General features: G+C 37.9%; 1 protein-coding gene, 1 long non-coding RNA gene and 2 pseudogenes across 2 annotated transcripts; 2 read left to right on the top strand and 2 right to left on the bottom strand.

The window, feature by feature from the left end:
- LOC107787374 (uncharacterized) overlaps window positions 1-7,733 on the bottom strand; it is an 8,691-nt pseudogene extending 958 nt beyond the window's left edge.
- Window positions 7,734-28,701: 20,968 nt separating this feature from the next.
- Window positions 28,702-126,148, top strand: LOC142168268 (uncharacterized; annotated as a pseudogene).
- Window positions 48,413-50,377, bottom strand: LOC107814589 (uncharacterized). Its single transcript, XR_001654591.2, has 2 exons — window positions 49,775-50,377; window positions 48,413-48,719 (listed from the first exon to the last, which is right to left on the bottom strand). It is a non-coding gene; the product is annotated as an uncharacterized LOC107814589 (long non-coding RNA).
- A 1,193-nt stretch (window positions 126,149-127,341) lies between the features above and the next one.
- On the top strand, window positions 127,342-134,903 carry LOC107795783 (uncharacterized). Its single transcript, XM_075228927.1, has 16 exons — window positions 127,342-127,439; window positions 127,969-128,044; window positions 128,310-128,428; window positions 128,513-128,548; window positions 128,622-128,738; window positions 128,836-128,955; window positions 131,277-131,412; window positions 131,567-131,737; window positions 131,852-132,007; window positions 132,133-132,239; window positions 132,377-132,467; window positions 132,584-132,725; window positions 133,387-133,546; window positions 133,664-133,780; window positions 133,875-134,001; window positions 134,651-134,903. Exons 1-16 carry the CDS (start codon window positions 127,342-127,344, stop codon window positions 134,885-134,887), a joined length of 2,010 nt encoding a protein of 669 aa, XP_075085028.1. The 3' UTR covers window positions 134,888-134,903.
- Window positions 134,904-144,179: the final 9,276 nt, after the last annotated feature.

Here is a 144,179-nt window from a genome sequence, read left to right as displayed (position 1 = left end):
GAAATAAAGGACAATATCTCTGAAATCAAAATTAGTTAAAGTATCTCCTTACCCATCCAAATGCCATCGCTGATCCAAGTAATGTGCCAAGATTACCAGGGTCCTGCATCAATCAGTATGGAAATTAAGAAAGCCTTGAACAAAGAAATATTAGTGTCACTAAATGGATTGTAAATCAGATGATTTAGCACTACTTGTCGATTTTTAATTTTTCATATACTCTTGAATTTGCACTAGGTGAAGACAAGGACACTTTTTATTTTCACATCACTAACAGAAGAAAAATATAAAAAAGATTTAACTAGCATTCGTTCTTGAATTAGCAGTTCTAGTCACTGCTGATTCTTCTGAGTAGAAGAAGCAACGGATTCTAAAGGTAACCAAGATTAGAATCTAAATAACCTGGATTCCATCAAGAACTAGAATACGATGAGCATTCTGGAACCATCTAGTGCAGTCTTCTTCTAGAAACTCATCATCAACACTGTGGAATGTTGAGGGAATTTTCATTAACGCAATCATTTCAATAGAATAAATGGACTGTAAACCAGAGAGTTTCTTCATCACCGTTGAGCTGATGCGGACAAGGCGAACTGATTGAAGATTTAGGTCTTCGAGTAAGCATTCTAATGTAATAGGTCTCTCTTGTACTCTTTCTTGAAAATTATATATTTCCCTGAGAAAGGTCAGATGAGTTTAATCAGCACCAAGACAACATTGTCTAAATCCGAACTAATTCAAGAGATTTTCCTTCTACTTAGTCAAACTTTTACAGGAAGATGTACCTCTTCAAAGATCAAACTTTGAAATGACAAACCAAAAAGTATCTCCACGCTCTAGGGCCACGTCGCTCAAAATTTCAAATAAGCGGATTGAAGAATGCAAATAAAATAAAACAAAAATAAAATGAAAAGAATGAGTAAAAAATATGAACAAGCGCAAAAGATAACAAACCAACAGTTCAACAGGGAGAACGTAATAAAGGACATAGGTCAGAGGAAAATACTCAGAAGAAACTTACCGATCTATACATCATATCTATAACAGATGAAAATGAGCTTAAACTAAAAGAACAGAGGTTAGGCAGTTCTAAAAGTACACATATGAAGCTGTCCCTTCAAGATTCAATGATGTACACATATAAGCACAGCCAATTATAAGAACGAACGATAGTCCATTATAAGCATTCAATTGGAAACATGAAAAGCACAAGGCAGCTCAATATTGTTCCTATGAGGTAAGTATTTTGAGATCAATGCTCCGTCATCTCTTACTACATCATCACACATTTCAATCATCTCTGCTATTAGTCTCTCAAGTATTTCGAGATTCTACAATATATCAAAAGAAAGCGAGCCCCTATGGAACTAATAGCCTATTTGGCAAAGCTTCTGGGACGCCAAAAGTGCAGTGTTTGGCCAAACTATTAGGAAAAAGATAAGTACTTTTGGGTAGTATAAGAAGCTGTTTTTCAAAATTACTAACCAAAGACAAAATGCTACTCTCCAAAAGTACTTTTTGAAAGCATTATAACAAAATTACTTGTCAAAATAAAAGATATTGGAAGCTTGGTCAAACAGGCTATAAATAATCATCTAAGTTCTAAATCAGCATTAAGGCAAATGGCTTCACCATCCAACTACTATAACAGCTTGGCATTAAAATTTGAGTCTCAAGCTAAAGGATTTAGAATTATAGCGAACGACAATCAACAAGGACTAAGACATCAAGTTAAGGACATGAAATGGCTAAACTCAGTATAGAACTTAGGTAAAAAAGAAAACAAAAAAATTACAACAATTAAAAAAACCATACATATGGGCAAAAGAAAAGGAGAATCGTCTAACTACTAATACTCAAGCTAAAAGTATCTCATTCTTTAAATAAACCAGTACTAGATAATTATTTTAAAATTAACAAATTTCACTATCTTCAATCATGGCTATTAGTAATAAAACTGAGTAACGTAAAATTTACCAATTAAATCAGATGAAATTGCTGGGAAAATTAACACCCACAGAAATAATATTTACGGTATACGACTATAATAAATGCGGATTACTAAAATACTGTAACCAACGGTAATAATAAGAGAAACAAGGACACCGAGATTTTTACGTGGAAAACCCTTCTGAATAAGGGAAAAATCACGGCCCGAGAGGAGCAACTGATTTCACTATATCAAGGATTTTATAATTTGTGGTACCGAGTAAAATACTCCAAGACTACTAAACACTCAAAAGAAATAACCCTCTTTTGATTTTTCCACCTCACTACAATACCGCTCAAACTCTCTATATTTTTTCTCACAAAGTATTTTGCTTCTTACTCTGTAAATCACTATCTTTCTCTTTGTTTTGGTATGTTTACAAATGAAGGTAGAGGCACTTATTTATAGTTGAAGAATGCACATATTGACTTATGCAATGACATCAATATTCACTTCAAAAGCTAGTTGCCCAAATTGAACTTCTAAATTGGTTGGCTTGACAAAACCAAAAAAGAAACTTCATCTTCTTTCACATGGGCCATGGGATGGACCCAATAAATCTCCCCCTCCAGTCTCATGCACCTGAAGGAGGTAACTCCAGTTTTTCATATAGAGTTCATGCCGACAAGTTCTTTGCATAGCTCAAACTTGTCTCTTGGTACCACCTTGGTAAGCATATCCGAAGGATTCTCACTTGTATGGATCTTCTTAACTGCATAGATCCATCCTCTATCATTTCTGGAATCCAGTGATATCTCACGTCGATATGCTTCGTCCTTGCATGATACATGGTATTTTTGCTCAGGTCTATTGCACTTTGACTGTCACAATAGACGACATACTCCTTTTGATGTAATCCAAGCTCTCGAAGGAACCTTTTCAACCAAACCATCTCCTTGCCAGCTTCAATAGCGGCAATATACTCTGCTTCAGTTGTAGAGAGTGCAAGCACTCACACTTCTGCAACTTCGACTGCCATGATATAGCTCCCCCTGAAAAAGTGAACATGTATCATGTAGTAGATTTACGATTATCAAGATCACCTGTCATATCAGCATTTGTGTAGCCCTTCAAGACTGGATCTGATCTCCCAAAACACAAGTATTTATCTAAGGTTGCTTTTAGATACCTAAGTATCCACTTCACAGCTTCCTAATGTTCTTTTCCAGGATTATCAAGAAACCTGCTAACAATACCGACAACATGCGCAATATCAAGTCTGGTACATACCATTGCATACATCAGGCTCCCGACGGCAGATGAATATGGAACTTTAGCCATACTTTCTTTATCTTCCTTTGTTGTAGGACACATTGTCTTGCTCAACTTCATATGACCAGCAAGAGGCGTGCTAACTGGTTTAGCACTCATCATGTTGAAGCGTTTAAGTATACGTTCAATATACTTATGTTGTAACAGCAACAACTTACTATTTGCCCTATCTCAGACAATCTCCATTCCTAGAATTTGTCGTGATGAACCCAAGTCTTTCATGTCAAATGACTTGGACAAATATTCCTTCAACTTGGCAACCAACTTCTTGTCTTGTCCTACAATCAGCATGTCATCCACATATAACAAGATGATAAAGTTATTGTTAGAGAATTTCTTATAATATACACATGGATCTGAAAAAGTCTTTGTGTACGTTTGACTTCTCATGAATGAGTCAAACTTCTTGCACCACTGCCTAGGTGCTTGTTTCTGCCCATAAAGATTCTTTTTCAACTTGCACACCATGTGTTTCTTCGTCTTTACTTCAAAACCTTCCGGCTGCTCCATATAGATCTCTTCTTCCAAATCTCCATGCAGAAACACAATTTTCACGTTCAACTGCTCCACTTCAAGATCTAGGCTAGCTGCCAAGCTCAAGATTGTTCGAATAGAAGTCATTTTGACAACAGGTGAGAAAATTTCATCAAAATCAATACCTTTCTTCTGTTCGAAACCTTTTACCACCAATCGAGCTTTGAGTCTGACCAGCTTGCCGTTTCCATCTTTCTTGAGCTTAAAGACCCACTTGCACGTGAACGGTCTTTTGCCTTTTGGAAGTTCAACCAGTTCGTACGTATCATTCTTCTATAAAGAATTCATCTCTTCTTGCATGGCTTCCATCCACTGGATTTGTTCCGGATGAGATAGCACCTCCTTGAAATTCTCTGGCTCCCCCTCATCAGTGACGAGGATATACTCCGAAGAAGGATACCTTGTGGACTCTACCTTCTCTCTTTCAGATCTTCTCAAAGGTTGTTGTCTTTCTTCTTGTTGTTGTTGCTCTCCTTCTTCCTCTTGGGGACTAGGGTTCTCCCCCTGCTCAGCAACCTCTTCATCTACGCCTTCCGTGTGCCATTTTTCACCTGTGGAAGGATTGCGTACATGTACAGTAGGAGTAGTAACAAAGTTAGTAATTGTACCATTATCATTTTTGATATTTGTTTATTGATCACTATCAATTCCGACCACATCTTCTCTGAAGATCACATCTCTGCTTCTGATGATCTTTTTCTTTTCTGGGTCTCACAATCTGTAGCCGAACTCTTCATCTCTATAACCGATGAAGATGCACGAAATAGCTTTGTCATCCAACTTCATTCTCTGCTCCTTCGGCACATGTGCAAAAGTTTTACATCGAAACATTTTCGGATGGGAGTAGGACACCTCTTTGTTGGTCCAGACTTTCTCTGGAATATCAAACTCCAATGGAACTGATGGACTTCTGTTAATCAAGTAACAGGTTGTGCGAGCTGCTTCACCCTAAAATGACTTAGGTAGTTTTTCCATTTTGAGCATATTTCTCACTTTTTCGACAATGGTGTGATTCATCATTTCAACTACACCATTGTGTTGTGGGGTTCCAGGAACTGTCTTCTCATGTCTGATTCCATGGCTTGAGCAGTAGTCTTCAAACTCATTTGAAGTATACTCTACTCCATTGTTTGTCCTGAGACGCTTTAAGTTTTGACTTGTCTCCCTTTCCACCAGAACATGGAATTTTTGAAATACTTGAAATACCTGGTCTTTGGTTCTCAAGAAACAAACCCACAATTTTCGTGAAGCATCATCAATAAATATGAGAAAATATTTGTTACCTCCATTGATTCTACATCCATTGGAGCACAAACATCAGAATATACTAAATCAAGTATATTCGATTTTCTCCCATGAGTTGCTTGAAACGATACCCTGTGTTGTTTTCCAAATAAACAATAATCACAAGAATTCACAGTTGTACCTTTTGCAAATGAGATGAGTGACTTTTTGGATAGGATCTGCAGTCCCTTCTCACTCATATGGCCCAATATCCGGTACCATAAATCTGCAGACGTATCATCTACAGTCGCATGTAATCCATCTTCACATATCTCAACGGTTGTCTTGTACAATGTGTAGAGAGCAACTCCTTTAGAAATCACCAATGATCCCTTGGTGAGTCTCCACTTCCTATTGGCGAAGTGATTCTCGTACTCGTCTCGATCTAGAGCGATCCCTGAAATCAAATTCATTCGCAGATCTGGTACGTGTTGCACGCCTTTTAAAACTAATGTGCATCCGACATTTGTCTTGATACAAATGTCGCCAATCCACACAATCTTTGAGTGACTGGTATTTCCCATCTTGACCATTCCAAAGTCTCCTGCTTTGTACCTACAGGAGAATTGTCTTACCGGTGTGGCATGGTAGGATGCTGCTTATCAACCATCCATTCTGACTCTTGGCTTGCTAAGTGCATGCATTCCTCCTCCCCGTGAACGAAGAGAACCACCAAATCATCGTTGTGCACTGCAGCGGTTGTGTTGTCATCATTTTTCTGTCCACTGCTCTCGCCTCGACCTTTCTTTGGGCAATCTCTTTTGAAGTGACCGGGTTGACCGCAACTGTAGCAATTTCTACCCTTTGGCCGGTTCCTAGACTTTCCACGAGCTTTGGATTTATCACGGCTACTCGATGCTCTATAAAAACTTCTTCCTCTGTTTTCCATGATAAGAGCTTGCCCCTGATTTTCGAGCTTCTTCCTCATCTTATCATTGAGTAGGATGGCTGATGTGACCTCCTTTAAATCGATGGTATCTCTACCATGCAGGATGGTTGTTGCCAAATTATCATAGGAAGATGGCAACGAGTTTAGAAGCATGATAGCCTTATCTACTTCAGTGATTGTTTCTCCAAGGTTTGCCGGTTGCGTGATTAATCCATTGAACATATTTAAATGGGACAAGAAATTTGTACCTTCACTCATATGGATGGCATAAAGTTGCTTTCTCAAAAACAACTTGTTTGTTAAGGATTTGGACACGTATTGACTTTCTAGTCTTTTTCAAATACCACATGCACTATTTTTATCCCCGACATTATTGAGTACTTCATCGGACAAGTGCAGTCTGATTGCACTAGCCGCCTTCTTATCCATGTCTGCCAATTTCTCGGCTTTCATGGTTTCCGGCTTTGCCTCTTTTCCATCTAGTGCAATGTCTAACCCTTGTTTGATGAGCATGTCCTTCATCCTTGTTTGCAATATGAAAAAACCGTCATTACCGTTGAATCTTGTTATTTCATACTTTACTCCTGACATTTTTTTTGTCACAGAGTAAAATTGACTGTAAATAATATTTCCGTGAATGAGCAGAACATGTGCTCTGATACCAGTTGTTGGGAAAATTAACCCCCACAGAAATATATTCACGGTATACGACTATAATAAATGTGGATTACTAAAATACTGTAACCAACGGTAATAATAAGAGAAACAAGGACACCGGGATTTTTACGTGAAAAATCCTTCTGAATAAGGGAAAAACCACGGCCCGAGAGGAGCAACTGATTTCACTATAGCAAGGATTTTACAATTTGTGGTACCGAGTAAAATACTCCAAGACCACTAAACACTCAAAAGAAATAACCCTCTTTTGATTTTTCCATCTCACTACAATACCGCTCAAACTCTATATATTTTTTCTCACAGAGTATTTTTCTTCTTACTCTGTAAATCACTTTCTTTGTCTTTGTTTTGGTGTGTTTACAAATGAAGTTAGAGGCACCTATTTATAGTTGAAGAATGCACATATTGATGTACGCAATGACATCAATATTCACTCCAAAAGCTAGTTGCCCAAATTGACCTTCTAAATTGGTTGGCTTGACAAAACCAAAAAAAGAAGCTTCAACTTCTCACATGAGCCATGGGATGGAGATGGACCCAATATATATGGGCAAAAGAAAAGGAGAATTGTCTAAATAATAATACTCATGCTAAAAGTATCTCATTCTTTAAATAAACCAGTACTAGATAATTATTTTAAAATTAACAAATTTCACTATCTTCAATCATAGCTATTAGTAATAAAACTGAGAACGTAAAATTTACTGATTAAATCAGATGAAATAATCCAAACAAAGAATTCAAATAAAGAAAAAGAATTTACCTAATAGGGTAGAGCCAACAAGAAGAACAGAACCATGAGAATGGCGATAAGAGGAGCTCTGGCGAAGCTTAAGGCAGTGTTTAACAAAAGGGTTTGAAGTACTTGTGATTGACTTCAGATGAAACGGTAAAGATTCAACCTTTTCAGATATATTCTCAGTTTTAATAATATCAGTTGCAGAATTTGGCTTTGAGCTACTAGGTTGAATTTTGGTTCTGAGTTCTAAAGTTGAAGACTTCAAATCCAAATGAAGCACTAATTTGAGGGAAATGAGCAGGAGAATTCCAACAAGTGTTTATGGATTGCATTGTTGAGTCGCTTTGTTTTTCATTTGTCTACTGAAGAAGTGTATAAATGGGCACTCCGGCTGTATCTTTTTAGAGGACATTTTTTTGTAAATTACAATAAAGCCTATGTACATGGATTAATTGCAAATAGGTCTTTTTGTTTTGCAAATCGTCCATTTGGTCCCAATTTACTATTTGTTGTTTGATTCGGTGACAAAGTTATGCCGAAATTATAATACTAACACTACCAATACCGGAGAATTAAGTGCATATACTTTTTGACGAATGTCTATAATGTGTATAATGGAAACTATATTTTGTTTTAAGTTAGATAAAGTTTTGTTTATAATATTACCCTTATTCTTAAAGAAAAGAAAAGAGGTAATCAATGATACTCTTGGTGACAGTGTATACGGTCGAAATCGGGCATACCCGATTTCGTTGGCAGGGGAATTGCCTCGAGGGTAACCTCATAATAGATCGGGCTCGAGCTCGAAGATAAAACATCACACCTGGAGATCGAAGTGTTCATTGAGATCGAGGCCAGTAATAATCGAGATCGAGCATGATTGACTTCGAGTAAGGCGTAATAACGGAATGGCGAGATATCAGTAACCGGTCGAAAGCCAGGGCGAAAATCCCGGAACAGATCAAATCAAAGCGGATATTAGCGCCAATCATGGGATCTACTTCCGTTATTAGAGTTGTACCTTATTTAGGATTCTTCTATTATATAAAGAAGGATCCAATTCACTTGTAGAATGATCATTATTCACTGATAGGAATATACATATACGTTGTTTTCTTTGTTCATCACTGTTCATTGATGTTTGTTCTATCCTGTATTGTTCTTATTAACGAACCTCGAGACTATTTCAAATCGAGGTCGAGGCATCGTTTGCTGACCGGTTTGATTTATTTTATTGTCCAATTTATCTATTTAATTCGTTATTTGTCAATTGGTGCTGGTTTAAATCACATATCCTTAAAACCACAATATAAGTTTAATTGTTACTTAATTTTTAGGGTAAACAGTTTGGCGCTCACCGTGGGGCTAAGGATAATAGTGATTGTTCAGCACTGATTCTAGTAAAACACATTATTTTACGCTTGTTCTTGTCAAGTATCTTTGCTTTCAGGTTAAAACATGTCAAACTCACAAAACACATCCACATACGGTGACAATGGCCTCAGATTCCACGGTGAAAACGAAAATGTGATTGCTCTAGGAGTCGAGGTGCCACAAGCTAATCCCGGGGAAGCACCGGTTGCCAATCCAGTTGATGTAAGTTCGCACGTTGCTCTAAATGCGGACCTAGGCACAGATCTCGATGGGAGCGTACGCAGAGAAGGCCGATCTAGTGACCAAGGAACACAGGGCAGAGGAGACGAAAGAGTCAGTCTCCAAGTGATATTCGAGATGCTTCAGGCTCAGCAAGCCGTTATTGCTCAGTTACAAAATCAACATAGAGCTCTGAATAGGGTCGAGCCGGAAATTACTCGCTGTACCGAGCCAGTACCAGAAAAGGTCGAATGGTAACGAATCGGGAACTGATCCTGCGGTAATGAAAATGATCGAGGAGCTCACAAAAAGAATTGAATCAGGGGAGAAGAGAATTGAAGCCAACGATAAAAAAGTGGAGACATACAACTCTCGAGTTGACTAGATATCGGGGGCACCGCCAATCTTGAAAGGGATGGATTCGAAGAAGTTTGTACAAAAGTCGTTTCCTCCAAGTTCGGCTCTGAAGACTATTCCAAAGAATTTTTGTATGCCACACATACCATAATATAATGGGACCACCGATCCCAACAAGCATGTTACTTCATCTACATGCGCCATCAAGGGTAACGATTTAGAAGATGATGAAATCGAATCTGTGTTGTTGAAAAAAATCGGAGAGACCCTTTCGGAGGGAGCAATGATTTGGTATCACAACGTGCCACCAAATTTCATTGACTCGTTTGCCATGTTAGCGGATTCTTTCATAAAGGCACACGTCGGGGCTATAAAGGTCGCAACGAGGAAATCAGACCTTTTCAAGGTAAGACAAAGGGATAATGAAATGTCGAGGGAGTTCGTGTCCTGATTTCAAATGGAATTGCCACCGGCCATAGATGATTGGGCCGTTCAAGCTTTCACCCAAGGGTTGAACGAGCGGAGTTCGATAGCATCACATCAGTTGAAACAAAATTTGATCGAGTATCCAGCTGTAACTTGGGCAGATGTGCACAATCAATATCAATCGAAGATCAGGGTCGAGGATGACCAATTAGGAGCCCCTTCCGATTCAGTACATCCAAACAAGTCGGAAGTTAAAAACCAAAGGGACATTGACAGGGAGCCAAGATCGAACAGAGACCGATATCAACCATATACCATAGATTGAAGGAACAACGGTTCAGGACGCAATTCTGCCCGGAACAATCGAAGAAGTGATCGAGGACAGAATTCTCAGGGACTTATGAGCAAAAGTGGTTTTGACAAGTATGCCGATCCCATAGAGGCACCTCGGTTATCAGAATATAACTTTAGCATTGATGCATCGGGCATTGTATCGGCAATCGGAAGGATCAAAGATACTAGGTGGCCCAGACCTATACAAACTGATCCTTCCCAAAGAAACCCAAATTTGATGTGCAAGTATCATGGCACGCATGGTCACAAGATCGAGGATTGCAGGCAATTAAAGGAGGAGGTATCCCGTCTATTCAATGAGGGCCAACTTTGAGAGTTCCTCAGCGATCGAGCCAAGAATCATTTCAGAGAAAGGGACACCAATAGGAAAAATAAATAGGAGGAACCCCAACATGTCATTCATATGATCGTCAGTGGCGTCGACATCCCACATGGACCCATATTCAAACGCACTAAGGTATCAATCACTAGGGAAAAACGAACCCGAGATTATGTGCCCGAAGGCACTTTATCATTCAACGACGAAGAAGCAGAAGGCATTTCTCATCCCCGTAACGATGCTCTGGTAATTTCTATATTATTAAATATAGTTCAAGTTAAGCGTGTTTTAGTGGATCCAGGTAGCTCGGTGAATATCATCCGATTGAGGGTCGTGGAGCAGTTCGGTCTACAAAATCAAATTGTGCCTGCAGCTCGGGTCTTAAACAGCTTCAATATGGCCAGTGAAACAACTAAAGGGGAGATTATTCTACCGGTGAACGTGGCTGGAACCATTCAAGATACCAAGTTCCACGTAATCGAGGGCGACATGAGGTACAATGCCCCATTCGGAAGACCTTGGATCCACAATATAAGGGCATTCCCTTTGACTCTCCACAAATTATGGAATTCCCGACGTCGGCCGATGTAAAAATAGTATACGGGGAGCAGCATGCTGCAAATAAAATATTCACGGTCGATGAGGTAATGCCGATATCGGCACTATCAACCTTGGAAAGGTCGAGCATAAAAGGTAAACAGGAAGTCATATAGCAATCACAGCCACCAGCCTTGACCGAATCATGGAAGCAGGAGATAGAAGAAGAAGAGGAGGATTTTCTGACCCCTCAAACTTTTATTGTTCCCGAAGATTCTGACGCCACCAAATCAACGGTCGAAGAGCTGGAACAGGTTATATTGATCGAGTACCTGCCCGAGCGAAAGGTATACCTGGGAAAGGAGTTAACCCCCGAAGTCAGGAAAAAGCTTGTTCAATTTCTTATTGATAACATAGATTGTTTTGCTTAGTCCCATTTAGACATGACAGGGATCCCACCGGAGATAACGACGCATCGGCTAAGCCTAGACCCTAGGTTCAAACTGGTGAAGCAAAAGAGAAGACCTCAGTCCGAGGTAAATCACGCATTTATAAAGGACGAGGTAACTAAACTTCTTAAAATAGGGTCCATTCGGGAAGTGAAATATCTCGAATGGTTAGCCAATGTATTTGTAGTCCCTAAAAAAAGGAACAAACTTAAAATGTGTGTAGATTATAAGGATTTAAACAAGGCGTGCCCCAAAGATTCTTTTCCACTGCCTAACATCGATCGCATGATCGATGCCATGGCCGGCCATGAGATCCTTACTTTTCTCGATGCTTATTCTGGGTACAATCAAATCCGAATGAACCCAAAGGACCGAGAAAAGACTTCATTTATCACCAAGTATGGAACATATTGGTATAATGTAATGCCCTTCGGGCTAAACAATGCAGGAGCTACTTACCAACGCCTAGTAAATAAAATGTTCGAAGAACAAATAGGTAAATCAATGGAAGTTTATATTTATGATATGCTAGTTAAGTCCCTGCGCGCAGAGGACCATTTGTATCATTTGTAGGAAACGTTTGAGATTTTAAGGAAATACAACATGAAGCTCAACCCCGAGAAATGTGCTTTCGGGGCCGGTTCGGGCAAGTTCCTTGGCTTCATAGTATCGAATCGGGGGATCGAGATCAACCCCGATAAAATCAAGGCCATCGAAGACATCACCGTCGTGGACAGTGTAAAAGTCGTGCAGAGGCTAACTGGAAGGATAGCTGCCTTAGGCAGATTCATTTCGAGGTCGTCGGATCAAAGCCACAGATTTTTCTCTCTGCTAAAAGAGAAGAATGATTTCGCCTGGACCCCGGAATGCCAACATGCATTAGAGGAATTGAAGCGATACCTATCAAGCCCACCACTGCTTCACACTCTAAAGGCAGATGAGAAACTTTACTTGTACTTGGCAATATCGGAAATCGCAGTAAGTGTTGTCCTAGTTCTAGAAGAGCAAGGTACGTAATTTCCCATTTATTATGTAAGTCGAACCTTAGGAGAAGCAGAAACTAGATATCCACATTTGGAGAAATTGGCACTTGCACTGATAAGCGCCTCTAGAAAGTTAAGACCATACTTTCAATGTCACCCCATATGCATATTAACCACTTACCCACTTCATAATATTTTGCACAAGCCCAAACTATCGGGCCGATTGGCCAAATGGGCCGTCAAACTCAGTGGGTACGATATCGAATATCAACCCCGGACGGCCATCAAGTCTCAAATTTTAGCGGACTTCGTGGCCGACTTCACGCCAACCCTCGTACCCAAAGTCAAAAATGAACTCTTGTTAAAATCGGGTACATCATCGGGGGTATGGACCTTTTTCACACACGGTGCTTCGAATGTGAAGGGGTCCGGGCTAGGCATCGTTTTGAAGCCGCCCATGGGTAGCACTATTAGGCAATCTATCAAAACTTCTAGGTTGACTAACAATGAGGCCGAGTACGAGGCCATGATTGCAGGTCTCGAGCTAGCTAAAAGCTTGGGAGCAGAAGTCATTGAAGCCAAGTGTGACTCTTTACTGGTAGTGAACCAAGTAAACAAAACCTTCGAAGTTCGAGAGGATAGAATGCAAAGGTATTTGGACAAGTTGCATGTAACCTTGCACCGTTTCAAGGAATGGACTTTACAACATGTACCTCAAGAACAAAACAGTGAGGCCGATGCATTTGTAAGTTTAGGGTCATCAGTCGAGGAAGATGAGACAAGCTCGAGCACTGTCGTTCAACTCTCGAGATTCGTGATCGAGGAAGGTCATGCCGAGATAAACTCTACAAGCGTAACCTGGGATTGGAGGAATAAATATATTGAATACTTGAAGAACGAAAAGCTCTCATCGGACCCTAAAGAGTCGAGTGCCCTACGAACCAAAGTTGCTCGATTCATATTGGCTGAAGATGGAAAATTATACAGAAGGACATTCGAGGGACCATTGGCAGTATGCTTAGGGCCAGGAGACACCGATTATATTCTACGAGAAGTCCATGAAGGCACTTGTGGGAACCACTCCGGCGCTAAATCGCTGATTCACAAAATCATTAGAGCAAGATATTACTTGGATAGCATGGAAAAAGACACTAAGGAGTTTGTTTGAAAATGTGATAAATGTAAAGGTTTGCACCGATGATCCATCAGCCCGGAGAACAACTTCATTCAGTCTTATCCCCATGGTCGTTCATGAAATGGGGAATGGATATTGTCGGCCCTCTGCCATCAGCCCCAGGTAAAGCTAAGTTCATTTTATTTATGACTGACTATTTCTCTAAATGGGTTGAAGCACAGGTGTTCGAGAAAGTGAGAGAGAAAGAGGTTATAGACTTCATCTGGGATCATATCATATGTCGATTTGGGATACCCGCCGAAATAGTGTGTGACAATGGAAAACAATTTATCGGTAGCAAAGTGACGAAATTCCTCGAAGACCATAACATAAAAAGGATGTTATCAACACCATATCACCCTAGTAGGAACGGACAGGTCGAATCGACAAACAAGACTATCATTCAAAACATAAAGAAAATATTGAACGATGCTAAGGGGAAATGGAGAGAAATTCTACCCGAAGTTTTTTGGGCATATCGAACAACATCAAAGTCCAGTACGGGGGCGACCCCGTTCTCCTTAGTATATGGCTCTGAAGCCTTGATTCCAATCGAAGTTGGGGAACCCAGTGCAAGGTTTCGACATACAATAGAAGAGTTAAATCACGAGGCTATGAATACTAGCCTCGAGTTATTGGATGAAAAATGAGAAGCCGCACTCGTGCGAATGGCTGCACAAAAGCAACGAATCGAAAGATACTACAATAGGAGAACCAACATTTGCCACTTCAGAGTCGGGGACTTAGTCCTAAGGAAAGTCACCATCAACACTTGAGATCCTAATGAAGGGAAGCTCGGCCCAAATTGGGAGGGACCCTACCAAGTCCTCGACATCGTCGGAAAGGGATCTTATAAGCTCGGCACGATGGACAACGAACAACTACCAAATAACTGGAACATATCGTTTCTCAAACGGTATTATTGCTAAAGGTATGACTTTATCCCCTTTTTCATTTATATATTCGACACTAACTCACTGCAGGTGTTCGATCGAAGACATCGAGAACTCAGGTTTTAAAGCACGCATTGCACTCTTTTTTCGTTAGATCGTTTTTTGTCCCAAGTGGGTTTTCCCGGCGAGGTTTTTAATGAGGCAACAATTATGTGCTACCTGAGGACAATTCAACAGTATCCAAAGCTTCTTTACAATCAACCTCGAATACTGGGGGCATCACCCTCAGATGTTACACTGTCGAGGAAATTACTTCGTGTCAAAGGGTCTCGATAGAGAAACTATGTAATGGGCCTGAACCGTGTCCTTATAGATTAGTCGAGCCCCGATGGAAAAACATGTACGCATGTATAAATTATACAAAGAAGCATTCTTTCTATATCAAACATCTTGTGTCTCAAAGAAAATTTTCTACTATACAAGCTCCATACTTATGATTTTGTGAGAAATGGCTCAAGGGCCAAGTGCAAATATACCTCGTACACTTGGGGACTGCCATCGATGATCGACATATTCGAGTAATCTAAACTAGAGCTCAAAGAGGCACCCTTCGATCTATAGGCCGAGGACATCACTATCGGGGACTAACACATCGAACAAGTTCGAAGTGTTATTGGGAAATAAGCCCTAGAGTTGTTCGATGTGTTATTGGGAAATAAGCCCTAGAGGCATACTCAAAGGCTACGGACAAATTAAGGCGGCTCGGAGACGTCTGAATCCCGCAATAAAAATAAGCCTTCAAATTCTTTGAAAAACCGGTCAAAAAAGGCTACCCTCGGCAAAAGGGCTTCGATGAAATTAGCCCTCGAAAAACCTTAAGAGGTATCAAATTATCTTAACACAAACGTGCTAAAGCACAAAAAGCAAAGGGTTTCAATTGACATTGAACCCTTAAAAAATCGAATGGGTAAAGAATACGTGTTAAGGCATAAAAAATTTTTTACTAAATCTTCTAAGCCGAAAAAGGGAAAAAGTAGCCATCTTTTAGAGGCCATATCGGCCCAATCTAAAGAGCCTAAGGGCCAATACACTTAGAGTTTGAGATTTTGTTCTCACTCAATTCAGACCTAAGGGTTCCACTATTCCGAGCTCAAATAAAATTTACTTGAATATATTTTGAAGATGCATCATTATTTGATATAAAATCTTAAAGGGTCTGTTACTGTGAGTTCGAAACTAAATCGAACTCGGCTACAAAAACAATACAATTATGGCTTCAATCAAGTCATCCGAAATCAAAATCCCAAATATATTGTTGAGCTCGGGGACTCGCCTTCGCTTAACTAAAAAACCTAAGGGTTTGTTCTACTCTGAGTTCGAGTTGTTGCTCACTCGATTATAAAGGCTACAACAACCCGATTGCAACAAAGTTTTCACAAGACAAAGGCAAAACAGAATTTACCATAAATCAGAAATCGGAGACGAAACGGAAAGAAAAGAAATTTTTCATTTATGCAAAGTATTTACAAAGACCACACAGGGTCTTACACAAAAAACCAAAGAAGAAAAAATCCTAAGTGCCTAATCCGCCTCGGGAACTGTATCTTCGGGAGCTTCATCTTCATCTCCTCTGCTCTCGGATCCACTCACAGAGTCTTCATTATTAGAAAGCAAAGCTCCGGCCTCGTCCTCCAAAACGTTCGCACTCTCGATATCAGCCGTGAGGTAGAAGCCACAACTCCTCAAGAGTCTCTCTTTGAGCCTGGCGCCTAGCATGCTCGGCAATACGGGACAATCTAACCTCAGCAGCATCAGAAATTTCCTTTGCCCAACTGTTAACGGCTTCAACGTTGGCTCGGTAGGAGGACACGAGTGCCTCCGCCTCAGATGTGGCCCTTGCAAGCTCAGCATCCAACCGAGTCTCGAGATCTTCAACCTTCAGGGCTCGGGCCAAGTTCTCCACCTTCACACTTTGGAATTGACACTCAACCAAAGACAGTTGGGCCCGAACCACATCTTTCTTCGTGGCGAGACGGTCCATGCTCTGCTTCCACCCCAAAGTCTCTACCTCTTTCATCTTGGCCTCCTCACGAAGTTGCTCAACCAATTCGGCCTTTTGCTGACCTTGCAGGATCAAAGTGTTAGTTTTCAATATCAAGTTAATTCATAACAAGCTCCCAAAAATTTACATTACCCGTTCAATGAGCTCGGTCTGATCTCGATGAGTTCTTGTCAGCTCGGCTCGAATGCTCATGATCTCCTCTTTGAAGGGCCTCAGAACTAGACCCTTCGGGTAAACCCGCTGGTTGCTCATCGCGGCAGGAGGCATCATCAACACCCGATGATTCAGGGACTCTACTCAGACCTTCCCCCGAGATCACCTCGGTTTGCGGCTGAACCCCCTCGACCATCACCAACTCATCAGCTTTCGAAGCTTCGATAATTTCCCTCTTCTGAGACACCAGTAGGCAGTCGATATCTTCTCCATCCTCGTCTTCATCTCGTAGCGTTTGGACTACATAGGCAACAGAACGGCGAGATCAATCTTCAACTTTCGAGCCCTGATTTTCTTGGGCCTTGGGGTATCTGGTGGTGAGGCCTTTCTCCTTTTCTTATCTTTGGTCGGCTTCGGGACTTCCTCTTCCCCGAATGGAGGCGTCCTCATAACGACATTATCTCCAAGACCTGTATGAGAAGAAATCAAGTTAAAAGGAAGTATTTCACAGGAAAGCATCAAACACGGACATGGGAACTTACTATGATTTTTGGCCTCCCATCAACCCTTGGCCAAAATCATGCCACGAGCACTCAGCATACGAAGAGGTTGAAACCAGTTGCCGAACCCAACCTGCAAGATCCGGGACTGCAACAGGAAACCAGGGGGAAGCTGTACCATAAGGAAGAATATAGATGAGAAGAGGTAAAGGAAACATAACAAGTAATCAAACGTTATTGGTGAAGTTCTACTTACGCTTCATGTTCCATTCATCGGGGAATGGCATCTTCTCGGCAGGGATTAAATCGGAGGTCCTGACTCGGACAAACTTACACATCCATCCTCGGTCCTTGTTCTCGCCTATGCTCGAGAATAGCACCTTCATGGCCCGGCACTGAAGCCTTATCAGTCTGCCCCGATAAAGACGGGGGATGTATAGCCTAATGAGATGATCGAGGGTGAAAGACACCCCCTCGATCTTGCTCGAGAAGAATCTGAGCAAAATGACAATGCGCCAAAAAGAGAGGTAGATCTGGCCTAGGGTTACCCGGTATTAGCGGCAGAAGTCGATTATGACGGGATCGACGGAACCCAATGTGAAAGGGTAAGTATACACACTTAAGAACCCTTTCACATGAGTGGTGATGTCCCAGTGGCAGGAATCACCACCTCTTTATTCTCCCAGTGGCAGTCCTTTTTCACCTGCTCGAGATCGCCTTCGGATATCGAACAGGTGTATCTAGACATGGGCTCGCATCGGCCAGGAACTGAAGAGGGTTTTTCGACTTTAAAGTCGGAAGTAAGTTCACATGGCCCGAGGATGCACTCTTCGATACGTGGCTCCACCGGTGTTTTGTCACCGTCCAACCGCGATGAGGAGGCCTTTTCTTCTTGAGGAACGGTATTTGATGTTTTTTCCATTGCTATATGAGGTTTAAGGAAGGAAAAGGCGGAATTTGTGTTTTAATAAGAGATTGGCAAATGGAAACCGACAAAGTTGATGGACTTAAAGAGAATAGAAGAGCTTTTGAAGATTAGAAGAAGTTTGAAAGTAAAGTTTGAAAAGATAATGAAGGTGGTCTATTTATAATAGCCACTTTGACTGTTTGAAAGCACTGGTGGTCGACCATCAACTGGCGTTAATTAATGACCTTGGGAACTACGCAGACGCGACGCTTCAATCGCTTATGTCGCTTACGTCATGATGTTGACGTCATAATTGATCGAGGTATTAAATCGAATTCTCAAATTCATTTCTTCTCGTTACACTCCAAAAAACGAGAAGACTATCTGTATACGGTCGAAATCGGGCATACCCGATTTCGTTGGCAGGGGAATTGCCTCGAGGGTAACCTCATAATAGATCGGGCTCGAGCTCGAAGATAAAACATCACACCTGGAGATCGAAGTGTTCATTGAGATCGAGGCCAGTAATAATCGAGATCGAGCATGATTGACTTCGAGTAAGGCGTAATAACGGAATGGCGAGATATCAGTAACCGGTCGAAAGCCAGGGCGAAAATCCCGGAACAGATCAAATCAAAGCGGATATTAGCGCCAATCATGGGATCTACTTCCGTTATTAGAGTTGTACCTTATTTAGGATTCTTCTATTATATAAAGAAGGATCCAATTCACTTGTAGAATGATCATTATTCACTGATAGGAATATACATATACGTTGTTTTCTTTGTTCATCACTGTTCATTGATGTTTGTTCTATCCTGTATTGTTCTTATTAACGAACCTCGAGACTATTTCAAATCGAGGTCGAGGCATCGTTTGCTGACCGGTTTGATTTATTTTATTGTCCAATTTATCTATTTAATTCGTTATTTGTCAATTGGTGCTGGTTTAAATCACATATCCTTAAAACCACAATATAAGTTTAATTGTTACTCAATTTTTAGGGTAAACAGACAATTTTATCCAAGGATGGCTAATTTCGATATTAGAATCTCATGTTAAATATGATATTTGAATTATGGTATAAGATAATTTCAGCATTGCTTATATTGAAAATAAGAATTCAATCAAATACAGGATAAAATAATTCCAAATTTTATACGTAGATCATGCTTCTTTACTTCATGATTTCTTACATTTATTATTTTTATTGTTTTTCTTCCTAAATTTCTCCCGAAGGATCTCCAAATTCGTCATCATAAATCATGAGATAAAATCGAAAGGCTCATACAAATAAAAGCTTGATCAAATAATTATTTTATTTAAAAGCAAAAAAAATGAGTTTTTTAAATAAATTCATAACTATGTTTATTCTTGCAACTTGAAAGGCGATTCCCGTTACTATCTACACCTCCAGATGCGACAAGAGTACTTGTGTCCCAAAAATAGCTTGAGTCCCTACTCTTCCTGAATAGGGATGGCAAATGGGGCGGGCGGGTGCAGGGCGGGGCGGGGCGGGGCGGGTTTAAGGCTATGCGGGACGGTGCAGGTTTAAAGCTATGCGGTTGCAGGGAGGTTTCTGCGGAACCGGTTGAGATTATTTTTTAAAAGACTGATGTGGTGCGGGGGGAATTGCGGGTGTATGCGAGTTTGCATAAGTTTTCTAGATTTGGCCTATTGTACAAGTTATCCAGTGAGGCAAACATTAAAGAACAGTCTGTTAAATATTTTTATAATTAAATTATTAATGTTTGTCACTCAAAAATCATCTTATGAAGGTTCGTTACACAAAAATCACTATTTTACTTTTTGCCACTTAAAGTATCATACAACTAAATCCTGAATTTATATTATATTAAACTAAACTTCATTTTTGTTTCGAAACTAAAAGCATACAACATACTGGCAGCCAATCAGAATTGTAGAAGTTTGAAGCCTATTCCCACATTTGTTTTTAAATTCCAATACCATCGGCAAAGTGGGTGAAAAAAGCACGAGCTAGCCAGTTTTCGGACTGTTAATTGAAAAATAGCTAGCGTTTATAAAGTCATTGAAAAATAGCCATTATTTTGCTACAACACTGAAAGTTTTACCATAATATACTGGAGAATGGTGCACCTGTATATGAACTTCCAGCATATTATGCTGGAACTCCAACACACAGAAAACTGTTAGAGTTCTCAAATCATGTCAAATAGCGTCGAAATTATAATTCATACCTTAATTCAGACTTATGAGTTTTAAACTTTTTCACATTACAAAACCCGTGCCGAAACATATTAAATGAATCCGGAATAATTTCAAATTTGGTGCACAAGTGGCAAGAACTGATCCCAAGAACCTCCAAAGTCTATAACACAAGCGCGAAGCATATCTTCCAATATTTGAATAGTGCACTCTGACTGTCCGTTTGTCTGTGGATAAAATGATGTACTCAACTCAACCTACGTGCCTAGCGCACGTTGTGCAACCCTCAAGAAGTTTGAGGTAAACTGCATACCTCGATCTGAAATAATAGACACGGGCACACCGTGAAGGCGGACAATCTCACGAATGTAAATTTCAGCTAACCGCTCTGAGGAATAGGTAACATGCCAATGGAATGAAATGTGCTGACTTGGTCAACCTGTCCACAATAACCCAAACTGCATCGAATTTCCTTTGAGTCCACGGGAGCCCAACAACAAAATCCATAGTGATATACTCCCACTTCCACTCAAGAATTTATAACTTCTGAAGCAAACCACCAGGTCTCTGATGCTCGTACTTGACTTGTTGACAATTTAGACACCGAGCTACATAGCCACTATATCCTTTTTCATTCTCCTCCACCAAATAATGTTTCCGCAAATCTTGATACATTTTGGCGGCATCTGGATCACCGGGAACTGTGTTCCTCTTCAAGAATTAATTCACGAAGCCCATCCACATTAGGCACACAAATACGACCATGCATTCGCAGAACTCCATCTTCCCCCACATTAACCTGTTTGGCATCACCGTGCCGCACCGTGTCCTTAAGAACAAGTAAATGAGGATCATCATATTTTCGCTCTCTGAACACTCATATAAATAAGACTGAGCGACTGTGCAAACTAGAACCCGACTAAGTTCTGAAACATCTAACCTCACGAACTTATTAGCCAAAGTCTGAATATCTGTAGCTAACGGTTCATCAAATCCATAAATGATGCTGGAGCATTTGTCAGCCAAAATGACATCACTAGGAATTTGTAATGCCCATACCCAGTCCGAAAAGCTATCTTAGGGACATCGAATGCCCTAGTCTTCAACTGATGGTAACTAGGCCTCAAATCGATCTACGAAAATACCTTAGCACCCTGAATATGATCGAATAAGTCATCAATTCTTAGCAATGGATACTTGTTCTTGATATTAACCTTGTTTAACTGCCGATAATCTCTACATATTCTCATCGACCCATTTTTCTTCTTCACAAACAACACGGGCGCACCCTGGATGAGACACTAGGTCAAATGAAGCCCTTATCAAGCAATTCTTGTAATTGTTCTTTTAAGTCCTTCAACTCTAGTGAGGCCATACTGTATGGTGGAATAGAAATGGGCTGGGTGCCCGGAGCCAAATCAATACGGAAGTCAATATCTCTGTCGGGTGGCATCGCCGACAGATCTGCAGAAAATACATTTGGAAATTCATGGACAAGCTAGACACTCCTTCTCGACCATACGCCGAGATTTCACATAACAGATAACCTTGCTGATAGAATGGCCAGGAGTCCCTTTCCACTCTAGTTGAGGTAACCTCGACATGGATAAGGTCATCATTTTAGCGTGACAATCCAATATAGCATGATAAGGTGACAGCCAATCCATACCCAAGATGACATCAAAATCTACCATATCAAGAAGTAGAAGATCCACGCTAGTCTCAAGACTCCCAATAGTAACCACACACGAACGATAGACATGATCTACCATAACAGAATCTCCCACCGGTGTGGACACACACAGAAGCACTTAGAGAATCACGAGGCACAACAAGATATGAAGCAAAATAGGAGGACTCATAGGAAGATCCTGGATCAATTAGAACTGAAGCATCTCTATGGAAAACTGGAACAATACATGTGATCACTGCATCGGATGACTCGGCCTCAGGCCTAGCTGGAAAAGCATAAAATCGGGGTTGGGCCCCACCACTCTGAACCGCGTACCTAGGACAACCTTTAACTGGATGGCCTCCACATCTAACGACCTGACCTCCACCTCTAGCTGTCTGACCCATGCCCCTAGCTAACTGGGCGGGTGGTGGAACAACTGGTGCTGGAATCATAGCACGGGAACCCTACTACTGTGAACTGCCCGATGCCCGAGGGCAAAATCTAGTAATGTGTCTTGGATTACCACAAGTATAACAGGTCTTCAGCTGTTGTGACTGCTGATCCTGGAACTGGCCATGTCGACCTGGATAACCACTATGGTGACTCCGGATCAGAGGTGCATTAATAGGAACTGGTGGTGCACTGTAAGCTAGCTGGTTGGAATGAGACACAAAAGGGTCGTGACCACCTGAAGCATTGTGGAATGCATGAATCGTTGAATGAAACAACATGGGAGGATGACCTCTACCAAAATTACCCCTGCATCCAGACGAGGCACCACTGAACCTATCGAACTGACGAGGCCTCTTATTAGACCCCTGTCATCTCTTCTGTGTAAAAACCATCTCGATCCTCCTCGCAACATTAGCAGTCACCTGAAAGGAAATCTCACTTTCGGTCTCTATGGTCATCTGTAGCTTGATAGGATGAGTGAGTCTCTCAATAAACCTCCTCACTCTTTCTTCTTCAATAGGTAGTAAAAGGAGAGCATGACGGGATAAATACATAAAACGGGTCTCGTACTGAGTAACAATCATACTGTCCTGTTGTAGATGCTCAAATTGCCTGCTGTAATCCTCTATCAATGTGATAGGGAGGAAGTTCTCTAGCAATAGCCGTAAAAACTGATCCCAGGTTAATGTAGGCGATCCAACTTTTTTGGTCAACGTATAATCTCTCCACCACCTCTTGGCGGAACCCGTCATCTGAAATACAGCAAAATCGACCCTATTGGTCTCAACTATATCCATGTTTCGCAATACCTCATGGCAGCAGTCAAGATAATCCTGTGGGTCCTCAGAAGGTGTATCACTGAAGTGAACTGGAAAGAGCTTAATAAAATTATCTTGTCTCAATAAGGCCTCAGAAGACATGGCGGGCCTATCACTGGCTTGTGCCGCAACAACTGGCTAAACTACCCCAACTGACGGGGCTACTGGAGCCTGATACTGGGGAGTCATCTGCTCCAGAGCGAGAGTACTGGGAGTTTGTGCTCCTCTCCAGCCTGTGAGATGACTGGTGCCACTGAAAATGTACCATTCTGGGCCACGCCCTCCATAAGACTCACCAAACAGACCAGAGCATCCTGAAATACTGGAGTAGCTATGAATCCTTCCGGGACCTCAACTAGTCCAATTGGTATAATATGAATTGGAACCTCCTCTTGAAGATCTTCCCAAGGTTCTACAACAGGTGATGCTGCTTGAGCTCTAGACAGAGCTCTACCTCTGCCTCGGCCTCGGCCTCTAGCGCGACCTGGGCCTCGACCTCGACCTCTACCCCTGGTCATAGTTGCCACCCGGGGCTCTGGTCCCTGTCCATTGGTAGATGTATTACGTGTTCTCACCATATATGAGAGAATAAGAATAGAATGATTCAATCATCGATGATAGAATAAGATTGCACAACAGAATAAGAAAGAATTGATATTATTCCTAAACTTCATAGCCTATGAAAGATAAGTACAGACGTCTCTGTACCAATCCTTCAGAATCTACTAAGCTTGCTCGTGACTCGTGAGACCTAAGTAACCTAGTGCTCTGATACCAAGTGTCACGACCCGAAATTCCCACTTCAGGATCGTGATGTCGCCTAACGTTTCACTTGCTAGGCAAGAAACTAAGTAACCTAGTGCTCTGATACCAAGTGTCACGACCCGAAATTCCCACTTCAGGATCGTGATGTCGCTTAACGTTTCACTTGCTAGGCAAGAAAATGTTAAAATAATCTTAATCTAGCAATAGCCATAAAAACTGATCCCAGGTTAATGTAGGCGATCCAACTTTTTTGGTCAACATATAATCTCTCCACCACCTCTTGGCGGAATCCGTCATCTGAAATACAGCAAAATCGACCCCATTGGTCTCAACTATACCCATGTTTCGCAATACCTCATGGCAGCGGTCAAGATAATCCTGTGGGTCCTCAGAAGGTGTATCACTGAAGTGAACTGGAAAGAGCTTAATAAAATTATCTTGTCTCAATAAGGCCTCAGAAGACATGGCGGGCCTATCACTGGCTTGTGCCGCAACAACTGGCTAAACTACCCCAACTGACGGGGCTACTGGAGCCTGATATTGGGGAGTCATCTGCTCCGGAGCGAGAGTACTGGGAGTTTGTGCTCCTCCCCCAGCCTGTGAGATGACTGGTGCCACTGAAAATGTACCATTCTGGGCCACGCCCTCCATAAGACTCACCAAATAGACTAGAGCATCCTGAAGCACTGGAGTAGCTATGAATCCTTCCGGGACCTCAACTAGTCCAATTGGTATAATATGAATTGGAACCTCCTCTTGAAGATCTTCCCAAGGTTCTACAACAGGTGATGCTGCTTGAGCTCTAGACAGAGCTCTACCTCTACCTCGGCCTCGGCCTGTAGCGCGACCTCGGCCTCGACCTCGACCTCTACCCCTGGTCATAGTTGCCACCCGGGGCTCTGGTCCCTGTCCATTGGTAGATGTATTACGTGTTCTCACCATATATGAGAGAATAAGAATAGAATGATTCAATCATCGATGATAGAATAAGATTGCACAACAGAATAAGAAAGAATTGATATTATTCCTAAACTTCATAGCCTATGAAAGATAAGTACAGGCGTCTCTGTACCAATCCTTCAGAATCTACTAAGCTTGCTCGTGACTCGTGAGACCTAAGTAACCTAGTGCTCTGATCCCAAGTGTCACGACCCGAAATTCCCACTTCAGGATCGTGATGTCGCCTAGCGTTTCACTTGCTAGGCAAGAAACTAAGTAACCTAGTGCTCTGATACCAAGTGTCACGACCCGAAATTCCCACTTCAGGATCGTGATGTCGCCTAACGTTTCACTTGCTAGGCAAGAAAATGTTAAAATAATCTTAACCATTTTTTAAGAAAATTACATTAAACAGAAGTCAATTACAAAAATAAAGTATGGAAGACCATAACTACCGAATCATAATAATACATCCCCGAATCTGGTGTCACAAGTGCACGAGCTACTAGAATAATACAAATAAAGGTCTGGATAAAATTCAAGTTGTTTGAAAGATAATACACATCTAAGATAAGATAGAAGGGGACTTTAGAACTGCGAACGCTGTGCAGTTATACCTTAAGTCTCCTCTGCGTAGCTGAACCCGAGCAAGTTTATGGTACGCCGCTGGTACCAACTCCAAAATCTGCACAATAAGTGCAGAGTGTAGTATGAGTACAACTTACCCCATGCACTCTGTATGTGTCGAGCCTAACCTCGACGAAGTAGTGACGAGGCTATGATAGGACACGTACGTAAACAACTTGTACAAGTATATACAAATACGAAGCAACAACAATAAAACAATAACACTTTATAAATTTGGGAGGGAACATGCGAATGGGAATGATATAATAATTTCAGCATGAGAAGTATCACTTAGCAGCTAATTAATTCATCAACAATAAAATGAGCAACTGAAAATGGCACGGCACCACCCTTCGTGTTTTTACTCTCATCCCTCCCATAAACTGATAACTAAATAATAATAATAATTGGCACGATATGATCCTTCGTGCTTTTACTCTCTTTTGGCACAGCATCACCCTTCATGCTTTTACACTCTTTGAAAATGGCACGACATCACCCTTCTTACTTTTACACTCAAAAATGGCACGGCAACACCCTTTGTGATTTTACACTCTTTCTTACCATGTCAATGATAGTATAAATAATAAAAATGGCACGGCATCACCCTTCGTGCTTTTACGCTCTTTCTCAGCATATTCAACAATAATTAAATCAATAAAAATTTCATGAGAAATGATCAAATAATAAATAATTAACTTAAACAAGAATATCTTAATTAAATAAGCAATTATTTAAAATGAATAAAATCCTCCAGCATGCTTTGACTCAACCACAACCTATAAGTACTCGTCACCTCATATAAACATTGTACCCACACATTAAATTACATAGCAAATAGACAATTAAATCCTACTCCCTCAAGTCAAGGTTAACCATGACACTAACCTCGCTTTGCAATCAAATTTAAGATTTCAATAAACTTTTGCCTCACGAATTCGTGTCCAAAATTCTCAAATCTAGTAATAAACAATTTAATATACTCAATACAAACCGTAGGAATTAATTCCATATGAATTTACTAATTTTTCGGATTAAAATCCGAAATGCATCTCAAAAATCAACAGTGGGGCCCATATCTCGAATTTCAGAAAAAATTATGAAATTTGAACACGCGTTTTGAGACGAGTCCAACCATATAAAAATTATCAAATTCCGATATCAAATGGACCTTCAAATCTTAAATTTTCATTTTTGGAAAGTTTTACAAAAATTCCAATTTCTTCCCTCTAAATCCGAAATAAATGATGAATATAAACATGGATTTATGAAATATAATCACTATATGATAAAGAACACTTATCCAATTCGAAATCGTGAAAAACTCCTTTGAAATCGCCCTTAAACCGAGTTCTAATTGTGGGTTTGTGAAAAATGGAAAAAATCCCGTTTGGGTATGTTTAATCAATGGGCGTCAGGCCTTCTTCGCGTTCGCGATATGCAGCAGTCCAATTGGCCTTCGTGTTTGCGAGATACCCTTCGCATTCGTGAAGGCTTACATCCACCAGCCTACGCGTTCACGAGCCTTTCTCCGCGTTCACGAAGAGTATTACTCAATTCCCCTCCCCCAGGTTCCATAAGCTACACGTTCGCGAAGGGCAACCCCCCTCTACTTCGCGTTCGCGTAGGGTAAAATCCCACCCAGCCCGTTCACTCTTCGCATTCGCGAATGCGAAGAAGGAAACCAGACGACAGCTTTAGCTAAGTAAAAACCAGATTTTCTAAGTTCCAAACCACGTGTAGCCTATCCGAAATTCATCCAAGCCCTCGGGGCTCCAAATCAAACATGCAGACAAGTCCAAAAATATCATACAAACTTGCTCGCGTGATCAAAACACTAAAATAATGCCCAGAACTACAAATCATACTCCAAATCAAATGATATTTTCAATAAAATTTTCGAATTTCTATTTTAACAATCGGGCATTTGAATCACGTCAAACCAACTCTATTTCTCCCCAAATTTGACAGACAAGTCATAAATATAGTAACAAACCTATATCGGATTCCAGAACCAAAATATGGACCCGACATTAACAAAGTCAAACATTGGTCAATTCTTTAAAGTCATTAAGCCTTTAAAGTTCAAAATTTCGAAAACATGGGGTAACTCGAGCTAGGTACCTCCGAATTAGATTTCGGGCATACGCCCAAGTCTCAAATTGCGATACGGACCTATCAGAACTGTCAAAATACTGATCGGGGTCTGTTTGCTCAAAATATTGACCAAAGTCAATCCAATTAAGTTTTAAAGCTCTATTTCATATTTTAATCAATTCTTTACATAAAAATTTTTCGAAAAAATTTACAGGTTGTGCACGCAAGTCGAGGAAAGTTGAATGGTACTATTTAAGGTATCAGAATATAGAAATAATTATTAAATTTAAAGATGACCTTTTGGGTCATCACACTCGACCCCGACGAACTCTGCGAACTTCGAAATCATGCGGATGAGCTTGTAAATATATGGGGAAAGTTGAATTGGGCACACCCGATAGTAATGGTAAAACTCTTCAGCCAGGGGTAGAATATGAAAAGAATAACCTATAAAGAAGGGGTAGGACTAGAAGGTGCAGTACCTAGGGTGATGTATTTGTACCACGCCCCGCCCCGCTGGGATGATGTGTATGTGGGCGGGAATTTAAAATTTAGCCATAAACTTGGCGATGGCCGCCTATGTCATCAGCGACGCCAAAATTTCGGGGTCATCTTCTGGCATCTTTGAGAAATCTGACATATCTTTCTCCTTACGAGGAATTATTTCCTCCACCGTAGGAAAGCTGTCATCTTCAGCAACCATGGCCACTTCATCATCGTGGGGGGGGGGGATGCGAACCGCCAAGGGAACAGGATCAGGCACTCTCCCTGAATCATTTTTGCTCATTTTTATGTCGAGAAAACGCAAAGCGCAGAAGAGATATAAAGATATTTGAACTAGTGAAAATAGGAATGTAAGGCTGAAGGTAACAAAAGCAACAACAATGAAAGAAGGAAAGAAGAGATGAGTATTAAATGTTCGAAAAACAGTAAAAAAAAAACAGGCAAAAGGTCTTATGTCCCTATTTATAGGAACCTGGGCACCACGATCGAGAATATAAACCGTCAATGCCACGCACGGATATCGAAATGACATAGGGACTAAAAATGACCCAATACATCGAGAAAAGGCGTAATAATGACTCGTGGCATCGTGATGTCAATCTGAATCAGCGTAACGATAAGTTATGGTTCACGAAGCACCACTTTATCACCTCGCCAAGAATGTTACTACTCGACCTGCTCGCTTAAAAACTCTCAAAAGACAACTAGCGAAGTCTGCTCACCGAGGTCGTCTGAGAGACGACCCCGGTAATCGGAGGGACTAACTGTATGGATCAAAATCTGCCTAAGGGCATTCAACACAAAGTGATATTGCCATAGGTAATTTGGCCGAGGTCGACTAGTAACTAATGGGATTCATTGCCGAGCAACCAATTATGGCCGAGGTCGAGTATCAGAGGGAGCAGTAACGGCAAGTTTAGTAATAGAACCTTTAAGAGAATATTCTGTTAGATATTCTTTATACTTGTACGTTTAGGTTTAGTTGAGGGCCTGCCCCTATAAAGAGAAAGAGATAGATCAGATGAGGGGATCGACTGATAAGAACTTCCTAGACAAAAACAGACTCTCTACATTTTTTACAGCAGATCCAAGAAAGGCTCCAAAATTCTTGTATCTATTTGTCATCCGTCATAGTTAGAAGAGGAACCATTTTATCCCATTCGATATTAGTTGAATCATTCTCCCTATTTAATTCAGTGCCATTCGATCTAATTAAATGCTAGATACTCCTCTTCCATTATTGATATTGGTATATTAAATTCACATCTTAAGTTATTATTATCAGCTAGGCTTAACCCCTCATTAAATAATTCAATTAGTTTAGCCAAAAATAATTATGTTTTGGTCAAACAATTATTATGCCAATTAAGTCAAAACTATTCCAAGAAGGAAAATTGTCATTAATTACTCATTTAAAGACGAAAAGGGAGCAATTTAGTCAAACATCCATTATAAAATTAATGCTATTAACTATTTGTTGTGATTGTCATTAAGTGATTCTTTTGTGATTTGTTGTGTTGTAATTACGAAATATAATATTTGTTTTATTATCAAACTTAATATTTTCTTTTCTCTAAACTCGTAGGCTTATAATACTAAGAGGAAGTTCTGGATTTTACTCTTATGGTATTTTGGAACGTTTGGAATGATGGCCAAATATTGATGTCTACCAAGGAAGAATTCTCTTCAAGCTCATAGAAGAATTGTATGTAAATACACATACTATATATGCCTTTATTATTTATTCTTTTTTTTCTTGTCCTGAAATTTTAAGCTAAAAATATTAATTTCAGGACAATTCAAGACATTTTTATCCTGAAAAATTTAAATTCAAAACGCACTGACTAGTTCTTAAATAGTAGCCCTTTAGAGTGGATATATGGTGTCATTTCTACTCAAGGGGGTGGGGTATGGTCTATAATCGTTTTCGAAATAATTAAATTTAATAGTTTTAAAATTGTTTGGGCAGATTCCAATATATGGCAATTTCAGATAAACGGCAAAGGATTATGCCTACGGCCCAAGATCGTGAAATGGGCCAGAAACTTGATTATCAGAAGCTGTTCTTCTTACAAACCCAACTAATTCTTTCATTAAAGGAGAGGTAAATTTTAAATTTTACAGTATTGTTTTAATTTTTTACCTTTTAACTTTATTTACTTACTCAAAATATTGTATTTAGGTTGATGACAAATATCAATATTCTTGTGAGAACAAGGATAATCGGGTCCATGGGTGGATAAGCCCAAATCCACGAACCGGATTTTGGATGATCACACCGAAGGCTATGTGCACAGATAGCCAGTAATAACACATGTATTTACTTTTAAGGCACTGTTTTAAATTTATTTAGTCTTTAGCCACTGCTTTAATAAATTTTTACCTGCCCGGACGAAAATACCCTTCTGCTATATAGGATTTCGCTGATACATACGCTCCTTATTCACGATCAGCAGCAGCTCAAACTTACGTGCAAACTTACGTGCAGAGAATTGTTGTGATCGTCCAAAATTGCAGAAGCTTCTCTTCCGATTTCAAATTTTTGTCTAAGTTCAGAATTCAACTTTCTCGTCCAAAATTCACCATAAAATTACAGTAAGTTCTAAAGTTTCAGATATCTCTATATGCTTTTGTGTGTTTGTGTGAATTTTTATTTCGTTACTGAAGAATAATATGCTAGGAATTTATTTTTTTTTCTTTTCTGTATTGATAATGTTAAGGACATTGCGTCCTTAACTCTGTGATTGTTCTGTCAATATTGAGGACATAATGTTAAGGATTTGGTATCCTTAATATGATTGTTGGTCTAAAAAATATTAAGGACAAAGTGTCATGTATTTTGCAACTTGTATTAATAAAGTTAAGGACACGATGTCCTTAACTTCATGACTGTTGTTCTAAATATTAAGGACATAGTATCCTGTATTTGCAAATTGTATTAATAAAGTTAAGGACACAATGTCCTTAACTTCATGACTGTTGTTCTAAATATTAAGGACACCATGTCCTTAACAATTTTACTGCACACATCAAAGTGAAGGACACCATGTACTTAACATTTTCACTGCACACATCAAAGTTAAGGATAGCTTGTCCTTAACATTTACACTGCAGATATCAAAGTTAATGACAACTTGTCCTTAAAATTTTTACTGCACACATCAAAGTTAAGGACAACTTGTCCTTAACTTTTACAATGCACACATCAAAGTTAAGGATACCATATCCTTAACTTTTACACTGCACACATCCAAGTTAAGAATACCATGTCCTTAACATTTTGACTGCACACATTAAAGTTAAGGACATAGTGTCCTGTTTTTGCAACTTGTACTAATAAAGTTTAGGACATGATGTCCTTAACTTCATGACTACTGTGTAAAAATTAAGGACATAGTGTTCTATTTTTGCAACTTGTACTAATAAAGTTTAGGAGATGATGTCCTTAACTTCATGACTACTGTGTAAATATTAAGGATATAATGTCCTGTATTTGCAACTTGTATTGCTAAAGTTTAGGACATCATGTCCTTAACTTCATGATTGTTGTATAAATATATCCTGAATTTCCCATTTTCTTGACTTGCAGGATGGTTATAGTTGCTTTTAATGGTAGATGGACTGCAGACTATAAGTATCTTGATCATCAAACAAAGCTTGTTCTAGTACCTGAGGCAATTCGATTTGAAGATTTCATTAACCAGGTCTTTGAAGTTATTGAATTGGATAGAGACAAGTTTGAAGCAATGATATGGTTTGATATCAATATGGGAACAAGCAAGGGAATCCTTGTATCCAAAGATTTAGATCTTCACACATGTATAGAGTTACTAAAAAGACATTCACTCTTCAAGGGCTGTCGTTTCATTGTTGATATTTCGGAAAGAGTTTTTGATTCTACAAGCACATTTGAACATGTCAATACAGAAACTCAACAAGACAATCAAGACAAATGCCAACAGATAATGGAAATAGATGTGGTTGAAGCTCAACCAATAACTGAAGAGGTGTTCAAACATTTGATTCTATTCAAGTAGAGGGATAAAGCATTATAGAGATTGACAACGAACAAGCTTTGGGTATTCAAGTCTTAGAGAGTGCACCGGTAATAGAAAAAGTTACTGAAAAAACCTTTACTCAACTAACTAGACGAAGCTCAAATTCGAAACAAAAAGAATCCCCAACTACGATATTAAGAGAAAATGCTTCGTTGGATGAAATAAAAGTGGGATCAATATTTGATAAAAGAAAGAGTATAATTAACTATTTTTTCAATATAGCAATTAAAGGATATTTTGAATTCAAGGTTGTTAGATCAAGCTCAACAAGAAATTCATTGAAATGCAATGATGATAGGTGTGGGTGGTGTGTGCGTGCTTTCAGAATTAAAGATTCAACACTATTCAAGATAGTAAGGAATGAGAAAAATCATGACTGTTCAGTTAACACTATGAAAGCTGATCAAAGGCATGCAACTTCAAAGTTGATTAGTGGTTACATTATCGACAATCTTCGAGACCCAAGTTTTGAAGTTACACCAGCCTTTGTCATGGCATAAATGCAAAAATTGCATGGACTAGATATTGGTTATCCCAAGGCGTGGCGTGCTATTCAACATGCTTCAGCTTTAATAAGAGGAACTCCTGAAGAGAATTATGAATTATTGTCTTCATACTTGTATATGATGAAAAGTAAAAATCCGGGAACATACACTAACATAAAGATAGACGGCAATAACAGATAAACAATCAAAAAGAGTTTATTAGTCTGTTTTATAAACTTTAGGACATGGTGTCCTTAACTTGGATGTGTGTAATGAAAATGTTAAGGATATGGTGTCCTTAACTTTGATGTGTGCGGTGAAAAAGCTAAGGACATGGTGTCCTTAACTTGGATGTGTGCAATGAAAAAGTTAAGGACAAGGTATCCTTAACTTTGATGTGTGCAGTGAAAAAGATAAGGACATGGTGTCCTTAACTTTGATGTGTGCAGTGAAAATGTTAAGGACATGGTGTCCTTAACTTTGATGTGTGCAGTGAAAATGTTAAGGACATGGTGTCCTTAACTTGGATGTGTGTAGTGAAAAAGTTAAGGACATGGTGTCCTTAACTTTGATGTGTGCGTTATAAAAGTTAAGTACATGGTGTCCTTAACTTTGATGTGTGCAATGTAAAAGTTAAGGACATGGTGTCATTAACTTTGATGTGTGCAGTGAAAAAGTTAAGGACATGGTGTCCTTAACTTTGATGTGCATTGTAAAAGTTAAGGACAAGCTGTCCTTAACTTGGATGTGTGCATTGTAAAAGTTAAGGACATGGTGTCCTTAACTTTAATGTGTGCATTGTAAAGGTTAAGGACAAGTTGTCCTTAACTTTAATGTGTGCAGTGAAAATGTTAAGGACATGGTATCCTTAACTTGGATGTATGTAGTGAAAAACTTAAGGACATGGTGTCCTTAACTTTGATGTGTGCATTGTAAAAGTTAAGGACATGGTGTCCTTAACTTTGGTGTGTGCAGTGAAAAAGTTAAGGACATTGTGTTCTTAACTTTGATATGTGCAGTGAAAATATTAAGGACATGGTATCCTTAACTTTGATATGTGCAGTGAAAAAGTTAAGGACATGGTGTCCTTAACTTTGATGTGTGCAGTGAAAATGTTAAGGACATGGTGTCCTTAACTTTGATGTGTGCAGTAAAAATGTTAAGGACATGGTGTCCTTAACTTTGATGTGTGCAGTGAAAATATTAAGGACATGGTGTCCTTAACTTTGATGTGTGCATTCTAAAAGTTAAGGACAAGTTGTCCTTAACTTTGATATGTGCACTGAAAATGTTAAGGATATTTTGTCCTTAATTTTGATATGTGCAGTGAAAATATTAAGGACATGGTGTTCTTAACTTTGATGTGTGCATTGTAAAAGTTAAGGACAAGTTGTCCTTAACTTTGATGTGTGCAGTGAAAATATTAAAGGACAAGATGTCTTTAACTTTGATGTGTGCAGTGTAAATGTTAAGGATTTGGTGTCCTGTATTTTTAACCTTCTGTTAAACTGTATTTTCAGGTTTCTTTATATGTTTTATGCATATGGATCATCAATAGCTGGTTGGAATCATTGTAGACCAGTGATTGCTGTTGATGCAACTTTTTGAAGTTAAAATATCGTGGTGTTTTAATGATTTCAGTTTCAAAGGATGCAAATAACCAAATATTCCCACTAGCCTTTGGAATTGCAGAATCTAAAAATAACAATTCCTATGAGTGGTACTTTAGTGAGCTTCGTAATGCAATTGGGAGCCGTGACAATTTAATTTTTTTAACGGACTGGTATCAATCTATTGCACATGGCATTACAAAGGTATATCCTGAAAGCCACCATGAGATTTGTATCTATCATGTGGAGCAGAACCTAAAGCAAAGGAAAATAAAAAGTGAGGTCATAAAACTTTTCCAAAGTGCTGCAAGAGTATACAGGCGCAAAGAATTTGATCTATACATGTCAGATATAGCAAAAGTTGATAAGAAGACTTTTGACTACTTGATGGAAGAACCATCGAAAAGGTGGGCACGTTCTTGTAGTCCACGACGAAGATATGACATGCTCACAACAAACATAGTTGAGTTAATGAATTATGTGCTATTAGAAGCAAGGGAGTTGCCTATATTAAGAATGATGGATTTCATCCAAGTGAAGTTACAACATTGGTTTTATGAAAGAAGAAATGAAGCAGAATGAACTTTTTATGACGTTTCTTGTTGGGTAGAAGAGTAATTGAAGAAAAAGATAGATTTAGCTTTTACTTTAAATGTTGTATAATGTTCTTACTTTAGCTTATTATTTTAATGATAATTTAACATAATGTACTAACTTATAGTTTTTCAACTTTGAAGATCTTCCCTGTTGATTCATGGAGTTCTAGAGTTGAGGAAGAAGGAATTACTTTCTTGGTGGACTTAAACAAAAGAACATGTGATTGTTTTCAGTTTCAATTTGATGAATTATCATGTATACATGCAATTGCAGCTATCGAGAAGAGAAACATCAAGAAGTCCAATTTCTGCTCGGACTGGTACTTAAAGGAATCTTGGCTGAAAATATATGAAAGACAAATACATCCTGTAGGACATACGGATTCTTGGATTGTACCAGAGAGTGTTAAGTCACAAATTATTAAACCTCCAAATTTTAAAGTCCCGCTAGGTAGAAGGCAGAAGAAAAGGCATATTCCAGCTACCGAATCATCAAAAATAACATTCAAATGTGGTCGATGCAGAAGAATTGATCATAATAGAACATCTTGTATATATTCTCCGGCAGTCCATCCATTTTCAAGGAAGCATAGAGAATAATAGATATATCCACTTATGTTTATCTACTCTTTTAAGTTTTTGCTATAAATTGGATTCATTTAGATTGTTTTTATTTGAGCAAGTAAACATTAGCAGATGGTTATATAAAAGATGTCCTGAATTTTCTAAGTTTCTTTGCGCTTACGTGCTCTTTGTTTCTTTTTCTTTTTCTGAGAGTTCAATTTACCTTTGTCGGATCAATTATTATTTATGGAATTTTATTCTTGCCGTAAGTTAACAAGAAAGTCCTTTTCTTTATATAATTTGATGCCTGCAGTTTGCTACATCTTTATTTTTAAAATGAGATTGGTACAAGTAAAACTTAAGGACATAATCTTTTACAAGTCCTGGAAATTTTAAGTATGAATCTAATATTAAGGACATAAATTTCTAAAATGTCCTTAACTTATGGAAATCTCAGATTATTATCTAGATTTCCAGAAGTTCAGGACATTTAAGAAAAATATGTCCTGAATATTATTTTCATCCTTCAACAAATCAGGACGTTTATGAACATAATGTCCTGAAATTCTCCAACAATCAATGTATCTTTTGCTATATCTCTGCATATTTAATAAAAAACTGGCAATTTAAAATGGACAAATCAGTAGTTATAAAACTTGACATATGCAGCTTGCTAAACACAGCTTGCTACATCTTATTTTTAAAATGAGATTGGTACAAGTAGACTTTAGGACATAATTTTTTAAAACGTCCTGAATATTTGAAGTATGAATCTAATATATAGGATATAAATTTCTAAAATGTCCTTAACTTCTGAAAATCTCAGTTTATTGTCTATATTCCAGAAGTTTAGCACATTTAAAAAAATATGTCTTGAATATTATTTTCATCCTTCAACAAATAAGGATGTAGTTAACAGATTCAAAAGTTCTACAATAATCAATGTGTGTTGCTTTGAATTTCTAAAAACTTCAAGACAATTTAATCAAAGATTGGCCCTTTAAAACTGTGAAAAAATGGACAAATCAATAGCTAACAGAAAGAAAGAAATTAATAACACGATGCCTTCATATTACTACTGAAACTGTAATTTAGCATAGCTGTGACCAAATAATTATGCTATGCAAATAAAATAAAGTGCCTTGTGATAATTTACAGGATATTTCAGAATTCATATGGATTCTTTATAATAATTTTATACCAATTTCACTACAGCTGACTTTTTTTACAACTACACTACAGCTCCTTTGGGCAGGAAGTTTCATTTTCACTATCATAGTCGTCGCCGACATTTTTTGGTGGTGTATCATAATCAAAATTTCTTTTCCACTCTCCATGTTTTCAAAGATTTACTGCAAGTTCTTTTCTGAAGTTTGATATGTCCTCAGGTTGGAATTTCTCCACATCCTTTCCCATCATCAACAACTCCACATACTTGATTAGGAATGCACCACAATCATTCCTAAGAAAAATATGGAGTCAATTAAATAATATCTTTAATAAAATAAATCGAAAGTACATATAAATTATATAGCAAATGACAACACATACGATCCAATTTGGTGTGGTGATCTTTGCCACCGAATATCAAATTTGTTGAATGCATTTCCAAAAGACTTGTGATTTTTCTCAAACTGTGAGAACTTTAGCAAGTGGGGGATCATGCGTGCATACATTTCAATGTGTTTCATTCCTTGCTCATATGGCTCACTATATATGGAATCATACACATCAATCTTTCTCTCATTCAAGTCCAATACTCCCAAAAGAAAATGTGTCGCAACATCATTATCTTCTGAAGGAAGCCGACATGGAAAAATGATATTGTCAACCTCTGTCCAAGCAATTCCATATCTACGATTGTCACCCCACACATATGGTGTGAGAACCAACTGATTATCATCACACCAAAATAAATCTGAAGCATCTTCATTGAAATCCTTATACACAATTAGCATATAGTTATCAAAAAGTATATCTGTAGTTGTGCAACGAAAAGGATGGGCGCAAGGGTGGTAGCATTCCTTCTTTCTCAAATAATACAGGGCAATGTCAATATGCTTCATAAAAAGGCAAAAAAAGAAAAAAAATCCATCAGTCATAAATAATTAAAAAATAATAAATTAAGAAGAAAGAAAACAAATGCCTTGTAAATTATCAAACCTTATCATCAAGTACAAAGCTACTATCTGCAAGCTCAAGGAAGAATATTTTGCTACTGATTTTTTGATGGTACAATTTATATGGATTCTTTCTCACACCATTATCCTCGGCATATATATCAGTTTGTCCCCTGAAAATTTTGAAAATATCAAAGTTAGAAAGTTTATAAGTTAGTCCTCAATTCCTAATTAAGGACACTAAGTTCTGAACTTACAGTAACAAGGTCATAAGTTTAGGACACTTGGTCCTGAAGTTAGAGTTGCAAATTCAAAATTTAAGGACAGGTAGTCCTTAACTTACAGTTACAAGTTCAAAAGTTAAGGACACTTGGTCCTGAACTTAGATTCACAAGCTCATAAATTAAATTCCTAAACTTAGAGTAACAAGCTCATAAGTTAAGGACAATTGATCCTGAACTTAGAATGAAAGTGCAAAAATTAAGGACACTTGGTCCTGAAGTTAGAGTTGCAAATTCAAAAATTAAGGACAGGATGTCCTTAACTTACAGTTACAAGTTCAAAAGTTAAGGACACTTGGTCCTGAACTTAGACTTACTAGCTCATAAATTAAAGGACAATTAGTCATGAACTTAGAGTAACAAGCTCATAAGTTAAGGACAATTGGTCCTGAACTTAGAGTGGAAGTTCAAAAATTAAGGACACCTGGTCCTGAAGTTAGAGTTGCAAATTCAAAAATTAAGGACAGGTAGTCCTTAACTTACAGTTACAAGTTCAAAAGTTAAGGACACTTGGTCCTGAACTTAGACTTACAAGCTCATAAATTAAAGTCTTGAACTTAGAGTAACAAGCTCATAAGTTAAGGACAATTGGTCCTGAACTTAGAGTGGAAGTTCAAAAATTAAGGACACTTGGTCCTGAAGTTTGAGTTGCAAATTCAAAAATTAAGGACATGTAGTCCTTAACTTACAGTTACAAGTTAAAAAGTTAAGGACACTTAGTCCTGAACTTAGACTTACAATCTCAAAAGTTAAGGACACTTAATCATTAACTTAAAGTTACAAGCTCAAAAATTTAGGACATTTAGTTATGAAGTTAGAGTTGGAAGCTCAATACACTTAGTCCTGAATTTAAAATTACAAGTTCAAGACACAAATGTAAACAATTAAGAAATAATGAATACATTTAGGGACTTACACTTTTTTGCGACCTTTCCTTTTCTCCTTGCCCAACCACATGTACCTTCTTCAATAAGTTTTCATCATCTTTGGCATAATGAAAAATACATGTACGAGTATATTTTGATTTTATCCAGCCTATATACTTGGGAGTATTTTCATTGGGCGCCATCGATGTTCCTCTTTTTCTTTTCTGTTCAAAAGGAGATTTCAATTGCACCCTAAGCTTCTTATTCCTTTTCCCTCGACCAAGTTCTTCTTCAACATTTTCTTCAACCTCCATAGACAAACCCTCATCAATGCTCATTTGTGTAGTCGTAGGAGTAGAAGTAAGAATAGCAAATGATGGACCATCAAAACCAATACTATCTCTCTTCCTTTTCCTAGTATATTGGTTAACAACTTCATTTTTATTTTGCTGTGCAAGCAACACTACATATACATTAGTTTGCTGCAAGTCGTCAATTCTATGACAAATTGTCAAATGAAGAGATAAAAACTAAGGACATAATTTTTGAAATGTCCTGACAATTTGAATTATGAATACAATATTAAGGACACAATCAATACCTGTGTTGGCCACGTTGCCTTCTTATATTTCTTTAATAGACAATGGAGCTGACATATTGCTTGCATTTTCTTTATCTTGCAATTGTTCTCCATGTTCTTCGATTGCAAGTTCACAAGATTCTGCAAAATATTTACATGAGGTAACATAATTAGTACTTGTTACTAATCTTTGATTAAAACAAACATGTATAAGATGAAAAAAAACTCCATCTAACCTTTTGCAACTGTCAAGATCATGCCAGTTAAATCATTATCTTGACTGGCATTTTTTTGGCTTCCAATATTATCTGTAAGAGAGAGAGGTGTAGAGATATCATATGTTCCTTCTATACATTTATAAACAATCTCACTTATTCTTGTTCCTTGGGTATTTTCTATGTCTTGAGATTGTCCTCCACTTCTCTCTTTTGAAATTTCATCATCTTGATAGTCTACTCCATCTTGTGTAGTCGGAGGAGTAGGAGTAAGAATAACAAATGATGGACCATCAAAACCAATACTATCTCTCTTCCTTTTCCTAGTATATTGGTTAACAACTTCATTTTTATTTTGCTGTGCAAGCAACACTACATATACATTAGTTTGCTGCAAGTCGTCAATTCTATGACAAATTGTCAAATGAAGAGATAAAAACTAAGGACATAATTTTTGAAATGTCCTGACAATTTGAATTATGAATACAATATTAAGGACACAATCAATACCTGTGTTGGCCACATTGCCTTCTTGTATTTCTTTAACAGACAATGGAGCTAACATATTGATTGCATTTTCTTTATCTTGCAACTGTTCTCCATGTTCTTCGATTGCAAGTTCACAAGATTCTGCAAAATATTTACAAGAGCTAACATAATTAGTACTTGTTACTAATCTTTGATTAAAACAAACATGTATAAGATGAAAAAAACTCCGTCTAACCTTTTGCAACTATCAAGATCATGCTAGTTAAATCATTATCTTGACTAGCATTTGTTTGGCTTCCAATATTGTCTGTAAGAGAGAAAGGTGTAGAGATATCATATGTTCCTTCTATACATTTGCAAACAATCTCACTTATGCTTGTTCCTTGGGTATTTTCTATGTCTTGAGATTGTCCTCCACTTCTCTGTTTTGAAATTTTATCATCTTGATAGTCCACTCCATCTTCTTTCCTTGCAGCTTCAAAAGATTCTGTAACATTTACAATTAATACTTGTTACTAATAGTTTACTAAAACTAACATTCAACATGTCATGAAAATTCCATCTAACCTTGATTGGCATCATTTTGATTTCCAAATTTCTCTTTAAGTGAGAGAGGTGTAGATAGATCATATATTTCTTCAACACATTTGCATACAATCTCACTTATACTTGTTTCCAATGAATTTTCTAAATCCTGAGATTGTACTCCAGATTTACAAATTATGTCTGTTATACTTGTCTCTTTTGGATTTTCCTAGTCTTGACATTCCATTCCATCTTGAACTTGCACTCCATCAAAATATTCTACACACATTTGTAATCACAAAAAAGTTTATATGTATTATGCTACTGAATATAAATTTCAATGATAACAAATACAAAAACTGTATCTAACCTTTCCCAATTTCGATGCCAATATCGATTTCATCTTCTAGATGCGCATCTCTATAATCGCTTTCATAATGATCTTCTACATGCACATCTATATTATCACATTGATCATCAACTGCATCTTTGCTAATTGGAATACTAGGTTCTCTCTCTATGGTCCTTTCATGAGGTTTGTCAAGAAGCTTCAATAAAGTATCAATCTTTGATCCTAGGTTTTTCTTTAAAGCCTCTGAGATAGTATTTAAAATAAGAATTAGAATGTTAGCTGCTTATAAGTTACGGACATTGGTCCTTAACATAGAGGTACAAGCTCACAAATTAAGGACAAGTGTTCCTTAACTTAGAGTTACAAGAACAGAAATTAAGGACATGTAGTCCTAAACTTAGAGTTACAAGTTAAAAAGTTAAGGATAGGTAGTCCTAAACTTAGAGTTACAAGCTCACAAATTAAGGACACTTGATTTTTAATATAGAGTTACAAGCACAGAAATTAAGGACGGTTAGTCCTGAACTTAGAGCTCCAAGTTCAAAAAATAAGGACATGTAGTCCTGAACTTAGAGTTATAAGTTAAAAAGTTAAGGACATGTAGTCCAGAACTTAGAGTTACAAGTTAAAAAGTTAAGGACAAATAGTCCTAAACTTCAAGTTACAAGCACAGAAATTAAGGACAGGTAGTCCTGAACTTAGAGTTCCAAGTTAAAAAAATAAGGATATGTAGTCCTGAACTTAGAGTTACAAGTTATAAAGTTAAGGACATGTAGTCCTGAACTTAGAATTACAAGTTAAAAAGTTAAAAACAGGTAGTCCTGAACTTAGAGTTACAAGTTAAAAAGTTAAGGACATGTAGTCCTGAACTTAGAGCTACAAATTAAAAAGTTAAGGACAGGTAGTCCTAGACTTAGAGTTGCAAGTTAAAAAGTTAAGGACAAGTAGTCCTAAACTTCAAGTTACAAGCTCACAAATTAAGGACACTTGGTCCTTAACTTAGAGTTACAAGCACAAAAATTAAGGACATGTAGTCCTGAACTTAGAGTTACAAGTTAAAAAATTAAGGACAAATAGTCCTAAACTTCAAGTTACAGAAATTAAGGACAGGTAGTCCTGAACTTAGAATTCCAAGTTAAAAAAATAAGGATATGTAGTCCTGAACTTAGAGTTACAAGTTATAAAATTAAGGACATGTAGTCCTGAACTTTGAGTTACAAGTTAAAAAGTTAAGGGCAGGTAGTCCTAAACTTAGAGCTACAAGTTAAAAAGTTAAGGACATGTAGTCCTGAACTTAGAGCTACAAGTTAAAAAGTTAAAGACATGTAGTCCTGAACTTAAAGTTACAAGTTAAAAAGTTAAGGACAGGTAGTCCTAAACTTCAAGTTACAAGCTCACAAATTAAGGACACTTAGTCCTTAACTTAGAGTTACAAGCATAGAAATTAAGGACATGTAGTCCTGAACTTAGAGTTACAAGTTAAAAAGTTAAGGACATGTAGTCCTGAACTTAAAGTTACAAGTTAAAAAGTTAAGGACATGTAATCCTAAACTTCAAGTTACAAGCTCACAAATTAAGGACACTTGGTCTTTAACTTAGAGTTACAAGCACATAAATTAAGGACAGGTAGTCCTGAACTTAGAGTTCCAAGTTCAAAAAATAAGGACATGTAGTCCTGAACTTAGAGTTACAAGTTAAAAAGTTAAGGACATGTAGTGCTGAACTTAGAGTTACAAGTTAAAAAGTTAAGGACAGGTAGTCCTAAACTTCAAGTTACAAGCTCACAAATTAAGGACACTTGGTCCTTAACTTAGAGTTACAAGCATAGAAATTAAGGACATATAGTCCTTAACTTAGAGTTCCAAGTTCAAAAAATAAGGACATGTAGTCCTGAACTTAGAGTTACAAGTTAAAAAGTTAAGGACATGTAGTCCTGAACTTAGAGTTACAAGTTCAAAAGTTAAGAATAGGAAGTCCTAAACTGAGAGTTACAAGCTCAAAAATTAAGGACATGGTGTCCTTAACATAGAGTTACAAGCACATAAATTAAGGATATTACCTTGATGTCATTTTGAATCCTTTTTTCTGATAAAGCTATTTTTTGATGTATTCTAGTACATTCTACCTCCATATCCTTTTTGAACTTCTCCGATAATCTCTGAATCAAAAACCATAAAAACAAAAAATCTCTTAAGCAAAAATAAGCAAATAAAAAACTAATGGTATTCAAAGACAGAAAACTTACGTTAACAATTTCCTTTAGCAAGACTTCATCAAATTGTGTTGAAGGCATTGAACTTTGATCTTGAGACAATGGCACATGCACACTAGTGGGCTGCGCATCTACTTTAGAAGAAATAAATGGTACCATCTCGAGCAACTGATACAACTATTAAATAAGAAAAAAAAACGTAAGTATTCAGAACTAAAACACATAAACAAAAAAATAGCTAGTAATCCTGTTAACTTACTTTTTCATTATGGAAGTACTTTTTACATAGGGTGCCATAATGTGGAGATTTCATATCTGAATAACATAGCATCCGAGGGAACCCACATTCTCTGAAGTTCACAAATTGTTTTTCCTGAAAATTTGGGAATACTTCCATAATCCAAACATAGAAGGCGAAAGGGAAGCCAAGTATAGTATAACTGTCCTTCTCTTTATATTTCTCTTTCTCATTCTTATTCTCATTGTCTAAAGTATTTTGTTTGGGCTTCAAGCAGCTCTTCAATGATTTTAGTAACTTTTCATAACTAAGAGAGCCCCAATTGAAAGAAGAGCAGAGTTCATCGTCATTTACGATTTTCATTACCCGCTCAGACACATTCCGATTCTTGCGCTTCCCCATCAACACAGATTCAACAAAATAAATTATTGCCAACTTCACTGCATCGTCATGGCCGCCTACAAATGATGCAGTTGTACCATATGGGTGACTAGTAATAAAATACCACAAATCGCCTAACTCGATTCTATCCTTTCCAGGGAAGTGGACTTTCGAAAGCCTATTCTCTCTTTCATGTAAAACTTTGAAGTCCACTGAAGAAGAATATTTCAACCCAGTAATTATCTGGAACGCTTCACGTGTAAACTTCACTTCATGATCAAAAACCTTGAATGTCATTGAATGTGAGTCATTGCTTACGATTTCTGAAAGCAACACACAATGAATAAGTCTACCACAGAACTTCACACCTTGTAATCGGAAAAAGTTTTCGAAAACACCATCCCTCAACTTCTTCCATTGCGTGTTCGACAAGAAACTTTTTATTTTTTCCTTATACTGAAAATCTCCTTTCCAATAGCTCATCGAATTACACCAATCATCAAACTCGAAAACACGATCTCCTTCCATTAGCACACTACAAAGAAGGAAATAGAACGTAAATATTAGGACTATTTTTCTGAAATGTCTTTAATATTTAAACTACAAAACTAAAATCCAGGACCTAAGTAGATGCATCTTTAATAGAAGAGAAGTAAACTAAAATTAGCTTACAAATTCTTAGGACTATTTTTCTGAAATGTCCTTAATAATTAAACTACAAAACTAAAATCCAGGACCTAAGTAGATGCATCTTTAATAGAAGAACAATAGACTAAAATTAGCTTACAAATTCTTAGGACTATTTTTCTGAAATGTCTTTAATATTTAAACTAAAAAACTAAAATCCAGGACCTAATTTGATGCATCTTTAATAGAAGCACAATTAACTAAAATTAGCTTATAAATTCTTATGACTATTTTTTTAAAATGTCCTTAATATTTAAACTAAAAAACTAAAATCCAGGACCTAATTAGATGCATCTTTAATAGAAGCACAATTAACTAAAATTAGCATACAAATTCTCTAAAAAAACTAAAATCCAGGACCTAATTAGATGTATCTTTAATAGAAGCACAATTAACTAAAATTAGCCTACAAATTCTTAGGACTATTTTTCTAAAATGTCCTTAATATTTAAACTAAAAAACTAAAATCCAGGACCTAATTAGATGCATCTTTAATAGAAGCACAATTAACTAAAATTAGCTTACAAATTCGTAGGACTATTTTTCTGAAATGTCCTTAATATTTAAACTAAAAAACTAAAATCCAAGACCTAATTAGATGCATCTTTAATAGAAGCACAGTTAACTAAAATTTCTAAACACAGTTAGCTTACAAATTCTTAGGACTATTTTTCTGAAATGTCCTTACATAATCAATATATTGATTGAACCACAAACACATTTCAATACCAAAAGGTTCTCAATAACTTTCTCACAAAAATCTACACCTTATTCCTCAGCGAATCAAGTTATAATCATTATTTTGGACATTTCACATATACTTGATGACAAATACAACATTGATCACGATTAGAGATATACAAAAAGAAAAGTGCATAAAAGCAAAATCGAAAATATACCAGTACGTTGGTTCGCTGCAGAGAAGATGACAAAGGAGAAGAGATTAAGTTGGACAAAGTATACGCAGAGAATTGTTGTGGGCTGGGCAGGAACGATATTGAGGGAGCGAAATTTTGCTTATGAAATTTTGGCTCTGAACTTCAATCGAGAGAAGAGAGTTGCATGCAGGAATGATATTAAGGGAGCGAAATTTTGCCTATGAAATTTTGGCTCTGAACTTCAATCGAGAGAAGAGAGTTGCATGCAGGAATGATATTAAGGGAGCGAAATTTTGCCTATGAAATTTTGGCTCTGAACTTAAATGAGAGAAGTGTATAAAGGAAGGGTTTGGGAATAAAAAAAATAGAAGAAAGGGTAAAAATATCTTTTCATATTAATTTTAATAGAGTAGTGGCTTTTTTTGCTCAACATTAGAATTGGTGGATAAAAAATAAACACCACCTTATTTAGTGGCTACCACACGCCATTTTCACTCACACCGACCGATGAATTCAGAACTGGTGGGCCTCTCAAACAAGACCTTACTTCTCATACCGGCCCAGTAAACCTCAATGTAAGTAACTTTTCCGGGTAAAGTCCAAAAATAGCCGTTTTCTAGACTTGTAATTGAAAAATAGCCAACAATCATTGAAAAATAGCCAGCATTCAAAAATCTGGGCATTATCTCGGATGTTTCACTTGTTTAAGTTTGAAATCCATGACACTGTTATGGTGTTTACTTTTCAACGTATTTTCAAGCTCTGGCTAATTTTCAAAAATCGGTCCAATACGGGCTAGCCTGCACAACTTTTACAACTTATCCATATATAAAAATTAAAACATGATTTTTTCTATTTTTCCGATTGAATTTTCATCTAATTCGATAAACTGCTGTCATTTTTATTGTGCAAAAACTATGAATTTCAAAGTGAATTGGGTACAGATTAAGCTTAATTTTTTTCCCGATAATAATAAAATATGACCTAAGAAGAAAAATGTGATCCATATGGTCAAATACGGACCAAATTATTATTAAGTATTGATAAATGATCACTATGAGTCAAACTCAGTGAATTTGATCTATCCTATTTTCTGTCGTTAATGTGGAGTACTGAACGTAATCCTTCTGGTCAAACACGGACCAGATTACTTACTTATCGAGTACACAATTCTAATACTTTATTTAACAGATGTTCTTTAGTACACATTATGCTGGAGAGATGTTGGGGTTGAAATTTAGAGAAGGAGAGCCCTCGAAAAAGGTGTTTGGCCCTGTTTTTACCTACCTAAACTCTCTTTCACCTGATTAGCTAGACACTCTTACACTATGGACTGATGCAAATGAACAAATGTTCATAGAAACTGAAAATTGGCCATATGATTTTCCTCTTTCCGAGGATTTTGTTCGATCTTATCAACGGGGCATTGTAACTAACAGATTACTCGTTCGCGACAGTTACATTTACTTAAAATATCTCTAATATAATATAAGAAAATGACTAAATTTTAAATGGTGATCAAGAAACTAGAATTCTTTTTGTTGCAGCTATGTAAGTGAAAAGCTTATTACTGCAAACTCTGCTTTCATTGGATTAGCTGTTCCAGGAGATGTTGGATCATGGCAAATGGAAAACAAGGTCAAAATTTTATTTTTATTTTTTAACTCTTTTCTCCTTTTGTGGTTACTACATTCTTTGTAGTTTACAGCTTTTACTTGTAATTAAAAAAACATTACGTATTTTTTCTTCTTCGGGGTTATCAGTTTTGGAATCAAACAGATACCGAGGGCTATTTCTTGATTAATAGTGGCATCCCTCGAATTATAGCTTGGATCCCTGGATTTATTGGAGATCACATGTACGATGCATACATCAATGTCACCCCAGGTTTGCAAATTAGTTTTAATTAATCCTATATTTATATCAAATAGTGAGTTGATATTTCAAAGTCAATATTATTTTTCCATCAATTATTGGTCAATAAATAAGATACTCCTTCCGTTCAGAGAGTTCAGGAAAGAAAGATTTTTCACGTGTTGTTTTAAGCGTGCTATAGCATTTCTTGGGCTTATAGCGTATAAGAGTGTCATATTCCTTTTCTACCCCAAAAGATATATGTTATAGATTGATGGGTTAAAGAGTTTTTTCAATTAAAATAACATTTTTGAAGTATGGATTATTTTATTATTTAGAGTCGCCATTTGGAATTGATTTTTGGTATTCCAAGTCACCTTTTATTTGAATCCCTAGTCAAAGGAAGGTATGACTCTTTTATTATTGGCCTGCGAAACAAAATCCGGGTAAAAAATTCTATTGACCGGAGAGAAGGTGTTAGGCATTCCGCGAGTCCCGTGGTTCTAGCACGGTCGCTTTATTGACTTAAACTTGACTTAAATTAATTTTGGATAAACTGCGTTTTACTGGATTTTCATGTTTTACCTATCCGCTTTTAATTATTTTAAAATAATTATGGAATTTATTCAAACAAGTTACGGCACTTGTCGTTTTTTTTTTGTATACACATTGCAAACTGCGCCGCGTGAAACACACCCGCGATTTACAACATATTTAATTTATTATTGCTTTGAAGTTGGGGTAAAGTCACACAAGTGTGCACTCGAATTTGGGATTACATATCATAGCTATATCACGAAAACCGTACTCATAGTCATGGTAATTTATTTTATTAATCGCGCCTAAAAGAATGCTACAATGTTCATGAATTATTTATTTTCCTTATGTTTAAGATTATGTGAGAGTCCAATTGGAATGATTATACCTAACTTTAGTAATGCTTAATTGGTTGGCCCCAAAACTTTTACAAACCACTGCTTAACTACATTAATTCTTAAAGCCCAATCCACATTATCTAAGATTACTCAATTAGGCCCAAATTCTGTTTTTATCCCAAGTAGCAGATATGACCCATTTATTTACAATAATCTTAGCTGCACGATGGCCCAATCTTGATCCAGATTCATGATACTAATAAAACATGCAGAATAAAGTCAGACTAAACAAATGAACAAGAAAGGAAATTAAGACAGAATCAAAAACAGGACAAATCACCATTTAAAATAGAGATTTTTACGTTGTAGAGCCATTAGTAAGCAAATATTTATATAAACAATATTACTTTTGTTTTATTTCATATGTAGCACATTCATTTACATATATAGCATATTTCAAAATTGATACATTACCATCAGTCTTTATTTTTTAAAACTGACCCATGATTCCAGGGATGATGTATTAGAGATTAAAAGTCTCACATATTCCACCAAATTTTCAAAATTATAGTGATTCTTTCTCCACTAATCTCTCCATCACCACAAACCCAAAATCTCACTCTTTTCGTTCCTTCTCTCATCAACGAAGGCAAAATCTTACCCAAAACTCTTTCCTCTTCCCTTCTTATCGTAAACTGCAAATTACATGGCAAAGAATAAGGTAAAACTCATTAAGATTGTTGATTCCATCGCTACAATCTCTAAAATCGATAAGGAATGGAAGAAGAAAATAATTTACTGATTATAAAGTGTATATAGCAGCTTTCTTTGTATACTAATGTATTAATATACATGGTATAATTTTATTGAGTTATAATATTATATATATCTCGCAAAATATTATTTTTAGAGAAATACAATGTATAATAATGGTATTAAGGTATAACATTATATATAACTAGTATAATGATATTTCAAGAAATACTAATGTAATAATATACCTTTGATCTTTTCAATAAGAAAGTACTCCCAGGTATAATAATTATATAAAATTACATTGTTTATAATGTCTATATACCTCAAATATACATTACATTTTTCATGAAACATATGTATTTTATTTTTTCAAAATATAAAGATGTATACTTTTGCTAGAATTTATGTTGTATAAAAAGGTACTAGCACTCTCTTTTCTAGTAAAAAGATCCATATATGGAAAGTATAAAATCCGTTATGGAATGAATTAGTTTCCAATATATATATATATATATATATATATACACACACATCATAAATACGTCATACATGATAGTATTATATATTCATATTCATATATAACATTACTATTCATCATGTATTCAATAATTATACAATATAATGTATTATTAAAGTTAATATATTATAAGTATAACAATTAGATTTAAAAGCAGTTAATGAGAGCAGCTAATGCATTAATTAAGGGAGAGAAAGTTGTGGGAATGATTGTTTCAGCATTATAGGGTAGTGTTAGAAATATAGTTAATTAGGTGTCGTATTTGTCAATTACTTATTAGTGCTAGGAATCTGTAAAATTTTCTTAAATATTGGCTAAATATGTTTTTTTTCCCTTTAAAATATGCTAAAGGAAGATACATGGAAATGTAAGCTCAGAAGTTGAAAATGTTATCATGAGAATTAAGAATATTATTTTATTTAAAGCATGTAGAATACTAAAAGTGCATTAATCAGAGACAAGGTAGGAATTGCGGACCTCAAAACTCAAATTTTAAAGGCTCTTTGATTGAACGGATTGAACAACAATTCGAAAACCAGGACCTCGACCACAAGACCGGAAATCGAACGGCAACCTCAAATAAAAGCTTACGAACCCAGACTCACAAAGGACCTCTTTTGGTGCTCTCAGATTAGTTTAAGGGTGGTTTATGGACTGTTTTGGAGCTAGGTTTATGGTTGATGTTGCTTCGTTTTTTTTTTCTTTTCAGAATGTCTGCTCTTCTTTTTAGTCAGTAGCGTTCTCCTCCTCTGTATGATAGAGTGTTTTTATATATGTAAACGACACGGGTGGTGTGAGTTGTTAAAGAGAAAGAGTGTGAGTATGAGTTGTGAGAAATAATTTATGAGTGAGCCAAGGATGAGTAGTGAAAAGTGAGTGTGTGCACCTGAGGGAGTTGGGGGAAAAGGGATAAAGTGAATGTGAGGTGTGAGGAAGATGGAAAAAAGGGATAAAGTGAATGTGTGGTATGAGGAAGATGGAAAAAAGGGATAAAGTGAGAGAAGTTCTTATCTAGGAAAATATTTTGTGGGGAATGGGGAATGACATAAAAAAATTGTGAGAAGTGTGTGCATGTGCATTCAAAATTGTACTGGTAAGACCTAAGAGATTCTTTTTTGAAATAAGAAGTTTGTTACCAAACTTTTTATGTGAGTTGGCAAAAAATAATTGATTTTATTTTTTTTCTTCATTTTTGTTTGTTATTTGTTTTAAAACTAATAAAATGCTTAGCTTAAAAAATGTAGAAAGATCAAGAATAGGTAGACCTAAGAGAAAATACAAGAAGTGTGACTAATTTTGTAGTTTTAAATTTTATTAAATAAATCTACTAAAAACGAAAAAAAGCTAAAATATAAAGATTAAACTTAAAATCATTTAAATACTAAAAAGTGGTGAAAGTATAAATATGGTCAAAATTAAGTGCTCACAACATGCTCTTTTTTGCTTGAAAACATGAAGAGTTTTCAGGCAAAGAAAAGATAAGCGATATGACTACTTTTGGCCATACCATTATTCAAAAGGGAAGTGATAAGAGAAAAAAGTGCAACCGAGTCTTGGTTTTAGATAGCCTACATATCCCGAATTATAAGGGAATCAGGTCGCGTGTAGTTCAAGGAAAAGGATGGAATGCTGAGTTGGAGAGACGAGTGAGGTTCCATCGAGGCTCCGGTATATAGTCCTGTTATTACATCAAAATCAAAAGAAACTAAACAAGCCTATCATCTATCAGTTACAAGATTCCTATCTATAAGTCTTCTAAAACTTGATCTTGAGTCTTGACTGGTTCTTCACGCAGACTCTGATCTGAATCTTGATGCTTGCTAGCTGCAAATGCTAGTTCATTCTTCTACGGCTTCTTCTGATCAAGAAGGGAAATGTAAAGCTCATAACTTCAGTCATGTCTTGAGCCGTCCATATCCTTTCCATCTGTTTCTCCATTTGGATTCACTTCTTTTCTTTTCTTTTCGTTATTTTGGATTGAGAATTCTTCTTTTGGTCATCTTGAACCATGTACCTCAAGGTAAACCTGCTGAGACACCAAAACGAACAAACAAACGAAATTTTTTTTTGCCCCAGTTTTCACTAGAAAAATTTCGTAAGTTATTGTAACAAAATTCTAAACTACTTCTTTATTGAAAGCAATAAAAGATCGAAAATGGTGTACCCTGAAAAGATCATGATGAAGGGATGGTGTGCCTTTATTGTCAAAAAGATGTCTCAACTAATGATTGATGTACCTTATGTTGAAAGAATGTGGCCAGGGAATGGTATACCCTATATTGGCAGTAATATCAGGGAGTGGTGCACCCTACATTTAAGATCAAATCATCTAAGGAGTGGTGTACCCTATGCTGGAAAACACAGTTAAGGATTGGTGTACCCTATATTGGTAATAGTATCAGGGAGTGGTGTACCGTGCATTTAAGATCAAATCAACTAGGGAGTAGTGTACCCTATGTTGGAAAATACAACTAGGGATTGGTGTATCCTATACCGGTAATGAGATTAGGGAGTGGTGACCCTATGTCGAAAAACACAACTAGGGATTAGTGTACCCTGATACTGGTAAGGAAATGTAACAAGGGGTTGGTACCCTCTATTACAGAAAAAGAATGTAATTACTGAAAAGAAAATGTAACCAGGGGTTGGTACTCTGTATTACTGAAAAGAAAATATAACCAGGGGTTGGTGCGCTGTATTACTGAAAACAAAATGTAACCAGGGGTTGGTGCCCTATATTACTGAAAGGAAATGTAATCGGGGATTGGTATACCCTATACTGAAAAGGAAATGTAACCAGGGGTTGGTGCCCTGTATTACTGAAAAGGAAATGTAACCAGGGGTTGGCGCCCTGTATTACTGAAAAGCAAATGTAACCAGGGGTTGGCGCCCTGTATTACTGAAAAGCAAATGTAACCAGGGGTTGGTGCCCTATATTACTAAAAAGGAAATGTAACCAGGGGTTGGCGCCTTGAATTACTGAAAAGGAAATGTAACAAGGGGTTGGTGCTATGTATTATTGAAAAGAAAATATAACTAGGGGATGGTGCCCTGCATTACTGAAAAGGAAATGTAACTAGGGGTTGGTGCCCTGTATTACTGAAAAGAAAATGTAACCAGAGGTTAGCACCCTGTATTACTGAAAAGGAAATGTAACCAGGGGTTGACGCCATGTATTACCGAAAAGAAAATGTAACCAGTGGTTGGTACCCTGTATTACTGAAAAAATACTGAATTCCCTTGGCGAAAAGGTTCAACCTGGGTTAAACTATGAAAAGCAAGCTTGGACAAAAGGTACTTCTACCCGGATTAAGCTACGAAAAGCAAGCCTGGGCGAAGAGTACTTCTACTCGAAAATATGATCTGGATCTCCCTAGGCAAAAAGGTTCTACTTGGGTTAAGCTAAGAGAATGAGAGGTATGGACAGTAGTGATGCATGCTGAAAATAAAATAGAATGGAGATTTTGAAGGACTTACCTTTGGTGATATTCTTCCTTTGAGAATCGCCATTCTGCATTGATTTGTTCCTGTTTGAAACAAAGAAAAACTGTGAGTTTTCAAAGTGGTGGTTGGTTTGCGGCCTTGATGCCCTAAGTAGCTTGAAGTCACGACCACTGCTGTAGAAGAACTAATTCTACCAGTATGGTACTGAGATGCTTGGATACTTTGCATAGCTTCTTGGAGACCTTGGCTCTCTGATGTTTCCCCCGACTGTTTCATATCCGGATGTCCATGGTACTGCTAACCCTTGTCCCTAAGGCAAGGCAAATTTCCTTTAAAATCAAACTTAGTTGTCTTGCACCTTGTACCAGTTCATGTCTGTAGTGCTTATCAACTTTTCCCATGAAGCAAGTCTTGCTTAGGCAACCTTTTTAGTTTCTTTGAGACACTTTGTTCGGCTTAGCAAGAGAGATCAACAGACGGATTTGTGCCTTTGTCAATGCCGTATGTGCCCCAAATTAGGCTTGGTATTACGGGAAACTATTTGCAGCCATTGCTTTGCTTCGCTTTTGATGCAAGATTAGACCGAAAAAGACTTAAAGAAAAACTATGGGAAAAAATAAGAGCAATTGAAAGTAAAAGGGGGATTGTGTCTAAACAAAAGGTGTCCCTTTCGGGGAGAGGAATAGGGAGACTTATCTGGAGGTGTGTGCCGACTTTAATGAATCATGACATGCATTTTGGACTAAAAGCATGATCCGTTTGAGCTGTCTAATTCTCAACATATATCGCAAATGTTCATCTTGAAACTGTCTCGGTTGTGCTCATGCCGGAGTATTAAAGACCCTCACCCGGCTAGTAGCGCCCTTTGCGGGTTTTCTCTAACTGACCCCTCTCATTTATCTTCTCATCATCGCCTTGTAGTGCTCTTTGCGATTTTTCACTACATAACTCTCTTATTTTCATTTTCTCTGCTCGTCATCGCCCTATGGTGCCCCTGAGGGTTTTCACCAATAAGACTCTCATTTTATTTCTCTCATTTTGGTTGCATCAGATCCAAATGACTGTATCCTCCAATTCTTGAACATTCTCGTTGATTGATCGGAAGGACTTGAAAAGGATTTGGTTAAAAAGAATTTGGATTAAATTACAACTTTGAAACCTTTCAGACGAAACCAATGCCGAACTATTATAACATCTGCCCCGGTTTTCACTTTTGGGGAATGTGGATTTTTGTTTTGGTGTGACTGAACCCCAGGGAGATGTTGCCTATGTATCCTTTCGGAATCAAGTCGAACGTAGTTCAATGACTCAGAAGATTTGTTGTTTGATTTTTTTCTCTTTTTTTTTTCTTTTTCTTTATACTATTTTTTCTTTATTCTTTTTTTTTTTAATTATTGCTTTTATACAAGTACACAGGTTCCAAAAAAGAGGGAAAAATAAAGAAAACAAATACGACTCAAAGGGTTAACAAAAGGTAGACACCTATTTGGGATGGTGAGCAATGATAGCCTTCGTCACTCGATATGAGAAAATCATGCTTGAAAGTTCCGTAGTAGATATATATCAGACATAATATCTTTTGACTACATCTGCGTTAATAGTCATGTCTGGTACACGTCCTTCTTCCTCTACCAAGTGCAAGGCCCCTTTTGGATACACTTTCTTGATGATGTAGGGTCCTTGCTAGTTCGGGGCGAACTTTCATTTAGCTTCTACTTGGTGTGGAAGGATGCGTTTCAAAATGAGTTGGCCTACCTCAAAGTGCCTTGGACGCACTTTCTTGTTGTAAGCGCGCGCCATTCTTTGCTGGTATAATTGGCCGAAACATACTGCTGCTAGCCGTTTTGCATCAATCAGCATTAGCTATTATAATCGCGTCTTTACCCATTCTGTATCCTCAATCTTTGATTCCACAATGATCCAGAGAGAGGGAATTTCGACTTCAGCAAGTATTACAGCCTCCGTCCCATATACCAGCAGATAAGAAGTTGCACCAATAGATATACGGGCAGTTATGCGGTATCCCAAAAGAGCAAAAGGTAACTTTTCATGCCATTGCCCGGACCCTTGAATCATCTTCCTGAGAATCTTCTTGATGTTCTTGTTTTCCGCTTCAACGGCTCCGTTGGCTTTTGGTCGGAAAAGGGTAGAATGGCGATGCATAATTTTAAACTGCTTGCATACCCATTTGGTGAAGTAATCAATGGCGACCGGAATGAGTCTATGACCATTTGAAGCCTTTGGCTCGATTGGGCCAATAATATCCATTACCCAAGAAACGAAAGTCCAATGAGAGGACATGGGATGCAACTCCAAAGGAGGCGAGTGAATCAGGTCACCATGAATCTGACATTGGTGACATTTGCGAACAAAACTGAAGCAATCTCGCTCTATAGTAAGCCAATAATACCCTGTATGTAGAATCTTCTTCTCCAAAACATATCCATTCATGTGAGGTCCGCATACCTCTGAATGCACTTCACTCATGATCCGCTCAGCTTCTGTGGCATCTATGCATCTCATAAAGTTCAAATCTGGGGTCCTTTTGTACAAAATTTCCCCATTCAAGAAGAAATCGCCGCCGAGCCGCCTTATAGTTCTTTTTTTTTATCTCCCTTGACATGCTCTGGATATTCCCTTGTTTTCAAGAATCTTATGTCATAATACCAAGGTTCACCATCTGGTTCTGTCTTAATAGAATTGCAGTAGCCGTGTTGATTTCGAACTTGGATTTGCAATGGATCAATATGAGTATTGTCTGGATAAGGAAGCATCGAGGCTAAGGTATCCAAGGCATCGGCTAGCTCATTGTGAAACCTAGGAATGTACCTGAATTTGATGGATTTGAATCTCTTGCTCGTGTCTTGTACACATTGTCTGTATGGAATAAGCTTGATGTCTCGAGTCTCCCATTCGCCTTGGGCTTGTCGAATAAGCAAGTCGGAATCTCCCATAACCAATAGTTCATGCACATCCAGATCGAGGGCTATTTTTAGACCCATTATACAAGCCTCGTATTCCACCGTATTATTGGTAGAGAAGAAACGAAGTCGGGCCGTTGCAGGGTAATGTTGTCCAATAGGTGAGATAAGGATTGCCCCGATCCCAACTCCTTTGATATTGACACCCCCATCAAAATACATTTTCCATACACGGATGTCATCCGAAACTACTTCCTCTATTGAGTTGACCTCTTAGTCTAGGAAGTATGTGCTTAGTGGCTTGTAATCATCATCAACTGGATTCTCTGCCAAATCCTGTGCTTTCATTGCGGTGCGAGTGACATAGACGATTCAAAATCTATGAGCAGAATCTGTCATTTTTCGAGCCTTCCAGTGGGCATTGGCTTTTGAAAGATGTACTTCAAAGGATCTATTCTGGATATGAGGTAAGTGGTGTAGGCCAGGAGATAATGCCTCAGCTTCTGAGCGACCCAGGTCAAGGCACAATATGTTCTTTCCAAAAGGGTATACTTAACCTTATAATTGGTGAACTTCTTGCTCAAATAATAGATTGCCTGCTCCTTTTTGCCTATCGCATCATGTTGCCCCAGAACGCATCCAAAGGAAATTTCTCACCGCTAGATATAAAAATAAAGGCCTACCAGGTTATGGTGGAACCAGTACATGGGGTTTTGATATATAATCTTTGATCCTGTCAAAAGCTTTTTGGCAATCATTCGCCCACTTGATAGTATCATCTTTTTTCAGTATCTTAAAGATGGGCTCGCACGTGTTTGTGAGCTGAGCAATGAACCTACTGATGTAGTTCAATCTCCCAAGCAAACTCATGACTTAAGTTTTGTTTTTCGGGGGTGGAAGATCTCGAATGGACTTTATCTTAGATGGATCCAATTCGATGCCCCTCCGACTGACTATAAAATCAAGGAGTTTCCCGGATGGAACCCCAAATGCACACTTGGCTGGATTGAGCTTAAGGTCATACCTTCGAAGCCGTTCGAAGAACTTTTTCAAATCGCGCACGTGATCAGCTCGTGTCTTTGATTTTATGATGACATCATCGACATATACTTCAATATCTTTGTGCATCATGTCATGAAAAATGGTGGTCATGGCCCTCATGTAAGTTTCCCCCGCATTCTTTAAACCAAATGGCATGACCCTGTAACAATAAGTACCCAATGGAGTGGTGAAAGCCGTCTTTTCTACATCATCCTCATCCATTAGAATCTGTTGGTATCCGACATAGAAATCCACAAAAGATTGTATCTCATGCTTAGCGCAATTACTTACAAGTATATGGATGTTTGGTAAAGGAAAATTATCCTTTGGACTTGCTTTGTTCAGGTCCCTGTAGTCAACACAGACTCTAGTTTTTCCATCCTTCTTTGGCGCATGCACAATATTTGCCACCTAGGTGGTGTATCGTACGACTCTGACTAAATTGGCGCTCAGTTGCTTCATTATTTCCTCTTTGATTTTATCACTCATGTCCGTTTTAAATTTTCGTTGCTTCTGTTGGACTAGTGGAAAATCAGAATATGTGGGAAGCTTACGAACCACTAAATCGGCACTTAAACTTAGCATATCATCATAAGACCAAGTAAACACATCTCTATACTCAAATAACATTTGAATCAAGGCATCTATAGTTTCTTGTTCAGCATGAATGCTTATCTTTGTTTCCCTGACTTCTTCATGACCTCCAAAATTAATTGGCACAGTTTCATTGAGGTTGGGCCTAGGCTTGTTTTTAAATTGTTCCAACTCTCTTTTTATTTCCTCTACAACCTTATTTTCATCATATTCAACCTCTTGATGCATTATTTCAAATTTAGACAACTTTTTAAGATCTGGACGTGAATTCTGCATGCATGTCATGCTATTAAAGACGGGATTAACAAAACTGAAATGGAAACAAAATGACAAGAATTAGGAAAAGGAAAAGATATTATACTTAATACGAAATTGAACTGCATTTCATTGAATTTGAAAGGATAGAAAGGTTAACATCAAAACAAAATAATCATACTGAGATATTTGGATTACCACCCTGAAAGTAACCCAAAATACAAAAAAGAAGCTGCAAAAAGCAAACTACCAAGACTCCTTCCTTGTGGGGAGAAGGGTTGCTTCCCAGTTGTTGAGCATGGTGTATGGGCCAATTAGTTTTACATCGGCACGACTAATGCCTTCACCAGCCTGGATCATATTCACTTCAGAAAATATCTGGCCGAGGCCATGGCAAATTTCATCAATGTTTGCCTGCGCCGAGGAATTTTGACCCTTCTGGAGTCGTGGCTTGACAAAAATGTACAAAATGTGAGGGATGGGCTACTGCAAGACCCAACCATGCTTTTTGCGGTGCTTAGCTTTATCTTCATCTGCTTGTATTGGCCTGAAACCTAAGACAAAGGTACCCTTGTTTCTAAAGGGAGAGATGGGTTCCGAAATTCCTTGCAATGAATCCCCCAAGCCTTTTCCTGGCTCATATCCTTGTCTCGGCATAAGTTTAGCCACCATTACAGATGTGGTAGAAAGACGAGGATGCAGAATGGGATTTCCTTCCTCAATGTGGTCCACAACTACCACTTCAAAATCCTGATAGACAATGGACTCGCATCCTTCCTTGGCCTCAATACACTGAATTAACGGATCTTTATAAATGGATAATTCGTCTTCTCCGTGAACAATAATCTCTTGCCTGTCATGTTCGAACTTGAGCATCTGATGCAAGGTGGATGGCACAGCTTGAGTCGTATCGATCCATGGCCTTCCAAGAAGGAAGTTATTAGAAGTTTCCATGTCCACTACTTGGAAGACAATTTGAAAATCAACCGGCTCAATCGTCATGGTAAGGTTGATCTCCCTAATGGTATCTCTCGTTGAGCCATCAAAATCCCGGATGCGAATATTGCTGGGTCGGATTCTGTTTGTATTGATCTTCATGCTTTGCAAGGTTGAGAGAGGGCATACATCTACACTCTAGCCTCCATCAACCATGACTCGCTTTACATAATGCCCCTTACATTTGTCAATCAGGTGCAAAGCCCTATTGTGCCCGACTCCCTCCTTGGGAAGTTCATCATCAGTAAATAAGATTTTGTTCACCTCAAAAAATCTGTTGGCCACCTTCTCTAACTAATTAACGATGGTCTTCTCTGAGATATGTGCCCCATTCAAGATCTTGATTAGTACACGAGCATGCTCTTCTGAGTGTATGAGCAGAGATAACAGAGAGATTTAAGCAAGAGTTTTTCTCAACTGGTCAATGATTGAGTAATCCTGAACTTTCATCTTTTTCAAAAACTCTTCCGCCTCTTCTTCAGTGACTGGTTTCTTTATTGGCATTTGGCCTTCTCTGATTTGCTTGGCCTTCCTCAACTCTTCTGGAGAGTAACACCTCCCTGATCGAGTCGAACCTCCAGTTTCCCCCACTTCTTCTATGATTTCCTTGCCTTTGTAGGTCACCATAGTTTTATTGTAGTTCCAAGGAATGGTTTTCATGTTTGTCACATGGGGTTGTATGGCAGGCTTGATTATGATCGGCTTTGTTATACCCTTCGTACCCCATGATTCTGCCTTGTGATGAGGTGACCTCCAAGGACATACAACCTTGGTCTTGGAACATTGGAGCGAACTTCCAGCCTTGAGACCTTGGGAACAAATAAATTTTCCTTTTCTAAGCTCGGGGTGCCTTTCACAATCAATGACACATCTTGGCTTGGACTTACTTCCAGTTTGGTTCTTTCTTGAATCATTCCTGCTGTCATTTCTGCTCGACCAACCTGCCTGTATTCTTGATCTCGGCCAATCATTCCCATAAAATGAACATCATTGTGCACTGGCAACGAGTTGTTGGTCACATTAGGAGGTTCCTCGCCATTTGTCAGTACAATTAATTTTTCAGCAATGAGTCTTTCTATGGTTCTTTTCAGAGTCCAACAGTCATCAGTACTGTGCCCTGGGGCACCTGAATGATATTCATATCTAGCATTTTCTTAAAATCCATGTGAATCGGGATGCATATGGTGGGGAGCGATGGGTCCAATCACACCCATCTGCTTCAAGAACAAACTAGAGTATGATTCAGCCAATGGAGTGAATTTTTCCACCGGCCTCTGCTCTTGACCATAATCCTGCCTGGGACGAGCATTGTAGGATGCTCGAAAATTTTGCTGCTGAGGTCGAGGGATCCTTGGACGGGTGCTCATACCTGTTGATTGGGAGGCCGAGCATAGGATTGAGCATTAAACACTGTATACTGTGGTAGGATCACAGAGTACTGAGGAATTGGCGGGGGATAATAATGTTGAGGGTAGCTGGATTACCCCTGCTGAACTTGCACATAAGGGTGTGATGCCCTTCTTTGAACTTCCTTAGATCCCGAAGTCATCATGGACCCTTCATCTCTCTTCTTTCTATTTGCCAAACTTCCCGACCCATTTTGGATTGCTTGGGTGGTGGCTTTGAGAGCAGCTTGACTTATAATTCTGCTAGTCTTGAGGCCATTTTGGACCATCTCCCCTATTTTAATTGCTTCGGCAAAAGGTCTACCCATTGCGGACATCATGTTCCGAAAGTAATCAGGCGCTTGAGCTTCGAGAAAAATAGTGATCAACTCGTGGTTATCCATGGGTGGCTTAACTCTAGTCGCTTGCTCCCTCCACTTGATGGCATACTCTCTAAAGCTTTCAGATGGTTTTTTCTTCATATTGAACAGGGAATTGCGATCTGGTGCAATATCAATGTTATACTGGAATTGTTTGATGAAGGCCTGGGCAATGTCATCCTAGACATGCCAGTGAGAGATATCTTGGTCAATGAACCATTCGGAGGCTACCCCCATGAGACTTTCCCCAAAATAAGCCATCAACAATTCTTCTTTTCCACCTGCACCCCTCAGCTGGTTGCAGTACCTTTTCAAATAGGCAATAGGGTCATCGTGTCCATATTTCTCAAATTGTGGGGTCTTGAACCCTGGTGGCAAATGGATGTACGGGAACATGCATAGATCACTGAATGAAACACTTTTGTGACCACCTAGTCCTTGTATGTTCTTTATGTTCTGTTCAAGACTTTTTATTTTCCTGGCCATCTTATCCGGCTCAACCGTCTTGGCAAGCTTTTCATTTTCCAATAGTGACTCATACTGAGGAGTCTGATTGTATGGAGTCGAGATCCTAAAAGCCATATTTGGAGAGTAGTATTGGCCATCATAAGCATGAGATGGTGGCTCGTTGTTTGGCCTTGTCACATGAGGTGGTGGTGAGATTGTATATACTGGTACGCCAGACGCTATGAGAGGAGTGTTCCTGACCGGTGCGACTGGAGGTCGCACATTAGAGGCACTAGGGGTAGCATGGAGGCCGTAGTTTGGCACATACCCCGGTGGTAGAATGTGATCGCTCGTTGCATGGAGTGGTGGTTGAGTAGCCAGAGGTACGATTGAGGGACCCCGGGGTGGAGGCTGACCGGAAACCCAAGCTTGATATACATCAGACAATTGTTGTCTCAATTTTCTTATTTCCTCCGACTCTTGCTCAATTGACTGAACCTGGGGGTCGTCACTGACCAGCTCGATCTCATCATTGTTAGCCATTGATACCTTTCCTTTAGATCTGGTGAAGTAATGATGTGTTGCTAGTTTCACCACAAACCAACCACCTTAAGCTCACTTAATAAGAGACAACAAATGTGTTAGGGTTAAGCATTTTATAAATATGAATCACACGTAATATGCCATGCTCCTAACATTATCACCATTTCTAACATGCTTTTGGAAGGCTTTATGTTTCATTCTGGTTTATCAGGTTGCTTCTTATTGACGCTCTTAGTTTCTTCTCTCCCATTTTTTTCTTTTCACTCACGCCTCATTCGATCCCTCTTTTTAGAATCATTGAAAAATATTTTGATCGAACCTTTTGTGGGTTGCCTACATATCATGTCGCCGCATGAATCAGATCATTACGTAATTCAGGGGAAAATAATAACAATTTTGATGATTTTTTATTTTTTTATTTTTTATTTTTATTTTTTAAATTTTTATAAGACAAAATAAAATATTTTTCATTCATTTTCAAATCAATTTTTTTTGTTTTTAAGTACAATGAGAGAAAAGGAAAATATATATAAACTAACTCAATTGACTTTAAAGACATAAATATGACTGAAATAAAACAAACTCTGATAGGAATAAAAGCCTCCAAATATAAAATTAAAAATGCGACAAATGAAAAATGAAACTAAAAACTAATTGCCTGCACGAAAACTTTAATCTTCAATGGCCTTCTTGCTTAAACCGATATCATCAATGGTTTGCATCCCTTGGCCTCCACTCTTCCCCCAAAATCTCGTACAAATTCTGAAACACCGTCGGAAACTGTGGAACGAGGGTATGTGCATGTTGACCAACTTTCTCATTGTTTAGATGATGATGATCGTCATGAATATATGTTGCTTTCTCTGCCAATTGAAGTACTTGCTCTCTGGCTTGTCCCATATTCACGTGATAATTCTACAACCATATCTGGGTAGTGTTGAGGGCGTGCCCCATTTGAGACTCGCGTCCCTCGTATTCTTCAATATGGCGGTTTAGCACAACTCTCTCAATCATCCACTAACGCCGCTCTACCTCAAAATCTGCATGTTGATGACCCCTCTTATGCCTTTTTATTTCTTTTAATTGTGCATGAAACTGACCCTTTGAGCATATCCAATGGGCCCTTTCTCTTTCAAACTACTCTCTCTGCTGATCAAACTCCAATTGTTGCTGGTGCACATCCTCTTCAATGATACTCAAGTCTTCTTGCAGCTTATGCATTTCAGCATTTTTATTCTCCTGAACTCTTCTGACTAAACCAATAGTGCTTGCCAGTTCTTCTTCTAAGCGGGCCGCCTCATTTTTAGCATGCTTTAGATCTTTATCCATGGCCCGTAAGGCAGATTGATAATCTTTCTCAATATTTAAACGAATCTGAGCGACTCCGTCTTGCTGTTGTGCTTGTTGTTTGGCTTTGGTCATCCGAGCATGCTCCAATTCCTCTTTTAGCCTTTCTATAGTTCTTTGATCATTTCTCCTCCCGTGGGACCCCGTATGGCTATCTATAAATGACGAAAGGTCATGAAACCATGTTATATATTCAGGGATCACCTCTCCACGATCTCGGTCTTCTACCATTTCATTCAACTCTGAGACCTTACTCGCATACCAAATTTTCATAATTTCTTCTTCGTCATGAAGCTAATCTTTACCAAAATCGTAACAAAACTTGCTCAAATCTCGTGTTGGTGGCACCTCCTGTAGTCATGCAAATTGGCGCATTACCCGAAGTGGAGCATAGGGCTGAACACTATCCAATCCTATGAGTACCAAATAAGAATGGTATGCAGACTTACAAATAACCTCTTTAGAGGAAAACCAATCGTAGTTCCAAGTGATTTGTTTGGCGAACAGAGTAAGAAACAGTTCTTTCCAGACATCAATCCCCTCTGCTAAGTCATATTCGTCAATTCTTTTCTGGTGATCATAAGTATGATTGGGCCATATCTCACTAAAATCAATGATCGTAGGATGACTTATAAGTAGGGATTTTGACTACTTATTTGCACTCTTTTACTTTAGTTTTGGCTAAAAAATTCTTAAAGGTATTCCTGAAAACTGATAAAATGTGCTTACTTGCTGGAGCATTGAAAAAAGAGCCAAAACGATGAAATTCAACTCAAGAAGGAGTATTTTTGGATAAGGACTAAAACCAAGCAAAAAGAGCAAAGTGTGGACTGCACAATATTGAGTGCGACCGCAGACTATGAAGGACCTCTGGCAGAATTCCTTTGCAAAATGCGGACCGCACAATTATTGTGCGGCCGCAGAAGATGAGGTTCAGAGAGATGGAATTCTGAATCCATGAAGAAGTGCGAACCGCACTATTATTGTGCAGCCGCAGAATTCAATAGTGCGGCTGCACTCAGAAATGTGCGGTCCGCAGAAGTCCCTCCTGTCAAGCACAAATTCAAGAGTGCGGCCGCACTGAGAAATGTGCGGTCCACAGAATCTGAAGACGTGCGGCCGCAACAGAGAATTATGCGGCCGCAAAAGTCCATCCTATCAAGCCCAACTTCAAAGTGCGGACCAAACACAGAATTGTGCGGCCGCAGAACCTCCGCAGGGGCAATTTTGTCTGATAACTTTAGTTGTGTATAAATAGTTCTTTTTGTCAAATTTAGGTTAAGTTTGAACTCTAAAAAAGTAGATAGTCATTTTTCCTTTACTGCTTTGGGTAACTTTGTATTAGTTTATCATTTTAACATTGGATTTTCATCCCTTTATCATCTATTATGAGTTTAATCTTATTTTCTTCCTTAGTTTCTTCATTTTTGCCTATGAGTAGCTAAATCTCTAGTTAGGGTTGTGACCCAACCCTAGTGTGGATACCTAATGGGTGTTTGATTTAGGGCTTATTTAAGGTTGGGTGTATGATATTTAGCCTAGTTCTTGCTTGAATTTAGGAATTAATTATTGCAAACATTGATTCATGCCTAATTGACTTAGTCTCTACTTGAGAAAGAGAGACTAAGTCTAGGAAAACTTGGCTAACAAGAAATTGGGGTGAACTCAAGAAATTGATAGCCACAATTAAAGGGTTGAATCTAGAGATAGTAAGACCCGACTTGAGCATATATCAACGGTTTTGTGAATTACCCATTTGGACTTGAGAAGGCCAAATTGGGCAAAATCACTCTAACTATCGAGAGGTATCGAGTGGGTAATCGCGTGTTGATTGCCATATTACACCCCGACCAACGAAACATGCCCTAATGCCCACAACCTGTTAGGTAACCACCTAGGTGGAAGTCACAGCCCTAGATCTTTTATAAACTTGAAAAACAACAACACCAAAAATATCGTTCTATAGCTTTACATTTACAAACAATAGCATAAATGTTAGAAGTAGAAATAAACAACCAAGTATGTGGAAGTGCATTTTAGGCACGTCATACACCTAGTCTAAGTATATACCTAATCCAATATAAGCTCTCTGAGAAATCGACCCCGACTCAAAGTTGGGTAATTATAATTGTATCGACCGCTTCACAATCCCAATCAATGGTGTGAATTTGGGCGACATCAATTTTTGGCGTCGTTGCCGGGGAGCTAAAAACGGATTTAGCTATATATTTGATTTTTTTTGTGACTTGTCTTCTTTTTCTTCCGAGTTACTAACCTTTTTGTGAATTGATTATAGGTACAAAAATGTCTCTCAACAATGATCCTCTCGAAAACTTGCCTTTGGGGGAGGAAGTCGACGATGAACAAGGTGATGAGGTTTCTCTTGAACCTCAAGCAAATAGGTGAGGCCGACCGCCTCATTACAATATTCACGTCCCTCCCCCACCTTCACCAAGAGTGGCTCCACACTGGGTGTTGCCAAACGAATGATACACAAGTGCCATAGTCCCTCCCCGCATTAGGGCGGGCAACTTCCAAATCACCAATGTTATGCTCACATTGCTAGAGCAACGAGGATTCTTCACCGGGGCTCCGAGTAAAAATGCATACAAACACTTGAAGGGGTTTGTGGAAAATTGTTGGGGGAGTAAACAAACCAACGTCTCTGAGGATGCTCTAAGGTTGAGGCTATTTCCTATCTCTCTACGGGGGAAGCCTTGGATTGGTTAGAAAGATTGCCAAACCATTATATCCATACATGGGATGAATTGGCGAAAAATATCATTGCCAAGTCATTTTCTCCCAGGCATATGGCTATTCTTTGAGACGATATTCTAGCATTCAAGCAAGAACCCAAGGAGCCTTTGCATGAGATTTGGGAGAGGTACTGTACTATGGTGAAAGAGTGCCCGAATAATGACATGACTGAGACTATGATTCAACAAACCTTCTAAAAGGGGATCAATACTACCAATCAATTCCTGGTCAACTAACTAGCCAATGGGAATTTCATGACATCACCATATGCCGAAACTTGTGAGATTTTAGATGAAATGGCAGATACTTCATCGGCATGGCAAAGTAGAGCTAATGTTTCTCAAGGTGATCCAAATATAATTCACCTACACAAAGAATTGCATGATCATGGGAAAGCAATTGCCGAGTTGACCACAACAATGAATCAATTAGCCAAAGCTCAACTTCAACAAGTTCAGGGTCCTAAGCAAGTAAATACAATGGAAGGTGTCAACATGATGGTGAACAAGCGAAGGAAAAAGGGTCAACAAGTGCAAAACCGTATGGAACAATTTGTGAAAGATGATAGTGTGTTTGACCAAGACGAATCATACAATGAGCAAGAGAAAGAAGTGCAATATGTGAACAACTACCAAGGGCAAAGAAACAACTCTCAAGGCCCGAATAAACAACAATGGTGATCTCAAGGAAATCAAGGAAATTGGAACAATCAAAACCACCAAGGCAATTGGAGTGGTGGTAACAACAATCAAGGAAATTGGAGAAATCAATGAAACCAAGGCAATTGGGGTGGCAACAATCAAGGATATTGGGGAGGCAATAACCAAGGGGGTTGGAATAAAAACCAAGGGAATCGGGGGTTGGGCATTCAAAGGCCCCCGATGTATCAACAACCAAGCAACCAACCTCCTTATCTGTCTCATGGTTCTAGCTCTTTCAATAATGAGATGTGACGGATTGAAAATATGTTCAAATAAATGATGGAGAAAAATGCCGACTCCGATGCTCAGCTAGCCTCTCACAACACTTCAATCCATAATTTGGAGGTTCAATTAGGGTAAATTTTGCAAGCTTTAAACACTCATCCTAAGGGGGCACTACCTAGTGACACAGTGGTGAACCCGAAGGGTGGGAACAACACGAGACATGCCATGTCCGTAACCACAAGGAGTGGAAAAGGTGGGGAGGCAACAACCTCAAACCAAAGAAGAATTGTGGATGATGATGTAGTGATTCAAGAAGATGAAATTCCAAGAAATGTGGTTCAAGCTAATGAAGAAGTGAGAATTGATATTGATGAAAATGTGGAGGAGACTCAAGAAGAAGTGAACTCGTCTAGGGAACACGTCATTGACATACCGGAACCGATAGTGCCAAAGGCCAAGGCACCAATGCCAAGGCCTCCTCCTCCATACCCTCAAAGGCTCACCAAGCAAAATAGCGAGAACCAATTCAAGAAGTTTATTGACATGATGAAGAGGTTATCCATTAATGTTCCATTGGTTGAGGCGTTGGAACAAATGTCCGGCTATGCAAAGTTCATGAAGGATTTGGTGATCAAGAAAAGATCAATGAATTATGAGATTATCAAGATGACACACCAAGTGAGTGCTATTGTGCACTCAATGGCTCCGAAATTGAAAGATCTCGGCACTTTCATAATCCCTTGCACTATTAGGAGCACTGACTTTGCCAAAGCTCTATATGATCTAGGGGCAAGTATCAACTTGATGCCCTACTCAGTGTTCAAAACTTTTGGAATTGGGCAACCAAGACCCATATCTATGAGGTTACAAATGGCAGATCGTACTTTGAAGAGACCATTGGGTATTATTGATGATGTGTTGGTTCGTGTTGATAAGTTCATCCTCCCGACAGACTTTGTGATTCTTGATTGTGAAGTGGACTGTGAGGTGCCTATTATCTTGGGTAGACCTTTCCTTGCTACGGGGAAGGCTCATGTTGATGTGGACACCGGTGAGTTCCCCTTCCGGGTGGGTGATGGCAAGGTGGTTTTCCATGTATGCAAATCTATGAGGCAACCGAATAACAATGAAATTTGTTCATTTGTGGACTTAGTGACGGAGGTGATTGTTGATGATGCTAGTGCCATGATGAATGTTGATGATACTTTGGAGGCCGTATTGATTAATCATGATGATGATGAGAAGGAAGGCTATGTTGAATGTGTAAATGCATTACAAGGAATGGGGTCGTACACTTATGAACCTCGAAAATTGTCCTTAGATCTTGAGAACCGGAAGACTCCTCCAACAAAGCCCTCAATCGAGGAGCCTCCCACTTTGGAGTTAAAGCCATTGCCTCCACATATCAGGTTTGAATTCCTTGGGCCATGTTCTAATTTATCGATGATTCTTTCCTCTTGTTTGACTAACGTGCAGGTAGACTCTACTTTAGCAGTGCTACAAAAGAGGAAGAAAGCTATAGGATAGACATTGGCGAACATTCGGCCTATAAGCCCCGCCTTTTGCATCCACAAGATTATTTTGGAGAAGGATGCCAAACCTTCCATTGAACGTCAAAGAAGACTAAATGAAGCAATACAATAGGTGGTGAAGACGGAGATCATAAAATGGTTGGATGTCGGGGTTGTTTACCCCATTTTCGATAGCTCGTGGACCTCTCCGGTGCAATGTGTCCCCAATAAAGAGGGCATGACTGTGGTCATAAATGACAAGAATGCGTTGATCCCCACAAGAATGGTGACCGGGTGGAGAGTGTGTATGGACTATCGGAAGCTCAACAAAGTCACTCGGAAAGATCATTTCCCACTCACTCCTTGATGAAATGCTTGATAGGTTGGCCGGTCGAGCTTTCTATTGTTTCCTTGATGGAAATTCCGGCTACAATCAAATTCTTATTGCTCCGGAGGACTAAGAGAAGACTACTTTTACTTGTCCCTATGGTACTTTTGCATTCTCGCGAATGCCATTTGGGTTATGCAATGCACTAACGACTTTTCAATGGTGTATGATTGCCATCTTCACCGACATGGTGGAGGATTTTCTTGAGGTCTTCATGGATGACTTTTCCGTGGTCGGAAATTCTTTTGATGATTGCTTGAACAACTTGGATAAGGTCTTGGCAAGATGTGAGGAGACAAACTTGGTTTTGAGGTCGACAAGGCCAAAATAGAAGTGATCTCTAAACTCCTACCCCCTTCATCCGTCAAGGGAGTGAGGAGCTTCTTGGGTCATGCGGGGTTCTATCGCTGATTCATCAAGGATTTTTCCAAAGTGGTGAACCCCTTGTGTAAATTGTTAGAAAAGGATGCCAAGTTCCATTTCAACGAGGACTGTATGAAGGCATTCGAATTGCTCAAGTTCAAATTGACTACTACTCCTATTATCACCGCACCGGATTAAAACTTGCTTTTTGAGCTCATGTGTGATGCAAGTGATGTGGCGGTTAGAGCAGTTTTGGGGCAACGTATCAACAAAATCTTCCATCCGGTCTACTATGCTAGCAAGACCATGAATAATGCTTAAGTCCACTACACAGTGACCGAAAAAGAGCTACTTGCTATTGTCTTTGCTATGGAGAAGTTCCGCCCGTAGTTGATGGGTAAAAAGGTAATTGTCCACACCGATCATGCGGCGCTTAGGTACTTAATGAGCAAAAAGGATTCAAAGGCAAGGTTAATGTCATGCCCCAAACCTGAAGGGACGTGGCCGGCACCCGGTACCATACTCGGCCCGAGCGTACCACTCTGTAACTGTGAACTCTAGAGGAATAACCCTCAACCTAGGCCGATGAGGCCATATTCTGAATCATCTGAAAATATCGTCTGTCTCATCTAAGGGGTAAACATACCCAAAAACTCATATAGTGTTATACAAACTATATATATATATTGTCTGTCTCATCTAAGGGGTAAACATACCCAAATAATGTCTGACGAGGCCGCCGTGAACATCTACTATTATACAAACTATACAGGACTTGTCTACAAGCCTCTAGAGATAGTTGAATTGTATCATGGTCGGGACAGGGTCTCGACCTACCCATCAAACCTGTATAAAGAAATGGACTCCAAGGTCTAGACCTGGTAACTCCGGGGAAGTGGAGATTACCAACCAAGCTGATATTTGGCTCTGTCTACTGGGAAGGTATATCCAGCTATCTATCAGGACCTACAGGCATGAAATGCAGCGTCCCCAGCAAAGGGACGTCAGTACAAATAATGTACTGAGTATGTAAGGCAACAAAATAACTGAAAGCTGAAACTGAATTGATGATATAATAACGGAATGTAACTGGGAGTCAAAAATAATCTGAAGATATGCTTACCTGCTGATACTGACTCAACTCTCTCCATATAGTATGTAAAATAGTTGTCCGGCCCTATAAGGCTCGGTATGTGTAACTGCCCTGCCGTAGTAGGCTCGCTCATAGGCGCTCGGCCATACTAGGCTCTGTATCTTGGCCATTCTGGGCTTGCTCATAGGCGCTCGGCCACAGTAGGCTCGGTATATAACTTACCAACTGATCAGAGGTTGCCCAATAGGGGCCTGCCCACCGATTATAGCTCGATGGTGGTAAAAAATACTGTAACACTGTATATATATATACTCTCTGCTCTCTTAGCTGAAATAAGACAATACTAAACTGAATATGAAGTCCCGATAAGGGAGAATACTGTAACTTCTGAGACTAGGATAATGTGAATAAATTCAGGAATACGAACTTCTCTTTATGCCTCGTTATCAAACTCATGTAGTTACGGGATTATGCCAAAATGAAGAAAGGTTTAGCATTAACATACCTTATCACAATCTTTCCAATCACCAACTTGAACTCTCCTCTTCTCACCTTAATCTACAACAACGATAATAATACTATCATTAAGTTACGAAAGGTACAACTAACGCACAACGAACGACAAGCTTATTTTGTATTAAAACAGACAACATCTCCCCTATAATCCTTACTTCCTCCAAATTCAAGATAACACCACAACACCAAAAACAACAATAACAACATATATACATTAGTTTCCAACCTTATGCACACCACACAATACTACAAAACAGCCCAACACACCCCAATCTCTTCATACACAAAACGACCACCGTAGTAGTGTCAACAACCCGAAATTGTTACGATGAACAACCAGCCCAACATCCTGCATTTATGTGGTGTTTCTCCACACCCTTCCTCCTCCAAAACTCCACAAAACAGTAGTAAAACACGCTGCCCAGCAGCACCACAAAACAGTCCATAAAAAAGTCCACAAAACAGTCCGCTACAAGTGAATAACTCAAACTCACGGCTTCCGATCACCGTCCCGTGAGTTCTTACAAATATAGAACGACTTACTATGCATATACAGCATAAAAAATGGATGAAAGAGAGCAGTAAACTTACCTTATTTGTTGGATAACTCGGCTCCTATCTTGGTTCTTCAAACTCTAGGCTTTACCTCCAATTAGAACTTGAAAGGGAGAGAAAATCTGGGGGAAATTTGTGGGAGGAGTTTTGTAGAGATTAAGTCTGGTTATTTTTCCCTATTATCAACATAATATATGAAGGGGATAAGCCTTTAAAAAGTCCTCTTTGAATGACCCGAACTGGCCCATTTTTGGACGACCCGAAGAGGCCCATTTTTGGATTTTCGTTTAAGCAAGTAGGTGACAGTCTATGCAGTCTTGGAAAAACTCTCATATCTCTCTACTCTGATGTCGTATTGACAAACGGTTTAATGAGTTGGAAAATAGACTCATAGATCTTTAATTTGATGGGTGGAACACCCCATAAATCTACGTATATTGGGAGAAAATGCCAGTTACATTGGACCCAAAGTTTCAGTAAAACGTATGAACGTAACTTGTGATGACTTTAATCGACTTTTGTTCCACCACTTGCTTGACTTCAAAATATAACACACGACTATCATACGAATAAAATAACTCATAACATAACCTCCTTATCATGTTAAACACCATGGTCTCACTCCAAAAGTACATGCTATAACATTCCCCATTTTGTCGATTTTCGACGAAACATTATGTTTTTCAATTTCTTTAGCTTTTCAATCTTCCAACCATCTTTGTACTTTTTGTTCATGATCTTCAATATTTGTAACCTCCGAGGTAATATGATTAACTTACTTTGTAAACTTTTCAAATATGATTTCATTTCTGAGCTTACATCAATTGACTTACGACGACTCGTACGTACGAAAACATGGGTTGTAACAAGATCTATGCGGTGGGTGATTCTATTGCAAGAGTTTTATCTAGAGATTCAAGATCACAAGGGTAGTGAAAACCAAGTGGCAAACCACTTGTCTCATTTGGAGGAGGAGGGGAGGCCACATGACGGCCTTGAGATAAATGATTCCTTCCCCGACGAGCAACTTCTAGCCATTTCAATGACTGGGATGCCATGGTTCGCCGACTTAGCAAATTATCTTGTGAGTGGTATTGTACCGAATGAGTTCTCTTCAAACCAAAAGAAGAAGCTCAAACGGGATTTCCTTCACTATTATTGGGATGAGCCGTATCTCTTCCGAATTTGTACCGATGGTGTGATTCGACGATGTGTACCGGAGGAATAACAAGTGAAAATTCTTGAGGCTTACCACTCTTCACCATATGGTGATCACCGTGGTGGAGCTAGAATGGCAACAAAAATGTTGAGTTGTGGATTCTATTGACCTACTCTTTACAAGGACGCTAGCGATCTCGTCAAGCGTTGTGATGAATGTCAAAGGGCTGGTGGGATTTCTAAGAAAAATTAGATGGCCCTCACCACCATCTTGGAGATTGACATTTTTGATGTGCAGGGAATTGATTTCATGGGTCCGTTCGTGAGCTCTTGTGGGAATACTTACATTTTGGTAGCTGTGGATTATGTGTCAAAGTGGGTTGAAGCCGTGGCTTTACCCAACAATAAAGCTCGAAGTGTGGTGGCATTTTGAATAAGAACATTTTCACAATATTCGGTACTCGAAGGGCCATTATTAGTGAAAGTTGAAGTCTAAGTGGAGTGGTCCGTTTGAGGTTGTGAATGTGACGCCCTTTGGTGCATTAGACTTGAAGAACAAAAATGATGAAAGTTTTAGAGTTAATGGTCACCGGGTAAAGCATTATCTTGGCAAAGTTGATGATGGCCACGTCGTGGCGTTTGTGAGCACCTAATTTTTGACTATATTTGAATTTTTACCACCTTCTACTATGTAAATATTTTTAGAAATTTAATATATATATTTTTTTAGCTTTGTTACATTATTTATATATAGGATAAGAATTAAAAATAATTTAAAAGGTCAAATTATTACTATTAGTATTATTTTTATTTTTATTTTTATTTTAAAATAAAATAAATAAAAAAACCGAAAAAATTATTATTTTTTAATTTTTGGATGGGAATAAAATAATAGGAAAATTAAAAATATGGAATAAAAAAGTAAAAGTAAAAGTAGGTGAAAATTGTTTTTTAAAAAAAGTAAAAGAAAGTGGGAAATTAAAAAAATAAAAGTAAATGAATGTTGAAATTTAAAAAATGAAAAGTAAAAGAAAGTTGAAATTAAAAAATAAAAGTAAAGGTAGCTGAAAATTTAAAAAAAAGAAGTAAAAGAAAGTGGAAATTTAAAAAAGAAAAGTAAAATAAGTGGAAAATAAAAAAAAGTAAAGTAAAAAAAGTGAGAAATTAAAAAATAAAAGTAAAGGAAAGTGGAGAATTATTTTTATTTTTTTAAAAAAAAAATGAGAAGTGGAAATTCTTTTTAATTAAAAATAAAAAAAACCGAAAAAATTCCGATTTGTTTTCTATAAATAGAAGAGAAATGTGAGGAGAAAGGAGGGGGAGAGAGAAAAAAAGAAGGGAGGAGGGAATTGAGAGAAATTATTTTTCTTCTTCTACGCTAAGAGAATTTCTACTCGTGTCATTCTTTCTTCGTCTTCCTTTCGAACAAATCCAGCAAGTCATCACCCAAAACCCAACAAAAATACTTCATAACATCCCTTTTTACACGCCAAAAAGTGGAGTCAATAGTCGAAGTCGAGGATTCCGTTGGAGCTCCGTTCACTAGGTTTGATGTTATTCGTCGCTTATGCTTGTTCGACGTTCGTCTGAGTTATTGTACCTGTTCTTGGAGACTCATTTAATTGGAAATTTTGCATTAAAGATTTATTATTCCCTCTGTTCTTTTTATCTTATTTCATGTGATTTTATTTATTTGCCTTTAAACTTTATAAATAATAATATAAGTTAGTCCTTAAATGCTGTATGCTTAATCATGTTTTTGGAAATATGGTATTCAAACTTGCTTTAAAGTTGGGAAGATTTGGACCCTAATAAGATTGGGCTTCAATTGTTGGGTTGTAGGTTATTGGTATATGATGATTTATTTATTCAAATATCTAAAATCATACACTTCTTTCACAAGTAATTCCATAATTCATTTCCTTCACAATAATCTCAAACTTAGGAAAAAAACAAATCATGAATGCACTAGAATGCTTTAGGCGTACTCTTAATTAATTGAATCATCGTGATTATGTATACGTTCGCGTGACATAATTACGATTCCCAAAACTAAAATCAAGGTATGCGTTCCCGCAACTTTGGGCGAAACAACCTTAAATATAATAAAAATGCTATTAATTGTGTGCGCGTACACGTGACATGATTTTGGCACAATAAACAAAACGGATTCACACACGAGATTCATTTCAAAGATAATTCCATATTTTAATATAAAAGCGGACATATAAAACATGGAAACCAATAAATCACAGTTTATCTAAAATTAATTCAAGCCAAGTTGTAATCAATAAAGCGATCGTGCTAGAACCATGAGACTGGGGGAATGCCTTACACCTTCTTCCCGGTCAACAGAATTTCTTATCCGGACTTTGTTTTCGTAGACCAATAATAATAGAGTCAAACCTTCCTTTGACTAGGGATTCAAATAAAAGGTGACTTGGAACACCCAAAAAATCAATTCTAAGTGGCGACTCTGTAAATAAAATAATCCCTATTCAAATTTATCACTTTAATTGGAAAAACTCTTTAACCCACAATAATCCATAACACATATATCTTTTGAAGCAAAAAAAGGTGTCACAGCTCTGTCGACTCTGCTGGGGAAAATAAACCAGAACTTCTGGTTCATGTTTCAGAATTCGAGCTTGTAATGGGATCTATACTTGGCTTTCTTGATTGTTGATATTACTATGTTTGTGGGCCTAATGTGCTAATTGCCGCTCATTTACCGCTTTGATATTATTTGAACTATATAAACTGCCTTCTTATGCCTCCCTTCTGAGTCTTCTGAATTTATGGTGCACACGTGCGCGTGGCTCACTATTCTGTTAGAGGTCATACCAAATAGAACGAGGCTGAATCAGTAACTAGGCCTGGTAGACTTTCGTGCTCCCGGTACATTGCCCCCACCTCGGCTCGAGCTGTCTGCTTGGGTAAGCTAGGTCTAAAATACCTCCCAAGATTTTAAACATAGAATAACATAGCCTCATGCCGGATCCTTAGTAGGAACGTTTGTTTGTATCATGTGCATTTGACTTTGGGGACTCAACACAGGGGTTGGGTCCGTCTAAGACAGGTGTACCCAAAAATAAAAGACCACCATGATGTATCCTACATGCTATTTGTGCATTTTGTTTGATCTGATTTGCATGTTTACCGGCTGCTAGAATAAATACAGAAAATTGAGAAAAAATAGAAGTGAGAAGTAGGAAAGAGAAAATTTATCCGGTTTTCAAAAATCTCGGTATTTGAAAAATTTAGAAACTCTGCCGAAATTTTAAAAAAAAAAGAGAAAAAGAAAAGTCATTTCAAAATGAGTCAAAACAAATCGTGTTTTCCCTGTTGTGTCAAAACCGACCGAACTATGCGGGTCTGATTCTCACCGGATATGAGATACGTAGGAAAACCTCATTGGTTCCGGCCCCAAATTTTAAAAAATTCAAAAATATTTTTCTTTAATTCCTTATTTAGAAGTCTTTCCTTTGAAAATCCCAAATAAAAGAAAAGGATTTTAAAGCCAAAAAACTATTTTCTTTCTTTTTAGAAGTCTCTCATTTGAAAAAAAAAAATCAAATTAAAATCCAAAAACATGTTTCTTTTTTTTTTAGAAGTCTTTCTCCCAAAAAAATAAAAAAAAACAAAATTTAAAAACAATAAATTCAAAAAAAAAAAAAATCTTTCGAAAATTATAAAAAAATAAAAAAAAATAGTTTAAAAAAATAAAAATCTAAAAATATTTTCTTTCTTGTTTAGAAGTCTTTCTTTCAAAAATTTTGAATAAAAAAGAGAAAAAAAATTCTAAATCCAAAATATTTTCCTTGTAAGGAGCTTTTGTGGTATGATTTTCAAAAAAAAAAAAATGATGAATAAATTAGAAAAAGAGTTAGCTTATTTACTTTGTTGCTAGTATCCCCGAACTACGCAAGATCTGATTCATGCGACGTCATGATTCGTAGGCAATCCCTATCGGATTCGATCATAGCCAATTAATAAATCGAGTGAAAAAAAAGAGAAGAAAGAAAGAGAAATAAAAGAGTGACAAAAATAACAAAGAAAAACAAAGAGTGAAAAAAAAAAGCAAGAGTGAAAAAAATCCAAAAAGAGAACGCTTTGTCCAATTTGAAAACGAAAATCGCGGAAAGTTTCTGTGAATATGCTGTCAAATGCCGCGAGAAAGCTGTTAGGGTAAAGCCTCCAATGGATGAAGCAGACATGGTTACGGTTTTCCTACATGCCCAAGAGGCAGACTACTTCCAGAACATGATGTCTACTATCAAAATTGGGGAGATGGTCGAAAATAGTTTAAAAACGGGTCGAATCTTGAGTCATGCTACCTTTAAAGCCACATCACAGGCCGTTCAGAGTGGTTCAGAGGCTTTGATAAACAGAAATTGGAGAGATGATGAATTTGATCTGGCACTAAAGGTCATTGCAGCCATTGCCAAGACAGAAGAAAAACCGAAAAACGGTCGCCAAGCCTGAAAGTTCCCCATCAAACAGGAGTTTTGGTTGCCAGTCTTGCTATCCTTTCTGCGTCCGGATTATCTCAGGGTATGATCCAGATATTTTACTTTATTGTCTTACTTTCCGATGTAAACCCTTCTATCTTTAAAATTCAAAAAAAAAACAAAAAAAAAATCAAATGAATCTAATATTTCATTGTCCAAGAATGTCTCTTTTCTTAATTTTGTCACTTTTTCTTATTCTCTTTTCAGTTTTGTTAATGCAGATTTTAATAACATGACATGCTTATGAACTTCATGCCCAGATCCTAAAACACTGTCAGACCCCGAAATAATGAATCAAGAAACAGAATGTTTTGAAGACAAGCCTTGTAAGAAAATAAATAAAATATTGGAACGAAGTTGAGATTCCCTCTCTTCGGATCATTGTTGAAGCTGAGATTGAGGATAAAGATTTGGTCAAGAAACGATTGTAACAATTGACACTGATTGAGGAAAAATGATTGGTTTCAGTTTTTCACGGGCAGTTGTACCAACAAAGAATGACTTGTGTCTACAGCAAGAAGGTGTGGCCCAAGAAATTTGAAATAGGAAAACTCATTCTGAGACGTATCCTCCCACCTCATGAAGAAGCTAAAGGAAAATTGGCTCCAAATTAGTCCATACATTATAACGAGAGAACTGCAAAAGGGAGCGTTGTACCTGGGAAACATCGAAGGAAATGTCCTTGAAACAACCGTCAACGCAGGGGCAGTCAAAAGGTACTATGTTTGATCCTCCATAAAATATTAATGTTCTCCGGTTAGGATGACGAAGGCTTTCATTCTCGCTACCCAAACACCATTAACCCTTTTGTAAACCCTTTGAGCCGGTTACTCTTCTTTGATTACCCTCTTTGGAACCTGAAAGTGTTATTAAAAAAAAGGAAAAGAAATGAAAAAAGAAAAAAGAAAGAAAAAGAAAAAAAAGGGGAAAGTGAAAAGAAAACAAAACAAACCAGAAGAAAAAGCAAAAGAAAAAAAAGAAACAAAGTTTATTGAACTACGTTTGACTTGATTCTGAAAGGATACGTAGGCAGCCTCTCTCTGGGGTTCAGTCACACCAAAACAAAAATCCATATTCCCCCAAAAGTTAAAACTAGGGCAGATGTTACAATGGTTCGGCGACGGTTTCGCCTGAAAGGTTCCAAAGTTGTAATTCAATCCAAATCCTTTTTACCCAAATCCTTTTCAAGTCCTTCCGATCAACCAACGAGAATGTTCAAGAATTGGAGGGGAGAAATAAAATGAGAGAGTTTTGTTGGTGAAAACTCTCACGGGCACCGTAAGGCGATGGTAAGTAGAGAAATTAAAATGAGAGAGTTTTGTTAGTGAAAACTCGTAAAGAGCACTATAAGGCGATGGTGAGAAGAGAGGTCAACTGGTGAAACCCACAAACGACGCCACTGATCGAAAATAAGATCCTTACAGCCATTGGCATCGACACAGTCCTAGGCAAGGTTTCTCGATTTCGAGGCAAAAGTTGTGATGAATTTCTGAGAGTCGGACGGTTTACAAAGAACAGGCATCCAGTCCAAAAGGCATGTCATGTTCATTGAAGTCCGTATGTACTTCAGATAAGTCCTTTCCTTTCCCCGAAAGGGATACCTCTTGTCTAAATTCATTGTCTATTCCATTGTTTGTTGTTCTTTGAATCCCTTTCGGTCTAACTCTGTTCCAAAAACTAAGGCAAATAAGGGATGGGAAGCATGATTTACAGGGCTCTCATTTGATACAAGCTAATATGCAAAAAAGGCACCCAGACTCGGCAGGGGCATCAAGTCGACCCCTACTGGCCATGGCGGTCGTTGCTTAGAAATCAAAAACTATTGTAAGGAGAAAATCAAATTGAAAATGCCTACAAGGCAAAATGAAGTTGAATAGGTTAAGTCCCAAGTGGCTAACCGTTTTGGCAAAGTTTGAAAAGCCAAAGGTTCCCCAATGCTCTGAAATTGAAAGTTTTGGAGGAAAGAAGTCGAAAGTGAAATACCACAAAGGAAAAATAAAGTTGAAAAGGTTAAGTCCCACGCGACCAACTGTCATGTAAAAGTTTGAAAAGTCAAAGTCTCTCCGGGGCCAGAAATGCAGGTGGTATTCACGAAACATCTAGTGGCAGGTTGAAATCATCATCAAAAGAAGATGGGCACAAAGCCAAGCTGCCAAAGACATCAAGGCCTCAAACCGACCACGACTTTTAAAACTCACAATTTTTCTTTATTTGCAGCTGGAACAAAGCTGTGCAGAATGGCGATTCCTAAAGGATGAATGTCACCAAAGGTGAGCTTCACAAAATCTCTATTTTCTTTTATTTTTAGCATGTATCACTATTATAGATTATTTTTGTAGCTTAACCCAGGTAGAATTTTTTCGCCTAAGGGATCCAGCTCATAGTTCCGGGTAGAAGTACTCTTCGCCCACGCTGTTTTATGTAGCTTAACCCAGGTGGAATCTTTTCGCCTAGGGGGATCCAGCTCATAGTTTTCGGGCAGAAGTACTCTTTGCTCATGTTGTTTTACGTAGCTTGACCAATGTATAACCTTTTCGTCTAGGGGGATCCAGCTCATAGTTCCGGATAGAAGTACTCTTCGCTCAGGATGTTTTACGTAGCTTAACCCGGGTAGAACCGTTTCGCCTAGGTGGATCCAGCTCATAGTTCCGGGTAGAGGTACTCTTCGCCCATGCTGTTTTACGTAGTTTAACCCAGGTAGAATCTTTTTACCGAGGGAGATCCAACTCATAGTTTAGGGAAGAAGTACTCTTCGCCCATGTTGTTTTACGTAGCTTAACCCAAGCAGAACCTTTTCGCCTAGGGGAATCCAGCTCATAGTTCCGGGTAGATGTACGTTTTGCCCAAGTTGTTTTACAGTAGCTTAACTCAGGTAGAAACATTTTGCCTAGGGAGATCCAACTCATAGTTCCGGGTAGAAGTACTCTTCGCCCAGGCTTGTTTTTCGTAGCTTAACCCAGGTAGAACCTTTTCGCCTAGGGGGATCCAGCTCATAGTTCCGGGTAGAAGTACTCTTCGCCCAAGCTTATTTTTCTTAGCTTAACCCAGGTAGAATCTTTTTGCCTAGGGGGATCCAGCTCATAGTTTTCGGGTAAAAGTACTCTTCGCCCAGGCTTGCTTTTCATAGATTAACCCAAGTACAACCTTTTCTCCTAGGGGGATTCACCTCATAGTTCCGGGTAGAAGTACTCTTCGCCCAGGCTGTTTTTCGTAACTTAACCCAGGTAGAACCTTTTCGCCTAGGGGGATCCAGCTCATATTTCCAGGTAGAAGTACTCTTCGCCCAAGCTTATTTTTCGTAGCTTAACCCAGGTAGAACTTTTTCGCCTAGGGGGATCGAGCTCATATTTCTGGGTAGAAGTACTCTTTGCCCAGGCTTGTTTTTCGTAGCTTAACCCAGGTAGAACCTTTTTGCCTAGGGGCATCCAACTCATAGTTCCAAGTAGAAGTACTCTTCGCCCAGGCTTGTTTTTCGTAGCTTAACCCAGGTAGAACCGTTTCACCTAGGGGAATCCAGCTCATAGTTCCGGGTAGAAGTACTCTTCGCCTAGGCTATTTTTCATAGTTTAACCCAGGTAGAACCTTTTCACCTAGGGGGATCCAGCTCATAGTTTCCAGGTAGAACTACTCTTCGCCTAGGTTGTTTTTCGTAGCTGAACCAAGGTAGAACTTTTTTGCCTAGGGGATCCAGCTCATAGTACCAGGTAGAAGTACTCTTTGCCCAGGCTATTTTTCGTAGTTTAACCCAGGTAGAACCTTTTCACCTAGGAGGATCCAGCTCATAGTTTCCGGGTAGAAGTACTCTTTGCCCAGGCTTGTTTCACGTAGCTTAACCCAGGTAGAACTTTTTTGCCTAGGGAGATCCAGCTCATAGTTTTGGGTAGAAGTACTTTTCGCCTAGGCTATTTTTCGTAGCTTAACCTAGGCAGAACCTTTTCTCCTAGGGGGATCGAGCTCATAGTTTCTGGGTAGAAGTACTCTTCGCCCATGCTTGTTTTTCTTAGCTTAACCCAGGTAGAACCTTTTCGCCTAGAGGGATCCAACTCATTGTTCTGGGTAGAAGTACTTTTCGCCCAGGCTTGTTTTTTGTAGCTTAACCCAGGTAGAACCTTTTTGCCTAGGGGGATCCAGCTCATAGTTCCGGGTAGAAGTAATCTTCGCTCAGGTTGTATTACGCAGCTTAACCCAGGTAGAACTTTTTCGCCTAGGGGGATCCAGCTCATAGTTTCGGGTAGAAGTACTCTTCACTCAGGTTATTTTACGTAGCTTAACCCAGGTAAAAACTTTTCACCTAGGGGGATCCAGCTCATATTCCGGGTAGAAGTACTCTTCGCCCAGGCTCGCTTTTCGCAGTTTAACCCAAGTAGAACCTTTTTGCCCAGGGGATTCATTTTCATTTCAGTAATAGAGGGCACTAACCCCTGGTTACATTTCTTTGCCGTATTACAGGGTGTCATACTCTGGTTACATTTCCTTTCAGTAATATAGGACGTCATCCCATGACTACATTCTATTCAGTAATACAGGGTACCAAACCCTGATTACATTCTTTTTCTGTAATACACGGTATCAACCCCTCATTTCCTTACCAGTATCAGGGTACACCAATCCCTAGTCGTTTTTCCAATATAGGGTCTTCACTCCCTAGTTTCTTTCATTTTTAGACATAGGGTCTCAATTCCCTAGTCTCTATGTTTTTCGGGGTACACCATTCTTGACTTTTTATTGCTTTCAATAAAGAAGTAGTTTATAATTTTGTTACAATAACTCACAAAATTTTCCTAGTGCAAACTGGGGCAGAAAAATTTCGTTCGTTTGTTTATTTTGGTGTCTAAGTAGGTTTTACCTCGAGGAACAGGGTTCGAGATGACCAAAAGAAGAAGCCTCAATTCATAATAAAAGAAAATAAAAAATAGGTGAATCCAAAATGTAAAAGCAGTTGAAAAGATTTGGAATGCTCAAGACATGACTGAAGCCACGAGCATTGGAGTCCTGTTTTGGTTAGAAGAAGCTATAGAACAATGAACTAGCACCTACAGCTAGCGAGCATCAAGGTTTAGATCAGAGTCTGCATGAAGAACCAGTCAAGACTCAAGATTAAGTTTCAGAAGACTCATAGATAGGAATCTTGTAACTCATAGCTGATAGGCTTGTTTAGTTTTTTTTTTGTAATAGCAGGATCGCGGACCGGAGCCTCGACGGAACCTCACTCGACTCCTCAACTCATCATTCCACCATTTTCATTGAACTACACGTGACCTGATTCCCCTATAACCAGGGATATGTAGGCTGTGCAAAACCAGGACTCGGTTACACCCTATCTTTTATTTCTTTTCCTTTTGAATAACGGTTTGGTCAAAAATTAGTCACATAGCTCATCTAGTCTTTGCCTGAAAACTCTTCATGTTTCCAAGCAAAGAGGGATAATTGTGAGCACCTAATTTTTGACTATATTTGAATTTTTATCGCCTTCTACTATGTAAATATTTTTAGAAATTTAATATTTTTTTAGCTTTGTTACATTATTTTAATATAGGGTAAGAATTAAAAATAATTTAAAAGGTCAAATTATTACTATTAGTATTATTTTTATTTTTTATCTTTATTTTAAAATAAAATAAATTTAAAAAAACCGAAAAAATTATTATTTTTTAATTTTTGGATGGGAATAAAATAATAGGAAAATTAAAAGTATGGAATAAAAAAGTAAAAGTAAAAGTAGATGGAAATTGTTTTTTAAAAAAAGTAAAAGAAAGTGGAAAATTAAAAAAAAAAAAGTAAAAGAATGTGAAATTTTAAAAAATTAAAAGTAAAAGAAAGTTGGAATTAAAAAATAAAAGTAAAGGTAGCTGAAATTTTTTTTAAAAAAGTAAAAGAAAGTCTAAATTTAAAAAAAAAAAGTAAAATAAGTGGAAATTAAAAAAAGAAAAGTAAAATAAGGAGAAAATAAAATAAAAGTAAAGTAAAAAAAGTGAGAAAAATAAAAGTAAAGGAAAGTGGGGAATTGTTTTATTCTTTTTTAAAAAAATGGGAAGTGGGAATTCTTTTTAATTAAAAACAGAAATAAAATCTGAAAAAATTCCGATTTTTTTTCTATAAATAGAAGAGAAATGTGAGGAGAAAGGATGGGGAGAGAGAAAAAAAGATGGGAGGAGGGAATTGAGAGAAATTATTTTTCTTCTACTACGCTAAGGGAATTTCTACTCATGTCATTCTTTCGAAAAAATCTAGCAAGTCATCACCCAAAACCCAACAAAAATACTTCATAACATCCCTTTTTACACGCCAAAAAGTGGAGTCAATAGTCGAAGTCGAGGATTCCGTTGGAGCTCCGTTCACTAGGTTTGATGTTATTCGTCGCTTATGCTTGTTTGACGTTCGTCTGAGTTATTGTACCTGTTCTTGGAGACTCATTTAATTGGAAATTTTGCATTAAAGGTTTATTCTTCCCTCTGTTCTTTTTATCTTATTTCATGTGATTTTATTTATTTGCCTTTAAACTTTATAAATAATAATGTAAGTTAGTCCTTAAATGCTATATGCTTAATCATGTTTTTGGAAATATGGTATTCAAACTTGCTTTAAAGTTGGGAAGATTTGGACGTTAATGAGTTTGGGCTTGAATTGTTGGGTTGTAGTGTATTGTTATATGATAGTTTATTTATTCAAATATCTAAAATCATACACTTCTTCCACAAGTAATTCCATAATTCATGTCCTTCACAATAATCTCAAACTTAGGAAAAAAACAAATCATAAATGCGCTAGAATGCTTTAGGCGTGCTCTTAATTAATTGAATCATCGTGATTATGTATACGTTCGCATGACATAATTACGATTTTCAAAACTAAAATCAAGGTATGCGTTCGCGCAACTTTGGGCGAAACAACCTTAAATATAATAAAAATGCTATTAATTGCGTGCACGTACACGTGACATAATTTGGCACAATAAACAAAACGGATTCACACACAAGATTCATTTCAAAGATAATTTCATATTTTAATATAAAAGCGGACATATAAAATATGGAAACAAATAAATCACAGTTTATCTAAAATTAATCCAAGCCAAGTTGTAGTCAATAAAGTGACCGTGCTAGAACCATGGGACTCGGGGAATGCCTTACACCTTCTCCCCGGTCAACAGAATTCCTTACCCGAACTTTATTTTCGCAGACCAATAATAATAGAGTCAAACCTTCCTTTGACTAGAGATTCAAATAAAAGGTGACTTGGAACACCCAAAAAATCAATTCCAAGTGGCGACTCTGTAAAATAAAATAATCCTTATTCAAATTTGCCACTTTAATTGGAAAAACTCTTTAACCCATAACAATCCATAACACATATAACTTTTGGGGTAAAAAAAGGTGTGACAACGTTAATTCATTTCAAGTGATTGATGATAATCTGCGTTGTGCCGCGACGTTAAATCAAGTGCTTCTTGGGAGGCAACCCATGTTTCTTTTCATTTTTTATTTTCTTTTTTTTTTGATAGGTTTTGTATTGAGCTAACTGGTTTTTAAGTGAATTGCAGGAATGAGTGTGCATTGCAGGTACTGTGTTCAATAAAATTGGCCAATTGTTGAAAAAATGCGAACCGCACATTTATTGTGCGGATCGCACAATTTTGTATGCCATAGCAGAGAAGAATCTGCGGCCGCACAAGTGGAGACCCAAAAAATCCAAGTCTCTGAAGTTTTGAATTGCAGAGAAAAGGCCATTTTGCGGCCGCGCTCACTTTTGTGCGAACCGCAGAAATTCAGCAAGGTTCAGGTAAAGAGTGCGGACCGCACTCAGTTTCAATTTTGACCGACTTTGGTCAACCTATAAATGGGACCTCATTGTACTATTCACAACTTTACACACTCTGAACTTTTGAGACCTAAGCAAGCACAATGCACACAAAGTACCTCACACTCCACATTCATTTCATCAATGTAGATTCTTACCTGCATCCTTCATCACTGATATGTTCAATTCATGTTTAAATTTTTCAATTTTTTAGTTTTTGTTCTTAATTAGTATAGTTATTTTTAGGCCTAAAATGTCAAATGTTCTTCACGTGTGCTTTAAATTGTGTGGGTAATTTCATGTCTGCTCATTGGGGACTAGGTAAATCATTCATCATGTTTAATTTGCAAATACCATGTTTAAATTGTGCAAAAATTGCAAAACCTAAGTTAGTGTCATTTTATTTTTAAATTGTGCGGCCGCACACAAAATTGTGCGGTCCGCAGATCTTGAGTTATGGCAAAATGTAATACATGAAAAGTGCGGAACACACTCAAAATTATGTGGTCTGCAAAAAAATTATGCGGTCCGCGGAAACATATGTGTGAACGCACTTTGGAACTTCAGAGAAACAGTAGTCTGAACCTGGTTTTGTGCGGCCGCACTCAAAATTGTATGGTCCGCACTTCAGCATATACGACCGCACTTTGAAATTGTGCGGTCCGCATAAGGCAGTCTGCGGTCGCACTCAATATTGTGCGATCCGCACTATCTCTTTTGTACACTGATTTACTGCAATTGTTAACATGCTTTTGAACTTTAACTGACTTATGTGCTTTGTATTGCAGACAATTGTTTGATCACGAGTCAAAGGTGATACATCTAAAGGGAGGGGTGAACCCTTCTGAGGCCGAGGAAAGGGCACTCAACCTTTGGGAGTGCAATCTAAATCAATAGCCAAAAAGCCGACCACTGGGAGAGGTAGGGCCACAGAGCCATCAGAATCAAGCTCGTATGTCCCGTCTAGGGAAGCCTCTGAGGGTCACTCAGTGGAGGTACAGCCTGAGGCCCAGTCCCAACCACCACAATTCACTGGGAGATACCATCTGCGCAACGAACCCTCCACCAAAGCAAGTTCTTCTGAGGGTTTCGATGCCGGTAGCCAGGGTTCAGAGCCCTCCTCTAAACACACTCCCTCTGCACCAGTTGCAATAGATGATGATGATGTTCCTGATAATGGTGGGGGAGGTGACACTAGAGTGGGGCGCCTAGAGAGGTCGAAGAAGAAGAAAGTATGGGAAGATAGGTTCGCGAGTTTGACTTCCTTCACAAAGCTTAGAGAGTGGTGGCCCCAGAGATTGCTCACACTTGAGCGACAATTCTTGCTGAAGGATTTGGATAAATACAATCCAAATGTCCTAAAGTGGTTCAGGGAGCGCAAGGGGTGGATGTGGTTCACCCAGAGTGTTATGGATGCCAAAGAGCACTTGGTACGGGAGTTTTATGCCAATGTGGCACACATCAAGAAGGGTACCAAAGTGACCAAAGTGAGATATTTGAAAGTCAGATTCGATCCAAGCACTCTGAACACTTACCTGGGATTCGAGGAGGTAGAGGAAATCCAGTACTTGGAGAAGCTTTCTATGGGTGATGCAGCTCGCCCTTGGTTAGCAGAGATTTTAGCTCCTCCAGGACCAACACCACCGTGGATCACAGCAGGGGTTCCTATTGCACGGGCCACCCTCAATTTTGAAGCAAAAAGGTGGCAAACTTTTGTGTGCAGCCGTATTGACCCAAGCCGGAATAAGAACAATCTTCCAATCCCACGAGCAGTTTTGGTGGCATCTATTATGGCCGGGTACCCAATCAATGTGAGTGCCATCATGTCGGCCAACATGTCAGTGGTTGTCCGGAAAGGGAGTTTTGATACAAAAGTGCAGGCCAAGAAGCCCTTCTCATGGTACTCCTTGCAAGGTCCGGAAAACCCAAAGTTCAAGGGTAAGGCAACTACCACTGTTGGTCAGGCTGATGAGCTATCGGTGGTGGTTACAGAGTCAGCTGCTGAGCCTTCTACAGCTCCTATGCCTTCTACAGCAGCCGGTCCTTCTACCGAGACAGCTGACATGCCACCACCTTTATCTTTTAGACCATCAGCATCAGTACCAGTGCCTGCCTCATCCACATATCCACTCACTGCGCTGCGAGTCTCCCAGACATTGGCGAGTCTCAATAACTAGATGCATACAACTACTTTAAAGTTATCTGACATATCCAGTGTTGTTGCAGCACAGTCTTCTACACCAGCAGCACCACAGGTTCCTTCGTCAGTGGAGGAAACATTGAAGAAGATCCAGGACAACCAAAAGACCATTATGGATACACTGGTGGCATATGGGGGAGCTATTGAGGATTTAGGCAAACAGGTGAATAATATGAGGAAATACCAGGCCACGAAGAAAGCAGTGAAGAGATTGAGAAAGGAGGTGACAAAGATTGCAGCAGCTGGTGATTTACCATTTGACCTATTGATAGAGACAGATCCATCAGTACCAGCAGACCCAGCAGCACCATCAACAGAGGCACCAGCTGGCTAGTCTGACGAGCCAGATCTTGATGCACATATTGCCGAGAAGGTGCTTCAGATGTTCACCAACCCCGTTGTTCCCCGAGCAGAGGATGATGAGATCCAGTTGGAGGAGCCCGAGGGTGGTGATGCTGCCATGCTCCCTGAGACCACATAGGGAGTTTTCTTTACTCTCTACCCTCCCTTATTTTGATTTTGCTAAGCATTGGGGACAATGCTTATTTTTATTCAGGGGGTGGTCTATTTTGGTTGGTTTGATTTGATGACATTGGCTTGTAATAACTTTAATACTATTTTTCTTTTATCTTTATTTTGTCTTTCATTATATATATATTCCTCCCTCTCTTTTGATGTATATATTCTATTCCCCTCGGTTTGTATATTCATTTGTCTTACTTTCAGTAGCTTATTTCATAGCTTTTTTATTTTCTTTTCTTAGTAGTTTAGCTTCTTATTTATGTTAATAGCTTCTTTTTGATTCAGTAGCTTCTTTTTATGTTTAAGTGAGCAATAAGCCTTTGGTTTTCTTAATGCCACGGTTCTTTCCAAAGGTGGATTTTGTGTGAACCGGGTGGCTCTTCCCAACGATGGATGGCGTGACAACCTTCTTAAGGGATTGAGTCCATTTTTGATGTTTAGGTAGAAATAGTAGTGTTAATGAATAAAAAAGGGTCAAGCATGCTTCACTTGGTACCAAAACACTTAACTACACGCTTATGGTTAAAAGCAAGCTTTTGGAAAGAAATGGCTCTAGTTAGTGACCTTGTGACTCTTGTGTTGACTTAGGCAATCATCGGATGGTTTAGTTGAACCATTAGCGATTTTCAATATTGAATGCGGTTGTTGTGGGCCCTCGACTCTATCCTCTTTAACAATCCGGTTGTGTGATAGGTGAGATATTTTGTTACAGGTCCAAGTACCCGTGCGAATGGTCTAGAACTTGCCCCGAATGTGTTTCTAGGAAAAATTCTAAGTTTTCTTGGCTTGAGAAGTGATTGTAGGCTCTCCTTGACCCGTTTTGAAACCTTACATGGCCCACCAATGATGTTATCCTTAGTCAACCCTTTTGAGCCTAAAGTCTTTTTCATTCGATAACGTTGTTACAAGCCTGTACCCGAGCTTTCCTTAGTACTCATGAGAAACAAATGGCTAAAACATACGTTTGGAGAGAGATGTGGAGTTTGAAAGTGGTATCAAGGCGCAAGAAGAGAAAAGAAATGAAGAAAAGGAAAGGCAAAGAAAAAGAAAGAAAGAACAAAAGAAAAACACAAAAAGAAAGTGAATAATTTGAAGGGTTGAAAGGAATCAAAAGAAAGCAAAAGTGCAAAGCATGGAGAAAACAAAGAATGAGAATATGAATATCATGACCAAGAAAGAGTGATGTCAAGTCTCTCCAGTTCCCCTAAGGAAAAAGAAAATGACTCAAAGAGTCGGCAAAGTATGAGCCCAAAAGAGAAAATAGAGTGCTAAAGGAAAGATGAACCCGTTCCATTCCAACATTTCCCTCCTTAGTCCAAAAGACTTCATTACATGCCGAAAAGGCCCTACGTGATTTCAAGCCGAGTAAGCTTACATTAGTGGTAATCTACATGAGGTGCAAGCATATGGTACTTAGAGTCGTACCTGTGACATTCTTTTGAGAATGATGAGTGAACCTTTCACGAACCAATGAATTGAGTGCTACATTCTTGAGTGAGATGAGCTTACAAAGAGTATAGGAGGAGTTTGGGATCCACAGTGACCTACATGAAAGTGCGAACTTCCTTGATGAGTAAAGTCAACTCTTGATGCTCAAGTGTCATATTAGAGCTATTTGTGCTTTAACATTCAAAACATGGCCTTATTGATAATTCATGAGTGTGTGGGTAATCGTTGGTCCCAATTGATGTGTGTTTGATGCAACTTAGGCCAGCTGAAATAGCTCTTTTCTTGTGGAGGTAGGAATTACCTTATTTGCTTGAGGATAAGCAAAAGCTTAAGTTTGGTGAATTGATAAGTAGGGATTTTGACTACTTATTTGCACTCTTTTACTTTAGTTTTTGCTCAAAAATGCTTAAAGGTATTCCCGAAAACTGATAAAATATGCTTACTTGAAGGAGCATTGGCAAAAGAGTCAAAGCGATTAAATTCAACTCAAAAAGGAGTATTTTTGGACAAAGACTAAAACCAAGCAAAAAGAGCAAAGTGCGGACCGCACAATATTGAGTATGGCCGCAGACTATTAAGGACCTCTGACAAAATTCCTTTGCAAAATACGAACCGCACAATTATTGTGCGGTCGCAAAAGATAAGGTTCAAAGAGATGGAGTTCTGAATCCATGAAGAAGTGCAAACCACACTATTATTGTGCGGCCGCAGAATTCAAGAGTGCGGCTGCACTCAAATATGTGCGGTCCACAGAAGTCCCTCATGCCAAGCTCAAATTCAAGAGTGCGGCCGCACTAAAAAATGTGCGGTCTGCAGAATCTGAAGACGTGCGATCGCAACCCAGAATTGTGCGGCCGCAGAAGTCTATCCTGTCAATCCCAACTTCAAAGTGCAGACCGCACACAGAATTGTGCAGCCGCAGAACCTCCCAGGGGCAATGTTGTTCGATAATTTTAGCTGTGTATAAATAGTTCTTTTTGTCAAATTTAGGTTAAGTTTGAACTCCAAAAAAGTAGATAGCCGTTTTTCCTTTACTGCTTTCGGAAACTTTGTATTAGTTTAACATTTTAACATTGGATTTCCATCCCTTTATCATCTATTATGAGTTTAATCTTATTTTCTTCCTTAGTTTCTTCATTTTTGCCTATGAATAGCTAAATCTCTAGCTGGGTTGTGACCCAACCCTAGTATGGGTACCTAATGGGTATTTGATTTAGCACTTGTGTAAGGTTGGGTGTATGATATTTAGCCTAGTTCTTACTTGAATTTAGGAATTAATGGTTGCAAACATTGATTCATGCCTAATTGACTTAGTCTCTACTTGAGAAAGAGAGACTAAGTCTAGGAAAACTTGGCTAACAAGAAATTAGGGTGAACTCAAGAAATTAATATCCACAATTAAAGGGTTGAATCTAGAGATAGTAAGACCCAACTTGAGCATATATCAACGGTTTTGTGAATTACACATTTGGACTTGAGAAAGCCAAATTGGGCAAAACCAGTATAACTACCGAGATGTATCGGGTGGGTAATCGCGTGTTGATTGCTATATTACATCCCGACCAACGAAACATGACCAAAAGCCCATAACCCGTTAGGTAACCACCTATGTGGAAGTCATAGCCCTAGATCTTTTATAAACTTGAAAAACAACAACACCAAAAATATCATTCTACAGCTTTACATTTACAAACAATAGCATAAATTTTAGAAGTAGAAATAAACAACCAAGTATGTGGAAGTGCATTTTAGGCACGTCATACACCTAGTCTAAGTATATACCTAATCCAATATAAGCTCTCTGAGGAATTGACCCCGACTCAAAGTTGGGTAATTATAATTGTATCGACCCCTTCACAATCCCAATCAGTGGTGTGAATTTGGGCGACATCAATTTTTGGCGCCGTTGCCGGGGAGCTAAAGACGGATTTAGCTATATATTTGGTTTTGTGTGTGACTTGTCTTCTTTTCCTTCCGAGTTACTAACCTTTTTGTGAATCGATTGTAGGTACAAAAATGGCTCTCAATAATGATCCTCTCGGAAACTTGCCTTTGGGGGAGGAAGTGGACGAGGACCAAGGTGACGAGGTTTCTCTTGAACCTCAAGCAAATAGGCGAGGCCGACCGTCTCATGACAATATTCCCGTCCCTCCCCCACCTCCACCAAGAGCGGCTCTACACCGGGTGTTGCCAAATGAAGGATACGTAAGTGCCATAGTCCCGCCCCACATTAGGGCGGGCAACTTCCAAATTACCAATGTTATGCTCACATTTCTAGAGCAACGGGGATTCTTCACTGGGGCTTCGAGTCAAGATGCATACAAACACTTGAAGGGGTTTATGGACGCTTGCTGGGGGTGTAAACAAACCAACGTCTCCGAGGATGCTCTAAGGTTGAGGATATTTCCTTTCTCTCTACGGGGGAAAGTCTTGGATTGGTTAGAAAGATTGCCAAACCATTCTATCCATACATGGGATGAATTGGCGGAAAAATTCATTGCCAAGTTCTTTTCTACTGGGCATATGGCTACTCTTTGAGACGAGATTCTGGCATTCAAGCAAGAACCCAAGGAGCCTTTGCACGAGATTTGGGAGAGGTACCGTACTATGGTGAAAGATTGCCCGAATAATGACATGACTGAGGCTATGATTCAACAAACCTTCTAAATGGGGATCAATACTACTAATCAATACGTGGTCAACCAACTTGCCGGTGGAAATTTCCTGACAACACCATATGCCGAAGCTTGTGAGATTTTAGATGAAATGGTGGATACTTCATCGGTATGGCAAAGTAGAACTAATGTTCCTCAAGGTGATCCAAATATGATTCACCTACAAAAAGAATTGCATGATCATGGGCAAGCAATTGCCGAGTTGACCACAACAATGAATCAATTAGCCAAAGCTCAACTTCAACAAATTCAAGGTCCTAAGCAAGTAAATGTAATGGAAGGTGTCAACATGATGGTGAACAAGCGAAGGCAAAAGGGTCAACAAGTGCAAAACTGTGTGGAACAATTTGTGCAAGATGATAGTGGGTTTGACAAGACGAATCATACAATGATCAAGAGGAAGAAGTGCAATATGTGAACAACTACCAAGGGCATAGAAATAACTCTCAAGGTCCGAATCAACAACAATAGCGATCTCAAGGAAATCAAGGAAATTGGAACAATCAAAACCACCAAGGCAATTAGAGTGGTGGTAAAAACAATCAAGGCAATTGGAATAATCAAGGCAACCAAGGAAATTGGGGTGGCAACAATTAAGGATATTGGGGAGGCAATAACCAAGGGGGTTGGAATAATAACCAAGGGAATCGGGGGTCGGGCATTCAAAGGCCCCCGATGTATCAACAACCAAGCAACTCGCCTCCTTATCCGTATCATGGTTCTAGCTCTTCCAATAATGAGATGGGATGGATTAAAAATATGTTCAAACAAATGATGGAGAAAAATGCCGACTCCGATGCTCAACTAGCCTTTCACAACACTTCAATCCGTAATTTGGAGGTTCAATTAAGGAAAATCTCGCAAGCTTTAAACACTCATCCTGGGGGCACTACCTAGTAACACGGTGGTGAACCCGAAGGGTGGGAATAACACGAGACATGCCATGGCCGTAACCACAAGGAGTGGAAAAGGTGGGGAGGCAACAACCTCAAACCAAAGAAGAATTGTGGATGATGATGTAGTGATTCAAGAAGATGAAATTCCAAGCAATGTGGTTCAAGCTAATGAAGAAGTGAGAATTGATATTGATGAAAATGTGGAGGAGACTCAACAAGAAGTGAACCCGTCTAGGGAACACGTGATTGACATACTGGAATCGGTAGTTCCAAAGGCCAAGGCACCAATGCCAAGGCCTCCTCCTCCATACCCTCAAAGGCTCGCCAAGCAAAATAGCGAGAACCAATTCAAGAAGTTTATTGACATGATGAAGAGCTTATCTATTAATGTTCCATTGGTTAAGGCATTGGAACAAATGCCCGGCTATGCAAAGTTCATGAAGTATTTGGTGACAAAGAAAAGATCAATGAATTGTGAGACTATCAAGATGAAACATCAAGTGAGTGCTATTGTGCACTCAATGGCTCTGAAATTGGAAGATCCCGATGCTTTCACAATCCCTTGCACTATTGGGAGCGCCGACTTTGCCAACGCTCTATGTGATCTAGGGGCGAGTATCAACTTGATGCCCTACTCGGTATTCAAAACATTGGGAATTGGGCAACCAAAACCCATATCTATGAGGTTACAAATGGCAGATCGTACTATGAAGAGACCATTAGGTATTATTGATGATGTGTTGGTTCATGTTGATAAGTTCATCCTCCCGGCGAACTTTGTGATTCTTGATTGCGAAGTGGACTATGAGGTGTCTATTATCTTGGCTAGACCTTTCCTTGCTACGAGGAAGGCTCTTGTTGATGTGGAAGCTGGTGACAAGGTGGTTTTCCATGTATGCAAATCTACGAGGCTACCGAATAGCAATGAAGTTTGTTCGTTTGTGGACTTAGTGATCGAGGTGATTGTTGATGATGCTAGTTCCATGATGAATGTTAATGATACTTTGGACGCCGTATTGCTTAATCATGATGATGATGAGAAGGAAGGATATGTGGAATATGTAAATGCATTGCAAGGAATGGGGTCGTACACTTATGAACCTCGAAAATTGTCCTTAGATCTTGAGAACCAGAAGACTCCTCCAACAAAGCCCTCAATCGAGGAGCCTCCCACTTTTGAGTTAAAGCCATGGCCTCCACATCTCAGGTATGAATTCCTTGGGCCATGTTATACTTTACCGGTTATTGTTTCCTCTTGTTTGACTAACGTGCAGGTAGACTCTACTTTAGCGGTGCTACAAAAGATGAAGAAGGCTATAGGTTGGACATTGGCGGACATTCGGGGTATAAGCCCCCCTTTTGCATGCACAAGATTATTTTGGAGGAGGATGCCAAAACCCCCGTTGAACATTAAAGAAGATTAAATGAAGCAATGCAAGAGGTGGTGAAGGAGATCATAAAATGGTTGGATGTCGGGGTTGTTTACCCAATTTCCGATAGCTCGTAGACCTCTCCGGTGCAATGTGTCCCAAAAAAAGGGGCATGACTATGCTCAAGTTCAAAATGACTACTACTCTTATTATCACCGCACCGGATTGGAGCTTGCCTTTCGAGCTCATGTGTGATGCAAGTGATGTGGCGGTTGGAGCAGTTTTGGGGCAACGTATCTACAAAATCTTCCATCCGGTCTACTATGCTAGCAAGACCATGAATGATGCCTGAGTCAACTACATAGTGACCAAAAAAGAGCTACTTGCTATTGTCTTTGCTATGGAGAAGTTTCGCCCGTACTTGATGGGTACAAAGGTGATTGTCTACATCGATCATGTGGCGCTTCGGTACTTAATGAGCAAAAAGGATTAAAAGGTAAGGTTAATGTGGTGGGTGCTTCTATTGCAAGGGTTTGATCTAGAGATTCAAGACCGCAAGGGTAGTAAAAACCAAGTGGCGGACCACTTGTCTCATTTGCAGGAGGAGGGGAGGCCACATGACGACCTTGAGATAAATGATTCCTTCCCCGACGAGCAACTTCTAGCCATTTCAATGACCGGGATGCCATGGTTCGCCAACTTAGCAAATTATCTTTTGAGTGGTATTATACTGAATACGTTCTCTTCAAACCAAAGGAAGAAGCTCAAACTGGATTGCCTTGACTATTATTGGGATGAGCCGTATCTCTTCCGAATTTGTACTGATAGTGTGATTCGACGATGTGTACCGGAGGAAGAATGGGTGGAAATTCTTGAGGCTTGCCACTCTTCACCATATGGTGGTCACCATGGTGGATCTAGAACGGAAACAAAAGTGTTGAGTTGTGGATTCTATTGGCCTATTCTTTACAAGGACACTAGCGATCTCGTCAAGCGTTGTGATGAACGTCAAAGGGCCAGTGGGATTTCTAAGAAAAATGAGATGCCCCTCACCACCATCTTGGAGATTGACATTTTTGATGTGTGGGGAATTGATTTCATGGGTCAGTTCGTGAGCTCTTGTGGGAACACTTACATTTTGGTAGTTATGGATTATGTGTCAACAATAAAGCTCGAAGTGTGGTGGCATTTTGAATAAGAACATTTTCATAAGATTCGGTACTCCAAGGGACATTATTAGTGATTGGGGATCGTACTTTTGCAATAAAGCTTTTGATACCTTACTCACCAAGTATGGTATCACTCATAAAGTCTCGACCCCCTATCATCCTCAAGCAAGCGGGCAAGTAGAAGTCTCTAACCGGGAGATCAAGAGTATTTTGTCAAAGACAGTGAATGCCAACCGGACGGATTGGTCAAAGAAACTTGATAATGCTCTTTGGGCTGATAGGACGGCTTACAAAACACCGATTGGTATGTCTCTATACCGGTTAGTGTTCGGGAAATCTTGTCACCTTCCGGTGGAACTTGAGCACAAGGCTATGTGGGCATTGAAGAAGCTTAATCTTGAATGGGATGTCGCCGCCGCCAACTTAACAGTGGCATAATTGAATGAGCTTGATGAATTCCGGTACCATGCTTATATAAGTTCGTCCTTATATAAGGACAAGATGAAGTACCTCCATGATAAATACATCCAGAACAAGGAGTTCAAAGAAGGTGATCTTGTGTTACTGTTCAATTCTCGGTTATGAATGTTCCCGGGAAAGTTGAAGTCTAAGTGGAGTGGTTCGTTTGAGGTTGTGAATGTGACACCCTTCGGTGCATTAGACTTAAAGAACAAAAATGATGAAGTTTTTAGAGTTAGTGGTCACCGGGTAAAGCATTATCTTGGCAAAGTTGATGATGGCCACGTCGTGGCGTTAATTCATTTCAAGTGATTGATGATAATCTACGTCGTGCCGCGACGTTAAATCAAGCACTTTTTGGGAGGCAACCCATGTTTCTTTTCATTTTTTATTTTCTTCTTTTTTTTGATAGGTTTTGTATTTAGCTAAATACTTTTGAAGTGAATTGTAGGAATGAGTGTGCATTGCAGGTAATGTGTTCAATAAAATTGGCCAATTATTGAAAAAATGTGAACCGCACATTTATTGTGCGGATCGCACAATTTTGTAAGCCACAACAGAGAAGAATCTGCGGTCGCACAACTGGAGACCCAAAAAATCCAACTCTCTAAAGTTTTGAATTGCAGAGAAAAGGTCATTCTGCGGCCACGCACAAAATTATGCATACCACACAAAATTCTGCGGCCGCACTCACTTTTGTGCGAACTGCAGAACTTCAGCAAGGTTCAGGTAAAGAGTGCGGACCACACTCAAAATTGTGCGGCCACACTCAGCTTCAATTTTGACCGACTTTGGTCAACCTATAAATAGGACCTCATTGTACTATTCTTTACACACTCTAAACTTTTGAGACCTAAGCAAGTATAGTGCACACAAAGTACCTCACACTCCATATTCATTTCATCAGTGTAGATTCTTACCTGCATCCTTCATCACTGGTATGTTCAATTCATGTTTAGATTTTTCAATTTTTTAGTTTTTGTTCTTAATTAGTATAGTAATTTTTAGGCCTAAAATGTCAAATGTTCTTCATGTGTGCTTGAAATTGTGTGGGTAATTTCACGTGTGCTCATTGGGGACTAGGTAGATCATTCATCATGTTTAATTTGCAAATACCATGTTTAAATTGTGCAAAAATTGCAAAACCTAAGTCAGTGCCATTTTATTTTTGAATTGTGCGGCCGCACACAAAATTGTGCGGTCCGCAGATCTTGAGTTAGGGCAAAATGTGATACATGAAAAGTGCGGACCACACTCAAAATTGTGCAGTCCGTAGAAAAATTATGCGATCTGCGGAAAACTATGTGTGACTGCACTTTGGAACTTTAGAGAACCAGTAGTCTGAACCTGGTTTTGTGCGGCCACACTCAAAATTGTGCGGTCCGCACAAGGCATGTGCGACCGCACTTTGAAATTGTGCGGTCCGCACAAGGCAGTCTGCGGTCGCACTCAATATTGTGCGGTCCGCACTGTCTCTTTTGTACACTGATTTCCTGCAACTGTTAACATCCTTCTAAACTTTAAATGACTTATGTGCTTCATATTAAAGACAATGGTTTGATTATGAGGCAGAGGTGATGCATCTAAAGGGGGTGAACCCTCCCGAGGCCGAGGAAAGGGAACTCAACCTCTGGGAGTTCAATCAAAAGCAATAACCAAAAAGACGACCACTGTGAGAGGTAGGGCCACATATCCCTCAGAATCAAGCTCGTATGTCCCGTTTAGGGAAGCCTCCGAGGGTCACTCAGTGGAGGTACAACCTGAGGCCCAGTCCCAACCACCACAATTCACTGGGAGATACCAACTACGTAATGAACCCTCCACCACAGCAAGTTCTTCTGAGGGTTCTGATGCCGGTAGCCAGGGTTCAGAGCCCTCTTCTACACACACTCCCTCTGCACTAGTTGCAGTAGATGATGATGATGCTCTTGATGATGGTAGGTGAGGTGACACTAGAGTGGGCAGCCTAGAGAGGTCGAAGAAGAAAAAAGTAGGGGAATATAGGTTCGTGAGTTTGACTGCATTCACAAAGTTTAGAGAGTGGTGTCCCCAGAGATCGCTCACACTTCTGAGGTTGAGGAAAGGGCACTCAACCTTTGGGAGTGCAATCTAAAACAATAGCCAAAAAGCCGACCACTGGGAGAGGTAGGGCCACAGAGCCCTCAGAATCAAGCTCGTATGTCCCGTCTAGGGAAGCCTCTGAGGGTCACTCAGTTGAGGTACAGCCTGAGGCCCAGTCCCAACCACCACAATTCACTGGGAGATACCATCTGCGCGATGCACCCTCCACCAAAGCAAGTTCTTCTGAGGGTTTTGATGCCGGTAGCCAGGGTTCAGAGCCCTTCTCTAAACACACTCCCTCTGCACCAGTTGCAATAGATGATGATGATGTTCCTAATAATGGTAGGAGAGGTGACACTAGAGTGGGGCGCCTAGAGAGATCGAAGAAGAAGAAAGTATGGGAAGATAGGTTCGCGAGTTTGACTTCCTTCACAAAGCTTAGAGAGTGGTGGCCCCAGAGATCGCTCACACTTGAGCGACAATTCTTGCTGAATAATTTGGATAAATACAATCCAAATGTCCTAAAGTGGTTCAGGGAGCGCAAGGGGTAGATGTGGTTCACCGAGGGTGTTATGGATGCCAAAGAGCACTTGGTACGGGAGTTTTATGCCAATGTGGAACACATCAAGAAGGGTACCAAAGTGACCAAAGTGAGAAATTTGAAAGTCAGATTCGACCCAAGCACTTTGAACACTTACCTGGGATTCGAGGAGGTAGAGGCAATCCAGTACTTGGAGAAGCTTGCTATGGGTGATGCAGCTCACCCTTGGTTAGCAGATATTTTGGCTCCTCCAGGACCACCACCACTGTGGATCACAACAGGGGTTCCTATTGCATGGGCTACCCTCAATTTTGAAGCAAAAAGGTGGAAAACTTTTGTGTGCAGCCGTATTGACCCAAGCCGGAATGAGAACAATCTTCCAATCCCACGAGCAGTTTTGGTGGCATCTATTATGGCTGGGTACCCAATCAATGTGGGTGCCATCATGTCGGCAAACATATCAGTAGTTGTCCAAAAAGGTGAAAGCTCCTACCCATATCCCAACACCCTCACATAATATTTCACAGATGCAAAGGTGGAGTCGAGGAGTTTTGATACAAAAGTGCGGGCCAAGAAGCCCTTCTCATGGTACTCCTTGCAAAGTCCGGAAAACCCAAAGTTCAAGGGTAAGGAAACTACCACCGTTGGCCAGGCTAATGAGCTATCGGTGGTGGTTACAGAGTCAGCTGCTGAGCTTTCTACAACTCCTATACCTTCTACAGCAGACGGTCCTTCCAACGAGACAACTGACATGCCACCACCTTCACCTTTTAGACCATCAGCATCAGTACCAGTGCCTGCCTCATCCATATATCCACTCACTGCGCTGCGAGTCTCCCAAACATTGGCGGGTCTTAATAACTAGATGCAGACAGCTACTTCTTGTCTGACATATCCAGTGTTGTTGCAGCACAGTCTTCTACACCAGCAGCACCACAGGTTCCTCTGTCAGTGGAGGAAACATTGAAGAAGATCCTGGACAACCAGAAAACTGTTATAGATACACTAGTGGCACATGGGGAGCTATTGAGGATTTAGGCAAACATGTGAAGAAGATGAGGAAATACCATGCCTCGAAGAAATCAGTGGAGAGATTGAGAAAGGAGGTAACAAAGTTTGTAGTAGCTGGTGATTTACCATTTGACCTACTGATGGAGACAGCTCCATTAGTACCAGTAGACCCAAAAGCACCATCAGCAGAGGCACCAGCTGGCCAGTCTGATGAGCCAGACCTTGCTGCACATACTGCCGAGGAGGTGCTTCAGATGTTCACCAACCCCGTTGTTCCCGAGCAGAGGATGATGAGATCCAGTTGGAGGAGCCCAAGGGTGGTGATGCTGACATGCACCCTGAGACCACATAGGAAGTTTTCTTTACTCACTACCCTCCCTTATTTTGATTTTGCTAAGCATTGGGGACAATGCTTATTTTTATTCAGGGGGTGGTCTATTTTGGTTGGTTTGATTTGATGACATTGGCCTGTAATAACTTTAATACTATTTTTCTTTTATATTTTATTATGTATATATTCCTCCCTCTCTTTTGATGTATATGTTCTATTCCCCTCGGTTTGTACATTCATTTGTCTTAGTTTCAGTAGCTTATTTCATAGCTTCTTTATTTTGTTTTCTTAGTAGTCTAGCTTTTTATTTATGTTAATAGCTTTTTTTTGATTCGGTAGCTTCTTTTTATGTTTAAGTGAGCAATAAGCCTTTGGTTTTCTTAATGCGATGGTTCTTTCCTAAGGTGGGTTTTGTGTGAATCGGGTAGCTCTTCCCAACGATGGATGGCGTGACAACCTTCTTAAGGGATTTAGTCCGTTTTTGATGTTTAGGTAGAAACAGTAGTGTTAATGAATAAAAAAGGGTCAAGCATGCTTCACTTGGTACCAACACACTTAACTACACGCTTATGGGTATAAACAAGCTTTTGGAAAGAAATGGCTCTAGTTAGTGACCTTGTGACTCTTGTGTTGACTTAGGCAATCATCAGATGGTTTAGTTGAACCATTAGCGATCTTCAATCTTGAATACGGTTATTGTGGGCCCTAGACTCTATCCTCTTTAACAATCCGGTTGTGTGAGAGGTGAGAATATCTTGTTACAAGTCCAAGTACCCGTGCGAATGGTCTAGAACTTGCCCCGAATGTGTTTCTAGGCAAAATTCTAAGTTTTCTTGGCTTGAGAAGTAATTGTAGGCTCTCCTTGACCCGTTTTGAAACCTTCCATGGCCCACCAATGATGTTATCCTTAGTCAACTCTTTTGAGCCTAAAGCCTTTTTCATTCGATAACCTTGTTATAAGCCTTTACCCATTTTATAGTGACCCTCTCTTGGCACACGAGCTTTCCATAGCACTCATGAGAAACAAATGGCGAAAATATAGGTTTGGGGGAGAGATGAGGAGTTTGAAAGTGGTATCAAGGCAAAAGAATAGAAAAGAAATTAAGAAAAGGAAAGCCAATGAAAAAAAAAGAAGAAAGAACAAAAGAAAAACACAAAAAGAAAGTGAATAATTTGAAGGGTAGAAAGGATTCAAAAGAAAGCAAAAGTGCAAAGCATGGAGAAACCAAAGAAGGAGAATATGAATATCATGACCAAGAAAGAGTGATTTCAAGTCTCTCTAGTTCCCCTATGGAAAAAGAAAATGACTCAAAGAGTCCGCAAAGTATGAGCCAAAAAGAGAAAATGGAGCGCTAAAGGAACGATGAACCCGTTCCATTCCAACATTTTCCTCCTTAGTCCAAAAGCCTTCATTACATGCCGAAAAGGCCCTACGTGATTTCAAGCCAAGTAAGCTTACATCAGTGGTGATCTACATGAGGGGCAAGCATATGGTACTTAGAGCCATACTTGTGACATGCTTTTGAGAGTGATGAGCGAACCTTTCACGAATCATTGAACTGAGTGCTACATTCTTGAGTGATATGATCTTACAGAGAGTATAGGAGGAGGAATTTGGGATCCACAGTGACCTACATAAAAGTGCGAACTTCCTTGATGAGTAAAGTTAACTCTTAATGCTCAAGTGTCACATTAGAGCTATTTGTGCTTTAACATTCAAAATATGGCCTTGTTGATAATTCATGATTGTGTGGTAATTGTTGGTCCAATTGATGTGTGTTTGATGCAACTTAGGCTAGCTTAAATAGCTCTTTTCTTGTGGAGGTGGGAATTATCTTATTTGCTTGAGGACAAGCAAAATCTTAAGTTTGGGGGAGTTGATAAGTAGGGATTTTGACTACTTATTTGCACTCTTTTACTTTAGTTTTAGCTCAAAAATGCTTAAAGGTATTCCCGAAAATTGATAAAATGTGCTTACTTGAAGGAGCATTGGCAAAAGAGCCAAAATGATGAAATTCAACTCAAGAATGAGTATTTTTGGACAAGGACTAAAACCAACCAAAAAGAGCAAAGTGCGGACCGCACAATATTGAGTGCAGCCGCAGACTATGAAGGACCTCTAACAGAATTCCTTTGCAAAATGCGGACCACACAATTATTGTATGACCGCAAAAGATGAGGTTCAGAGATATGGAGTTCTGAATCCATGAAGAAGGACCGCACTATTATTGTGCGGCCACAGAATTCAAAAGTGCGGCTGCACTCAGAAATATGCGGTCCGCAGAAGTCCCTCCTGTCAAGATCAAATTCAAGAGTGCGGCCGCACTCAGAAATGTGCAGTCCGCTGAATCTGAAGACGTGCGGCCGCAACCCAAAATTGTGCGGCCGCAGTAGTCCATCCCGTCAAGCCCAGCTTCAAAGTGCGGACCGCACATAGAATTGTGCGGCTGCAGAACCTCCGCAGGGGAAATTTTATCCGATAATTTTAGCTCTGTATAAATAGTTCTTTTTGTCAAATTTAGGTTACGTTTGTACTCCAAAAAAAGTAGATAGCCGTTTTTCCTTTACTACTTTGGGAAACTTTGTATTAGTTTAACATTTTAACATTGGATTTTCATCCCTTTATCATCTATTATGAGTTTAATCTTATTTTCTTCCTTAGATTCTTCATTTTTTCTTATGAGTAGCTAAATATCTAGCTAGGGGTTATGACCCAACCCTAGAGTGGGTACCTCATGGGTGTTTGATTTATGGCTTATTTAAGATTGGGTGTATGATATTTAGCCTAGTTCTTGCTTGAATTTAGGAATTAATGGTTGCAAACATTGATACATGCCTAATTGACTTAGTCTCTACTTGAGAAAGAGAGACCAAGTCTAGGAAAACTTGGCTAACAAGAAATTGGGGCGAATTCATGAAATTGATAGCCCTAATTAAAGGGTTGAATCTAGAGATAGTAAGACCCGACTTGAGTATATATCAATGGTTTTGTGAATTTCCCATTTGGACTTGAGAAAGCCAAATTGGGCAAAACCACTCTAACTACCGAGAGGTATCGAGTGGGTAATCGCGTGTTGATTGCTCTATTACACCACGACCAACAAAATATGCCCTAAAGCCCACAACTCGTTAGGTAACCACCTAGGTGGAAGTCACAACCCTAAATCTTTTATAAACTTGAAAAACAACAACACCAAAAATATCGTTCTATAGCTTTACATTTACAAACAATAGCATAAATTTTAGAAGTAGAAAGAAACAACCAAGTATGTGGAAGTACATTTTAGGCACGTCATACACCTAGTCTAAGTATATACCTAATCCAATATAACCTCTCTGAGGAATCGATCCTGACTCAAAGTTAGGTAATTATAATTGCATCGACCGCTTCACAATCTTAATTAGTGGTGTGAATTTGGGTGACATCAATGACGATAAAAATGCTCCAAAAAACATATCTGTAACAAAATGTTGCAGCCATCAAAGTTTCGCTCGCCCAATTTACATCTAGTTAAAACATAAAAAATTCAAGAAAGAATCAGAGGGACCAAAGTATAATTATCCCCTTCTGAGGTCAGAGCCTCGGCTACACCTGCCAAGTGGATGTCAATGTGTCATTCCCTTCCGGGAAAACTACACGCCCCAAAAAAGCAACCATAAATGCAAACCTTCTATGCACCTTCCATGTTTCCTTATCTTCCTTTGATTTCAATTTTTCCACATTCCTTTCGAAATTGCATTCTAGGACATACAAGTGAAACAAAAATCCCAACTTAACCCACTTGCCTCCTAAACCTTCATATTGTCCGTAATTTAGGTTCAAGAGCTTCAGAAACCTACCCTCATTCATATTTTTTGGTACGATGGGCCTTTGGCGGCGAAGATTGCGGCCCCACCCCTACAAATGGGTGATTTCCTCCAAGGTCCGAGTCATTTCAAAGTCGGTAAAACGGAACACATTATTTTCAGGATCCCAGTGCAGAATCAAAGCTTCGATCATATCCCTCATGGGCTTGATTGTAATCATGTGAACCAAATGTCCCAAGTACTTCTTTACTTGGTTTCGCTCGTATTCCTTAAAGTCTCTCCACCAATCCCACAACAATTGTGGTATCTGATCGACAATCAGAAAATCTGGTATCCCTTCTGATCTGAGCCTCTTTTCAGGCTTACCTCTTTCCCCACTCATGGTGTACCTATTTACCCAGACACAAGATTAGGCTTTGATCAAACATATTATTGACACACAAAAATTCTGATTTCTCGGGTTTTGACTCTATAAAAGAATTTTAAAAAAAGCCAAACTGTGGGACTAAAAATAAAGTTGAATTAGCAAAATAATCATGAAATGTGTGTGTATATATATATATATATATATATATATATATATATATATATATATATATATATATATATACTCGATCTCATATTCCTTAAAGTCTCTCCGCCAATCCCTGCGTAGTTCGATTAGATCGGGATTAGACTGGCCCATTTTTCTTTTTCTTCTTTTTATAAAGATTTTTAAATATATATATTTTTTTATTTTTTTTTCTTTTTATGGAATTTTTGAAAAAAACAATTATGAAAGAAGGAAGAAAATATTTTGGATTTTGATTTGAAAATTTTTTTCTTCTTTTTTTGTTCAAATGAAAGATTTCGGAAAAGAAGGAAAATATTTTTGGATTTAGTTTTTTTTTTTGGATTTTCTAAGAAAATAATTCTAAAGAGGGAATTAAGGAAAAGGAAAATATTTTTTGATTTTTGTTTTTTTTAAAAATATTGGGGCCTGAACCGATGAGGTTTGCCTACGTATCTCACGTCTGGTGAGAATCAGACCCGCATATTTCGGTCAAAATAAATTAAATAATATTTTGAAAATTGTGATTTTACATATTAGAACCCTTCAAAACTTTTTTTTTAAATGGGAACTTTATGAACATGTAGAGGAAATTTTCTCTTTTTCTCTCCTCTATTAAATCAATATATCCTAAAGCCAGTCAATATTTGAGTAAAGCCTTCCAAATAATATTACATATTGCACAGAAAAATGAACATGTTGGTCTGAAAAATTGGCACTTGTCCTAGACGGGCCTGGCCTCTATGCCGAGTCCCGCTAAGTCCAATGCACATGATGCAAATAAAGCATAGCCTACCAGGGATATTCATTGCTTGTAGCTTGTTCTTCTGAGTTTTCAAATCCTAAAGGAGATGGTATCTAGGCCTGGCTTACCCGGGTGGACAACCCGAGCCGAGGAGCGTCAAGCGTCACCAGTAGTAGAACAACACTGGTTAACTAACGACTCTCCCGCCTAAACATATGTGACTAAATCCTTCAACAGAAGCTGGTAGGCTAACTGGATTTATCTCAGGACATAAATTTTGTGATGTTGGTAGGCAAACACAACATAACTAACTATCAAAAAATTCAGAGGGGTGCGATAGAGGATAATTTATAATGTACAGTTCAACAATATCAAAGCGGTAAAAAGCAGACAAGTAGCACATTAGGCCCCAAAGAAAATCACAGTCTATACAAAATTAATAAAGCAAAATAAAAGTCAGTATGTACAAGCTCAAATTCTTGAATGGTCCCCAGCAGAGTCGCCAGAGCTGTCACACCTCTTTTCTACCCCAAAAGATATATGTTATAGATTGCTGGGTTAAAGAGTTTTTACAATTAAAATGACATTTTAAAAGTAGGGATTATTTTATTATTCAGAGTCGCCACTTGGAATTGATTTTTGGTGTTCCAAGTCACCTTTTATTTGAATCCCTAGTCAAAGGAAGGTTTGACCCTTTTATTATTGGTTTGCGAAAACAAAGTCCGGGTAAGAAATTCTATTGACTGGGGAGAAGGTGTAAGACATTTTTCGAGTCCCGTGGTTCTAGCACGGTCGCTTTATTGACTTAAACTTGGCTTAAATTAATTTTGGATAAACTGTGTTTTACTGGATTTCCATGTTTTACCTATCCACTTTCTATTATTTTAAAACAATTATGGAATTTAATCATAATTTATTATTGCTTTGAAGTTGGGGTCAAGCACACAAGCGTGCACTCAAATTTGGGGATTGATAGGTTACAACTACCTTGCTTTATGTTTTGATGATCTAACAAACTTACTGTCAAGAACCAGATAAGGAACTAGTTACATATCCTCAAGATCTTAAGATCGAAAGGTTCCAGTTTGGAATATGCTTTAAATCTTCAGAGTCAGAGGAACAACAGAGGGAATAGATAACTATCGCGTCCCGAGGAAACAGTACAAGTCAACTGCCCTAGCTGTAAAGTTGTTGCATGCACACGCTACAGTACAGAAATAATGCAGCAGTCAACTTTATGGGGAGTGTCTTTTACCTACCTTGCTTACATCATCCTATTAATGTCACAAACACATTATTAACATCAAGAAAGGTAAAACATATCGGTTGTCCACTTAGAGAAATCAACGAAGCTCTCACAAGGTCATTGATGATCAAGCAATCAATTCACACGTGCATCAAGAACAAAGAACAACACTACTACGGACCAGTTCCCCACAACAAGTCATTGTATGTCCTTAGTTGAGTTGTAACTTTGTAATAGTTCTAAAATTGTATTTCCTACTTAGCTTGTTCAGAAGTATTCTGCAGGAAACTCTTTGTAAACCTTAAACATTTATGTTTGAGTCTTGGCTAGAGTTAGTCGAGTTGTAAAGTCTTTCTAATAGAGTTATTACAAAGTGGCTTATAATAGAGTATTACAAGTTAGTGAGCGATTAAGAGGTTAATTCCTAGGTTGCATAAGTTGTAATCTAAAAGTTGCTCAGTAGTGAAGTTGAAATCCTACAAGGGTAAGTCGTAGTTTTTAATCCCGTTGAGCTGGGAATTTTCCACGTAAAATTCCTCTTGTCATCTATTTACTGCAGTGTGTGTGTGTGTGCTGTGGAACTGATAGAGAACCTAGTTCTTTATAGAGTTTGGTAGACCCTTATATTCTATCAATTGGTATCAGAGAAGGTTCTTTCTATCGGGTTAACACCTAGAAAGGATCCTCATGGCTGCTCCTCCAAACTTCAAAGAATGTCAGTCTACTTACAGACCACCTAGGTTCAATGGACAGTATTACGGATGGTGAAAAACTAGGATGCACGACTTCATCATGGCTGAAGATTCTGAGCTATGGGATGTCATATGTGACGGACCTTTTGTTCCCACCAAGAATCTTGGCGACCCAGTTGTAGCCATTCCCAAGACAAGGAAGGAATTCAATGACGCTGATCGAAAGGCCATAGAAAATAAATTTTGTGCAAAGAAAATTCTTGTTTGTGGCATTGGTCCTGATGAATATAATAGGATATCGGCATGCCAATCAGCAAAATAAATCTGGGAGGCTCTTCAGACAACTCACGAAGGATCAACACAGGTTAAGCAATCCAAGATCGACATGCTCACAACTGAATACGAGCTCTTCAGAATGAAAGATGATGAATCCATCCAAGATATGCACACTCGCTTCACCTCCATCATTAATGAGCTTCACTCTCTTGGTGAAACTATTCCAAGAAACAATCTTGTCAGAAAAATCATTAGTGTTTCCCAGTTCTTGGGAAAGCAAAGTGAACACCATTACAGAGGAGAAGGGCTTGCATACACTGACCATAGATGAACTTGTTGGAAATCTAAAAACATATGAAATGAAGAAAGAGGAGGAGAAGGAGGAGGAGAAAGAGGAGGAGGAGAAGAAGGAGAAGAAGAAGGAGGAGGAGAAGGAGGAGGAGGAGGACAATGAAAGAAGAGAACCCAAAAGGGAGAAGAACATGGTCCTCAAGACAGACAGTAATGATTCAAGTGGTGAGGATGGTGATATGGCTTACTTGACAAGAAGATTCCAGAAGTTGGTTCGTAGGAATGGAGGCATTCCAAAAAGGGGAAACTCTAGCAAGCCAAAATATTATGACCTCTGCTATAAATGTGGCAAGCCAGGACACTTCATCAAGGAGTGCCCTCTCTTAAAACAATATCAGTACAAAAACAACTTTGACAAAGCAGCCAAGAGGAACACGGTTCCTGATAAATGCTTCAAGAGAAAGAATGTCGCTAACAATGTTGTAAAGCAAGCTCTTGTTGCATGGGGAGACTCCTCTAGTGAATATGAAGAAGAAAATTATCATGGTGATAGTTCAATGATGGTAGTAGAAAGTGAAGGAACTGAGTATGACTCAATCTTTGCCTTGATGGCTCAGTCTGATGATGATGAAGATGACGACGATGATGAGGTAAAATTTTTGGATGTTTAGAGAAATCTGAAATTTTATTCGCCTAAAAAACTCATATTTTTGGAAAATGTGTTAATTGATGCTTATCACAGTCTTATAAATGATAAAGATGTATTAACTGTGGGGTTAGGAGAAGCAGAGCAAACCAGAGATTACTTAGTAATCATGGTTGTTGACTTAAAGGAAACAATTGAGAACCTGAAGTATTGCAAATATAGAACATGAAAGAGATGATCTAATGGTCGTTGTGGTAGACCTAAAAGAGACCTTTGAGTGTTTAAGAAAGGAAAAAGAAGTCTTAGTTGAGAGAGTTGCTAATATTGAGCATGAGAGAGATGACCTATTAGTGGTGGTAGTGGACTTGAAGGAAACGATTGGAGAACCTAAATAGAGAGTAGGCCTAAAAATTCTCATAAGGGAAAGGAAGTTGCAAGCGAGGCACACATTAAGCTTGAAAGTGAGTTAAATTCAGTGAAGTTTAGTATGTGTGATGAGCTTGAGAAAAATAAACAACTTCATGAAGAACTAGGAAGAGTGAAGAGTGATCTTGAAAAATCACTCAAGTGGACCTGATCCCCTGATGCTATCACTGCCATGTACACCAACAATGGGGGAAACATGCAGGGGATTGGGTTCCAAAGGGAAAAGATTCCCTACAACCCTCATAGCAAGTATGTTACTATACCTGATAATTGGCTTTGCACTCACTGTGGCAACACTGGGCACTTTAAAGAAAACTGTAAGACCAGATTTCAGTCACAACAGAAAAACAAAGTTTTCACTAAAAAAGTAACTACTGGTAGAGAACCTGGTCCCTCATATAAAAAATGCATGATGCCTGCTTGGACCAGAAGATCCCTTATTCACCCCTTTCCTCATTACAAGGGACCCAAAATCCTTTGGGTTCCTAAGTCTAACTCCTGATTTTCTTGTGCAGGGAACAGTGAAAGGAAGCCGCCTACAATGGTACATGGATAGTGGCTGCTCAAAGCATATGACTGGAAGTACAACTGATTTCCTTTCACTTAAAGCCCTACAAGGAGGGAGTGTATCCTTTGGTAATGGCAAGAAAGGATACATTTTGGGAGTTAGAAGGATTGGGAAGTCTCTCTCACACTCAATTGAAAATGTGTACTACGTGAACGGGTTGAAGTATAGCTTGCTAAGTATTTCCCAGATCTGTGACAAGGGAAACAAGGTGGAATTTGTGTCAAAATTATGTACAGCCACAAACATAGTGACTGGTGAGGTGGTGCTAGTAGCAAAAAGATACAAAATATCTATGTTGCTGATTTTGAGTCTCTGCAGAATAGTGATCTCAACTATCTAAGTGTTATTGATGATGATGCTGAATTATGGCATAGGAGGTTGGGTTATGCAAGCTTTATGTTGCTGAACAAATTGGTCAGGAAGGACCTGGTTCGTGGTCTGCCCAAGTCAAGTTTCAAGAATCACAAAGTGTGTGATGCATGTGTAAAAGGTAAGCAAGTCAGATCCTCACTCAAGCCCAAAAAGGAAGTCAGTACCTCAAAGTCACTTGATCTTCTTCACATGGAACTATGTGGACCCATGAGGGTGGCAAGCAGGGGAGGAAAGAAATATATCTTCGTTATAGTCGACGATTACTCCAGATTCACCTGGACCCTATTTCTCAAAACCAAGGATGAAACCTTTGAAGTGTTTGTTGCTTTCGTCAAAAGGATTCAAGTGAAGATGGGTAATAATGTAGCTTGCATCATGTCTGATCATGGGACAGAGTTCGACAATGCCAAATTTGATGAGTTCTGTACTAAAAATGGTATCACTCACACTTTTTCGGCTCCAAGAACACCTCAACAAAATGGTGTTATGAAGAGGAAAAATAGAACTCTTGAAGACATGGCAAGGACAATGTTGATTGACAGTGGGATCGTAAAGATTTTTTGGGCAGAAGCCGTCAATACTGCCTGCTACTTGGTGAACAGGTGCATGATCAAGTCCCTTCTGAACAAGACTCCATATGAACTGCTGAATGGAAGGAAGCCCAAGATGACACATCTAAGGACCTTTGGGTATAAATGTTTTGTCCTCAACAATGGAAAGGAAGCTCTTGGAAAATTCGATGCCAAAAGTGATGAAGGAATCTTTCTGGGATACTCATCCCAAAGCAAAGCTTACAAAGTATACAACAAAAGGACTCAATGTGTTGAAGCGAGTATACGTGTTTTCTTTGATGAATCTCACCTCTCCTGTGAGAAGGACAAACATGTTGACCAAGATGGAGAACCTTTATTTGTTCTAGGTGAAGTTATTGACATGGCAAATGGAAAGGCAGACATGGTGAGTCATGTCGAGGAATCTAGAAAAGATGATACAAATACATCTCCATCCAGAGAGGAACCTGGTCCCACGTTCACAACAAATGAAGCTGAAAATAGAGTTGTTGATACAGTCCAAGGTACTACACTTGCTGAAGTAAGAAGTAGCCAAAGAACCTCAGTCAGATATACCTGAGTCCTCTACAAATGAGATTCAGGTACCAAACTGGAAGCACAAAAGCTCACATCCTCTTGACAACATAATCACCCCTTTTGACTCAAGTGTTCAAACCAGATCAAAAGCTAGAAATTCACTTGCCTTTTCAGCCTTTCTTTCTCAAATAGAGCCCAAATACATCAAAAAAGCATTGAAAGATGCAGACAGGATCACAGCCATACAAGAGGAGCTGCATCAATTTGAAATAAACAAGGTATGGCACTTGGTCCCTCGACCTGCAGATCGAACCATCATAGGAACCAGGTGGGTATTCAGGAACAAACTTGATGAGTTTGGAAATACAACAAGAAACAAGGCAAGGCTTGTAGTTCAAGGCTACAATCAAGAAGAAGGGATCAATTATGATGAAACGTTTGCTCCAGTTGCTCGAATGGAAGCCATTAGAATTCTTATTGCCTTTGCATCTCATATAGAGTTCATACTTTTCCAAATGGATGTCAAAAGTGCATTTCTAAATGACTATCTGAAAGAAGAAGTCTATGTCAAGCAGCCTCCTGGTTTTGAGAGTCACGAGCATCCTGAGCATGTGTTCAAACTGGACAAGGCATTGTACGGGCTAAAGCAGGCTCCCCGGGCTTGGTATGAAAGGTTGTCAAAATTCCTTCTAGAAAATGGATTTACAAGAGGAAAAATTGACAACACTCTTTTTCTGAAGAAATGAGGGAGGAACCTGCTCATTGTTCAGGTATATGTTGATGATATCATCTTTGGAGCCACAGCTAACTCTCTTTGTGAAGAATTTGCAAAACTCATGGGGAGTGAGTTCGAGATGAGTATGATGGGCAAATTAAATTTCTTTCTAGGACTTCAAGTGAAGTAATCTCAAAGGGAACATTGATAAGTCAGCAGAAGTACATCAAGGAATTGCTGAAAAGGTTTCACATAGAAGCATCAAAAGTCATCGACACCCCTATTGCCACAGCTACCCGTCTAGACATGGATGAACCTGGTTCCCCTGTAAATCAGACCATGTATAGAGGGATCATAGGGTCACTCTTGTATCTCACTGCAAGCAGACCAGACATTGTGTTCAGCATGGGCCTTTGTGCAAGGTTTCAATCCAATCCAAAGGAATCTCATCTGAAAGCTGCCAGGAGAATATTGAGATATCTCAAAGGAACGCAGGACCTGGTTCTCTACTATCTCTCAGGTGACACCTTTGATCTTATTGGGTATGCTGACACTGATTATGCAGGATATCTGGTGGACAGGAAAAGCACGTCTGGAATGGCACATTTCCTGGGTTCTTGCCTAATCTCGTGGGGTACAAGGAAGCAAAACCCAGTGGCACTCTCAACTGCAGAAGCGGAATATGTAGCAATTGCTTCTTGCTGTGCTCAGTCGCTGTGGATCAAGCAGCAGTTGGAATACTTTGGAATATTCTCAGATTGTGTGCCTCTCTTATGCGACAATACAAGTGCACTCAATATGCAAAAAAACCAGTCCAACATAAGAGAACCAAACACATTGACGTGCTCATCACTTCCTCAAAGACAATGTTAAAAATGGGCTCATTTGCATGAAATTCTGCAGCACAGAATATCAGATTGCAGACATATTTACCAAGGCCTTGAGTAGAGAATATTTTGAAAGAAATCGTCTGGCACTGGGATTAATAAAGCCCAACTGAGAACCCGGTCCCTCGATGATTGGCTATGAAAGACATGTTCAAGTAAAATTAGCTAAAATGTGTTTTCTGGCAAAGTCTAACTCATCTCTATACCGTTACAGGTAGACACGCATGATGATTACAGAGCAAATAATGTGTTGGTATTGGTATTGGTATCGTTGATGCATTTTCACCCGCACACATTAGGGTGAGGTGGCATAGCCGCTTTGTGTAGGTTCTTGGTACTGTGGTTATATATCCACTCGCATACATTGAGGTGCGACAGCCGGGCCACTTGATTAGAGTTATGGTACTGTACGTACACCTCCACCTGCATACATCGGGTGAGGCGGCGGGGCCGCTTTGTGTGAAGATGGTTATAGAGGATCTCATTTTGAATCCTATAAATGTTGTTGATAGCTTTCAATAAGCTTGCTATGGTTGAGACAATTATCTTTATTATTCTATTGCCGCACTGGTTCATCATAATTATCTTGTATTTCTAAATTCTTAAATTGGTGTTTAGTTTTTATACTACTACTATTCGACAGTACTAACGTCCCTTTCGTCGGGGGCGCTGCATCTTTAAATGGATGCAGGTGGTTCCACAGCAGGAGACATTGATCAGTGATAGCAATACACCTTCTTCCCAGCTGACTTGGTGAGCCCAACTTCATCCCGGGGTCATGTATCTTTTGTTCTTTATGTATTTGGCTGAGGTATAGTCAGGGCCTTGTTGCCGGTATTATCATTGTACTCTTCTTTATCTATAGAGGCTCCGTAGACATAGTGTGGGTTGTGTATTGGTACTGGAAAAGACAAACTATGCTATGTTGTGGTTGTATTACTTATCCATTTGTTACTTTATGGTAAGAAATTGGTAATTGCATACACGGCCACTTTATTATTTAATCAAGGAAAACATATATTCTCTTTATTCATAAATGAGTTTGGGTAGAAGAAATCTAACAGGCTTGCTCGGTCGGGTTCACTCGGTTGAGCGTCGGTCGCGCTCCACGGTTTTGGGGCGTGACACCCTATGGAAACGATAATTTTACTATACTACTATATCTGTCAGTCTTTGATAACGCCTTTGGTTATGTATTGGGACAGCATAATGAAATTGGGAGAAAGGAGCAGGCCATCTACCATCTACTACTTAAGTAAGAAGTTCACGCAATGCGAGGCCAAATATACTTTGATAGAACGCACTTGTTGTGCTTTGACTTCGATTGCCCAGAAACTAAGGCATTATATATCAGCATACACTATGCATCTTATATCTCGGCTTGACCCGCTCAAGTACATCTTCCAGAAGCCGATGTCGACCGGAAATCTCGCTAAATGGCAAATTCTCCTTAGCAAATTTGACATTGTGTACATAACTCAGAAGGCTATCAAGGGGCAAGCTTTAACCAACCACCTCGCAGAGAATCTGATGGATGGGGATTACGAGCAGTTGATGAAGTTCGCGCTAGTAAAAAGGGAAAAGCTTATAGATGCAAGATTTGTCAGGGAACCTGGTACCCCTGACAGAGGTTAGTAGTTTCTCTGTTCTCTAATGCACAATTTTGAATGGATAAAACAAGTGCCACATCATCAGTCCATCAGTTTCTTTTCACTACGTCTTGTGAACCCAAACGTCTTACCCGATAATTATCGACCCGACTCCCAAAACTGCTACCCTTTCTTAACAGTTCCCTCATCTATCATAACTTCATCTATCACTGTTACAACTTCTCCCATCAAACGTCAAAACCTCATTCTCCTGCCTCTCCTCAAACTGCCAAATCCCATCTCTTCTTCTCACCATGGCTGAACATCAAACAACCTCGAGTGCTCCAAGTGACATACCTATTGAGTCCTCACCTGTTGACACACCCATATTAGACTCCTCACCCCACACCACTGCAAACCAAAACCCTGGGACAGATTCACCCCCACACTCTGTCTCCTCTCCTATCCACTCGAGTTCTGGTTCTCATAGGAGTCACAAAATATTAACTCCCCAAAGATTTTTAGCCCAGAGCCCTTCTCCTACTTCGCCGGAAAAAAAGGGGATGAATAGAGTACTGCTGACAAAGAAGAAAATCAGGCAATTTCAAGATCGCCTATGAAGAAGGGGTCAAAGGTATATCCAACTGATAGTTTTGAGAAGCTTGACTCAACAACGACTGCTCCTGATCTTGTGTCCACAGGTAACACTCCTTTCTCTACTGAGTTTTCCATGGATGTACAAGAAAATGAGGTAATAGAGAACATGTTGTCCATAACTCATGAAGGGGTTGTTATAGAAGGAGAAGATGATGGTTTTGGAACTCAAGGAGATGAGTCTAAGACTGTGAAAGAGGATAGAGAGCTTGTGCCTGTTGAACATCGGCACAGGACAATACTACTGGGGTACCAAATGAGGGACCTGATTTCTCCCAGGAGGATTTAACTCAGGGGTCCTCTCAAGATCCCCAGGTCAGTGTTGACCCTGTGCCATCTCCTCATTATGATGCTGAGCCTTTGTGTGTGGTGATGCCTGAGAAAAGATCTGTGTCTAGAGAAGAAAAAGGTGTTAGTGAGGAGGATTCTGATTATATGCCAATTGCTAGCTTGACTAGGTATAGACCAATGGTTGCTCAAGATTCCACTCCTAAGCGACCTACTACAAGGTTGCAAAGGAAGGAGGCTCTTGAGTCTGTGCTTGAGAACAGCCAAGCTAAGTCAAGGAGAAGAAAATTAGTGAAAGATGGGAAAGTTGTGAGCGAGAAGACAGTGCTAGTTATGAATGTGGACGATGAAATAGAAGAGGAACCTGGTTCCTTGACTAGAAAGCGCTCACATAAGCATGGTTTCCCCAAGCCTAAAAGGGGATCTTATGTGTCTGCTGAAAGTTTGAACAAGTCTGATGATGTTGTTGCTAGTGAAAATATGGTGAAAGAATCTGGTGATAAGTTGGTAGAAGAGTCTGCTGCCAGGGTGATGGAAGAATTTGGTGAAAAGTCTGTGAAGTTTGATGAAAAAAGAAAGAATGTTTGCAAGTATACTAAGAGAAAAGCTAATACGGATGAGGAACCTGGTTCCTCAAAGAAGGCCAGAGTGGGTGATCCAAGGAGTGCTGGGAAAGAGAGGTTAAAAAGTCAAAGGGTGCTATGGGGCCGCACATTTGCCCCCGATATCTTGGAGGAGGCTGGTATGAGACAGCTTGTTGAGATCTGTGAGTTCCAATAGTGGACACATTTGTTCACAAATGATGCTTCAATGGTGTATGAGGAGGAAGTTCAAAGTTTCTATGCTGACCTTTTTAAAGTTGAAGATGATCACATCTGTGTGTTGGTGAATGGAGTTGATATGGTGATGGACTCTGCCTTGTTGGGGTCCATTCTTGGTGTGCCTGCTGAAGGGCTATCTAGTGTTCATGGATCCTATTCTCAAAATTTCAGAAATGCCATATTAAAGGAAGAGCAGTTCAGCAAGGGGAACGAGTTCAGAAGAAGGCCCTCCTTCTTGTATACCAACTGCTGTTTGAGATGGTGAACAAGGTACTGCTTCCTCGAGCTGGGAGAAGATCTATCACCTCTTGTGCATACATGTTCCTCATGGAATCACTCGACAACTTCACTACCATCAATCTGCCTCGGATTATGATAGAGCACATGAACAAAGTGGCATACTTTAAAGATGGTAATCATGGGTTACCGTATGGGTTCCTTCTCACCAAGGTCTTTATACACTTCAAGGTTCCCCTGGGACAAGCTAAAGTGGGCACAAAGAAGCAAACTTTTTCCAAAGCTACTCTTGAAGAATGTGAGTGTATCGAGAAAATTGGAGGGGTTGGAAGCACTTCTACCATATCTCAGTTGTTCTCAAGGAGAAGAGATTGTTCGTCTAACAAGAGAGAATGTTGAGCTCAAGAAACAAGTGGAGGACCTGAAAGAGAGACTGCTCAATGAGCAAATATCAACAAATGCTCAAATGGATTTAGTCATCCAAGCCCTTTATAAGCCATCTCCATCCAATGCTCCCTAAACATCGTCCCTTCCCTGTCCAATCTATTCCCTCAGTGTTAGTTTCTTTTATGATGATGTTGGTGGTGTTTTTTTATTTTGTTTTGTTGTTCAAAACTGTGGATGGTGGTAGTAAAATTGACTCTGCTCTTGTTGAAAAATCCAAATTAATTCTAATGCAAGCTTTTCCCTTTTTGCTAACGATGCCTTGTCTTTATGCTCTGTTTTTAGTCATGTTGTGTGCACACAAGTGGCATGAGTTAACTCAAGCTAGACTTCTTTTTGCTATATACTAGTTGCTCTTCTTTTTATGATGCCAAAAGGGGGAAGATTAATGTGCATAATTGATTGCATAAATGATTAATGAGCACTAATTAAGAGGGAATACAGACTCGAGGGGAAACTTAAGGTTTTTTTTGTTCACGGTCTGGTTCTGTGCGTTTTCCTTGGGATCTTCAATTATAAGTTTGTCATCATCAAAAATGGAAAAATTGATAGGTTACAACTACCTTGCTTTATGTTTTGATGATCTAACAAACTTACTGTCAAGAACCAGATAAGGAACCAGTTACATATCCTCAAGATCTTAAGATCGAAAGGTTCCACTTGTGATGGACTCTGCCTTGTTGGGGTCCATTCTTGGTGTGCCTGCTGAAGGGCTATCTAGTGTTCATGGATCCTATTCTCAAAATTTCAGAAATGCCATATTAAAGGACAGAGCAGTTCAGCAAGGGGAACGGGTTCAGAAGAAGGCCCTCCTTCTTGTATATCAACTGCTGTTTGAGATGGTGAACAAGGTACTGCTGCCTCGAGCTGGGAGAAGATCTATCACCTCTCGTGCAGACATGTTCCTCATGAAAGCACTCGACAACTTCACTACCATCAATCTGACTCGGATTATGATAGAGCACATGAACAAAGTGGCATACTTTAAAGATGGTAATCATGGGTTGCTGTATGGGTTCCTTCTCACCAAGGTCTTTATACACTTCAAGGTTCCCCTGGGACAAGCTAAAGTGGGCACAAAGAAGCAAACTTTTTCCAAAGCTACTCTTGAAGAATGTGAGTGTATCGAGAAAATTGGAGGGGTTGGAAGCACTTCTACCATATCTCAGTTGTTCTCAAGGAGAAGAGATTGTTCGTCTAACAAGAGAGAATGTTGAGCTCAAGAAACAAGTGGAGGACCTGAAAGAGAGACTGCTCAATGAGCAAATATCAACAAATGCTCAAATGGATTTAGTCATCCAAGCCCTTTATAAGCCATCTCCATCCAATGCTCCCTAAACAGCGTCCCTTCCCTGTCCAGTCTATTCCCTCAGTGTTAGTTTCTTTTATGATGATGTTGGTGGTGTTTTTTTATTTTGTTTTGTTGTTCAAAACTATGGATGGTGGTAGTAACATTGACTCTGCTCTTGTTGAAAAATCCAAATTAATGCTAATGCAAGCTTTTCCCTTTTTGCTAACTATGCCTTGTCTTTATGCTCTGTTTTTAGTCATGTTGTGTGCACACAAGTGGCATGAGTTAACTCAAGCTAGACTTCTTTTTGCTATATACTAGTTGCTCTTCTTTTTATGATGCCAAAAGGGGGAAGATTAATGTGCATAATTGATTGCATAAATGATTAATGAGCACTAATTAAGAGGGAATACAGACTCGAGGGGAAACTTAAGGTTTTTTTTGTTCACGGTCTGGTTCTGTGCGTTTTCCTTGGGATCTTCAATTATAAGTTTGTCATCATCAAAAATGGAAAAATTGATAGGTTACAACTACCTTGCTTTATGTTTTGATGATCTAACAAACTTACTGTCAAGAACCAGATAAGGAACCAGTTACATATCCTCAAGATCTTAAGATCGAAAGGTTCCACTTGTGATGGACTCTGCCTTGTTGGGGTCCATTCTTGGTGTGCCTGCTGAAGGGCTATCTAGTGTTCATGGATCCTATTCTCAAAATTTCAGAAATGCCATATTAAAGGACAGAGCAGTTCAGCAAGGGGAACGGGTTCAGAAGAAGGCCCTCCTTCTTGTATATCAACTGCTGTTTGAGATGGTGAACAAGGTACTGCTGCCTCGAGCTGGGAGAAGATCTATCACCTCTCGTGCAGACATGTTCCTCATGAAAGCACTCGACAACTTCACTACCATCAATCTGCCTCGGATTATGATAGAGCACATGAACAAAGTGGCATACTTTAAAGATGGTAATCATGGGTTGCTGTATGGGTTCCTTCTCACCAAGGTCTTTATACACTTCAAGGTTCCCCTGGGACAAGCTAAAGTGGGCACAAAGAAGCAAACTTTTTCCAAAGCTACTCTTGAAGAATGTGAGTGTATCGAGAAAATTGGAGGGGTTGGAAGCACTTCTACCATATCTCAGTTGTTCTCAAGGAGAAGAGATTGTTCGTCTAACAAGAGAGAATGTTGAGCTCAAGAAACAAGTGGAGGACCTGAAAGAGAAACTGCTCAATGAGCAAATATCAACAAATGCTCAAATGGATTTAGTCATCTAAGCCCTTTATAAGCCATCTCCATCCAATGCTCCCTAAACAGCGTCCCTTCCCTGTCCAGTCTATTCCCTCAGTGTTAGTTTCTTTTATGATGATGTTGGTGGTGTTTTTTTTATTTTGTTTTGTTTTTCAAAACTATGGATGGTGGTAGTAACATTGACTCTGCTCTTGTTGAAAAATCCAAATTAATGCTAATGCAAGCTTTTCCCTTTTTGCTAACTATGCCTTGTCTTTATGCTCTGTTTTTAGTCATGTTGTGTGCACACAAGTGGCATGAGTTAACTCAAGCTAGACTTCTTTTTGCTATATACTAACTTCTCTTCTTTTTATGATGCCAAAGGGGGAAGATTAATGTGCATAATTGATTGCATAAATGATTAATGAGCACTGATTAAGAGGGAATACAGACTCATGGGGGAAACTTAAGGTTTTTCTGGTTCACGGTCTGGTTCTGTGCATTTTTTTTGGGATCTTCAATTATAAGTTTGTCATCATCAAAAATGGAAAAATTGATAGGTTACAACTACCTTGCTTTATGTTTTGATGAACTAACAAACTTACTGTCAAGAACCAGATAAGGAACCAGTTACATATCCTCAAGATCTTAAGATCGAAAGGTTCCAGCTTGGAATATGCTTCAACTCTTCAGAGTCAGAGGAACAACAGAGGGAACAAATAAATATCGCGTCCCGAGGAAATAGTACAAGTCAACTGCCCCAACTATAAATTTATTGCCTGCACACGCTATAGTGCAGAAATAGTGCAGCAGTCAACTTTATAGGGAGTGTCTTTTACCTACCTTGCTTACATCATCCTAGTGATGTCACAAACATATTACTAACATCATGGAAGGTAAAACATATCGGTTGTCCACTTAGAGTAATCAACGAAGCTCTCACACGGTCATTGAAGATCAAGCAATCAATTCTCAAGTGCATCAAGAACAAAGAACAATACTACTACGGACCAATTTCCCACAGCAAGTCATTGTATGTCCTTAGTTGAGTTGTAACTTTGTAATAGTTCTAAAATTGTATTTCCTACTTAGCTTGTTCAGAAGTATTCTGTAGGAAACTCTTTGTAAACCTTAACCTTTGTTTTTGAGTCTTGGCTAGAGTTAGTCGAGTTGTAAAGTCTTTGTAATAGAGTTATTACAAAGTGGCTTGTAATAGAGTATTACAAGTTAGTGAGGGATTAAGAAGTTAATTCCTAAGTTGCATAGGTTATAATCTAAAAGTTGCTCAATAGTGAAGTTGAAATCCTACAAGGGTAGGTCGTGGTTTTTAATCCCGTTGAGCTGGAAATTTTTCACGTAAAATTCCTCTTGTCATCTATTTACTGCAGTGTGTGTGTGTGTTCTAATGGAACTGATAGAGAACCTAGTTCTCTATAGAGTTTGGTAGACCTTTATATTCTATCAGTTACGTATCATAGCTATGCCACGGGAAACGTACCCATAGCCATGGTAATTTATTTTATTAATACCCCTAAAACCATCCTACCATCTTCATTAATTATTTATTTTCCCCATCTTTAACATTATCTCACACTCCAAACCGCACATAAGATTATTTTCCATGGTAATTTATTTTATTAATTGTGCCTAAAAGCATGCTACGATGTTCATGAATTATTTATTTTTCCTATGTACACATTGCAAACCGCGTCGTGTAAAACGCTCGCGATTTACAACATGTTTAATTTATTATTGCTTTGAAGTTGGGGTCAAGTCACACAAGCGTGCACTCAAATTTGGGATTACGTATCATAGCTATGCCACGGGAACCGTACCCATAGCCATGGTAATTTACTTTACTAATCGCGCCTAAAAGCATGCTACCATGTTCATGAATTATTTCTTTTCCCTATGTTTAAGATTATGTGAGAGTCCAAAGTTATAGAATGACTTATGTGAATAAGCAATCATATACTCTAGTTTATGAGTAAACCAAAGAATTTTAAAGTGACTGGATTGCTATGGAGACTCAAGGTAAACCTATGGGTGTTTAACGGGCGGGCTGGGACGGGCTGGCCACAAAAAAAATCAGCCCATCCGTTTAACATTGCGGGCTGTTAGCGGGCTGTACTTTTTTGAGTTTTTTTTTGTCCGTCCGGGTTCGGGCTTAGCGGGTTGTTAGCGGGCCGTGGATTTTTTTTTTTAAAGTAAATTTTGTTTTTCTTATTCATTGTTATTGATACTTAAGTGTTTGCAAACTTTTAAGGCTTAGAATTAAACTTTGAAGTTTAAAATTTTAAATTTGAAATTTGAATTTTATAATGTTAAAATTAAAATTTGAAAGTAAGTGGCTACAAAAAATTATTTAATAAGACCTATATGTAAGGATCAAGCTTCGAAGACTTTCATTTGATATTTTTATTGAATAATATATAATACTTCAAATTGAGTTGCAAGTTCTTTTTTGATTTTGTTATTTTTGAACTTGCAAATTAAAAGTTTACAACAATTATAAAAAACAAATAGTACATCATATGCTTTGCATCATTTTTGTAAGTTCATCCATGCCAACATGGGGTTCTTGGTTTCCGGCATTGGTTGAATTAGAATCATAAACCATTATATCTCCAATTTCTTGGTCCGACGCTTCATCTACCTCGTCACGCCCTTGATTTCGTCGTTCTGATCTTATCCAATCTCTGAAGCACACTAAAATTTCTAAAGCATTGCTACCCAATGAATGACGGGTATCTCCTAGTTGCTGCCTTGCTTGGCTAAATGCGCTCTCTGATGCGACGGTTGAAATCGGCACATTTAGCACGTCTCGAGCCATGGCCGAAAGAACAGGAAATTGATTTGAGTTGCTCCTCCACCAACCCAGTGGTAGAAATTCCTTTGGGCGGGGCTCTGCTGACTTTTGCAAGTAGAGTTGAAGTTCATCAATATTCCTGCTACTGGTTTGTTGATGCTCCCCTATTGTAGACCAAATCAAATAATCTTCAATACCATCATTATCATCCAAAGCACTGGTCCCAGATGTTGAAACTGAACTTGAAGGAATATTTGCATCTACAGCAGAAGAAGCATCAACAATGTTAGCATAATAATTATATAATGTTTCTAAATATTTGTGTAGATCAGAAATACAAGTGTCAATATCAGGAGTTTCAGTTGGTCCAATATCCATATAAAAATATAAAGCAGTGATTAATTGGCGACAAGTGGCCATTTTGATAGAAAGGTTTAAAATAGCACCAATTAGGTAAATAGGGGGAATTGAGTAAAAATATTTTTTAAACTTATCTAGCATAGATTCAACAATAGAAGTATATCCTTCTTTCTTCTTCAAATTATGTAGTAAAAGAGAAATTTCAGCAATATGAACTAAACCATTTGCAATAGTAGGATAATAAGCTCCAGAAAACTCAAGTGTTGCCACATAAAATTTTTGTAAAAACTTTACAACATCTTCAATGACATCCCAAGTTCTAAATATTAACAAACGGCTAGGATCGGTACAATGAGAATTAGCAACTTCAGTTATAGGCATTCTATATTTATAACAATATTTTAAGAATAAATAAGTATAATTTCACCTAGTAACTATTTCTTCAGGCATGAGTTTTGGTTTTAGTCCATAGTGTAGATATTTTTCTTTAAATGCATTTAATCTAACACTTCTATTATTTTCTTGAATTACACCAACAACTCTTCTAACTAAAGTGATATCATCTCTAAATAATTCAAGGCCACTCTTCACAATCAAATTATAAATATGACATGCACATCTAACATGAAATATTTCAGGAAGTGGTGGGTGTAGATACAATTTTAATATTGTAATAGCAGCATTGTTGTTAGAAGCATTATCAAATGACACACACAAAACTTTTTCTGCAAGATTATAAAATATAGCAACTTCATGGATAGTATTACTTGTAAATGCACCAGTATGACTTTGATCTTCATCATATTTAAAAGCAATAATACGTTTTTGCATACAAAAATTACCATCTATCCAATGGCATGTAACAGTCAAATAATCATTACCATTTACAACACGACCAATATCAGAAGTAAGAGAAATTCTACAAGAAAGATTGGCGAACAAATAACGTATATATGTCTGATATTGTCCAAAAAACCTAAAGATATCAGCTCTACAAGTACTTCTAGGAATACCTTTAAACAAAGGGTTATAAATTCTTTGAATATAAGTAACAAGATATGGTGAAGCATCAAAACTAAAAGGTAAACAACCTAAAACAATCATTTTAACTAATTCTTCCCGATCTTTCTTAATATCGTATTTACCCATTAACCCTCCAGTATCCGGGTTAAGTTTTTGTTGCCCATCTTCCTCATCTACTCTCCAATCAAGAGGGCGGTTGTCTACCATGTGCCTACGAAGTTGACAAGTTCCCCCTCCCTTACCGGTCTCATATTTATAAATATCCTTACAAATTCTACATCTTACATAATTTTTATCTTCTTCTAGTCTGTCAAAAAAATTCCAACACTTACTTCTTAATCTTCGATTCTTCTTAATAGGGAGGGGAGGCCTACTTGTATTACTACGACTTCCACCCCTAATATTTTGAGTTTGACTAGCATTACCAGGTGTAGCTGGTGGTGTTTCAAGATTATCAGGTGATGAAAATGGAATATCATCTAAATTATCATCTAAATCATCATCTATACCATAATTTTCTTGAAGTCCCTCATAATCTACATTTAAATTTTCACGTGAACTTTCAGAAATATGTGTAAAGCTACTAGAAGAACAAGCACCACCTCTTGATCTTTTGGAAGTTTTCTTACTACCACCTCTACTAGTGCACGCTTTTTTGGCTGCTCTAAATATATCCATTATGTAAATTAAATTAATAATTTTAAATAATAAAATAAATGTATACCAAAGAAGAGAAAGATATAGAACAAGTGTACCGGAATTTCGGATGCCGCACTAAATTTGATATCAAAAACCAAACTTCAATTGATAGATCGATACTTGATAGTTGATACCACACTTCACTTGAATACTTGATATTTGATAATAATAATTTTGTAATAGCTAAACTAAATATTTGATGAAACTTGAAATAATAAGTAATTGAGAATTTAAGAACAATAATCAATAATATCAAGAGAGAATAAGAGTAGTAAGAGAGTGAATTGTGAGGAAAAATGAAGAAGAAAGGGGGCTATTTATAGTTTTTAAAAGGTTAAAATTATAATTTATCAAATACTAGGGGTGTGGGGGCTATTTTCTTAAGAGGGTAGGCCGAAATGGCCATTTCTGCAAACAAAGGCCGTTGGCCAACGGTCATATTTGAATTTGACGGTTGGCAACGGTAAAAAAAAAAAGTATTTTTAAAAAAAATAAAAAAAAAGTTAAAAATCGGGCTAAATCGGGCTGTAGCCCGTTAACAACCCGTTAACGGGCTTAGCGGGTTCCGGTGCACCGGGATCAAAAAACTGTTCGTTTGAAACCCGCTTCCCGCCCTCCACGCTACAGTACCGGGCTGACCCGAGCTGAACCGGGTTGTAAACGGGTCAGCCCGGCCCGATTAACAGGTATAAGTATACCTAACTTTACTAAAGCTTAATTGGTTCACTTCAAAACTTTTACAAACCACCGCTTAAAGATGTAGTGACTACATTAATTCTTAAAGCCCAATCCACATTATCCAAGGTTACTTCATTAGGCCCAAATTCTGTTTTTAATCCCAATTAGCAGATATGACCCATTTATTTACAATAATCTTAGCTGCACGATGACCCAATCTTGATCCAGATTCATGATACTAATAAAACATGAAGTATAAAGTAAGACTAAACAAATGAACAAGAAAGAAAATTAAGACAGAATGAAAAACAGGACAAATCACCATTTAAAATATGCTAAAGGAAGATACATGGTGATGTAAGCTCAGAAGTTGAAAATGTTATCATGAGAATTAAGAATATTATTTTATTCAAAGCATGTAGAATACTAAAAGTGCATTAATCAGAGACAAGGTAGGAATTGCGGACCTCAAAACTCAAATTTTAAAGGCTCTTTGATTGAACGGACTGAACAACAAATCAAAAACCAGGACCTCAACCACAAGACCAAAAATCGAACGGCAACCTCAAATAAAAGCTTTCGAACCCAGACTCACAAAGGACCTCTTTCGGTGCTCTCAGGTTAGTTTAAGGGTGGTTTATGGACTGTTTTGGAGCTGGGTTTATGATTGATGTTGCTGCATTTTTATTTTTTTTCAGAATGTGTGCTCTTCTTTTTAGTCAGTAGCGTTCTCCTTCCTCCGTGTATGATAGAGTGTTTTTATATATGTAAAAGAGAGTGATGGTGTGAGTTGTTAAAGAGAAAGAGTGTGAGTATGAATTGTGAGAGAATAATTATAAGTAATAATTTGTGAGTGGGCCAAGGATGAGTAGTGGGTGTGTGATGTGAGGAAGACGGGGAAAAGGGATAAAGTAAATGTGTGCATGTGCGTTCAAAATTGTGCTGGTAAGGCCTAAGGGATTCTTTTTTTAAAATAATAAATTTGTTACCACTTTTTATCTAAGTTGGCATAAAATAATTGATTTTATTTTTTTCTTCATTTTAGTTTGTCATTTCTTTTAAAACTAATAAAATGCTTAGCTTAAAAAATGTAGAAAGATCAAGAATAGTTAGACCTAAGAGAAAATACAAGAAGTGTGACTATTTTTGTAGTTTTAAATTTTATTAAATAAATCTACTAAAAATGAAATAAAGCTAAAATATAAAAATTAAACTTAAAACTATTTAAATACTAAAAAATGGTGAAATATATAAATATAGCCAAAATTAGATGCTCACAAATAGCACTTACTAAGGGAAAAATGGAAAGCTTGATAGACTAAAAATAGAGGGAGTATTTAATCTGAAATAGAGCGAAAAATATGATTTTTCACTACTCTAATATGGCTATGGATAAAACAGGATCAAGAACAAGAGTAGAAACTCTAGTATATGATGCGCCAAGGAATGGTCCAACATTATGGGAAATAGGAATTCCTGAAAGGACTGCTGCTGAATTCTTCATTCCTGATGCACAACCAAGACTTCTGAACCAATTATATGTTGTAAATAATGTAGAAAGGTGAGCTAAATTTCATTCAAATAGCTATTTTCTATCAAGTTTTATGTTGGTTTATTTTGCATAATTAGGAATGTATTTTCTTGGTTTTTTCAGGTTCAGGCAATATGGATTATGGGATAGGTACACTGAGATATACCCTGATGATGATTTGTTTTTTACTGTTGGATCAAGCTACTATCAAACAGATTGACTCTTTGCTCATGTCAATCGATATATTTACAAGTATGTTCACAATATCTTTACACCCTTTAGCCTGTTTTGTCGTTAGAACTTCCCTTTGCATAATATGTGAAATTTCGTGCTATGATAGAAGTCATTACTATAGCATATCCCGTGTGTTACCACTAACGGGTCTGGAGTACGATAGAAGTCATTATTCATGAAAAATGGTTTCCCGGGAAAATATTTCCTCGTACCAAGCACCAGAAACTAACTTTCTCGAAAATGACTTTCGTCATACCAAACATCCTCTATGTTATACTTTCTACAGAATATGGACCATATACTTATATCTAAAAGAGAATAGAACATTGCATATTGTTTTGATTTAAAGTCTTGATTGTGGCCTTTTTAATGCAGTGATGATGGAAACAAGACTTATGTTCCAACTACTTGGCAAGTTCTATTTGATCCTGATGATGTTGATCAATCAGCAAATTATACACTTCAACTAGCATTAGCCTCAGCAAATGATGATGAACTTCAAGTATATATGGACTATTATCTTCTCAATCCTTTTTCTTGTAATTTCCCAACTATAAAAGGGCAGTCTGGTGTACTAAACTCCCGCTATGCGTGAGATTCGGGGAAGGGCCGGACAATAAGAGTCTACTATATGGAGTCTTAATTATCTTGTATTTCTGCAAGAGTCTATTTCCACGACTCGAACCCCTGACCTCCCGCTGGTCACATGGAAGCAACTTACCAGTTACGTCAGGGCTCCCCTTCATAAATTCCAAAGTATATTTGTTGTATTTTCGACTAAGTACATGTACATTCCTTTGTATTTAGGTTCAATTCAATGATCCAGATACAGATGCTCCTCACTATACAACAGGATTGATAGGCAAGGATAAGTGGATAACGCGATAGCTAGACATGGAATTCATGGATTATACAGACTATATACTATAAATGTTCCTGGTTCTCTTCTTGTGTTTGGAACCAATGTTATGCATCTTAAGCAAACTAGAAGTGAAATGCCTTGGAGAGGAATTATGTATGATTATATTCGACTTGATGGAATTTGAATGCTTAAGAAAAGTTGATCGTATCTATTTCTTCGATGCTTTAAGTGTAGGTGCCTGTAAATATTTGGTAGCTTAGTCTACTAATCTTGAACCGGTAAGATTTAAATGATATTAATCTTCTTAAGCTTTAAAACTTTTTTTTTCTTTTTCATTGAGTTTTATGTTTCAAGCACGTTGACATTTAATTTTAACCAGTAAGAGAGAAACCAATGTAAAGAAACACTTGCTTGTGTCGTCCTTAGAGTTTGGACTTGAAACCTCTGAATAAGAGTAGTAAAATATTACTTTTCTATGAACGTAGACTTTTTATTGACTTTCCTTATCTATTAAACAAAAATTTCCATATTCATTATGTTAATATTCAAAGAAATATAAAATTAAATTTCTCTTACTTCTACAAATTTCTTGCCTTATGTGTATATTGTACAATTTATAGGATAATAATTTAACATAAATAACTGAAATTTGGCCAACCGACCAAACCACCTTTGACAAAAATATGTCCCTGGTCAGCTGTAAATACTTAAATAGCTAATGAAACTAAACTTCAACTTTACTTTCCATTTTACTGTGAAAACAAAACAATAAATTTTGCATCTTACATAAAGCTAAATTTGAAGAAATTAAATAAGGAATGAGACCGTACTGTAGTTAACCATTTATTACATATTATATAATACAAATTCAAACGGTGTATATAAATACGCACAGAAAGTGTATGCTCTTTTCACTAATTATTTTCTAGTTCTTCCACTTTGATTTTAGAAGAGAATTGTTTTCTGTGTCTCAATTAATAAGGTTCACATAAACCTTTTCTCTCAGCTGATCTCTCTTTCACTCTTTTTATTCCTCAATTTTTCTGTGTTATCTTGTAATATAATATTCAGTGATTTTTATTTAGAGTCTAAATATTGACAAACAATTTATAATTCTTTTACATCATCATATTAAGTAGACCTACAATAATACATACGCTTCATATAATGTAACCTGAAAAATAGTGCAATAACGCGTTATAGCAATTAGTGTTATTACAGTAAGTTGATGAAAGATTCTTATACCATTATTGTATATTAACTTAAATCCATTTATTTAATGTTGACGTAATTTTTGTATGCATGGTTTATGATAATATTCGTGGATTTTCTTTAACTGTGATATTTGTTGTGTTGCAGTGTTAAGACATGCAAAAGATGGATTTCAAAAAGCAAAACAGAATAGTTTTGTGGTGGTTTGCTATTGTTTTCCAATTTTTATTGCTTGTCAATGGTTCACGGGTGCACCATTCAAGGTATTACCAGAAACTCTTCCTTAATTTCTTTTCTTTTTAAATATGTGAATTATGTATTCAGATTAAAAGAACAAATTAAAAACCAAGATACTGATCATGTGTTTCTCAAACTCCAAAAAAGTCTTTAAACTTCAGCATGATTTCCTTTTTATATTATCTAGTCTTCTTAGTTACGTACTTTAGGCTATGATTACGAGAGGGGAACTAGAGTTCTAGTTACGAGTTCGGCATGCAAAACCTAGTAGCTTTGATCAGAATCCAATAAACTGCTTTTTCTAGTATACAGACTTATAAACTCAAAAATATTTATATATCCATCTCTAATGATGACTATTCCAACGTATATAGTCATTAGCAATTGAGGAAGAAAATACCATACTAAGTGACTAAGTCATCGCATATGTCCTTACCAGCTTTTACATATCACATATGATTAATTAAAGGAATTGTAAGGTACAACATTCGAATGATAACTTGAAATTAACGACTAATTATTTTTTTATTCATTATTTTCTCTTTTAAATTGCAGGAATAATCTATCCAAAGAGAGTCGAAAACTGCAACAAGTTTCTCCTCCGGTCACAATGACTATCACAAGCGGCTATGTAAAACCCCTTTTACATATGTCTTAATATTGCACCTTTTTTTTTTAATTACGATTATTTTATACGAAACAAATTCACATTTGTTTTTAATTGTTTCAATCTTTATGCATGTTTTACCAAGGATCAAATATTGTTAGTTTGTTACCACTTGTTCCTAAGATGTTGACTCTCTCTCTCTATATATATATATATATATATATATATATATATATATATATATATATATATATATATATATATATATTATCTTTTACTTATTTATTAGGTGGTAATTGATAATGGCATTCTGCAACTTTCTCTAACGAATCCCACTGGAGCGATTGTTGGAATAAAATATAACGGGATCGATAATCTCCTAGAACCCTTGCAAGAAACTCAGAGGGGGTAAGCTACAATTTTTATTTTATTTTTTAATTTAGAAATTACGCGATATTAAAATGATTTCTTTTGATTTTTATCAAAATGCAGATATTGGGATACTGTATGGAACGGTCGTTTTGACACGTAAGATTTTCACATTTTTATTTTATTTTCCGTCAAAAAGATTTTTCACGTCTAATATTTTTTTGGGGGGCAGGCTTTTTGCGTCAAGTTTTAGTGTCATAGCACAAGATGATAACAAAGTTGAAGTTTCTTTCACAAAAACATATAATCCTTTGGATGCTGGGAGTGCTCCTCTAAATGTTGACAAAAGGTGAGGGTTTATTTTAGAAAATTAATAATATTTTTAATGATATACTGAAATTACTTGGGGGGAAAAGGTTGATTTATAATAAAATAAATATATATAGGTATATAATGCTGCGTGGGAGTTCTGGATTTTATTCATATGGGATAGTTGAACACTTGAAAGGATGGCCTGATGTTATGTTGGATGAACTTAGAATTGCTTTCAAGCTCAGCAAGTCACTGTAAGTTTCACTCTTAGTACACTCTCTCTCTCTCTCTCTCTCTCTCTCTCTCTCTCTCTCTCTCTCTCTCTCTCTCTCTCTATATATATATATATATATATATATATATATATATATATATATATATATATATATATATATATATAAAATTATATTGTGTAAATACTTCAAAATTTACTATATACTGAATCACCTTGTTATTTTTTTTATATTTGGGTTTACCTTAATAAAATATTGACTTTGCGAGTGTTTTAATGCTTTCGAAAATTTCATGAACTATGTTATACTTAATATACTAACTTTAGGGTACACACTTTGCACGTGTATGTGAGTGTTAAATTTTTAAAAATTTATATAAATATTATTTCCTCTATTTCAATTTACATAACACATTTTTCTTTTAAAAAAGATCGATATATAGAGAGAGAGAGATTGATTCAAGTATATTTTTTAGTTGTTGACGAAAATATATAGATTCATGTATATCTTTTAGTTGTTGGCGAAAACAATATATATATAGTAATTAATTTTAATCAAAGATCCAATATTATTTGTTTTAGTCTTCTTGTATTTAGAAAAATATAGATCGGCTTGCGACTTTGAATAATTTTAATATAGAGTTTTAATTTTGTGAGTTAAAATTTTTCTTTTCTATTTTTTTTAGCACAAATACCAATAAAATTTGCTGCCTTCAACTTTTAGAAAATAAAATTCCACCAACCAAAACTTAATTAGTTTTTCTAGTAAACTTTGTGACTTTATTACTGCAACTTTTCTACTAATAATGTAATTGTAACATTTACCAATTGATGAGATTTCTGACATTGACCAATTATTTATTTGGTTGGAGTTATGTTTTTGTTGTTAAACTAAATGTTTCATAACACTAATAATTCATCATCTTTCTATCTATTTATAGGCTCTTGAGTCTTGATTACTAATTCTTGAGTCTTGATTACTATTAAATACTTCTTCCGTCTTAAATTATTTGTCGTATTTCTCTTTTACACGTCTTTAAAGAAAAAATTAATTAGAATAAATTTTTGACTATTTACCCTTATTTATGTCTTTAATATAATCTCTCTTCATTGAATATTTATTTTATTTATGTGTCATCTCCATCTTCAAGAATAATTACTACTAAGGATAAAATGGAAAAAATAATTAATTTTATCTTAAACTTCTAAAATGACAAATAATTGAAACATCTATTAGACATTATGATAAATAATCCGAGACAGAGTGAGTAGAAATTAATTCTTCATATTAATTGTATATTGGCTTATTTTAACTCTAATTCCCTGTCTAACTTTACTTTCAAAATAATCAATAATATTGGATCAAAAACAAAAATGGAAGAACCAATATAGTATTTCTTTTCTTCAAATTAAAAAGTAATAGCAGTTCTTCATTTTTTGACGTTAATGTCTTGAATACAAATATAATGCTTAGTGGTTAGATATTAAAACATTGAAAATTTGAATTCCTAAAACGTAGTTTAACGTCAAAATTAGTTGTTATAATTGGTCCTAAATATTAGGATTTTGAATTATAAAAGAAAATATTTTATTGATTTAAATGTCCTAAATATTGAGATTTCCTACTATAATAAATAAAGTGTAGTTGATTTCAAAATACTAAATATTAGAAAATTAATAAAATGACTATTCTATCAAGTGTGAATTATATTTTTTAAAGGTAAAAAGGCGAACGCCATTTCGTTAAGGGTTTTCGTGCTTTTAATATAGTATAGATACATATAGGGTGTGTTATTCTCAAGTTCGTTCGAATATTGAACTTAAAATCTTTTGTATATTGAAAAGGACAGTACTTATTATGTTGGACATTAATTTTGTGTAAACTCTTTTTAAAATGACTAGGTTCCACTTTATGATATTTGTGTGGTTATAAAAATTTCTTATTAAGGGTAAATGGATAAAATAAAAGAGTTTAAAGTTAAATTATTTTCAAGTTTAGAAATGTGTCATTTATTTTGGAACAGACTAAAAAGGAAAGTACCTCTAGTTTGAAACGGAGGAAGTATATGTTATATCCCCTTGACTTTCACATGTATATTATTTTATATTTTGAATCTCGTTATTGAAAATACTGACTCCGTAACTGCTTAATTTGCTTCCAAAAATTAAATTTCTTGAACTATGCAATATCTAATATATACACATATACGTGTGTCATTGTCAAGTCAATTCCAATATTAAATTAAAGTCTTTTGCATAACTGAAGAGGACAGTACTTATTTTGTTGGACATTAACTTTGTTTAATATTTGGTGACCTTTTTTATTTTAATATTTATGACTAGGTTCCATTATATGGCAATATCAGACGATAGGCAAAGGGTGATGCCATCAGAAGAGGATCGCGCAAGTGGCCAAGTACTTGATTTTAAAGAAGCTGTTAAACTCACAAATCCTTCCAACCCTAAACTCAAAGATGAGGTAAAAATATTTTTCCAATATTCAACTAAGATATTTTATTGCCGAATTTACACTTGAGTATAAATAATTAGGTTAAGTTGATTTACAGTAACAAATAGACTAATAACTTATTATAACAAGTTAAATTATACTGATGTAATATTTTGCCCTTTAGGTGGATGACAAATACCAATACTCGGATGAGATTAAAAATATTAAAGTACATGGATGGATAGGTGATACTCCACATATGGGGTTTTGGGTAATCTCACCAAGTTATGAATATTGCAATGGTGGTCCTATGAAGCAAGATCTTTCTTCTCACGTTGGTCCAACATCCATGGCAGTAAGTAACGAATTTTTACACTATCACCATATTGAAGTTAAACTTTATAAAAACGTTATAAGTAAAAATTATTATAAATATTTGGGCAATTTATCTCTTTCTTTTTTTGTACAGGTATTTTTCAGTAGTCATTATGCAGCACCACTATTGGGAGTTTCACTAACAAATGGAGAGGCATATTGGAAAAAGGTTTTTGGTCCTGTATTTTTCTATGTTAACTCAGATTCTGGCATTGATCATACCGTACTTTGGGAAGATGCCAAAAGACAGGTAATTAATTAATCTCAATTAACATTGTTAATTTCACTTAATAAATATATTCAATTTAAAAAATCTTTTTTTTTTTTGCTGAAAAAAATGTAAAATAAACACTAAAATTTTGTCAATTTTTGCAGATGAATGAAGAAACTACAAAATGGCCATATGACTTCCCAGCATCAATAGACTATCCCCATGCAAATGAACGCGGTTCAGTTAGTGGTCAATTAATGGTCCATGACGGGTAACTCTATACTATTAGGTCACTTAAAAAATAACTACATATATAACAACAAACTGATTGGAAAATTCTTTACGTTATCAGTGTATATAATCATTTATAAGCTATTTTATTAAAGAGTTTCTATAAATGTTGTTTAGGTACATAAACAAAGATCTTTTTCCTGCAAAAAATGCATATATTGGACTTGCCAATCCTGGAGTTGCAGGATCTTGGCAAAGTGAGACCAAGGTAATGCCTTTTTGTCTATATTTTCTATATATAGAAACTTGAATATATGGTTAATTATCAGTAACGTTAGATTAAAAATATTCTTATTATGTTGTTTATTTATTTGTTGTTGACAGGGTTATCAATTTTGGACTCAAACTGATGATTCTGGTAACTTCAAGATAAGTAATGTTAGACCTGGAGTTTATGGCGTATATTCTTGGGTTCCTGGAGTTATTGGAGATTACATGTTCTCCTCTTATATATCCATTACGCCAGGTATTATTTGACCGAAAATGAAATTTAAAAAGAAAGATATTTATGACATGTATCAATAATATCCTAAATTTTGGTCTTAAACATGCAATCTCGTTTCTATAATTACAAGAGCATATCATAATTAAGGGTAAAATATGAAGAATGCATCATGTTATTGATAGGGGTGTCAAATAGACAAGTTGGACCGATTTAGGACAGGTCAAAATGGGCAAGTCAATAAATGAGTGGGTCATTGGCCCACCCAAAAGTTACTTGGGTTGAGATGGAGTGAGTCAAGATGAGCTAAAATCTGGTCATTGTCCAAACCGCCCAACTCTTACCAAGCTTTAATTAATATGTGTTATTTTCTTATAAATTGTTTAATTACTAAATAAGACCTTTTTTCTTCAAACCAAAAATATATATTTTAAAGATATTTTGGAAAAATTACTCATGGATCAATTTGGGCTAACCCAACTTTAGATGAGCCGAAATGGGTTAAGTCAAGATGTGATGAGTTCAACAAAAGGGCGGATCATTGACCCACCCAATTTTGGACTGGTTGAACGGGTCATGTTTTTCTGGGCCAATTTTGACACCTCTAATCATATAAATTGGAATAGAGGGAGTAATGGACTATTTATGACATAATTTCTAACAAAGATTGATTTATTTTGTGCAGGAAATAACATAGATTTAGGTCAAATAGTTTTTGAAGCTCCAAGAAATGGTCCAACTCTATGGGAAATTGGCTTCCCTGATAGAACTGCTGCTGAATTTTTTATACCTGATCCATTGCCTGGTCTTCAGAATTATTTGTACATTAACACTACTGTACATAAGTAAGCTTCAATTAGTCCTAATTTTGTATCAATTTTCATTTTTACATTAGACAAAAACTCTACAATATGGAATTTCACAAATACATTGATTTCATTATCATTTATTTCTAATTGCAGGTTTAGACAATATGGTTTGTGGAATCGTTATGCGGATTTGTATCCTAATGGAGATTTAGTATACAAAGTTGGTGTTAGTGATTTTCGAAAAGATTGGTTCTTTGCCCATGTAACCAGGTGATTAGACAGTATAATTTCTTCGTTTAATATTTTGTTAATCGTGTATAATTGTATGTTTTAGTTTTTTAAAATATTTTTTTTAATATTGCAGGAGAAATTTGGACAATACTTATGGACCAACAACATGGCAAATTTCATTTGATCTCACAAATGTGGATCCTAATGGCATTTACTATCTTCGTATAGCCTTGGCTTCTGCATCCTATGGCCATTTGCAAGTATGTAACATCTTTTAGTTTTTAAAATTCATAAAGAAAAAACAATATTGAGAATTTTGAAAAAGAATAAACAAATATCAAACGGTTATTAAGTTTTATGCATTGACGATTTAATAACTATTTACACAATCAAATTATTTTAAGATAATTACATATAATTTTTATTTAAGTATTGATTGGTAACAAAGTAGAAATAGTGATGCTATAACCGGTTAAAGTACATTGATATTGTAAATAAATTTGTTTTCAGTCTACTTTTTTCTGACTAGAAATAGATTTTTATAATATCAATTTATTTTTTTCAGCCTCTTTTTCATACTAGTAGTATTAGTATTATTTTTATATTTTTAGATTTCTACTACTACCTGTTGTTTCTTTCGCTTCGATTATCTTATCATCTTATCTTGCTGTTGTTACTGCTTCTTTTTTCTTTTTTACTTGAGCTGGGGGTCTATCGAAAATAGGCTATCTACCTTTACAAGGTAGGGGTAAGGTCAGCGTACATATTACCTTCCCTAGCTAGATCTCATTTATGAGATTACGCTGAATTTGTTGTTGTTGTCTACTCTTTTTTTTCCATTAGTTTGTCCTTTCTATCTCCATAGCAATAAACGTAATATTATTTTTATTTTTATTTCTATATTTATAGGTGTGGATAAACACTCCCTCAAAACCAAGGCCATGGTTTGATACTTTACAAATTGGGCAAAGTAATGCAATAGCCAGACATGGAATTCATGGCTTGTATATGACCTTCGATATTCAATTTCCAGGGAATATACTTCAAATTGGTGAAAATATAATATATTTGAAGCAAGCTTCAGCTAATGGTCCTTTTAATGGACTAATGTATGACTATATTCGTCTTGAAGGACCTCCACAATAAAACATTTTGGAGACAGAGGAGGATTTTGATAATTAGAATTAGATAGATTTATTTTTAAAAGTGGGTATATGCACAATCAATTTTTTATTAGGTAGTCATATTTCTTTTTAAATTTTTGTATTCATTTTTTTTACGAGAATTGATATTTTTCTCGAGAATAATGTTTTGTTTCTCTTCGTTGGTAATCATAGTTTTGTTTGTTTGGTTGTCTTCCGTTTATAATTATCTCTTAGCTAGTCTTTGCCTTATTAGCTTATTCGATACTTATTATTCCTTCCGCTCTACTTTAGTTGATTTTTTGATTTTTTTTGTGGTGCACAATATTTAATTTTTTCAGATATCAAAAAGGAATTAACTTCTTTTCTCTAAAGTTGCCCTTGGAGTAAAGAGCCTAGGAGTATTTGTTATATTTTTAATGAAAAAATTAAGATTAATATGGTCAATTTCATTGTTAATTAGTACTAAAAGATGGATCTCTTAATATGTGAGAAAAACAACCGAAAAATCAATTAAAGTGAACCAGAGGGAATATGTATTTAGAACGTGCTAGTTTGATTTTTTTTTTTTTTTGAATCTTGTGATATTAAGTAAAATATATATAATCAAAAATATCCTTTGAAGCTTTTAATCTTAAAATCTCACTAAAAAATTAAAATTCCACATTCAATTTCAAAACACACTATAAAATGGATAGTAAGACATTGTTTTAAAATTATTGTTTGTCGTGTTCATCTCTAATTATAATCGGAAGCATGTGGAGTTGCTAACAAATGACACGTGAAAAGACTAGGAAAATGACTTCGAAAAAGACATTCTTATGATATACACACGTGGCGTAGTTAGTTATAGTTAGTTATGCTTAATTGTCATTAGCTTAGCTGTAACATAGTTATAGTTAGTTATGTTTAGTTGTCATCAACTTAGCTGTACTTAGCTGTATAATTATTATTACTTTGCTAAGTAGTTAGACACTAGTATATATAGTCTATTAACGAGTGTAATGAGATAAGCGGTTATCATTTTCCTTCCCAGACTCTCTTCTGCATGTCTTCTAGAAGTTTCCGCCATTGAAGAGCTTGCTAGCTCGAGCTCCAGCTCATTGATTCTCAAGCATTTTAGCATGGTATTAGAGCGGGCGATGAAGATGAAGCACACGAACTGATTTTTGATTGAAAATCTCGTTAAGTTTTGTGAATCGATTGTGAATTCCTTCTTCCAGTCATCTCATTTCATCAATGGCAGAGTTGACGATTCCATACACATATCGGCTATGCCTTGGTCCATCTGATACTCCAGGTGTAATTCTAATTTCGGTAAAACTTACAGGATCTGAGAATTGTAATCTCTGGAGCAGGACAATGAAGATTGCTCTTCTGGGGAAGCGGAAACTAGGTTTTGTAACAGGTACTTTTACCAAGGAGTCGTGCACGGCAGAATTGCATGAACAATAGGAGACTTGTAATGCAATTGTTCTTTCATGGCTTATGAACACTATATCCACAGAGCTTCTTATGCACACCTTGTTTGGGAAGAACTGAGAGAAAGATTTGACAAGGTGAACTGTATAAGGATCTTTCAATTACACAGAGCCATAGCTACTCTGTCGCAAGGTACTGACTCTGTCTCAATCTATTTCACTAAGCTGATGAGCCTTTGGAATAAATACAATGCCCTAGTACCCACTCCCAATTCAAAAGAGTATGTTGAACATCTTCAACAACAAAGGCTATTGCAGTTCCTTAGTGGCTTAAATGATTCTTATGATCAAGCTAGGAGACAAATTCTATTAAAATCTGAAGAGCCTTATATTAACCAAGCCTTGTTATGCAAGTTGATAATAATCAGAATTAGATAAGTAAGAAACCATTCCAGCAGTGTGAGTATTATGGACTTAAAGGGAACACAAAGGAAAATTGCTACAAAATCATTGGTTACCTATAAGATTATAAGAGAAAGAAAAGGTTCGATGTTGCTAATGTTACTGGCAACCAATATGGTCATGGAAATGGTAGTCCTGGTGGGTAATTTGGTTGTGGCACTCAACAGCCCTTTAATGCTGCTAACAATGCTTCTGCTTCAGCACAAGGTATTTCGGGAAGTGATCTGCATAGCACTTTTGTTGGGAAGGGACCATATTTCACAAAGGAGCAGTACATGCAGATTCTATGATTGCTGAACAAAGAAACTGGTGATAGCCAAGCCAACATGGCAGATATTACTGCTTGTTTGATGTCACACACACTCATAAAAGAGTGGATCATGGATTCTGGTGCAACTCACCACATAACAGCTATTGAAAAATTATTAAATGATGATCCTAAGACCAAGAAGTCATCTGAGGACAAAGTTCATTTACCAACAGGGGATAAAGTTATTATTTCCAGTATTGGTCAAGCTTTTTATTTGGAGGAGAAGCAGTGGACAATGTGCTTTATGTTCCAGACTTCAAATTTAATCTCTTATCAGTCTCCAATTTAATTAGGCAGCTCTCATGTTCAGTGAATATTTCCATGATTTTGTATTGTTTTAGGGCCTCTACACTGGCAGAGTGAAGGGGATTGGTAGAGAAGATACTGGACTGTACATATACAAGGGAGCATGAGACATCAATAAGGAGAAGATACATGGCTTAGCAGTACCTACAACTGAGGGAGATTGCAAACTTTCTTGTAGATGGTAAAGAACCAATTTGGAACAATGGTATAGGTTTTGAGATCTGATAATAGCATAGAGTTTTTCAACTCCCAGTGTAATGAACTTTTACAAAACCTTGGAATAACACATCAAAGCAGTTGTATTCACACTCCACAAAAAATTGGTGTTGTGGAGAGGAAGCACATGCACATACTAGATATAGTAAGAGCAATAAGATTTCAGTCCCATATGCTAGTTAAATACTGGAGTATTTGTATTTCTGCATCAGTGTACCTGATCAACAAAATACCATCTTCAGCCATCAGAGCGAAAAGTCCATATGAAATGCTATATTGCAAACGTCCACTCTAAGGACATCTGATACTGCTTATGCTATGCTACTGTGGTGCCCAAGGGTAACAAGTTTGTTGCAAGAGCAAAACCTGCAGTGGTCATTGTAACACTCCGTAAATTTGGACTAGGTGTGAACATGTTAAATGAGCGTTAATGTGACATCTTAAACATATGAAGCCCTATAGGGATGAGTATGGGTGGAAATAGTTGTGTTGGAATTAAGACGGAGAGTGAGGTGCATAAGATTCAATAAAAACGACTAAGTTTATGGAAGGTCTGTCTTCTAGCAGAATTTTGTAACAATCTGTTGGGAATTTGGGAGTCCATAAAACATGAAAGTTGTATACCTTTGAAATACCTTTTCATGATATATTATAGATCCCGAATGGACCTTTGTGAAAAACGTTATATGTGTTTTATTGGACAATGCATAGTATGCGCGCCTAGGTACGCGCCCAGCTGTTCCCGTGTGTGGTTGCACACTGGTGGCAGTGCTACTGCCCTTGCTGCACGTTTAGGTGTGTGGTTGGGCCTTCAGCTGTGTGGGGACGCACCTGGAAAGCTGTTTTATAAGCCCTACTTCGTCCCATACACCCCCAAAACACAAAAACTTGCTCTAGAAAGGAAATCTCTCAAGAACCTAACTTCCTACAAGGTCCATCCATCATCCAAGATATTCTATTGGGACATTATTATTGAGAAACGAAACCCTAGAACTCGAATTCAAGGGGATTGAACGTCAAAAGATTAAAGTTAAAAGAGGTGGCGAATGTTATATTACGCTCAATAGCAGGAAGTTAAGGTATGTGAGGCTAACTCTCTATGTTTGGGAATGTTAATGATTCTCCCTACACTACTATCTTTTACGATGTTGCTAATTTCTCAGAAATATAGTTAAGCCTAGTTCCTTGAATAGTTGCAGAACTTATATTCTCTAGCTTCATAACTCGTTCATGACTTTCTTTCTAAACGCTGTGAGCTCAGTGCGTAATAATATAGACTTGGATTTGATGCCCATGAGTCTCAATCTAGATTACTCAGCATATCATAAACAGTTCAAGTTTCAATTTTCATAATCAGTTCATAAATACATATTTCAGTCTAGTCCTATTCAGTATTCTAGTATCATGTAACTTAGTATGATTCAGTATTTCAGCATCACATATTGCAGTATGATTCTCCATTCATGAATTTAAACCCCTGAATGTTGAACACCTGTATTTGGGCCTGAGGCCGTAGTTTATCCTTTATGCATGTTTGGACTTGAGGTTGTAGTTTATGCTTTATGCATGTTTGGGCCCGAGGCCGTAGTGTATGCTTTATGCATTTTTTAACCTGAGGCTGTAGCTTGTGCACATATATATTGGGCTCGAGACTGTAGTTTATTCAAATAAACATGTGGCTCATCATTCAGAAGAGTTATCAGTTATCATTCCAGTTATCAATTATCAGTTATCATTTCAGTTTTAGTTTCAGCAATTATCATTTTAGTTATCAGTTATCAATTCTCAGTTATCCGCCCAGTTTCAGTTTCTGCATTTATATTTCATTCTTTCAGTTGTTTTGCATACCCGTGCAATTTAAATGTACTAACGTCCCTTTTTCCTGGGGCCTGCATCTCACGATGCACATAATGATTTACATGTTGATGACTTAGAGCGCTAGGATTCTCGTATCAGCTATTTGGTGAGCCCCAGTTCTTTTGAGGCTTTATTATTACTTTATAGTCTTCAATATTTTTAGAGTCAGTGTTTTTCAGTATCTTCATTAGAGGCTTCATAGACTAGAGTAACAGTTAGACCTAGTTATAGGCTTTTTATGTTAAGTAATGTTTGCTACAAATATCTTTCAGACTTATATTAGTGTTTCTACACTTGATTTATATCATTCAAACTTTCAGTGTATAAGCATGTATTAGTTTGATATCACATGCTAATTCAGCCAGCTAGTTGGTTCGCTTGGTCACATGTAATCAGGCACCAGGTGTCGTGCTATGTCCAGGCCCAGGTTCGGGGCGTGAAAAAACTTGGTATCAGAGCACTAGGTTCAAGTGTCCTAGGGAGTCTATGAAGCCATGTCTAGTGGAGTTTCCTTTATATGTGGTTGCCGGTCACGCATATAAACGGTTAACTACCAAGACATTCAGGATTGTCTCGATTCTTTTTCTACTCTAGATCATGTCATGAAGCTTAGAGCAATAGGTAACATTTTCTTCCTATATAATTCCATACGTATCAAATTTCCAAGCGACGGGCAGGAAAATCCCAAGTTCCTAAAGAGGATGATTTTCCATTGGGGTATAATTATGTAGTACATGTTAGTAACAAACGAGACTTGAAAGGATATTGAAAGTGGGATGCAATGGATAGTAGAAACATTAGAGCATAACCTTATCAGAAAGTACAAAAGCAGTTATCATGTTTTATGGTTATCAGTTTACCTCAATTACCGGCTATAAAGTCTTTCAATTAGCAGGTTTATGGTTATTTAGTACGCCAGTATTCAGTTATTAGTTACTAGATCTCCAATTATCAATATATCCAAATTTTGGTGACTTGTGAGTAAATAGTGATGCCCATGGGTGCTAAAAGAAAATGCAAGTAATAGTGATTATAGTAATAATAACCTTATGCTTCACTTTAGTTATTCAAAGAAGAACAAGAAAACATAATGATAGCAGATGGTTAGTAAAAGAATAGTAAGTAAGTCTTGAGTATATGCAATGAATTAGCAAATTCCGTAGAGCTAGTAGATGTACGATTTGATTTACTTAGCTAGCTTAACACTAGTATGTGGGTAACAATTTGAAATACATAACACATGTTAGAACCTAAAGTGTTTAAGTTAAACCCGAAGTACACTGACTGTAGAAAAACAATTAGCTAGGCAGTAAGAGATAAAACTTCAGAAAAATAGCCTTTAAGAATTATCGAAAAGGGGGGTTTTCCCAAGATTGATAGTGTGAGTAGAGTTAAATCATTAAGATTATGTATGCTAGTCGTGAATAAATTATCTTTCTATTTATTTAAGTAATTTAGTTTTTTCTAGTAAGTAGGATTACTCAGAAGTAAGTCGGAAGATGAGTTGTTATTGACGTAAAGTGCAAAGAATTGTAGAAGATAAGAAAAGTTGTTCGGATCCCAACAAAACAGAATGATCCACAAGTACAAGACCTTAACCTTTGGTCTGAGGAGGAGGTGTGAAGATTTCCATTAAGTATAGTTGGAGATTTGAAACCCGCATAGTGAGCATGGGATATAAAAACTATAAAGTCATGTATAGTTATGTGTCATGAGGATAGTGCCATTGCACGAGACTTTAATCTTCAGAGTATTGGTCAAGACTTAGCTCACAACAATTCTATAAGTATTTTCAAGAAGTACCTTAAAAATATAATCAAGTATGGGAAGTATAGCTCATGGTTTAGACAGACAAGAGAATTATGGTGAAAGAAGTTTACCGCTTAGCCAAGCTAGGAGTTCGACTTTCAGACTCCGAAGATGGTGGAGTTGTTGTCCATAATATGACTTGTTCCTCCTTATTAGCCGAAGTGAAGGAGAAACGGTTTCATGATCCCTACTTTTTGCAATTGAAAGAGGGTATTCACAAGAATAAGACGATGGCTTTTGAACAAGGGGAGATGATGATACTTTGAGGTACCAAGACGGATTGTGTTTTCTAGACATACATAGACTTAGAGAGGGATGATCATGTTAGAAGCCCATAATTCCAGATATTCTACCCACCTAGTTTCCCCAAAGAAGTATCATGATCTCAAGGAGATTTATTGGTGGAACAACATGAAAAAGAACATCGCAGACTTTGTGGCCAAGTGTTCAAATTATCAGCAAGTGCAAATCGAGCAGCAGAAAGCCCAGTACAGAATACACATATTCTTGAATGGAGATGGTAAATATGGACTTTATAACAGGATTATCTCGCTCATTTTGAAAGCATAATTTGATTGGGTGATTGTAGATCGACTTACCGAGTCAGCTCACCTCTTGCTAGTAAAGACTACAGATTCAGTAGAGAATTATGCCAAGTTGTATATCCAAGAAATCATCAGAGTGCATGGGACTCCGTTGCCCATCATTTTATTTCGTAATGCTCAGTTTACAAAGAACTTTTAGAAGTCCTTTAAGAAAGAATTAGGCACAAGTTTTGCATCATCAAAAAGATGGCCAGGTAGAGCGCACTATTCAGACACTTTAGGATATGTCCTTGATTTTAAAGGTAATTGGGGTAATCGTATACCTCCCATTGAGTTTACTTATAATAACAACTACCATTCTAGTACCAAGATGGCACTGTACGAAGCTCTATACGGGCGAAGGTATAGATCACCAATTGATTGGTTCGAAGTTGGAGAAGCAGAGTTGTTGGGGCCAAATTTGGTCTATGAGGCTATAGAAAAAGTCAAGTTTATTCAAGAGAGTTTGAGACAGCTCAGAGCCGCCAAAAGTCTTATTCAGACGTGCGGCGTAGAGACCTAGAGTTTCAATTTGATGATTGGGTGCTTATAAATGTTTGTCCTATGAAGAGTGTTATAAGATTTGAGAAGAAAGGAAAGCTCAGTCCTAGATACATAAATCCTTATAGGATCCTAAGAAGGATCGGGAAAGTAGCTTATGAGTTAAAGTTTCCACCAGTATTTCACGTGTCATGTTATAACATTCAAGTTTTCAGTATTCAGATATTTATATCAGTTCAGTACTCAGATACTCGTGTTAGTTCAGTACTCAGATACTCATGTCAGTTCAGTACTCAAATACTCATGTCAGTTCAGTACTCAAATACTCATGTCAGTTCAACACTCAGATACTCAGTCCAGTACTCAGATATTCATACCATCTTAGCTCAGATATTGATGACAGTTTAGTGCTCATATATTCATATCAGTACAGTACTCAAATATTCGTGCCAGTTCAGTATTCATATATCCATGCTAGTTCAATATTCATGTGTTCATGACAGACCAATATTCATGTATATGTTTTATGTTATGCTCATTATGATGCCATATGAGGCATATGATATATTATGATAGCTGGTGGGTGTTTCTTTCACGACCCCAAATTTCCCTCCGTAGGATATTATGACGACACCTAGTGTTTAAGACTACGTAAGCCTAACAACATGCGGAAATAACCAAAAATAATATTTAAAGTCTTAAAATCCAACAACTAGTAAATACATACTTGCCCAAAACCCGGCGAAATACAAGTCACAAGCTTTAAGAAGTAATACTGAATATGTCTATACATCAGAGTCTAATAGGGATAAGGAAATAACATAATATAGGTAGAGGGGGACTCCGAGGTCTGCGCACGGAGGCAGATATACCTTGAAGTCTCCACGTATGGACTAACTCACTAATATCTGATTTGGTAGGAAGTACCTGGATCTGCACCAAAAGATGTGCAGAAGCGTAGCATGAGTACACCATATCGGTACCTAGTAAGTGCCAAGCTTAACCTCGGTAGAGTAGTGACGAGGTCAGGTCAGGTCCTACTGAAAATAATAACAAACAGAACAAAAAATTTAACAATATAATAATTACAATGACAGTGGAAAAGAAACAAGTAAGGAGTATGCCGCAATTTAACTACATAGAATAAAGGCAGATAATACATCACAGAAGAAAACATGACTTTACATATTAAGGATAACAAAACAACCAGAGACAAGTACACAATAGAAAAATATCAACAAGGGTGCTCCCGAGGTACCACCTCGTAGTCCCAAATCATAAATAAACCAACAATAGAAACATATCAACAAGGATACTCCCGAGGTACCACCTCGTAGTCCCAAATCATAATTAAATTCATATTTTTTCTTTATATCACCGCGGGAGCCTTCACATTTAGTTTTTAAAATTATTTTTTCCGAAATAGCATCCAGCGTTTTAGCCCACCTTTTCACACCGCATGACTTCTAGCAGTTCTCCTACTAGCCACGCGTATCAAGCCCACCTTATCTCACCGCATACATTTCAACACTCAAACCTTATAACACCGCATGCGTATCAATATCATAACATATCACATGTCGCACCTCAAGTTCTCAATATTACAACTTGCCAAAGAATCCAACAATAACATTATTTTCTACAATAAGGAGCCCACAGCTCAATCACAATGTACACAAAAATCTCAACAAAATATTCGGGAGTGAACAACTCAACAGAAATAATATTTCACAATTTAATACTTTACCTCAAGTGATTCACAACCTTTATATCTCAATACCAATTTCAGCAATTAATTTATAATTTAACAATTTCAAGTAAGGAGTTCAA

Source organism: Nicotiana tabacum, chromosome 13 (assembly GCF_000715075.1).
Source record: "Nicotiana tabacum cultivar K326 chromosome 13, ASM71507v2, whole genome shotgun sequence".
NCBI classification, from domain to species: Eukaryota; Viridiplantae; Streptophyta; class Magnoliopsida; order Solanales; family Solanaceae; genus Nicotiana; species Nicotiana tabacum.
This window is presented reverse-complemented; position numbering and strand designations above follow the sequence as displayed.

Coding starts and splice junctions, on each gene's coding strand:
- LOC107795783 (XM_075228927.1), top strand. CDS start 127,342: ATGGATTTCAAAAAGCAAAACAGAATAGTTTTGTGGTGGTTTGCTATT. Junction 128,045..128,309: donor TGACTATCACAAGCGGCTAT/GTAAAACCCCTT, acceptor CTTATTTATTAG/GTGGTAATTGATAATGGCAT. Junction 131,413..131,566: donor ACCCTAAACTCAAAGATGAG/GTAAAAATATTT, acceptor TTTGCCCTTTAG/GTGGATGACAAATACCAATA.